General features: G+C 38.6%; 3 protein-coding genes and 1 non-coding gene across 4 annotated transcripts in view; 1 reads left to right on the top strand and 3 right to left on the bottom strand.

The window, feature by feature from the left end:
• CADM3 (cell adhesion molecule 3) overlaps positions 1-2,595 on the bottom strand; it is a 41,516-nt gene extending 38,921 nt beyond the window's left edge. Inside the window, exon 1 of the mRNA XM_027840069.1 lies at positions 2,514-2,595. Coding sequence (XP_027695870.1) covers positions 2,514-2,595 — 82 coding nt within the window. The remainder of the gene's footprint in view (positions 1-2,513) is intronic.
• A 38,369-nt stretch (positions 2,596-40,964) lies between these two features.
• TRNAR-UCU lies at positions 40,965-41,038 on the top strand. Its single transcript has one exon. It is a non-coding gene; the product is annotated as a tRNA-Arg (tRNA).
• An 11,636-nt stretch (positions 41,039-52,674) lies between these two features.
• On the bottom strand, positions 52,675-106,548 carry LOC114026419 (interferon-inducible protein AIM2-like). Its single transcript, XM_027840112.1, has 8 exons — positions 106,435-106,548; positions 105,962-106,092; positions 70,610-70,884; positions 64,910-65,076; positions 64,381-64,449; positions 59,228-59,632; positions 55,280-55,468; positions 52,675-52,992 (listed from the first exon to the last, which is right to left on the bottom strand). Exons 2-8 carry the CDS (start codon positions 105,970-105,972, stop codon positions 52,969-52,971), a joined length of 1,140 nt encoding a protein of 379 aa, XP_027695913.1. The 5' UTR covers positions 105,973-106,092; positions 106,435-106,548; the 3' UTR covers positions 52,675-52,968.
• Positions 106,549-136,677: 30,129 nt separating this feature from the next.
• On the bottom strand, positions 136,678-137,622 carry LOC114026400 (olfactory receptor 11H6-like). Its single transcript, XM_027840091.1, has one exon. The coding sequence runs from the start codon at positions 137,620-137,622 to the stop codon at positions 136,678-136,680; it is 945 nt and encodes a 314-aa protein (XP_027695892.1).
• Positions 137,623-144,179: the final 6,557 nt, after the last annotated feature.

Consider the following 144,179-nt stretch of genomic DNA (forward strand, 5'->3'; position numbering starts at 1 on the left):
ATCATTTATAGAATGCTTTAATGTTTGCAGAGTGCTTTACAAATGCTATCTCATTTCATTCTCACAGCAACCCTGGGAGATTGGTGCTATTATTTCACTCATTTTACAGATGAAAAAACTGAGGCCCACAGTGGTTAAGTGACTTGTCCAGGGTTATACAGCTAGTAAGTATCACAGGCAGGGTATTTAAATTCAGATGTTCCTAACTCAAAATCCAGCTCTATATACTTCCCTGTCAAAAGTGGCTCTCCTCAGTACAAAATAAGAGAGAAGAAATGATTTAGAGTCCCATTTACCTCTAGATTTAATTGTAAAAAAATTAATACTTCCTGTGACTCCATTTGCTCCCCTTCCTGATGGGTGAAATACCCCTGTGTCAGATGGTCTCCGTACTCAGTCATACCTGGTCACTTGCCCAAACCAGGCCCTTAATAGTAGAATAGGCTAAATAAATGGTGAGCCTAAGGGCTGCTGCTGTTTGACAATCAGGGCCCAGCAAATAAGAGTATCTTAGGCTGCAGTTCTAGGCGTGGACTTCTCCTGACCACCCTTTTTCCTTTTCAAGTTAGGTCTAGGGTTGGTAGTGTAGCTCCCCAGAGGAAGGGAAAGAACTGGGAGGGGGTGCTCCCCTTATGGGTGGAGGAACTGGTGTCGCCCTGGTAACTGGGGCTAGAGCTGTCTTTGGGGAGGGCTGGGGATAAGAGGGGAGGAACAAGCCAACCAGTCAGGCAGGCAGCGGCTGGGAAGGGATTCCCCGGGGTCCCCGGACAGGGGGAAGCTCCTTCATCAAGATGAAGGCGGGGCTGGGGGAGGGTGCAAGAAGAGGCGGGACCAGAAACAGACCGCTCCTCAGTATTCTTACACGTTCCCCTGGGCTCTTTTTATTTCTTTCTCTTCTCTTCTCTCTCTCTCTCTCTCTCTCTCTCTCTCTCTCTCTCTCTCTCTCTCTCTCTCTCTCTCTCTCTCTTCCCCCCCCCAATTTCTAACTACCCTTCTCACTCCCCATCTCGCTGCCCCACCCTGTGCCCAGTCCCACTGGCCATCCGGTCCGAAGTCCAAGAGTCGCTTGGACTGTCTCCTCCCCTGCGGTTCCCTCTGCTCTCCGCTGGCATCTGGCCTGGCACAGCGGGTCCCCCCCCCATCCCTGGGCTCCGCTGCGGTCCAGTTCTCCTCCCTTCTCCACAATCCTCCCCCTTCTCCATCTCCCCCCTCCCCCCGCCATTATATGGATGGAGGGGAAGACGATGCATTCCTTTACTACCTTCTCAGGCCACCTTCCTTTCAGAGACCCTATACCTCCCAACCTCCCCCCGCCCCCCTGCCGCCGCCAAATAGGCATCCTTGCGCCGCAGTTACCCCCATCTCCCTATTAACCATGGCTTTCAGACCGCCCAGCGGTCCTAGCCAAGTTGACCTACATAGCCCGGCCCAGAGCGGGAGGGGCCTTTCCCCACGTACTTTCGCCCCTGGACAGCCTCCCCTTCTTTCTCCTCCTCCCCGCGGATCCCCTTCCCACCACCTCAGGTTCATCTGCCTTCTTTTCCTTTCCTCGATCACCTGAAGGAGATCTGGATCACCAGACTAACAGGGAGCTACCTAAGTTCTGTGGAAAGGAAGGAATCAATGCCATCTCTAACCCAGCGGAGTCCTGGGCTTTCCAGCAATCCCTAGGCTCTCAGATCTTTCATAACCCCTTTTATCTGCGATCCTTGCCTCGTTATGAGTAAGATCTGACCTCTTGTTTGAATTTCCTATAACAGCCTTTGCCTCGGCCAGGTGATGTTGCATTCCTGGGTCCCAAGAGTCCCCCCATCCTTAGCCCCCGTGTTGTTGTTTTGCTTCATGAAGAAGCTCCCCCCTCCTTCCCCCACACCCCCCTCTACAGCCTCGCCCTGTCCCCCTCCCTTGCCCGCCCGGCGGCGGGGCTGGGGAGGGGGGCAGTAAGCTGTGGAGGTGGTGGTGGTGGTGGTGGTGATGATGCTTGCATACAGCAGTCCGGGGAATCTTACTGGCCGCTCAGCCCCTACAGATACACATACAGACACACAGACACAACACCCCGACACACGGCACACACCCTAACAGAAAACACACTGACGGAAATTCACCCCGCCCCCAACACACCCCGACACAGACATACACACAGACACTGACACAGAGACGCAGAACCAGACACCAACACAGACACACACACCCAGATACACACACGGACACCAACACACGCACACAGCAATAGAAGAAACCCAGAAATAGAAACATTGGGCTCGACAGGCAGACATAGATTTCGAAATACGGACACTGGGGAGGCACACACCGTTACGCCCCGGGATGCACACCCCGAGATGCACAGGCAGAGATGCCCAAAGAGACAAGACAGACACAAGGATAACAGCATCAGCTGGCTACTTATAACCCTGGGTACCTAACAAAGCCAACAGGCTCTCCACTCCCTCCCTGGGTCCCTCCCCGCCCCTTCCTCCCCCCCACCCCCTGCTGCTCCCTCCCTCACTCACCGTCCTGGGAGAGGTTGGCCCCGCCGGGCGCACAGCAGCAGGCGAGCAGCAGTAGCAGGGGCAGGGCGGTGGGTGCCCCCATCGCGCTTCCCGGCCGGCTCCCTGGCTGGGCGCTGGCGAGCCTGGGTCCCCCGAGTCAGGGAGGAGGGGCGGAGGAGGGAGGGGGGTCCGATGACGGTCTTGGCGGAAAGAGCGTCCCCGAGCCGCAACAGAGCCCGGGGCCGAGGCGGGAACGGGGAGGGAGCCGGCGCTGCTGCAGTCGCGGGGATTAAATAGGGCGCTCGGAGCAGACCATTCGGCTGGCGGCGGAGGGGGGGGGGTGACAGGGGGCTGGGCCAGGCGGGGGGGGGGGGGGGGGGGGGGGGGGAGCAGGCTGCCGCATTCCTCGCTCCCCCCCCCTCCTTCTATTCCTCCCCACCCCTCCTGCCACCGTGGTGTGTTCCGCCTGTTCCCTCGGGAGCGCAGCCGGCCGGGCTCGGGTGTGGAGCAGAGGGAGGCAGCTGGCTCAGCAGCGGGGCTTGGGGCGCACCCCACGTCGGCCCGAAGCAGCGGGAGGGGGTCGGGTGGGGCCCGGGGCCAGCTGGCGAGAGCGGGCACTGCAGCCTTGGGCAGGGCGTGCCCACTGGCCCAGGCTAAGCCATCTCTACCATCCCACCCTGTTGTCCAGGTTCTAGAACTGGTGTCCCTGCAGCTTCGGGGCCCTTCCTACCAACAATCAGTGTCCTCAGCCTCTTTCCAAAAGAATAACTAGCTACTATAGTCCCCTTTCTAAAGATAAACAAGCCTCCCTAGACCCTTCCTCTTCAATAGTCAGTGCCCCTAGTAGGCATCAGCCCAGCAACAGTTTACTCCCCCTTCCCCAGCAAGCCCCAAACAGTGTTGCCTTATCACAGAAATTACTAACCCTCCCAGAGCAGCTGTACCCTCAACACATCTCTATCCAAGCATCTTCCCAAATCGTTCTCACTGCAGGGGCCCAAGTTCCTTTTAAATCCAATTCCCTCTTCCAATTTCTCCTGCTATAATCTCTCTGGGAGGCCTGTGCCCTTGTATTTTTCTGGCCTGTCTTTGAAGAGCTTGTCCATCCTATCCTGACAGGAAGCCCTTTTATGTTCCTGGGTGAATTAACTGATGTACCTAGGGAGGGCTTTTAGACATCTTCTGTCCCTAGATGGACAAAAACTAAAACATCTCAGAAAAGGTAGAAGGGATAGGCAGACAGAATCTATACACTTGTGTCTCAACAGTTCTGGGTCTCTAATAGAAGAATGAATCCCAAGGGATGGTTTGTGGATTCTTATGATCAAGTGTCTTGAGGAAGGGTCTTCAAGCAACTTTGGAAAGACTACACTCAATCCAGTGTGGAGATTTAGTCTCCAAAGATGAGAAAATTTCTGAAATTTAGAGTCATCCTATGTAGGTATCAATCCTTGTAGATCTTCATAGATATCAATAAACTGGTCCAATCTCCTTATTCTGCAGGTGAAGAAACTGAAAACCAGAAAGATCATGACTTGCCAAAGGTCACACAACTAGTTAGATGGTGGAACAATTCTCTTGCCACTATGGCAAGTGATGTGATTTCTCTCTATGACTGTGACATTATGCAATGCTTTTGTGAAGATGCCTTAATATCTCAGTAATCTTCTAGTATCACTGTCAGATTTTCTTTCAGTATCCTTGTAATTGGGTGCTTTTGGCTCTTATCACCTGTTTTCTCAGGGTTTCTGGTCCTTCAATGGCTTTGTGATGTTATCTCTCAGAGCATTGAAAAATATCAGATATTGAGAGGTACTTCCATTGTCTTTTTCTAACTTTGGCATGGTGCTTTAATTTCTTAGTACCTCTGTTCAATCTACCTTGGAAGGTCCCTTAAAACATTCAAGTACCTTTGGGTGGTTTTTGAGAATTTCTTGCAGGGATTTCTGAGCTACTGACCAATCTTTGGGTTGATGAGTGTGGCTGGGTGCCTGCATATTTATGGATACTCATACTTCCATTGACATGGAAGATCTTGAAGCTTCAAATCTATCCCCTGTCTCAGCATCTTTCTCACAGGGGTTCTTTGATGGTCAAACATTTCTAAAATTTCTGAGATTAGGATGGGTGGAAAGACTCAGCTAAATGAAGGGGCAGGGCCTGTGAGATCAGGTGGGAGGGGCCAGGCTGTGTGTGGCAGAGGAAGGGTTGGACTGCAGTGGGTATGGAGGAGAGAAAAAGCTGACCTATGTGAAGGAGAGTGGGCCAGGCTGGAGTGGAGTCAGCTATATGTTTAGAAGAAGAGTGTAAGGAAAAAGGGGTCGGTCTTTCAGGGGGTACGGGCAGAACTTCATGTGTGGGAGGAAACTGACTGTCAAAAGGGGAGAGCCTAGCTGGATGAGGAGGCATATTTTAAGTCTTCTCATTTTTGAGCTGGGAAGGTACTTGGGCACCATCTTTTCTGAATTGTGTAAAGGAGAGGGAAGGCCAGGCTGTGTGAGGGAGGATGTGTAGAGACTGGGTTTGGGTGGGGGGGGGGGAAAGAAGGCACATGGGATCCATTCCCAGGCTCTTCTATTACTAATTAACTCTTCCATTTGCTGTCCCACTCTTATCTCTGTCTGTCTGTCTATTCCTGCATAGATTGTGCTGGCTCTACCCTTTCCCAGTCCCCTTCCTTCTCCATCACATTAACTGCACAGGGGATTAAGACTATAGGATTTAGAGCTGGAATAGACTTAATATCACCTTCCTTCTAATTTTATGGGTCAGAGACTTGAGGATTTGTGGGGATCAATAACTTCTAATGATATAGCTAGTAAGTGGAAGAGCTGGGATTTGAATCCAGGACCTTGGACTCAGGACCAGGACCTTTTTTCCAGTTCCCCATGCTGCCTGGAGGAGCTGAGAAAATGAAATTCTGGGAAGGTGTCCTCCTACTCCTTCTCCTGCTTTCTCTGTCTCTTCCATATACATACCCCACTGAAGGATAGATTCATTTCAACAGCCAGGAAAAGCCTCTCATGGTACTGCTTATCCTTGGAGCTAAGGGGTGAGGGCTAAGTGTCTCTGATGGCAATCTTTTCATTGCATATTCATTGCAACCAATAAGGAGTCTTTCCTACCTGAGGGGACTTGTTTCCCTTCCTCTAACTATTTGTTTATCCTTTTTCTTATGAAGCTTTAAGATCATTACATCTAAAGCTAGAAGTTTCCCTTCCTCATCTCCTTCAATATTCTACCTCTATGCTCTATCACCTTTGGTCAGATTTTTATGGATTGACCTAGACAAAGAAAACCAGCTTTTTTGCTCCCCTCACAAAGGTAGTATCTATGGAAGAGCTATGCTGGAAAGACCACTGAACTTGGAGTCAGAAGTCCTGGGTCAGAGTCCTGGCACTGGCAATTAAAGTGAAGGGGTCTTGGGCAAGTCTTTTATTTTCCTGAAGACTCAGTTTTCTCATCCATAAGATGGGGAAAATAACATTTGCCCTTCCCATCTCACAAGATTTTTCTGAGGAAAGTCTTCTGTTAACTGAAGGGCTATGTCTGATTATTGAATTATTATCCATGTTGGGTCAAATGATCTCAAAGGGCCTTTCCTAGTTTAAAAAAAAAAAATCTTACAATCCACATGCTTCCCAGAGATCTAGGGTGAGGTCTAGGGTAGGCTGTGAGATTGCAGTGCATAGGTTGTTACAGTAGGGGCAGGGAAAAGGCTCTTTGATCCCCCTGATCCACTGGGCAACGGCTAGGGTAGCTGGGGGTGTGGAATGTGGTATTGGTGCTGGTTCTATGCCAGGCACTGCTGTGTAGGCGCTGGACATTCCTTCCCCCACGCTGCCCAGCAGGGAGAAGGAGAGCTCTTAGGTAGAGTGGGAAGGAATAATAATAATAGCTTTCATTTTTATAGCATTTTATAGTTACCAAGTGTTACATAAATGATCTCATTTGATATGTACAACAATTTTGCGAGGTAGGTAACACAAGTATTATTACATTCGTTTTAAAAATTGGGAAATTCAAATTCAGAGAGGGGGAAATGACTTGCCTGAAGTCATACATTTAGTATGGGGGCAGGACTGCAATTTTGTCCCAGGCCTTCTGACTTTGAGCTGGTGTTCATTAGACGATACCATACTAGCAATAATTAATACTTTTATTACTTGAGTACTTTTATTACTGCTTACTTAACAAGGTTGTTGCAAACTTTAAAGTGCTATATGACCATAAGCATTGTTATTATTAAACTCCTATGGGTAGGGGCAATGTCCTTTTCTTATTTATCTGTCTACCATCACTCCAGTGACCTTTGTTAACTGACTCCCTCAGGGGACATACATGGGCAGCTATTCACACACAAAGGGCTTCTTTTGGACATTAAATTCGACTTGCATACTTTATAAGGGCAGAGGGTAAATAAATGCCCCTGTGAATCTCATCTCCCCTTCCTATAGCCTCAAAGGTTGGTCAGGCTTCAGCCTAGCTCCAGGCCTGTAAGACTACTCTTGGAGGACCTCAGAAGTTCAATCCCCAGCCCCCCCCCCTTTTTTGCTTTTTGGTGAGGCAATGGGGGTTAAGTGACTTGCCCAGAGTCACACAGCTAGTAAGTATCAAGTGTCTGAGGTTGGATTTGAACTCATGTCCTCCTGACTCCAAGGCCGGAGATCTATCCACTTTGCCACCTAGCTGCCCCCAATCCCTTATTTGTTTATTTATTCCTTTGTTTATTTATTTTTAATTGACTTATTCACTTATTTGTCTAGTTGTTTATTCATTTTGCTATCAGTCTATTTATTTATTCATTCATTCATTTATTTTTATTGAGGAAGACACTGAGGTCTAAAGGGTTGAAGTGTCCTGCCCCAGGTCACATGGCTAATAAGTAAGAAAGATGAGTTTTGATTGTAGATCTTCTGAATTACAAATCTAGACAGATTTTACCTAGGACCTTTAGGTCACCCTTCTGCCCCTCCAACCTACATCAAAAGTGAAACAGTGTTGAGGTGGTAATGTGAGGACTTTGGGACAAAAATTAATCCCTATAGCACATATATGGGGCAACTAGATAGTGCAGTGGAGAGCATGCCAGACCTGGAGTCAGGAAGACTCATCTTCCAGAGTTTAAATCTGACCTTAGACACTTACCAGCTTTGTGACCCTGGGCAAGTCACATAACCCTGTTTGCCCCAGTTTCATTATTTGTAAAATGAGCTGGGGAAGGAAATGGCAAACCACTCCAGTATCTCTGCCAAGAAAGCCCCAAATTGGGTCATGAAGAGTTGGACGTGACTGAACAACAGCAACAACTGTGAGGACTAAAATTGTCCGACCTACAATAAAAGAAACTGAGGCAGAGCTCTGAGCCTATGGCACTTTATTAAAGGGTCCATGGTCTCCTCTAATGAAGTGAACCTCAGATCTTCCTCACGATCTGAGATGCCCCCTTCTTCCAGGACCTTGTTTTTATAGGGTTTGATATCAGATTTGTTACCTAGACATTTTACAAAATACTAAATCCCATTGGTTGAGAATGATAGACATAAACAAAAATAAGCAAAAATGATATATCAACAGAGTCACAAGTTGGGTGAAGCAAGAAATGTCTCCACTGACTCGGTGGTCATAAGATAGATGGGCTTCTCCTTAGGTTAGGCAAGAGGAGATGGTACAAGCTACAAAGCTACATACGCTCCAAAAACATAAGGGGGGGAGGGCAAGATTTTCACTATCATGTCACCACCCATGCTTGGTTTGGTCATGGAATTCGAGCAAAACAGGATGGTGATATCTTTGCCAGCATTGTTGTGGTTGTGCAAGTGAGATCCATAATTGGTAAACAAGTAATGAACATTACATTAAAGTTTGAGGCCTATTATAGGGCCCTTCTTTAGAATCTATATTCCTATGTGGCTTATACAAGTATGGATTAATATATTGCTTACTCTTATTGACTAGATATATATTACTAGATGAATATGTTAAATTACTAACAATTATTACCCCTTATAAAATCATAATGAATTGACTAATACTGATTAGAGACTTTCTAAGAGAATTTTACCATGTTTTTTCTCCCAACAGGTCATTTGTTTTATTATTATTATTATTTTCTAGTTTTTTTAAAAACAAAATATATTCCAATAATCATATGACAGATGTATTTATAATGTAATAATATTCAGATTGAAAAGAGGAAGAAACTTGCTTAAACAGTTTCTCTTAGCTTTCTTATATTTAAAACATCACCAATCCGGTGACGATAATTTAGTTAAATATCTTTCAAACTTATCAATTCATAGAAAGTCATTTATCTTATTACCCCTGTTGTTTTTCATGCTAATCATAGTAATTTATGTAGTGCCTACAACATTTCAGGCTCCTTTTATGTCTTGAAAATTGCTTAAGCCTGTTTTTAATAATACTTTAAAATGTTTAGTCTATAATTTCCCAATTTTGTTAACATTCCATGCCAGTTAGAAAAAGTATCTATAAATGGGGTAGCATTTTTTCAAATGTATTCCTACAAGGTCTGAACATTACAGTGCTCATCCTTTACACAAGCCAGGCCCTGTGTTAAGCATTTCGAAACTATATGTTTCTCCTAACAATCCTGGGAGATAGGTGTAAATATTTACTGTTCCCTTTGTACATACAAGGAATGATTAGATTCTCTAATTTACTACCATTACAATATTTTCAACCCAATCAATTTTGATTTAGAATGACTAGTGGCAATAACTAAACTTCACTTTGCATAAGGTTCCATTATTTTTAGTTGGCTCATATTAAAAAAAATTCATGGTGACCCTCCCAACTTCCTGCTACTGCTTCTTTGTTTCTTTGAGTTCCTCAAAGAGTCAAACCAATTCCTTTAAATTTTCTAAATTATTAATCCTTTAGCATGACTATTTAAACCAGAGCAGAGATAATCTTTTCTCTATCAATCAATTAATTAACATGTATTTTATGAAACTTATTTTTTAGTCTTATATTGATAGGGGAAGGAAGACATGCAGTAACTATCAAAGGGCATTGCTTTTAAAAAATTCCTGTATCTTTTTTTTATTTCAGTGGGATTAAGACCCTCTCTGAAATCTCCTTTTCAAAACTCTAAAACTTCTTACTTTCAAACCCTGAATTTACCCTTTCAATGCAAACAAACTCCAATTTTTTTTACCCATCTACTCATCCTTAACTTTTTTCATTTCCTTATGCAACACTACTCTTTTTCTCTTCTACTTATTTAATTTCTCCAGTAAACTCCTTTTTGGTTCTTTACTGGTTACAAATGCACAGCTCATGCCAATTTCTTTAAGTACTTTTGGGAAATTAGAATTAGTTACAATCACATAGTTTTTTGGTAAATGATAGGCAAATAGACCTCAAAACAAGTCACTCAGCACAACAAGTTCGTCATTGTAGGATGTGACAGATTTCAGTAAGCAGGATGACTTTGGAGAAGAAATCATCTCCTCAAAATTAACCTCTTTTATGCTGGAAAGGCATTCATCCAGCTATTTTGGCAATGCCTAAGGGGATTGGCCAAAGCTTAGCTATGGCACAGGAATGTAACAGGAATTGCACTACTGGAAAACTATCTGATGAGAGATTGTACTTTCTGAAGGGCTCAGGGTGTAACTTTTTCTCTATTTCCTTTCAAATCACTCAAAATTAAGTCCATTTATTTTGTTTTTTAAATAATTTGTAAATTTTGCTTTTACCTCTCAAAATTTCAGTATTTTATACTTTTATAAGCCATATGCTCATTTTAATTTGATCTTTTCTAATCTGAGTATCCTCTATTAGGTATATATATACTTAATTTATTTCTATATTTCTATTTTTATATTCTTGTTTAATTCTATCTTCAATAATTCTTTCCCCAAATTACTATAGCCTTATTTATACAATTTGAACTTATTTTCACTAACCAATTGATTTCAACACAAGTTTTACTGTGTTTTAATTTACCTAAACAATTTACTTAAACTGCAGTAGTATCATTAGACTTCACTTACCTTCAGTTGCTTTCTGATTTCAAAACAAGTTTTTTCTTTTTTCTGGGAGCATTTTGGGATTCACCTTCAGTTGGGAGTCCTAATCAGGACTTGCTTGATGCTGGTGCCCCAGGTCAGTTGTTCAAAAGCAGTAGACAAAAGAAGGGTAAAAGAACTCCAGTTCTGCCCACTTTTCTTTTCCAAAGATGGTCTAAAATTTCCTTGTCCTGCCTTCTAATAATAAAAATTTCTTCCTATGATAAACTTATCCCAACTTTAAGTACAGTTTTTAAGTATTCTTTTATTCTACACTAAAATGAAAACCAGTTTCATAGATTGATACCCCCAAACTTCAGATTTAGAGATTTTTCTTCAGGCTTAGCAAATATGTTTCCCTTTTAAATTCTGAGTTGTGAAATTAAGCTCACAATAGTTTTATTCTGAATTCACCTATACTATTTTCTAAGTTTTTCTTATTTTAACACTTCTCTGAATTCCTATTTCACTGAAGCTCTCCTGAACATATCTCATGACTAATAAGACAGTTCTTAAATTGAAAATTTCAGCTTCTAGTCAATTCCTAGTCATTTTAAAGGTCCCTTTTAAGGAATAACTGATCTGTGGATTTTTTTTTTTGTTGTTGTTTTCACTAAACTTCACAGAGTTTGGTATAGTACCCCATAAGCTCATCAAAATACTTTATATAAAGACATCAAAATTATAATTTAGAAATGAAAGAAATTTGATTATTCCTGTCTCAGAAATTTGGTTTCTAGTGGTTTTTTTTTGTATCTTAGTTTTCAATTAATTTCTGTATCTGTCTTTCATCTTAGCAATCTCCAACATGGCCAGTGTTGGAAACAGAGAAAAAAGGGAGATTTGTCCTCTTTTAAGCCTTTTAAAAAAGTTTGGTTGATCACAGCAAAAGAAAAGACATAGGTAAAACACCTGTTAGCTATGGGTTTGCAAAAGCAGAAATACCAGAGACAAAACACACATATCTCCCATTGTCTTAAAGATTTTCCTAATTGTAGAAGGTCCCTTTCTATCTGAAATAAAGAACCCACTATTCCTAAACTTAATTTCAAACAGATACTTACAGAACATATAACAAGACAAAACATTAAATCAGGCCTGAACTTCTCCTGAGTTTTTCTCTAGGGGATTTTGAAGTGAAGATCTTACTTGTCTTCTCTATTAAGTATAGAACTCATGACCATCTTGTAGCAGGAGTCCTGCTGTCAGCCTAAGATAATTCTTCTGTTTCCTAATTATTAGAATTTTATCAATAGAACATGTAATTTAGTAACAATGCAAATTGCTCTAGTCTAATTAGACAATTGGGTTCACCCATTTAAAGTGGACTTTGTATTTAGAACAAATCCCTAACAGATAGAAGCGCTGGTTAAAGTTCTATTCCTCTAGACTTTTTGCCGAAGTATAATCACAGGAAGAACTGAGAATGATGAAGAATACCAATATCAATATCAATAGTTCATTTATTCTAAGCTGATTTGGGGAGGTTATTCAATAAAATTCTATAACTTTCTAAGTAATCAAAAGTTTCATGCTTTGGCCAAAACAATTGCCTAAGCTTTTTGTATTCTCAAACCAAACTTTACACAGTTTAATAGCTATTTCTTTAGTCATCTTCATACAGGGAGTTCACCCTTGTCCCAATGGGGATCCTGTAGGATGCATTTCTCCTTTTATGCCTGACCCCATCTCTCCTTCGGGTATCTCTGACCAGGACTGGCACTCTTCTGAGGAACTTCTCCTTAAAGTATTGGACTAGATTCCTGAGGGACCCACCTTTCAGTTTATTCCGTCTGAGAAGTTTCACAGCTGAAGGCACTAGAGATGACTCCCCTTTGATTATGGATGGAGGGGGATAATCTACCTGCCTGAGTTCTACCTATATGGGTGTCTTTCCTACAGCTAACACTGTAATATTCAGAGATTTGTTTTGGCAAATTTTCCAATACTTCCAATTCTTAATTTCTAGGCTTTATCTCCAGGGTCCTAAGATGGGTCAACTAGGGCCTACCAGTCCTTTAGAAGTGAATATTCAGCAAAATTTATACCTGCTTTCCTTTCAACTTCCTGAAAATTTAGCTCTGATTGTCAACAACTGACTTAATCCTAAGCAAATATAAGTGAAAATAACCTTTTCCTTTCCTCATATCTGTAAAACCAAAATGAGCCTTCTCGGGTCAAAAGAAAGTGGAACTACTTTCAGGATGGTCACAGCCTTGACAGATTACTATTGAGGTTGGGAATCTCTCTTCTATGGCTATTGGGTCTGGTCTGAATTATTGATTCCTCAAAGTGGGGTCAGAGCATTAGAATGGGGAATCACTTCCCCAAGCCCTATCCATCAAAGGGACTGAACGTAGGGTCCTCTAGATGGGTTCCTTATTCCCATTGTGAGCCACCAAAAGTTCTCCTTCAACCAATTTGAGAGATTTCTCCACTGATGACAGAAATGATTTAGTTACTCCTTGTTAAAAGAATTTAAAGGCAAAAAAAAAATCTATTTTAACTCTGCCAACAGGAAGTTTTAAAATTAACTTAGGTGGCTAGCTGGCTGAAAATGAGGAACTAGCAATTCCATTGCTGAATCTCCCTGGTATTAACAAAATGAAAGCAAAGAAAAAAGAAGGAAAAAAAAAACAGTAGCCTGAGAATAAAATGTTAAAATTATGGCCATATAATTTTTATAAAAATATAATTAGAGTGCTCTGGAGCTTATAAATTTAGACAGATTAGTCACAAATTCAAACAGTCCCTCAGTCTAATTGAGGACCCTTCTTAAAGAAAATGAATTTAGGGTAAATCAAGACAGACTCACCAATCTTTTTTTTTTGTAAGGCAATTGGGGTTAAGTGACTTGCCCAGATCACACAGCTAGTGAGTGTTGTATGTCTGAGGCTGGATCTGAACTCAGATCCTCTTAAATCCAAGGCCAGAGCTCTATCTACTGCACCACCTAGGTGCCCCTAGACTCACCAACCTCAAAGAGACTTACCTCAGGCTCAGAGAATTTGGGTGCAGACAGCAAGGGAGTCCAACTTCCCAGGGCCAGTGTCCATGGGAGAGCCTTTGGTGAAAATTTGACCTGGTGTACACTTCTTTTTTGGGTCCCTTGCAGGGACCAGCCTAAAGTGGTTGAGGTCCATGCATCACAGTCCCATCTTGGGGTGCCATTAATGTGTGTATTAAAATTGTCCAACCTACAATAAAAGAGACTGAGGCAGAGCTCTGAACCAATGGCACTTTATTAAAGGGTCCATGGTCACCTCTAATGAAGTGGACCTCAGATCTTCCTCACTATCTCAGATGCCCCGTTCTTCCAGGACCTTGTTTTTATAGAGTTTGATACCAGATTTATTACCTAGACATTCTAAAACAGCTATACAAAATACAAAATTCCATTGGTTGGCAATGATAGATACAAGCAAAAATAAGCAAAAATGGTATATCAGTAGGGTCACAAGTTGGATGAAGCAAAGAATGAATATCTCCACTGACTCAGTGGTCATAAGATGGATGGGCTTCTCCTTAGGTTGGACAGGAGGAGATGGTACAAACTACATATGCTCCAAGAACACATGGGGAGGATGGCAGGATTTTTCGTACCACGCCACCACCTATGCTTGGTTTGGTCATGGAATTTGAGCAAAACAGGGTGAAGATATCTTTATCAGTATTCTTATGGTTGTGCAAGTGAGCTCCATAACTGGTAAACAAGTAATGAACATCACATTAAAGTTTGAGGCCTACTTTAGAGCCCTTCTATTAGAATCTATATTCCTACATGACTTATACAAAGTATGGATTAATATATTGCTTATTCTTATGCCTATTATTAGGTGATTGACTAGATATGTATTAATAGATGAATATATTAAAGTAATTACTAATAACCATTACTCCTTATAAAATCATAATGAACTGACTAATATTGATTAGAGTTTGAGTAGGGGTCCTCAATGAATCATTTCTCTCACAATAATAGTACACATATATAAATTATAGAATTTGAATCTGGGAGAGGGCCCTAGGGATCCAGCCCTTTTATTTTACAAATAAGACCCAGAAAGGTCTTATGCAAGATGATTTGAGCTAGAATTGTAAGACAGATAAATCCTTTGGCTAAAGATTATTGTGGGGCATTTGCCACCTGCCTACCTGCTTCTCATGGAACAGATAAATTCAGGTTGATAGTCTGGGATATCAGCATGCACAAACATACACATAAACACACATCCTTATACCTATTCACACACAGAGTTATATAAATTGACAGTTACTTGGCATACATATATATGCATGTATTTGTGTGAATGTATATGTATATGTATTTAAGTGCATTGGCATGTATAAACACATAAGCCTGTGAAAGTTTATACACTCATTCCTGTCCACACAGGCATTTTGGTATGTGCATATATAGACATACACATATGTATATATACATACATACACACATATACATATATTTTCTCACACATAGACATATGACACTTCTTCCCCACTCCAAGATATATACATGTCTTGCATAGATATGATTAGAAAAATAGGGTGATTGATTTTTAAAAGTAATGTCACTTTTAAAAAATACCAAAACTAATTCATCTCCCTGGGAAAAAGAAGTGTTGTCCATTTCATGGTCACCACTTTGGAAAACTGTACTCTTATTTCAAATGCTTCTATTTCTCAGGGAGTATTTAGGAAACTGTTCTAGGAATTGGCATTAAACCTGTAGCATATTCCTTTGCAATACCCTCCCTGCTAGCAAATCATCATCCCCTGAAAGTGCATTTCATTTTTGGAAACAACCAAAAGTCATTCATAGATAAGAATGGTGAATGAGGTTAATAGTCAAGATGGCTAATGTCTTGAGTTCAAAATGAAGTGCTATGATAAAAGTCAGTCAGTAAACATTTATTGAATATTTATTATATGCCAGGCACTTTGGTAAGCTGGAGACACAAGAAAGACAAAAACACTCTCCTTGCCCTCAAGGATCTCATGTGCTCAAGGGGGAAACAGATGTGTAAATAACTAGATACATCCAAGGTAAATACAGAGTAGATGGAAGGAAGGCAAACTCAGAGGGGGAAAGCAATATCAGTCAATCAACAAGTATTTATTAAGTGCTTACTATGTTCCAGGCACTGTGCTAGGCTCTGGGAATACAAATAAAGAGAATGAAAACTCCCTAATGGCAAACAGCTTATATTCTAATGGGGAAGATAAAGCAAAAGATTGCAGTGTTTACAAGGTAGTTAAAAGGTAGTTTGGGAAGAAGGACCAAGAAAGATCTCTTGCAAAAACTGGGATTTCAGTTGCATGTTGAAGGAAGCCAGGGAAGCTAAAAAGTAGAGCATCCCACGCATGGGGGACAGTCAATGCACGCACAAGCCTGCAGTCAGGAGATGGGGCCTCCAGCTTGAGAAACATTGAGTAGGCCAGTGAAGACGCATGACAGAGTATGTAGAGGGAATTAAAATATATGAAGACTGCAAAGGTAAAAGAGGCTAGATTGTGAAGGGCTTTACATGCTAGGGGATTTGATCCTAGAGGTTACAAGGGAGTCACTGGTTTGGTGGAAAATACATAAGGGCCTGGCATCAGGACACCTAGGCTTGAATGCCTGTTCTTTCACTTAGTGTCTCTGAAAAGTCACATCAACCTCCCAGAGCCTCTGTTTCCTTTGGGCAAGTCATAATAGGCCTCAGTTTTTGCATTTGTAAAATGATGCCATTTGGTGAGATAATCCATCCAGTTTAAGTTCTGATTTTAAGTTCTAGTATATTTTGTTAGGGCAGTTAGGTGACTCAGAGGATAGAGCACTGGGCCTGGCATCAGGAAGACTCATCTTCCTAAATTCAAATCCGGCCTCAGACACTTAATACCTGTGTGACCTTAGGTGAGTCACTTAACACTTAACACTTGCCTCAGTTTCCTCATTTGGAGAAGCAAATGGTAAACTCTAGGATCTTTGCTAAGAAAACCCCAAATGGGGTCACAAAGAGTTGGACACGACTGTACAGCGGCAACATTTTGTTAAAAAGCACAAAAATACTCCTGGCCTCACCTTGTGCACCCCAGCACCCACATTTGTGAGACTGGATATGGACACATGCATATACATGACTGATGCATATAACAAAAATCCATCTTTACATTATCTGCACACATACAGACCCATAGCATTGAATGAGGGCCCAGGGAGTGCCTGTATTGTCTTGGATCCTATGGGGAATGTATAGATAACATTCAAAGCATAGTTATAGAGTCCTGGCTTATGATCCTAAACCCTACAGCAGAGATGCCAACGCACAATGCCGATGTTGCTGTGGGATGCAGAAAGACCTCGAACCACATTTCTTGCCTATATCCCCAGCTGAGAATCCCATGCCTGCTTTTTTAGGGGATAAGTCTGACCCCCTGGGAAAGGGGAGGTAGCTGATCTGAAGCTAAAGGGTCAGGAGTCAAGGTCCTTAATTTCCCATCCCCACCCCCTTTCATGGGGTTCATAAGGGCCAGAGCCGTTCTCGTTAGAGTGGCCTCCTGTCAATGGCACCTGTTACCCAGCATATCTCCATGGCAACCAGCATGGGGTCAGCTCTGGGGCAGACAGGAGGGGGAAGGGAGCAGGGATGTATGTGAGATTATTTGGTGGGGGCCAGGCAGGTTGAGGCGATGGAGAAGAGCGATGAGAAAAGGGAGAATGGCACAGCTCAGAGCCTTGTCTTGGCTTGGGTCTCTAGATTTTGGTGCTCTCTGCTGGCGCTAGGGAGCATTGCAGGCACAGACATGGAAGCATCTCACAGGAGTGATTCTCAAAGCCAAGAGGCCTGGACAGGTAGGTCACCTTGTCATTCCGTCTGTCTCTAGCTACAGCATACATCATGGATCTCAGAGAAACATGTCCATGAATGCAGCTGTGGTATAGTGTAAGGAGGAGTACTGTCATCAAAAGATCTGAGTTAGAGTTCTGACTTCGACACTTTCAATTCTGAAGAGCATTTATTAAGAGCCTACAATATGCAATGAACTATGTTGGATGATGAGAATACAAAGATGAAAGTGAAACATTTCTTTGTATTAAACAGTTTATATTCTAGAGGAGTAAAGAGTGAGGTGGAAAGGAACATACCTGGTACATGGATATAGATATATAAAGACATTTTGAGGTGGAGGCCAAGGGGAAGAGAATAAAAAGATGTCGCAGCAGTTGTGGTGTCTGAGTTTAGCTTTTAAAAAAGATAAGAATTTTGAGGGGCAGAGATGTATAGGGAGTGGGTATGGGGGACAGCTTGGACAAATGTCTAAGAATGTGTCAGTTTGGCTGGGCCAATCTCAGAGTTGGAAAGAATCTTCAAAGTCATCTAAGTGAGCCTATACCTGAACTAGAATCTCCTTGACAACATAAATTAGTAGTAATCCAGCCGTTGCTTAAAGTCCTCTTGAGAGGGAGAACTCACTACCTTTTAATGTCTGCTATTCTACTTTTGGATAGCACAATTTATTAGAAAGTTTTTCCTTCCAGGAAGCCTAAATCTGCCTCTCTGCAACTTTTTGGGACCAAGGAGAACAAGTTCCATTCCTCTTTCTAATGACAACTCTTCCATTGATTCAAGATGACTGTCCTGCTGTCACTCACTATACCAAAGCTTCTCTTCTTTGGCTCCTTCAGACTATCCTCATATGGCATGAATTGTCTATATTTGTTGCCTCCAGTTCAGGGATGGACTTGGAACCAGTTTGTGAGAGAAGACAACTGAGAGAAGTTTATTGTTAAATTGGCAAAGGTTACAAACCAGGGCTTGGCTTATTGTTTTGTTTGTTGTCTAGACTTAAGAAAATGATGGAAAAAATGTTGATAATGTAGATTAAATTTAAAAGTTTGTTATGGGTGCATTTTATTTTTTGGATAACTGGTTGTTAAATCAGCACGTTCCTGTTCCAGTTCCTCTCTTTTCAGTCACTACACAGTTCTTTGCCATCTGTGTGTCTGACCTCATGTTAAAGCAACAAGGTGACACAGTGAATAGAGTGCCAGGCCTTGAGTTAGGATGACCCATCTTCTTGAGTTCAGATCTTGAGATTAGATCTGGCCTCAGACACTTCCTACTTGTGTGACCCTGGGCAAGTCATGTAACCCTGTTTGCCTCAGTTTGCTCATTTGTAAAATGAGCTGGAGAAGGAAATGGCAAACTACTCCAGTATCTTTGTCAAGAAAACCTTGAATGGGATCATGAAGAGCTGACCATGACTGGAGAATGATTGAACAACAATGACAAAAGTCTGACCTCATCACTCAACTGAAAGTACTCCTTCCAAAGTTATCAAGAATCTCTTAACTGCCAAATCTGGTAGTCCTTCTCCCCTATCCTCCTTCCTCCCCTTTCATCTTTATTATTGCTCTGTTTTATTTGACATGGTTGGTCCTTTTCTCCTGAATGCTCTTTCTCTTTATGTTTTTATGATACTTATCTCTCTTATCATAAATATTACCCTCCTGCCCCAACTGTGGATATTCCCAAGTCTCTGTCCTGGGTTCTCTTTGCATTTCTTTTTAAAATCTATTTTTGGTGACCTCATCGGATATTATGATTCAGAGATCTATATATCAAGCTATGGGCTCTCTTTTGAACTTCTATTCCACAATATTCACTTCCTATTGGAATTTCAAACTAAAGGTCTTAGAGACATCTTAAACTTGACATATCAAAAACAATTCATTTTCTTTGTCCTCAAATCCAATCCTCCACCAAATTCCCCTATTTCTGTTGAAGGGAGTATCATTCTTCTAGCCTTCCAGGCTTATAAACTCAGCATCATCCTCACCTCCTCACCCCACTTATCCAACTGGTTTTCAAATCTTGATGTTTCTGTCTCCACAATATTTCTTGAATCTAACTCTTTCTCTTTACTTGCATAGCCACTACCTTGGTTCAGGTTTGCAACACTTCTCTTCTAGACTATTCTAATGGCCTTCCAATTGGACTCCCTGCCCCAAGGCTTTTCCTACTCTAGTCCATACAGCTTTCAAAGCCATTTTCTTTAAGTATAGATCTGATCATGTGGCACCCCCTTCCCCTCCTACTCAATAAATGCCAATAGTTCTCTATCACCATTTAGATCAAATATAAACTCATCTAGTTGGTTTTTAAAGCCCTTCACAGCATGACCTCAACTTATCTTTCCAGTATCATCATACATTACTTGGCCTCCTGTACTCTATACAACATCCAAATGGACCTCCTTCTGTTCCCTACCACACAATACCCCATCTCCCATCCCCATGCCACTGGCTGATTCCCATACCTGGAATGCAGAATACCACCCATGAAAGCAGGAAACAGCTTTAGCAAGTTTGATAAATTGTAGAGCATCTGGAAAAAGGCAACTGAAAAATGGTGAAAGGCCTCAAGATCATCAATCAACCAACCAATTAGGAGGCATTTTTAAGCCTTGGTCAGGTGCCAGGCACTGTGCTGGGCTGTGAGGATACAAAGACAGGACAAGAAACGACTACTTTCATTGAGCTTATATTCTATTGGGAGAGATATGATATACATATACAAGTGTGTGCAGAATGAACACAAACAGAATAAACATAAAGTGACTAAATATAAGGTAGTTACAGAGGGAGAACATTAGAAGTTGGGGGATATCAGAAAAGGTTTTGTATAGAAAGTAGTGCTTGAATTGCATCTTGAGGAAGTGAAGGATTCTATGAGATGGAATGTCGTATGTAAGTAAAAGTATGTAGGTTTTGACTATGCCAAATTCTCTTTTGGATGTGTTGAATTCAAAATGCCTACAGAACATATAGTTGGAAATGTTATTGATGTGCTCAGGAGAGAAAATAGGATGAGATCTAGAGATCTAGTAGTCTCTATTATGCATGGAGATGATAAAACCATTGGAACTGATAAGTCCACCAAGAGAGTGTATAGGAGAGAAGGGAGCTCAGGACAAGAACTTGAGGTATACCCGTAGTTAGGGGGACAGTGTGTATGAGTAAAGAAGAGTCAGCATGACTTAATATATAGGGCACTTAGTTTGGAGACAGGAAGACCTGCCTCAGACAATTACTACTTGACTCTCTGTAAGTTATTTCACATCTCTGTGACTCAGTCTCATCTATAAAATTAGGGGTTTGGACTCATTGATTTCCAAGGTCCCTACCAACTCTAAAGCTATGATTCTATGATCCTATGAGACTGAAAAGGAGCAGCCAGACAGGAAGGAAGAGAACTAAGAGAAAGCAGTGTCTTGAAATCCAGAGAGTAGAGGACATTTAAAGGGAAAAGATGGTCAATATGGACAAATGCTGCAAAGAGGTCACGAAGGATGAGGACTAATAAAAGGTCATTAAAATTGGCAATTAGAGATCACTCATATCTTTGAGGATAGAAGTTTCATTTGAAAAATGAAATTGAAAGCCAGAACATAAGGCATTGAGAAGGGAGAGGAGAAGAATTGGAAGCAAAGAAAGCAGATAGCTTTTTGTAAGAGTTTTGCTTTGAGAGGGGGGAATGATATAAAATGCTAGCCTCAGGTGGGAGGGTCAAAACAGAGTTTCTTTTAAGAATATGGGAGACTTGGGAATGTTTTCTGGCAACAGGGAAAGAGCCAGTATATAGTATAGTATATAGGAATAGATTATAGATTCGAAAGATGGGGCATGATTGCAGGTGGCAATCTTCCAAAAGAGACTGGAAATGAGATTGAAGAGAGGTTGACCTTGGAAAGGAAGAGAGCTACCTCTTCATCAGAGACTGGAGTAAAGGAGAAAAAAATGGAGGATGATATTGAGGAGTTTTAAGACATGGTAAGGGAGAAGGAAAAGCTTATGGAAAATCACCTTTTTTTCTCAATAAAGTATAAGATGAGGTACTTTGCTGAGAGGGAGGGAAGTGGGGTTGGTGTGGGAAGCTTGAGAGAATAGGTTTGGATTAGCTGATTGGGGAATATGATAGTGAGTCAATAATGTTTATAAAGTACTTAGTAAACCTTAAAGTACTATATAAATGTCAACTATTATTATTAGCATGGTAAATAGTAAATGTTTCAATATTTCAATGCTTCAGGGATTGGTAATCTTATTGATGCGGATATTTTTTCTAGTAACACAGCCAGAAGCCTCCCTACTTGGGAAGATCTTAGTACCTTTTGTGGGTGGTCTTTGAGAGTTGCTGGGGCCAAAATATTCAATGCCCTTTGGCCAGCCTGATGATAAAACTCTCTTAATTTAGCTAGGTGGGTTTTTGGACAATAAATGCCATTTTTTATTATCTGGTCTATCAGTTTCATCATTGGAAAATTCTTCCTTATGTCTCAACAAAGCCACTTGATGCAGTTTAATGCTGTTTCCTCTTGTGCAGCCCTCAGTTGTAATAGAGGATAGCTATTTATCAGCCTCTGTGTAATAATACTCTAGAGGCTTGAAGACTGTCATTAAGTTGCCCCTCAATCTTCTGTTGTTCAGGCAAAACAATCCCAGTTCCTTAACCTTCCTTCAACCTTTTCACCATTTCTGTGGCTCTTCTCTGAACCTTTTCTCTTAGGTGGCTGAGCCCAGAATAGCTCACATTTTTATAGCCTTTTATAGCTTATATAATACTTCTTTCACAACAACCCTGAGGAATAGTTAGCAGAGGTGTTGTTATCTCCATTTTACAGATGAGGACACCAAGTCTCAGAGATGTTATGTGGCTCATCAAAGGTCATGAGGTGGTGGAGCTAGAACTCAAACCCAGATCTGTTGACTTCAGAATTCTTTCAATTATACTACACTAACTCCAGAACAGACCTCAGGGGTTAGCCACACTAGGGCCCAAAGTAATGACCGGAAGACTATATGCCCAGGAGGCAGCTAGGTAGCAGAGGGAATGGAGTGCTGGACTTGGGGTCAGGTGAACCTGAGTTGAAACCATACTTCATACACTTAGTAGCTGTGTGGGGAGGGGTGGGAGAGAGAGCACAGTGCAGAATCACTGGAATGAGGACTGTGTAAGGGGTAGTAGTGTGCTAAAAACTGAAAACTGAGTCTGTGGAGAATATCAGTGGTGGGAGAGAAATCAGAAAATTAGACTATTCGAGATCCTCCCATGAGGAATCTTGTGGCAGGTGACAATCTGGAGATGCCCAGGGTGAGAGGAGGAGATGTACCAAATCTTTTGCCTCCTTAGAGATCTCTGCTGAAGACCTCTGCTTTATTCCACAGGGGCTACATAGAAAATTTCACTTCCCCTCTGTCACCAGAAAGCAAGCCACCTCCCAAGAATCATCCCTTGGTCCTCCAAATTATCCCTGGGAAGGAACTGGGAGGGAGGTCATCCAATGACCATTGGGTACCATGTGGGCTGCAATGTGGAAAGGCCTTCATCAATTCCAGTTTTCAGTAAGTAAAAGGCTATGCTGGATCTACCTCTACACTGCTGCTTTGAACCACTGCCCACTCTACTGTCTGCTGTCACTGGCCCCCAAGAAGATGCCTGAGCAGGTCACTTAACTTTTGTCGGCTTCAGTTTCCTTATTGACAAAATGAAGATGCTAATAATAGACCTGCCTTCCAAAGTTATTGCGAAAATAAAATGAGATAATATTTGTAAAATGCTTTGCAATTCTGAAAGCAGACTGTAAATACGAGCTGCTATCATTGTGATTGCATCTCCATATCATTCTTTACACCATAGTACCCCACACACAATCTGCTTGTAGTCTACTGTGATCCCAAGATCTTTTCCCCACCCCCAGCCTTATCATATTATACTCTAACACCTTCTTAGAATTTTCTTCTTTTAAGAGTACCACCTGATGCTTGTCCCAAAAGAGCTCCATCATTATGGCAGCCATTAATTAAGCCATGGCTGTGCCTACATCTGAAGCCGTGTTTATGGCCCTCCCTTCCCTTTCTGATATTTGGCATTGCTTTTCCTATGGCCAAGACATAGATAAGGTTTGATCTTTTCCGGGCTTTTGATGATTCTTTTGTATGTATCTAGCTTCAGTGCCTGACTATGAAGGCTTATTGATTATGCACCATGTCCTGAGGTGCACTTCCTGTTTCTATTTACAGCTTAAAAGCGGCCATGTCCTTCTCGTACTTAGGTTCGGATTCCAACCCTGCCAAGCCTCTGGATGGGTTATGGAGCCTGGCTCTTTGCCTTTTCTGGGATGTCAGGGTCTCTGTCCAGACCAAGATTTCCTGCCCCGTCGTTTCTTTTCTATCTCAGTATCAGCCTCATTTTATTCTTGTAGGGCTTCTCAGTCCGTTACTACCTGTGCCACCAACAGGGGCAGAAACTGTTCTCTGCTGCCCCCATGTGGTCACTTTCATCCCATCCTCACTCCTGATACTCTGCTCCCCCAGTGTGGCCACTATATCGTAATGCAACCTACTTTCAGACAAAGTTGGTGACAGCCCCCCCACCCTTCATTCTTGGGTTTTATAGATTCATAGGTAGGTAGGGACTGTGAGAACTCAGTAGTCTATTCCTTCTTTAGCCCTCATCTGGAGGTAGAAATACCTAGCCTTTTTTTCTTATATTGTTCATTATTCAGTCTCTCCTCTGAGGAAGGATCACGTATTTAGAACTAGGAGAGACCTCAGAAGTCATATAGTCCAAACCCTTCACTTTACAGATGAAGAAACTGAGGCTCTGAGAGTTAAGAGAACTGTCCAACATCATCCAGGTAATCAGTGGCAGAGCTGGAATTTAAACCTAGTGTTCTCCGACTCCAAATTCAGCACTCTGTCCAATGCACCACACAGCCTTCTTGCCTCCAGAATAAATAATTCCAATTCCTCTAACCTTTCTTCAAAGGTCTTATTTCCTTACATTCATCATCATCTGTCAGGCTGTTATTGAAGTGATTCCTCAACTGAGTGGAAAGTTGTACTATCTAGATGACTTCTAAATTCCCTTGTGACTCTAAATTCTGTGCTCTCTGGACCTTTTCCCAACTTTTCCTGCCTCACTGAGGTTGGAAGACCCAGCACAGGATACTTCCCCTTTTACCTGGACAAAGACAGATCTCCTTCCTGTAATGGGAACCAGGTCTCCATCAGTTTACAAGGAACAATTCCACATTGTGCCTTGAATTCTTCCTCTTCTAATGGACTCTGGGCCTTGTGCTTAGGGTGTGGTCACAGAACCACAGAATCTCAGAGTTGGAAGGAACGAACTAGCCAGAAGAGGTCATCTAGCTCAACATATCCCTGATCAAGAAGCCCCTTTGTAAGAGCTCTGACAAGTGGTCATTCATCCACCCTTTGGCTGAAGACCCATTGGGATGCAGAACCCACTACTTCCAGTGATAGCTTTTTCCACTTTTGGATAGCCCCCCCCCCCCAAAGGAAGATTATGTGTTTTTTTTTTTCTTATGGACAAAGAGTATTTTTTTTCCCTCCTCAAACCTTGGCAGGAGAAGAGGGGGGATCTGGCATGAACAAAGGTAGGAAAATGTAAAATTTATTTGTCAGTTAGTTTGACTGGAGCTCCCCATCTAATGACAAAGACACACATGAAACAGACATTGAAAGGAGCAGGTAGATGAAGGCAGTGTTATCTGTACTTAATAGACATAAGGGTGATGATATCAGCAGCAGCAGCAGCAACAGCACTAATTGAGAACTCACTACACATCAGGCACTGTGCTAAGCACCAGAGATACAAAGAAAGACAAAGTCATGATTCCCTCCCTTAAGGGTCTCATATTCTAATGGGGGAAACAACATGCAAACAATCATGCAAATACAAGATATATTTTAGAGCATAAATGGGAACTAACCTCAGAGTGAAGTCTGTGGCAATGGGAGAAGCTAAAGGGGGCCAGAAAGGCTTCTTGTAGAATGTAGAATTTAAACTGATTCATGAAGGAAGCCAGGGAAGCCAGGAATCAGAGGTAAAGAGGGAGAAAATTCAAGGAATGGCTGACAGCCAGTGAAAAGTCAGGAGTTGGAGCATCATGTGCAAGAAGCAGCCAGTGTTTCTGGATTGTAGGCTATGTGGAGATGAATGAAGTAAAAAAAAAAAGACTGGAAAGGTAGGAAGGGGCCAGGTTGTGAAGGAAATTAAAAGCCAAACATAGGACTTTATATTTGACACTGGACATAATAGGGAGTCACTGAAATTGATCGAGTAGGGGTGGGATGTGGTCAGACCTGTGCTTTAGGAAGATCACTTTGGTAGCTGAAGGGAGATAGACTGGATAGAGAAGTGACTTGAGGCAGGGAGATCAACTAGCAGAATATTGTAAGAGGCCAGGTATGAGGTGCTGAGGGCTTCCACCAGAGTGATGGCTATGCCTATACAGAGAAGGGGACATATATGACTAATGTTGTGAAGGTAGAAACAAGACTTGGCAACAAATGGGATATGTCTGGTGAATATGAATCAAGAGTTAAGAATGACACCAATGATGCAAGCCTGGGTGACTGGAAGGATGGTGGTGTCCTATTATGATAGGGAAGAAGAGAAAAGGGGAGGGGGGGCTGGGAGGGAGAAGGAAAATGAATTCTGTTTTATACATGTTGAGTTTGGGATATGTATGGGGCACCCAGTTTGAGATACCCAATATGCAGTTGGTAATATGAGAATGGAGGTCAAGAGAGAGGTTAGGGTAGGTAGGAGTACTTGAGACAATGGGACTTAGGGAATGGCGGTTACATTGGAGGTTTGGAAGAAGGAAGGAGACAGAGGTTGGTGGCAAGAAATAAAGAGACCATTTCTTGTGGTGACTGGGGAATGGTTTATGTAAGTGTTTAGAGGTAGAAATGAGCAGGACTTAAGTAGGGAACAGTGTAGGGTTCTGAGAATGGACAAAAATCAATAAAAGAATAAGTCACTGAAGTTTAGGCCTTAAGAGAGCTCATCTCTAATACTACCACTGCAGTTTTTTAAGTACTTATTCTTCTATTGTCCTCCTGATAGACATAATGTCCCACTGGTCATTATACTGGCTCTTCTGCTTGTGCTGTGAAAGGAATTGGAGAGTGGCTTGAGGGCAGATTATTAGCAGTCCAGGGAGTCCTAATATTGGTAAGGTGCTGTCTTCACCTGACTCTCAGCTTTAGCTACCTCCTTTAGACATGTGCCTTCCTCAGGTCACTACGTTTCTGGTTTTTCTTCCTTTATTATTCTTATACTTGAATCCAACCTTTCTTCAGGGTCTGAATGATATGTCTTTTAGGACAGACAGACTTTTGGGCAGGTGGACTAAATTTTTATATGGACAAATTATAACAACAACAACAGTAACTATGTATATTTGTTACAAGGGATTTGTTTTTATTGTATTTATTGGGACAGTGCAGGAGAGAAAAAATGCTTGTTAAATAAAAATAATTAACAAAAAATAAGATCTAACATTTATCTAGTACTTTAAAGTTATCAAAATGCTTTATTTTTTAAAATTTATTTTGTTTTTAATTTATGGAATAAAACAAGCATTTCTATAACATAGTGCAATAAAAAGATGATTGTACATGAAACTGCAAATCTATGATGTACAACTTGATATTCCTTTCAAATTTACAACAAAATTATCATGTAATTTTTTTCCCTTTTTTTCTTGCCTATTCCTCCTCCTCCAAGATGGCTACCATTAGATATAAATAGGTGTGTGTGTATATATATACATATATATAGATGTATATATGTATATATCTATGTATATGTATATATGTATATAGATTTGCATGTATGTATGTTGTGTATGTATGTATGTAGGTGTATATAGGTATATATGGATATAGATTATGTATATAATAGGTATATATGTGTGTGCAATGTGTATGTGTATGTGTGTATGTGTGTGTGTGTGGAAAATTATTCTATACATACTTCTATTTATCATTTTTTTTCTCTGGATGCAAATAGCATCTTTCTTCATATGTCCTTTATAGTTAATTTGGGTACTTATAATAGTCAAAATAACTTAGTCAATTAAAGTCGTTGTTAAAACAATATTATGGTTACTGTATACAATGTTCTCTTGGTTCTGCTCATTTCACAGTAAGATCAGGTGTGAAATAAGGATGCCCACTATCACCAATATTATTCAATGTTGTATTGGAAATCCTAGTAATAGCAATAAGAGAAGAAAAAGAAATAAAAATAAAAGGAATTGGAATACAGAATGAGGTAATAAAACTCTCTCTCTCTCTCTCTCTCTCTCTTTCTCCTTTTCTCCCTCTTTTACAAAGTGCTTTATCTATGTTACTTCTTTGTGTCCCCACAACAGCCCTGTGAGGTAGGCGCTATTATGATCCCTATTTTACAGATGGTAAGACTGAGGCTGGCAAAAGTTAAGTGACTTGCCCTTAGACATACAGTCAGTGTCTGAGATAAGATTTGAAATCTGGTCTTCCTGATTCAGAGGCTAGCCCACTGTACCACGAAACTGTCTCTTCCTTGTGTAAAAGATTGACCCTTCCTTGCCTATAGATAGACTGTTCACCCCTAAGATTTATAGACTAATTCTATATAAAGACAGATTGACTCTATTTAAAAACAAAATGGCCCTGGATAGGGAAAACACAGCCTTTTGTTTGGAGTGACTGAGGCATGTATAAGGGCAGATTGACCTTGCATAAAGACAGAGTGATCCCCCTCCCTGAATGCCTTCTGTAATTCCTGCTTTATTTATTCTTTCCAACAATCTCAGGATAGCAAACAGAATAGAAACTTGGCTTAAGATGGTAAAGAAATCCACATTTGTTAAGCTGTCCATCTTGAGTAAGTTCTTAACTCTCCAATCCCCTGGTCTCTGTCCCTTTAAGGCCTGGGAGGGATGGGGGGGGCAACCCATGGTGGATCAGTGAAGATTAAAAAGCCTGGCTGCCAGCCTCTCCCCATGGTAACTTGATGCCATGGGGACTGTTTGGGCCCCATGTGGGGCCTCTTGTCCCTGCAGTCTGGGGAGCACAAAGTCCCAGCTGAAGAAAGAGACAAGGAAGTGAGGTAGGGAGTAAAGTTAGAAAGAGTACAGGCTGGTAGTAGATGAGCTGAGAGAAGGACTAGAAAAACATCCTGGATGGGACACAGAGCCATGAGACTAAATGAAACAAGGGAAAGAAGATTTTATGCAACAGGGGCTACAGGAAATGAGAGTAAAGGGTTCAAGAGGACGAGGGAAAATGGTGAGTGAAATGGACAAGGAAATGGAGCTTAGGTGGAAGGAAAGGGGAATCAGTGGGCCTGAGGCATTGAGAATACATGAGAAAGTATATAGAAGATTGAAGGAGTCTAAGGGAGGAGAGGACTTTTGGAGTCTAGATTGCTTAGCTACTCAGGGGGATGATGACTGGAAGGGACAAGGACAGAGAAAAGTATGAGATTACTATGGGTTGGCAGTCTGAGGGTGATGGGGACCAAGGAGGATACTTGGATAGAAACTTAGCCCCAAGGAATTGGGGACATATAAGAATCAATGGGGACAAGTTCTGAGATGGTTGGAGATCAGGAAGGGTAAGAACTGGAGGAAAACCAGGGCTTAAGGGGCTCCAGAAGAATTTGGTGAAAATGAAGGAGACAAAAACAAAAGGAGGTGGGAGCAGAAGAAAAGAGTACTCTGGGGATAGGACTATACTGATCAAAGGAGATGGTGACTTAGGAGGAAGGGAAGAGATGAAGAGACTGGGGTGGGGGGAATAGATTAAAGTAATAAGACAGGACTGAAGACCACTAAGTGATCAAAAGGGGCATGTGTTATATTTGGGAGTTGAGACTTAGAAGGGCTCAGACTCCCAACGACAGAAATAGAGGGGCTGAGAGGAACAGGTATGAGATGGGAAGTTGGAGATAGGACTTAATTCTTTGTTAGTGGACCTGGATGATGCAAGCATCAAATTTTCTTCCAGACTACTTCAGAAAATTGTGGTTGTTGATAGAGAACTCACCTTCCTTTTTCCTTCTGTAGCCATCCTTAATCTGAGAAGGTCAGGCTTTCATAGTACGATTGAGGTTAATCGAGTCTACTCTTTAAGAAAACTCTCAGAGGACTGAGGTGAGAGCTGTTAGCAATCCACTGCAGGGAATTAGGAGTAGCTTTCACAAGGAGAGAAATGGTTTGAGATAGAGATTGCACCCTTTCTTCTTCTTCCAAAGCTGGGGATCATACTAAAACTAACTCAAGGGGAACAGGCACTCTGGATCCTAGTGAGGGTTATATTGGTCCCAGGAGGCTCAGTTCCTCAGCCCATATCTGGTGGTTCTGGAAATGCTTGCAGGTAGGCTTGGGGAGGTAGAAAGAATCAAATGGGACTGAGATAAACCTAAAGTGACTTCTAGAAGTGAGGGAAGGTCAAGGTACTATTTACTATATATCTGTTGTAGGATAAGGTATATTCAGCTGATTCATTCTTTTCTATCTTGTTAGGTTCTTCTCAGCTCCTGCTCATTAATAAACTAATATATCTGATGGAATACGTCCAGAACATTGAGAGGACTCAAAATCATGTCATTCAATGAGTAGTCAAAGGAAGATACTCTTTTGTTTTCTTTTTGCTTACATAAAACTTATTGGGGGTTAGGGTATATGATCTCAGTCTTCAAATATTTGAAGCATTATTATATGGAAGATGGATTAGTCATTCTATGCTTGGCACCAGAGGGCAGATGTAAGGCCAATGTATAGGAGTATGCCATAGAAAGGTTTCATTCTTCAGGTAGGCTTTGGACTAGATGATCTCTAATATCCCTTTCAAATCTAGAATACTAAGGCTTCTCATAATATTCTGGTAGAGAAAATGGAGGTATAGGAATTAAATGGTTGGTCAATGCAGTGAATTTGGAACTGATTAAGTAACTAGACTCAGATTGTTGTCAGCCTGGAGTGATGGTACATGAGAATCTATTCTTGGTCATATCCTGTTTAACATTTTTATCAATAACTTGAATGAAGGCACAGATGACATGCTTATTAGTCAGCCAACACACAGTTATTAAGCTCTTACTGTGTGTTAGACTTTGTGTTAAGTGCTAGGCATACAAATAAAGGTAAAAACACGGACCCTGGCCTCAAGGAACTCACATTCTAATTAAATTTGCAGGTGACACAAAGCTAGAGGGATTATTAATATTAGAAGTATTGTGAGGTTCAGATGAGATAATGGATGAAACTCACTTTGTAAGTCTTAAAGTGAAATGTAAATGGCAGTTATTATTATTATTATTATTAAACTATGGTGATGACTTAATTCCCTGAATTTTCTACTACACTCTTGCTCAAGCAGTGTTTAGAGAATAGTAGAGAGGTGTGCTGGTAAATTCTGAATAGAATTTTAAATTTTAAGTTTTAAATTTTAAATTTAACCTGAATTATTAATACTTCTTAATACAATAAACAAAATAATAAATCAAGCCCTGATTTATAGAAGTTGCTGGTTTCTGGGGTGTAAATGATCATATTCAGTATTTAATAATTGGCTTTTGCAAACTGATTAGAGCTAACTCTAGCACATCCCTCACTAACATATTGGACAACATTGAGAAAGACCTTGATAGGCTAGAATTATGGGCCATATCTACTGTAATAAAATGAAATCTAAAGGGACAAATGTAATGGTTATACTTGGATTTAGGGGAAAAAAACAATAAACAACTTCACAAGTAGAGGATGAGGGGAGGCCTAGCTAGGTAAATAGTTAAAGGAAAAGAGAAAGATCTGGGGATTTCAGTGGACTACAAGCCCCATATGAGCCAATAGCATGACAACCAAAACAGCAAAACTGACAGGAGGCTGTATTTACAAAGGCACAGTGTCCAAAATGAAAGAGGTGACAAAACCCTATCTTGACCAGACCCCAATTTGAGTATTGTGTCCATTTTGGGTGCCACACTTTAGAAGATACATTGACAGATTGGAACAAATCCAGTGGACAGAGAACAGAATGTTAGGAAGGCTGGGAATTGTTTGATATGAAGACTGGTGATGGGAACCAAGGAAGGTAATCCAGGAGAAGAATTAGTGAGGAAGGAAAGGGAGTGTGAGAGTTATCTTCATGTATTTGAAGGACTGTCAGATTTATTTGTCTTGCCTCTAAAGAACAAAACCCAACCCTTTCTTTTGGGCAAGTTTCATGGCCAAGGGCTTTGCTAGAGCCTTGTACACAACTACAGCTCTGGGATGGGAAGTCTGGACCTGCTGTGGGAAGGGTAGACCATGGGGGCCACCAGCAGCTGGGGTTGATTATTGACATTCCTGGGATCCTGGGGGAGCTCTCTAGAACATGACTCCATTCTCAAGGCAACAACAACAACAAAAAAAAATGGAAGCTACAGAGAAGTAATCTTGTATTTGATATATGAAAAATCTTCCTAATAAATATGGCAGTCTCAATGTAAGAATGGACTGCCTTAGAATGTTGTGATTTACCCTTTGTTAGAAATCTCTCAATGGAGGCTGGATGACTACTTGTCAGAGATATCATACAGGATTTTTCTTTTCAGTACAGTTTGGACTAGATGATCTGGGAGCGAGAAGCTAATATTCTGTCTCAGACGTATGTAAGCTAGATGGTACAATGGAAAGGACACTGGATTGGTTGTCAATGGACCTGAGCTCAAATCCTAACTTTGTTACTCACTACTTCTCTAACATCAGGAAGAAGGAAACAAACATTTATTAGGCACTTACTATGTAACAGGCCCTGTACTAAGCACTTTACAAATTTCTCATTTAATCCTTGAAAATATTCTGGAAGGTAGGTGTTATTACTCCCATTTTAGAGTTGAGGAAACTGAAACCAACAGAGGTTAAGTGACTTGCCCAGGGTAACATAGCAGTAAGTGTCTAAGGCTGTATTTGAACTCAGGTCTTCCAAATTCCAGGCCCAGTGCTCTATCTATTGTGTTATCCACCTGTGTTGAATAAGTCATTTCAATTTAATGCTCCTAATTTTCTTCAAGTATAAAATGACAGGGTTGTATTAGATTATCTAAGGTACTTTCTAAATCTCTGATCCTGTGATTAGGGCTAATCCTCCAAATTTTTTCAGAAATATGCAGCCTATCTCTTTGCCTTTAGGGGACAGAAAAGGGAAGGGGGTAGAAATGGACAACCTAGGGTAATGGACCTTGGACAGAGGATAAAAGGGAATTGAAGGAGAAGTTTGTGTTCAGGTCTGAGGGAGCTGGAGAGATGTCAATCAACAAACATTTATTAAATGCCTACTATGTTCCAGGTACTAGGATAGGTACTGGGGATATATGTACAAAGAATGAACTAATCTCATGGAACTTACATTCTAATGAGAGATGGGTAGGGAAGGGAATATAAACATGTATATAAAACCAGACTTGAGGAGGGTAAAGTGCAGAGGAGACTTCTGTTTTATAGGGATGAACATTAGGGTGAGGTAGCCTCAAAGACAAAGTAACCTATAGACTACCTTATACTTTTTGCCTTTATGCTAGCAGATAAGGAGTAGAGTGACTTAAACAGCTAGAAATTATATTTAGTGTCCATCATCTTGGGGCTGGCACCATTAGATATGTAGTCTAGTGGTACAGTGGATGGATTGCTGGCCCTGGAGTCAGGAAGAACTGAGTCCCAATCTTGTCTCAGACAATTGCTAGATGTGTGACTCTGGACAAGTCACTTAACCTCTGTTTGCCTCAACTATAAAATGGGCATAGTAACAGCACCTACCTCACGGAGTTGTAAGGATCAAATGAGATTTATTTATAAAGTGCTGAGTATAGTGTCTGACACATAATAAGTGCTATGTATACATATATATGGATATATGTATATGTATATGTATATATACACACACATACATACATAATATGTACTCATACATACATATACACATGTACTTATTCCCCTCCCTTCTGTACATAAAAGAAGGAGTTGACAGAAAGGTCTGATTTGGAATGTTGAGAAGAACAAGATATAGCAGAAAGGGCCTTATATGTTAAGGAAGGGAGTTGGGGAGGGAAATAGGCCAGGCTATGAGAGGATGGCTATTAGGATTCCATGCCAAGTGACACTGTTACACCCAAGAGGATGGGGGAGATGTTATCAAGTTTGTAGTTATTGCTAACCCTGTCACACATGGTTGTCATTGCCCCATTCCTTTGGTCTTCACTGTACCTAAGACCTCAGGCAGCTTATGGCACAGCATAGCTCTCCAGGGATATGTGGAACACCTTCATACTACACAGTCCCTCAGTTGCACTGCTTTGCTACAAAGCAATCTCACCTGAGTTATTCCATTCCTCTTTCCAAAACACTTGCAGATCTACCACTGCAGTATAATAAACTGGCCTTAAAACCAGAGACCCAGGTTCTCTCTGCTTTTATATACTGCCTATAGACAACCTTGGAGGGGGGAAAAGATCTATGCTTTCCTGATCCTACAGAAAAATTGACCAGCCTTCACTGTGTTAACTGTAGGGTATAAGGAGGTAGGGCTCTGAGGGTTAGTATGATCGATTTTTTTTTCTTTCAGACATACTGTGCTAGGTGATGGGATTTTGGTTTCCTTATGCCAACAATAAGTTTCGTGAAGTTGTGAGACCTAGCAGTTATTGAATATGGGAAGGGAAGAGATGGGGGATGATTGCTGGTTCCTTTCCTCTATCCTATTCATATGACTTATGGGTTAGGGTTGGTATAGTAGTAAGACTCTTGGGAATCAGGAGATGATTTCTAATCTTGGCTGTGCCACCAACACTGTATGTGGCTTTGAGCAAATCACTTTACCTTTTTTGGCCTCAATTCCCTCATGTGTAAGATGAGGAAGTTAGACTAGATGATCTTAAATGTCCCTCCTAGTTCTGTGGTTCTATTTTTTCCAATAGAAAAATAAATCCTGCTTTCTGTAAACAACCCTTGCTCAGATCCTGGGCTTTTGAAGATTAGCTTGAAGAGCTTGACCATATGAGCCTTGAGTTGTGAATGAGACTAGAAATAAATATGGATTCTAATTGTATTTGTCTCTGTGGCCAAAGGCAGGGTTTGTTTTCATTTTTCAGATATGCTCTAGTAATACTGAGTTAAAAAAATGAATGACTTCCATCAGTTTATGAGTGAAGGACAGACATATTATATCATATCATGTATCGTTCATATAATATATCATATTATATTATGATATTATATTATATCATATCACATCACATCACATCGCATCACATCATATCGTATTATAATACGATAATATAATATACGATATATACAATAATATACGATAATATAATATATGACATGTACGATAATAGAATATGATATATATCACATTTCTATTAGGGAGGATGGTTGTTCAGAGGAGTGTCTGATTAATTTGATTAGTTCCCCAAACATCATAATGAGATTATAGGATGAGACTCTGCATGGAGGCATCAAAGAGGCACCTCCCCGTGGAATACAGATATTTCCATTGGTATTTTACTAAACATAGAAAACTCAAGGGGATTGGTTGACTGCATTTAGAGAGGTGGATTCTCATTGGAGGATCTTTCCCCTTCCTGTGGTATATGAATAAGCTGTGAGATCAAGTTCTCTGTCTCTTTGTCTGTGTGTCTGTATTTGTATCTTTCTATCTGTTTGTCTATGTGTCTATTCCAACCAGGCTGCAGTATAGTAAATGTGTGTTATGATCAGAGGAGAATCTTGTGCTCATCACTTACAGCAGAAGCTTAACTCCTTCATTTTATATATGAGCAAATTGAAGTGTAGAGAAGTTAGGTAGCTTGCCCAAGATCTGATTCTATATAAACATGTTGTAGAAATGAATTTGCACATGGTTTGAAAAGTAGTCCATGGACAGTGTTTGTGAATCTCAACTTCTTTGTAGAGGAGGGGAGATTCTGAATTCTCTACATGGTATGATTCCAGAATTTAGCTGTTTAGCCAAAGAAAGATTTACTGGGGGCAGCTAAATGGTGCAGTAGATAGAGGACCGGTCCTGGGGTCAGGCAGACCTGAGTTCAAGTCTGGCCTCAGACACTTGACACTTACTAGCTGTGACCCTGGGCAAGTCACTTAACTCCAATTGCCTCACCTCCCAAAAAATATTTCCTGGGAAGCATCAACTTTCAGAGTTGCTTTATGAGTAATCCCAAGTGTAAGAGTTTCCAGATTTCAGTATTTAGGAATCAGACCTTCTGGAAAGAAAAGAGATTTCCCAGTTCTGCTTGGTCTTTGGAGAAAGAGAAAGAGCACATATGTAATTTCTGCCCAATAGTCTATTTGACAAGTGTAACTAGTGAGTTACTTGGACAGGGTAGGTGTGATGGGCAAGGAAATGGTTGTTCCTCCAAGCATATTTACTTTCTGGATATAGTGTCAACTAGAGGTGTGAAACATGACACTCCCAGAGGCCACTGGAACCAGGTTAAAATGTAATTGGGAAATATTTAACAAAATAATAAAAACACAATAAAACATAGATGACATCACATTTTAAAACTAAGTCAATATGCAGCCATAAAGACACTTATGTATGGATTAGTGGCCTCTGTTTCTATTTGAGTTTGAAGCCACAGGTCTAAACCACAAAGTGGTATTACAAACCCTGAGAGATGTGGTGGGCTTTGGCCAGGGTCTGCTTTAACCTCCAGTAAGTCCTCATTGTAGAATCAGACCCTGGACAAGGCACCTAACTTCTCTGAACTATAACTGTCTCATACATAAAATGAGACACTTGGGCCTAATGATCTCTAAGTTCCCTTCCAAGTTTAAGTCTATGCTCCCATGACATCAGCACTTCTGGGTATGTTAATTTTTGACAACTATATCTCAAGTTTGTTGAGATATATCAAATTTGTTGATTAGCTAATGTGATTAATGACTCTATTGTTGTTGGATTTTTTCCTCAGAAGTCAAAATTAGAAACACTAAAAGAGGATTAACCCAATTTTGATTTTTTTTTTTAGAAAGGAAGGAAAAGGTGCAATTAATTCACCAAAGATGACTTTTAGTTAACAGCAGCAATGTTACCGTAGTAAAATTAGTTATCTGTCAATGGTATTTGTACATCACTTAAAAGGTAAAACATTCCCACAGCAGTCTGGATTGTGAGAGGTATTGTTATAATGGAAAGATTGTTGGACTTTGAATCTAGAAAGAATTGAGTTCAAATCTGGGCTATTATATTTTCTTAGCTCTGTGACTCTGGACAAGTCATTTAATTTTTCTGAGGTATTTTTCTCATCTGTAAGATATGGATAAAATATACCCACCACCAACCTTACCAGATTGTTATGAAGAAAGCACACTGTAAACACACACATGTAACCTGTGGCACAGGGCACTCCATCCTTACCCAAAATTCTGGGTTCACGTGGACCAGGTACTATTCTCAGGGCTAACTCTGAGAGAGTAATTTTTTTCTTCTCTTCTGCTTGTTGTCCATACTTCAAGTTACTACAGGAAAATCTCCTGCTGCATTCATATAACTCATGTTTAAGTTACCCCAAATGTGGGTAAAAAGAATCCCCCAGCATCCATATAAGCACTCATGGTACTAAATGCATATCAGGTATAGAGGGAGCTTTTATTTTACTACACAAAAAAGGATAGAAGACGTAAAGGGCTCACAAGTTTCCATAAACATAAGCATTCAGAAAAAACAAACAAACTACCAACTCCTCATAGAAGGGAATTGAAATTGGGGTTGCTATCATAGAGACCCAGTGATTCTTTCTTTCATATGGAATCTTGCATAGTCTTTCTGAATTAAGCCTGAGACAAGATTTGAACCAGTCTTCTTAAATCCAGGTCCAGCAGCCTATCTACTATACCAGGTTGCCTCCCTAATCTTATTCTAATATAGAATACTACCAGCCCGAAAGAGGTTCCCAGGGTTACCAGTCAGAAAGGACACAGGCCAGTATGTAGGGAATTAGTATATATTAACGTTCAGTTGTTTCAGTTGTGTCTGACTCTTCGTGACCTCTTTTGGTATTTCCTAGGCAAAGATACTTCAGTAGTTTGCTATTTCCTTCTTTAGCTCATTTTATAGATGAGGAACTGAGATAAACAGGGTTAATTTACTTGCCCAGAGTCACACAGCTGGTAATAATGTCCAAGGCCAGATTTGAACTCAGGAAGATGAGTCTTCTTGACTCCAGGCCCAGAACTCTATCCACTATGCCACCTATGTGTAGGCATATATTAAAAATGGAAAAACCAGTTAGGATGTTATTTTTATAGTTCAGGCAAGAAGAAATGAGCTGCCTAACTGAGAGGAGCTGTATAACATGGTAGACATGCAGAAGTGTGGTGTTTTAATTTCATTTCTATCTATTATTGACACTGGGGAAGGGAGGGAATAAGCATTTTTATAACATCTGCCATGTACCAGGCTGTGGCAGCTAGGTGGTACTGTGGACAGAGCATCAGGTCTGGAGTCAGGAAGACTCTTCTTCCTTAGTTCAAATCTGGCCTCAGAAACTTACTAGCTGTGTGACCCTGGGAGAGTCACTTAACCCTGTTTGCCTCAGTTTCCTAATCTGTAAAATGAACTGTACAAGGAAAGTGGTAAATGACTCCAGTATCTTTCTCCCTCTCCCCCAAAAAAACTCCCAAAAAAGGGGTCACAACTAAAAAATGACCAAACAACAAAAATGTGTCAGTCACTATGCTAAGCACTTTATAAATCTCCTGACAACAACCCTTCAAGTTAGGTGCTATCGTTATCCCCATTTTACAGTCGATGAAACCAAGGCCAAAAGGTTAAGTGACTTGCCCAGCAACATAGAATGAGTAAGTATCTGAGGTCAGATTTGAACTAGGGTCTTCCTGATTCCAGGCCCAGCACTCTATCCACTTTATTAGCTTGGGCAAATTACTTCATTCCTTTGGGTCTCAATATTTTTGTCTGAAAGAAAAAGATTAGAGTAGATGATCAATAAGGCCATTTTTAGATTGTCATTTATGATCCTATCACCACTTTTAGCCTTAGTTTTCTCATCTTTAAAGTGGAATTAATAATACTCATATTCCTAATAGTTGATACAAAGCTGTCATGAGGCTCAAAGGAAATAACCCACATACAATGTTTTATAAATGGTTAAGTACTATGTAAATGTGTTCTCTTATTATTATCTCTATTCCAATAATCAACTCTCCACTTCACTGAATGAAAAAGCACTGATCAAGCATTTTTTGTTGTTATTGTGTCATAACTAACTCTTTGGTACTTCATTTGGAGTTTTCTTGCCAAAGATACTGGAGTGGTTTGCCGTTTCCTTCTCTAGCTCATATTACAAATGAAGACACTTGGGCAAAATAGTGCTCAGTGACTCACCCAGGGTCATATAGCCTAGAAATGTCTGAAGCAGGATTTGAACTCAGGAAGATGAGTCTTTCTGATTCTAGGCTAGCTGCTCTATCCACTGAGCCACCTACCTGACCTACTTATTCTGTACCAGATATTGTGCCAAGAAGTAAGGATGCTAATCCAAAAGGAGAGGCCCTGCCCTATAAGGAACTGACATTTTGATAGAAGAACGACACAAAAAGAGGCATGATGGGCAGTGAATAGATTCTTAGAGCAAGAGGTAGAAGGGTGTGGGTGGTATGTGTGTAACAGCAGGCAATGGCAAGATGGTTTAGATGGAACACGGAGATAGGGCGTGAAGGTGAAGCATGGCCTGGGATCTGGGACAACCTAGTAGATACATAATAGGTTAAATGGGCTACTCTGTACTTATCTGGTCAACAATTAAAATAGCTGGGCCCTAGGGCAGGAGCCCAAAAGATCAGTGAATTAATATTACCAGGGCCTGAGAGCATGGCTTCTAGAGATGTCCAGGATGAGGAGGTCTAGATTTGGGGTAGAGATTGAGAAAGATGGAGAGAGACAGAAAGATAGACTTTACCACCATCTCTGATAACTGGTAATTTTCTTTCAAGCATGGCTTGAATGTCTTGGTGTTCTAGGTCCTAGTTAAGTACAAGGGCATAGGGAAACTTCAGTAAAACAGAGAGTAGACACAATCTGCTCTCTGTCCTTTTATTTCATCTAATTTGTGTGTAGTAGGTGTAGAGAAGCTTGAATAAAAGCCTTTGAGTCAAATGCATCATTGTAACAACTGGCTATTTTCTGATTAAGGGGAGATTGCATGGCATAGTGGGAAGAGCATTATATTGGGAATCCAGAGGTGAGAATTATAGTTCTGGCTTTCCTGTTAAGTTAGGGAAGTGATTTCATCTCTCTAGACCTCAGTTTTCTTATCATAGTGAGAGGTTTAGACTAACTTATCTCTAGAGGTTTTTTCCGGCACACTCACATTCTATAATTTTATAATTCTGTGAAATCAGCTTAAACTGAAGCAGCAGTGATTTAGGTTTCACATAAGGAGGGACTTATTGAACATGAGGGTAACTTAGTATTAGAAATAATAACCAAGGAAAATTGTAAAGTAGTCTTTCTTGAGGAAACTTTAAATGCAGCAGAACTTTATGGACTGGATAAGGGGAGGTTTCACCAGGAGTTAAAAGGTGATTAAAAATGACCTTGCAATAGTCCTTCTAGACGTGGAAATTTCCTCAAAAATAGGAAATATCCTATTCCATGGGTGTCTCTGTAATTTTACCCTCTATTAGAAGGGGGCATGGTATAAACTATGAGAGAATCTGTGGAAGACAAGGTAGGTACTGTGCAGGTTGTGGTTGCCTTGGGATGATAGGGGAGCATTGGCACACATGTCGGAAATTTCCTATTCTCATCCCTAGTTGTGAGCCTGAGTGAGGGGTCTGATTATCTTGTCCTCTCAGATCTTTCCCCTTCCTAGATTCTGAGGTCTCCCTAGCACCTCCCATCTGCATTTCATTAATCTGGCGTCCGCCTTTTCCGCTCCCACCACTCAGCAAAGGAGGTGACTCCTTTCCTTGCTAGACAAACACAGGGCTTGGAATCAAGTCTGGACCAGTGACCTTTCTTGCTGCTCAGAATCTAGCTTTCCCTGTTGATCTTTGCTGCCCCTCACTCAGCCTCTGTACTGAGGCAGCCCCTTTGTCTCTGGGATCAGTTGTTCCAAGCTCCTAAGCTTTGCTCAGCCTTTCTCTGAACAGTACTGGACTGGGCTAGAGCGATATAGAGTTAGGATGGAGATAGACATGGCTTCTGTTTTTCCCGCTTTCACTGTTAGGGCTGGAGTTGGAATGCTTAATTAGCATAAGAATGGAAAGACCCTCTCTGTATCCTTCCTTGGGGATGTAGAGGAAAAGAGCGGCTCCAGCTCTTTCTCCATTACGGATGCTGAGTCAAAGGAAAAAAAATCACCCTCAGATCCTTCCCATCCCCTACAGACCCAGGGACCTGCTGTGTTGAGAGAGGCTTTGATGGAGCCGGCTTGTGGATCCCTGCTCCGGATTTTCCAGCTGTCCCTGTCCCTTGCTCAGAGCGCAGGATGCTGAGATGGCTCGGTGATGCAGAAGGTATGTGCTTTTTCAGTTCTGGTGCTGATGCTGTATGTGTGGTGAGGTCTCTGTGGCGCAATGGACGAGCGCGCTGGACTTCTAATCCAGAGGTTCCGGGTTCGAGTCCCGGCAGAGATGGTCGCCTACTGGTATCTCTTTTATTTTATGTGCTGTCACGCCAGGATGATAATTATATTTATCTCTCCCTAGAGGGCTTGGAGAGAGAGAAAAAGCCCTCTTCCCCCTTTGTTCTCCCCTCCTTCTCCATCCTTTCTCTGCTCTCCAGCCTTTCCCCTCCCACCAACATGCATTGTTTTGGGGCTCATTTACAGGCTGCTTCGTCTGCTTGGCACTGCCTTTGAATCCTTTGTCTCAAGGTTGAGATCCAGCTGGGACGACCTCCACAAAGTGAGCTTTATAAATCCCCATGATACCAGACCTCCAGGCAGTTCCTAGGGCCTCTGGAGCCATTGCTGGTCCCTCCTCCTACCTTTGTAAGGGCAAAAAAAAAATGCAGATTGTCTAAGAGATCACTGGAGAAATGTCCAGTGCTCCTAGCCTTACTTTTGTGTCCAATTTAGATGTGGGGACTCAGAATGGGGAGAGGGCAGTTTAGAAGGTTATTTTCTCACCACTTTAGTTAAGCTGTTCTTTTGTGATCCTTAGGGCTCAGAGCATTCGGCCAAAATTCCACTTTCTTGAAAGAACAAGATGAATAGGAATCATGCTTTTCGTGTTAGTAGAATAAACCAGGGCAAAACAGTCAATAGCTGGCTGCAAATTAGGTGAGTAGATCAGCTGAGCCTGCCTCTCCGTAACAAGAGCTCTTGGACCAATACTTATGTATCTTTCCTCAGGAACAAGTTATGATCCTTTTTATTTATAATATAGGTCACAAGGAGCTAATCTTATATGTGGTTTGCCCAGATTCCCCAATTTTTTTTAAAGACCCTGTCCTCACCATTTCACCCATCTTACATTCAATTCTTCCCTTTTTCTTTTGCTTTCTTCTTCACCTTTCTCAGTGAGTGAGCTGCACTCAGGCATGTTGGGAGTGTGGTCAGATCAGGATATTTCTTGGGTTTCTATTTTGGGATGATTTGGCCTTCTCCCTGCTGCATATCACTGCTTCTGACCAATTAGGTTGTAAAGGAGTCGATCCCACCAGGAACTGACCTCCACCTTGGTTGAACTAAGGTAATATGAGAAGATACAAGTTCTCCCTTGGCAGCTTGGGGAAAGGCATCATCTCTCCCACAGAGTGCTCTGGATAGGGTGGATTGTATCAGACAAGGTATTCACACTGGTTCCATGGACCTGTACCCCTGAGAAGTTTGGGGGGACTTTCTGTGGGTGTGGATATGTTCTACAGAAAATCATGGAGTGGGGTCTAGTCTGGTTCCAGAGACTGGGAGATCCCTGAAAGTCCATTGTGGGGTCCTTATCTTCAGGGGATTCCCAGTCATTCCAGAATTCAGGACTGAAATGGGATTCTTAAGACTGTTTTGGAATAATATGACACCTTGAGTTGTGCTAGAGTGGCTTGGAACTCCACCATGTTCTCTCTTGAAGTTTCTCTGTTTTTCTTCTCTCTTGAAGTTTTACAAATGTTAACTAGTTTTCTTCAGTTCAGTTCCACTGTCTATAAGACTTTTGAGGTTCCTTGATTTGTACCAGCAGTATTCTTGGAGCCTGACATCGAGTCTATCATATCATTGATTCAAGTCTTCCTTAAGGAAACTGCTTCAAGGGAAAACTGATCTGGGTGGTTGTTGGGTTTTTTTTGGGGGGGGGTGGATGGAGATGAAAAGGGGAAGGGATATGGAAAGATTCTATTTATCAACTAAGTCTGTGAATTTTATTCTTCCCCATGTACCTGAGCATCATGTTCTGTTCCAGCTCTCTCATGAAAGCAACTGAATGAAAATGAGAAGACTGTCTGGTACCCCCCACTGCTGAAGGTTGGAGGGATATGGGTACCTTCTAATCAGATCTTGGGTAAGCTCACACCTGCTTCAGTACTGAAATAGCCTCTTAGATCTGTGGAATGGATTGGGGCAAAATTTGTGTTGGAATTTGCTCAGCTATTGCATCTGATTAGTATGTTTCAGCCAACTCACCAGTTACCTGGGTTCCTAGGCAAAAGAGAATTGAAATCCACAGATAATTCTCAAGCCTCATTTTATCCAATCATTTTCATCATCTCCCCAGCTTACTTTCCCCAGAACTTCTAAAAGCATAATGATAGATTTAATCTGCCCCTAGTCTCCTGTGGCAGTCCATGTGGGCTAGGTGCTAAAGAGTGGTAGATTCATCAAGAAGTGGGGAGCACAAAGAAGAGAGGGCTTGAATAATTGGTTCTTAGATCCCAGAAAATTGGTTCCTGGTTAGGTTTTATGTTGCCTCATTCTGCCTAATAAGAATAATAAGGACTCATGCTTATTTACCTATCACCTTAAGGCTTACAAAAGGCTTTCTCTTCTAGCTGTTAGCTGTTTCCACTCTAGATGTAACCTACTCCAAGAAGGCAAAGATTTTTTTGTGATTTTACCAGAAGAATCCCTCAAATCTCCCCATCAAATGTTATCCTACTTTGGAGTTCTCCTAGGGGTTTGAGGGAGAATGTGGCAGGAGGGAGAATGTGGCAGGAACCTGAAGCAAGGCTATGAGATGGATTTTCCATTTTGGTTAAAATTCCTCATGGCCCACAGTTAGGTTTCTTTTATGTTCTGACCATGGGTAGGAAGAAGGGCAGGAGGGAGAGGAGAATGTCTATTTACACTTGCTTGCCTGGTTTACTTTCCTTGGAAAAAAGTCCCCAGAAACTGAGATGCCCTATTATCCTTCCATACCAGTCATTGATTCCAGCACCATCTAACCTTTCTAGTCAGGGAACTCTTGATGACAATTCTAAATCCTTTTCACTTAATTTTATTTTTTGGACTTAATTGAATTTCCCCTCCCACTTTGTGGAAAGAAAAAAAAGTTTTGATATTCTTTAAAAGTGCTCACTATGTACTCCATAGGTGACTGGGAGCGCAGTGGGTCCTGGGAAAGTTTGTTGCCTCTGTGTGTTACAAGTTGACAAGACCTTAGAGAACACCTAACACTCTCCTCTTATCTCAAATGAGATGATATTTATAAAGTGCACAGGGTCTGCCACATAAAAGGTGATTAATAAATATTTATTTATATGTCGCCTTCCCTCCCTCCCTCTCTTCCTTCCTTCCTTCCTTCCTTCCTTCCTTCCTTCCTTCCATAGGAAGACAAAGGCTCAGAGAGGGAAAATAATTTACCCAATCAATATGTACTAGAAAATAAATTCCTGTGGGCCATCAAGAATGAAATTTTCCAGCTTAAAAATAGCCCCTCACTTTCTTTCCCAAACTTTCCTTGAACCCCTCCTTCCATATTCAAAGGACCTTGTATTTTAATCCTTTGCGCAGGCTGTACTGGACATGGGGAACAAATCCCCCTTTTCTCTTCACTTCCTGGAATTACTAGTTTCCTTCAAAACAGCTTAGGTGCCATGAGACCTTTGCTGATCACCTCAGTTTCTAATGCTTTCTGCCTCTTGAAATTACTTTGTATTGCCCAGTATATACTTTGTATTTAGATGTGTCCATGTTGCATTCCATTCCTCCTCCCTGCTCACTTCCACCCCAGTATTATGTAAGTTCCTTAAAGGGAGGCATTATCTCATTCTTGTTTTTGTATTCCTAACCTTTAGCACGGTGCTTTAAACATCATAGGCCCTAAAATGGTTATTGAATTAAATTGAATGCACCTTTATAAAAAAATATATATTATTTAAAAGAGTCCCTTAGACCCTGACATATTGTATGTTCTAAGCAGTTGCTTATCTTGTCTCTCTCTAGTACCAGCTCTGGCTATAGTTCATTGAGGGTGGAGTTAAGGAAGGTACCATGTAACTGCCTAGATTCCCTCCCTCCAAATCCAAATTTCCAAGCCTTATATACTGAAACCCTCAACTTTGGAAAGATTCAAAAAGGGGAGGTGGCAGCATGCCATCTGTGAACTGCACTCTAAAACCACAAGAGGCTCACTAGAATTATTGAATCCCAACAACATAATGGGTAGGGGTACACATTATTTCACCTTCTCCCTTAGAGAGCTCTCCATGGTAGTCAAGAGTCCATTTGTTCCACCATGGTCTGAGCTATTATTGCTGAGGTCACAGAATTTTTTACATAAGGTCTGGATAACTTCTGTGGAATTTATTTGGGAGTGAAGATGCAGTAACCTGGGGACATGATGATGGTGGTCATATGTCCTTGTGAAAGTGCCTAGAAAGTACCCCTGAAGGGCAATGGACTTCTGGGAGAGAAGTCAAAAGTCTAAGACAGCTCACAGAGTGGTAATGACCAAGTGTTCGTACTTAACTATGCTTGTGATCTTGAGAACCATGAATAGCAAATGAAGAATGAGGACAGATGGCCATTCTGCTGCTCCCTTTGGCTCAGTGCTGTGAACAAGGTTGTTTTCTCAGGCTTTGAGGCAAGGATCACTGAGCAGCCACCTCTCAACAAAGGAAGAGATGTAAGCCTCTTAGACAAGGAGACATTCTGGTTTAGGAAAGTCATAGAGGAGTCCTGGGAGGACTGAATTACACAAAAGAGCAAAGTCTTGGGAGGTGAGTGGAGGCAGGAGGCCAAGACTTGGTTGCTGTGGTTTTCTTGGCCAGGACTCTTCTAGAAGTACACCCAGCTGTAACCCTAGCTCAGCCCCAAGGCCACGGGGAAATCACCAGCATTAACTAATTAATGCATACATGCACATATACATAACATACATTAAATGTCTATGATGTTCAGAGCACTATGTTAAGGGATGAAGGAGATGCAAAGTTTAGTTAAGACAGCTCAGGTGATTTCCCCCCCCTGCAATCTACAACCCATGGAAAGGAACAGTGTCAGGAATAAGACAAATAGCAGATGATCCCAAATCAGTTTTATTTGTTTTGAGAATGTGCTGTATGATTTCTTCCCCTCCCTTCAGAGATTTCTCTCCCTAATTATGTTTTGCTTAGGCTAATATTGAGATGAGTTTGCATTCCCTGAGTACACACCTACGGATGGTGTAGAGAGGTGGCCTAGATACATACTTGGCGGCTGAGGAGGTAAACCAACCTGGGATTACACATTTGCTATGGATAATCCAAATGAAGTAGTGAGACTCATTGCAGAAAAGGCAATAGTTTCCATTGTGCTGATACAGTATATGGAGTTCCCTTGAGTGACAGTAGTTGTGCTCTCATCCTTCTTAGCTCAGAGTTCACCTCACTTCCTATAAGAAACAGACGTACTTGTACAAAAACAATACCCTTCTCAACCTGCCTTTGTCTTATCTCTTAATAGCCTATATCTCCACCCTTGTATCATTTCTTATCATAGCAACTTGCTGCCACTTTCACAGCCCCTTATTTCTGAGGACTCATCCCCTCTTCATAATCCAGTTCAGAACTTTCTTAACTTGGGATCAATGAACTTGATTTAAAAAAATATTTTGATAACTATATTCCCACATATCGCAACAGCTATATTGCAATAAGTTTCCTTTGTAATCCTATGTATTTTATTTTGTGCATTTAAAAACACTAATCTGAGAAGGGGTTGATTCACCAGACAGCCAAAGTGGTCTATGCCACAGAATCTAGATCATGATCTAGCTCCTATCCAAGCTGTACTTCTACATCTGCCGCTACTTCTAAGCTCTATCCTAAGCTCAAATCTGTCCCTCTCCCACTCCCACCCCCACAACTGTCCCCAGAAGCTATGTCCTGCTACATGCAACCATCCATTCAGCAACTCCTTCCTCCATTCCTGAATATCATTTCTGCTCAATTTTGTTATAGACTCTTAGAATGTCATAGCCAAAAGGGAGTTTATCATCTAGATGAGGGGTGGGTAACCTATGGCCTCAAGGCCATATGTGGCCTCCTAGGTCCTTGGATGTGGCTTTTTGACTGAGTCCAAGTTTTACAGAACAAACCCTTTTATTAAGAGGATTTGTTTTGTGAAGTTTGGATTCAGTGAAAGGGCTGCACTTGAGGATCTAGAGTGCCACATATGGTTTCAAGGCCACAAGTTCTCCACCCCTGATCTAGATCATTGAGAGTCCAACATCCTCCTTCTAGAGATAGACACTGAGGTACAATAAGAAGTGATTTGCCCAAAGTAACAGTTCTATTGTCCTCACTTTAGTCCAAGAATTCTTAATGGTGTGTGTGTGTGTGTGTGTGTGTGTGTGTGTGTGTGTGTGTGTGAGAGAGAGAGAGAGAGAGAGAGAGAGAGTGAGAGAGATAGTTGTGGATTGCTCTGCCTTTCAGGTGAAGTCTATGGACCGCTTCTCAGAATAATGTTTTTAAATTCATGAAATAAAATACAAAGGATTATTGTTTGAATTATGGTTGTAAAAATAGAAATAAAATTAAAAAAGAGTAAGTTCATGGTCCCCAGATTAAGAACCCCTGCTTTAGCCCATTTCATGGCAGGGTAAATTAACTTTTGGTTTATATTTCCTTCCTCCTCTCACCTGCAATCTCCATTCAGTCATGATCATTCTCTACCTCTCCCTTTTAGTCTAACCTGGACCATCTCCCAACTCAAAGTGGCATTTTTAGGCTTCTCTACAACCCTTTCCGGGCAGCTAGGTGTCACAGTGGATAGAAGGCCGGGCTGGCAGTCAAGAAGACTCATTTTCCTGAGTTCAAATCTGGACTCAGACATTTAGTAGCTGTGTGACCCAGAGCAAGTCACTTAACTCTGTTTGGTTCAGTTTCCTCATCTGTAAAATGGGCTGGAGAAGGAAATGGCAAACCACTCCAATATCTTCACCAAGAAAACTCCAAATGGCATCACAAAGAGTTGGACATAACTGAAACAACTGAGAGACAAAATGAGGCTCCCCTTTTCATTTTCAGTCCTGGGACTCTGTATCACCCCTTTAAGACTATACTTCTTGGGGCAGGTAGGTGGTGCAGTGGATAGAACACTGGCCGGGAGTCAGGAGAACCTGAGTTCAAATTCAGCCTCAGACACTCGACACTAGCTATGTGACCTTGGGCAAGTCACTTAACCCCAAATGCCTTCAAAAAAAAAAGACTATACTTCTTGACCTTAATCTCCCTTTGCATGTTTAGTCCTGTTTCATGATCATACTTATCACAGAATGGTATAATGGCAAGAATACTGAATTGGAGTTAGGAGACTTGAGCTTGAATCCTAGCTTTGATACCTACTACTTGCTATGTGATTATAGACAAGTCATTTAAGCTCTCTGAGCCTCAATTTCCTCATTTATAAATAGAGATAATTATACTTGTATTATGTACATCTTAGGATTGCTGTACAGAAAGTGTTTTGTAAATCTAAAAGTGTTATATAAATGAGTTATTTTCTTCAGGGAGGCAGTAAGAGGAGTAAAAAGAAAGACAGGTAACTAAAAGAATACATTTTAACCCTGACAGTTTATGCTCTTAGCAAGTCATACCTCCATGGCTAGGGCCCCTCTGATTGGAGACTAGAAAAGAGAGCTCCTCCCACAACCTTCATTTAAGGCTAGCCGTTTCTCTATTCCCCATCTGGCTGCACCTCTTTGGACTTCTTCATCATTTACTGGGTGCTGAGGATCTTCCTCTCCACCACAACTTTTCATCTTCATTAGATTGTAAGCTTCTTGAGGGCAGGGACTGTTTTTCTTTTGGGATTTGTATCCCCAGCTCTCAGCATAGTGCCTTACATATAGTAGGCAGGCAATGACTGGCTGATTGACTAACCTCAGTTTTCTCATCTGTCAAATGGAGACACTACTTATGGTATCTTGTTTAAAGGGCTCTTGTAAAGAAGGTGCTTTAAAAACTCTTAAGTGGTTTGGGAATGTGGGCTGTCCATATGATTCCCTCCACATATCTTACCTCCTGTCTCCACATCTGATTAACTTTCAGTGAGTCATTTTTAACTATTTAATGTTTGCTAAGTTCTAGTGACAATGGATGAAAAGGTGTATACAGGGTAGGCTCTCTTCTCATTTAGATGACACAATAAACTATTATAGTCCATAGATCCCACATGTAAATATCTATACCAACTTATGTATATTTCAAGCTTTATTGTTATTTCTTGTTTTTCCGATCTCATTTTCCATTTTCCCAATCTTATTTTCCATTTTGCCCTATGATAGAGTGGTATGGCATGGCATGGCATAACAGAAAGAATCTCTTAGAATAAGGAGCCCTGGGTTCAAATCTTGAATCAAACATGTACAAGTATTGTCTGAATCAAGGGGAGAGGGAGGAAGGGAAGAAGTATTTATATAGTCCCTACTCAGTGCCAGGAACCATGCAAAGCCTTTTACAAATATTTCGTTTGAGTCAAACACATCTCTAATGCACTTATTAGGTAACATTGCATATTATGGGTAAATCATTTAAACTCTCATAACCTCAGTTTCTTTATAAAATGGGTATAGTATCTGCATTTCTTGACTCAATGGGTTGTGGGAAAGCACTTTGGAAATGTTAAAGCATATCTATGGAATCTATATATCTATCTGTTAATGTCCTGGGGAAAAGTGATAGCCAAATGATGATTTGTGAGTCGTAAGAGGTTATATTCCATCCTCCTCATAGTCCCCTGTGTGGGTTTAGAATGCTTTCTGAATGAGGAGTATCTGAGGAAGGTCTTGGCAAAACAGATGAAGAAATCTAGGAGGGATGGAATTCTTAACCATCCATCTATTCAAACAAGACCAAATTCAAATGCCTTGATCCCCCAGTCAGTAATGGTCTCTATCTCCCCTCCTCCCCACCCCACCTAAGACCTTGTATTAACCTTTATTTTGTACCTCTCTAAAGCATTTCTCATGCAATCATGTTTATTGTGGTTATTTATATAGGTATTGTACTTATGGTAGGCAGGACAGATGGGAAGAGGCCTTGGAACTCAGAGCACAGAGGATGGTAGCCAAAAATCAAATGTGCTTTTAAGCTGCATTAAGAGGGGCATGATGCCCAGAACAAGGAAGGTGGTAGTCCTGTCATACTTTGTCCTGATCTGACCAAACATTTCATCTTACATTCAGTTCTGGGCAGCACGGTTTCATGACATTGATAAACTAGAGAATTTAAAGAAGAGGGTGACCGAGTTAGTGAGGGGACTGGAGACCATGCAATATGAAGACTGGTTTATAAAACTACAGAGAGTTAAGACTTAAAGGGGCCATGACAACTGTCTTCAAAAACTTGAAGGGATACATTGGGAAGGAGGGATCAGACTTATTCTTCTTGGCCCTAGATGAAGACGGAGCAATAGGTGGAAGCTGCAGAAAGGCTGATTTTAGCTTGATATAAGGGGGGGGGGATTTCCTCAAATTGCTGTCAAAAACAACTCTTCCCTTGAAGTCTTCAAGGGGAAAGTGGTGAACTACTTGCCTGGGATGCCACAGTAGAGATTTCCATTCAGGTACAAATAGGATTAGTTGATATCTTTGCTTCCTTCTCACTCTGAGTTTCTATGAGCTCTGGGATAATGGAAGTCCTTAAGAGCCTGAGTTAGGGAAGACAAGGACCAAAGAGGTCTAATACAGGCCAAACACTTTGGACTAGTGCTCAAAAGGGACTAAATCTCTCTGTGGACCTTAAAGCAATCAGTGGTCCTCAAAGTGGGGTGTAAACACCTCTACTGGGTGTCCCTAATTCAGTTTGTAATGTACTCCCAATATTTATAGTTCTGCTTTTGCTTATGTTATTAATTTCCTTGTAAAAGCTGATAAAAATCAGTTATCACTTCACTATGTTCCACTAAAAACAGTGCCAGTCTTCCCATTACATTGGGTGGTTTATTTTTACTTTTTTTTTTTTAAATAGTGGTAGCTGAGAGGAGTTGGAAGAACCTTCAGGGAGAGAAGCATCGGCCTTGGAATCAGTCATTTATTTCTTAAGATTGTCACAAGGAAGGCACCCTATAAACCTTAAAGTGCTATGTACATAGAATTTATGGTTTTTAGGTTGCCTTGAAGGTTTTTCATACTATAGAAAGAGTCCACTAACCCAAACTGTTTTAATATTTTCTCACTTCAAGTGTTTCATCTGAAACTCCGCCCCTAATTCCCAACTCTCTCCTGTATTAATTCCCAAATTCTATCCACCAAGATTCAAGTCATTGATTGATACATTTCCAACAGTGGCTGGAATGCAAAGCACATACTGGGGTCTGGAGCAGGATTCCAGGGATCTGAATCTTTCAGAATAAGGTCACTTTAGGAGGCCTGACCCCACTATCTTGCTACTGTCTGTCCTCCCTGATAATGAGGTGCCTAGGTGTCATAGTAGATAGAGCATTGGGCCTGGAGTCAGGAAGACATGAGTTCAAATCTAGCCTTGGACACATACTAGTGTGACCCTGAGCAAGTCACTTCGTTTCTGTCTGCCTCAGTTTCCTTAACTATGAAATGGGGAGAATAATAGCACCTACCTCCCAAGGCTGGTATGAGGATCAAATGAAATATTTATAAAACTCTTAGCCCAGTGCCTGGAACTTAATAAATAGTAAATTCATTATTGACTTAGTCTGAGGCTGAAATGCCTGCTTTGCTACTCTACAACTTTGGGCAGATCCTTATTTGTAGAGTGATTAGATGGCTTCTGAGGTACTTTTTAGTGCTAAATCTACAATTCTAAGTCCTTTGCCTGGTGCAGGTTTCCCAAATGGATTGCTACTGCTCTTCTTGTGCCATCTAGTGAGTGGGATTGCCTGAGGGCACTATGCTGGACTTCTGTGCAGAACCTGAAACATGAAAACTGTAGAATGACCATAAAGGGTTAGGAGCTATTGGGACTGGGATAAGAGTCACTATAGGTAACATATCTCTACGGCATTACAACTAATAAAGAGGTTTCCTCACAACAACCTAGCAATATATGTCTCTGTTTCCTCACCTATAAAATATGGTGGATAGCAATACTGTAACAGTACCTGCTTCACTGAGTGGTTGTGCAACTCAAATGAGATAATGTCTGTAAAGTGCTTTGTAAACCTCAAAGCACTATATAAATATCAAGTGTTTTTGCTGTTATTATTATTATTAATCTTAGAAAAGAGGATGACCAAATGTATGAGAGGACTGGACACCAAGCAGTGTGAGGATTGGTTTACAAAACTGCAGGTGTTTAGCCTGCAGAAGACTCCCTCTTCACCCTCCCCATTCTAGATAAGAAAAAAAATGATATTTGAAAACTTTATGAAATCAGAATTGTTCATTTTATCTTCTTATCCTCTTTCTCCCTAGCTTGATCACAAATGTTTCCCCTGTTAGTAAATTTGAAAGGTAAATTCTTCTTTGCTCCTCTAATTTGTTCATGATGTGATCTTTTATATCTGTCATATATCCATTTGGAACTTATATCAGTTGTGCTATAATAAATGACAAAAGGAACAATTTCCAAGAAACCTGGAAAGATTTGTATGAACTGATGCAGAACTAAGTGGAAAGAACTAAGAGAACTATTTATACAATAACAACAACATTTGAGATAATCAATAGCTTTGAAAGATTTAATAACTCTGATCAATGCAATGACTAACCACAATTCCATAACATTCATGATGAAGGATGCTGCCCACCTCCTGACAGAGAGGTGATGGACTCAAGTTACAGAATGAAACATACATTTTTGGACATGGCCAAAGAGTAAATTTGTTTTGCTTGACTTTGCATATTTGTGACAAGGATTTTATTTTTCTTTTTTTTCCTTCTCAATGTGGGGGAGGGAGGGCAATGGGAGGCAGAGAAAATAAGTGTTTATCATTTGAAAAAAAAATTAACTAAAAAAACCTCTGATATTAAAAGCAATATAACTTGTGCAAGGTCACACAACTAATTAAGCAATGGAAGTAGGACCAAACTGGGGCCCTGCCCCATGTTTCACACTCAGCATGTTATTAAAAAATATTTACTGAGCTCTGGTGTTTGCAGCAATAGCATCTGATACCATCTGAAAGGTCCAGTTGTCAGAAGAGGGGCAAGTTGGTCTCTCTTGACCTGTCTTTCTAATTTTTCTTAGACTTGATGACCTGTAAGGAGAAAGAGAAACCCATCCATCTGGTGAGTGTCAAGAGTAACAGATTTTGAACCAGAAGATTGAGTTTCTAATCTGACTCTGCTCCTTTGTACCTGAGAGGCCTTCAGCAAAACCCCTAACCTCTCTGGACCTCCATTTCGTTATCTGTAAAATGATGGAGTAGGACTAGTTGACCTCTAAAGTCCCTTCCAAATCTAAATCCATAGTTTAAGATACAGGTAGTACTAAGGCCTTTCTTTTCTTCTTGTGCTTTCTTTATATTGTCCTTTCCATTGCCTGTTTGAATATCTTACACTCTCTTTGGTCACTCTTCCCTGATTGGAGACCTGGCATAATGCATTCTGCTATTTAGAACTGATACACATGGAGAGAGGTTCCCTTAAAGGGGATAAAGGGACTTAACTGGAGAACACAGGGAGTTGGTACAGCTAATGCTGAGATTTTGAGGGAAGAATTCTTAATTAAAACACTAAAGGTGAAAGGAAGACAAACAGGAACTCATCTTGTCATAAGCACTGGAGTGGGTCTAGCCACCCTAGGCTCATAGATTTACAGCTGGAAAGGATCTTAAATGTCCCATGGATCAAAGATACAGAGCTAGAAGAAACCTCAGATGCCATCTTGTTTAATTCTCCCACTTTAGGAGATGAAAAAATGGAGGCCCAAAAAACTTTGGTCTGTAAGTCAGTCAGTTCTTATTAAATGCTAGGCATTGTGACAATGAAGAAAGGCAAAACTGTATTCTAACAGGGAAGGTGACATGTAAAAAGCTGTGTATCTAACATATACAGTGTAAATGGAAAGTAATCTCAGAGGGAGGCCACAGCAGTGTGTATATGTGTATGGGGGAGGGGAAAGAGTGACGAGAACGGGAAAAGATTTCTATTGAAAGTGGGATTTGTGATGAGTCTTATAAGAAGCCAAGGAAGCCAAGAGGGAGAATATTCCAGGCATGGAGGACAGCCAGTATAAGGGAACAGAATCAAGAGATGAAATGTCTTATGTGAAAAACAGCAAGAAGGTCCATGTCTCTGGATTGTAGGTGAAAATGTAAGAAGATTGGAAAGGTAGGATGGGCCCAGGTTGTAGAGGAATTAAAAACCAAACAGAAAATTCTGTTAGATCTTGGAGGTGATAGGGAGCCACTGAGGTTTATTGGAATTGGTAAGAATATGAGGGAGTGGGGGCATGTTAACCATTGAGGAATGAGTCCAGGCACTGTATCACTAACTGGAGAGGGTTCTGTTGAGGGACGGAGGTGATTATATTGTTTAATGCCCTCTCTTGAGGTCTAACTTTGGGACAGGTGGTGATTTCTTGTCCTGTGAGAGGCCTAGGAGGGTGACCTCACAATAGGCAGGAGCAGGAGAAGGAATGGCCTGAGGAGTCTGGTCAGGAGTCAAGAACTGGTAGCTTAAGGTACATCTGGTTTTGCAATGTCTTCCTGAGCACTGGAGAAGCCAGAAGTCAGGAGGTGGGTGGTGGCTTGGGGGAAGTCTCCGGATCAAATAGGCTGGAAATAGATGACATGGATTGAGGTTAAAGTAGGCTTCCCTGGAAAAGATCCTGTCAGAGTGATTATCTCAAGGTGTTACATAAATTATAGGGGTCAGAGGCAGGATTTAAACCCAGGTTTTCTATATTGTCAATGTTCTTTCCATTGTAATATGATGCCTCCCAATTACCATTCTATAAATGAGGAAACCAAAACCCAGAGAAATCAAATGACTTGCCTGAAAGTCACAACAAGTATTAAGTAGCACAGTTGGTATTTGAACCCAGGTTTTCTCACTTCAGATCCTATATTATTTACCTGAGTGGCTAAGATGTCTGTGTGTCTTATTAGTGTTCCTATTTAATCCCTCTAGGTTAATAGCTTAGTGTCATTGTTAAGTATAGAGATGAAGGACATACAGGAAAAGCTCTGCGTGTGTATGTGTGTGTGTGTGACTGAGAGAAACAGAAAGAGAGAGAGAGAGAGAGAGAGAGAGAGAGAGAGAGAGAGAGAGAGAGAGAGAGAGAGAGAGAGAGAGAGAGAGATTAGAGAGATTACATCACTGCCTACTACCTCTTGAAGGTGTGGACAGGATTTCACCAACAGTAAATGTCTAACTACAGTAGGATGTGGGACATTTCCTAGTATCTGGTGGTGAGGCATTGCTTGGAACAGGACACCACCTGCTGGATAGATTACCTAATAACACCAATTTAATTTTTTTCCAGAGCAAATACATTTCTTGGCATGTTGGAAAGTGAATGTCCTCTCGCATAGCTCCTACCTGGACGTAACTATGAGTTACAGATTTCAGTTGCAGTGTATCGTTCCAAGAAGATAGCTCAAAGCAGATGAGTCGAAGTTTGTCTCCTATCTCACACTTTGTTTTGGCCCATTTGCCAAACATTACCACTTCAATTTTTCCTGTGTTGTCCTTCACTTCAAAGAGTGTACGTTTCTCCGATTCAGTTTTCTGCAAAACAAAATCAACATTCCCTCCTGCTTAATATCATCTTTATATCACAGCACTGGGGGAATAGGGATGGGAGGGGATACTTGAAGTTGAATGTCTATTTACTTGACAGGGTACAAACTATATACAGATTGATAATTTTTGGTACAGAAAGTAGATACAGAATTCAGTTTTTTCCAGCTTAAAATACATTTTAGAGATGCTCCGTTCCAAAATCTTCTGTTTAATCAGTCAAGTCCACCCCTCATCCCCCTACCACTGCCCTCCCCGCCCCTTTCCTGCCCAGGTTGTTTTTCGCCTGGCTACCTAAGAAGTCAGCCTTCCCAGGATTTCCTCCAGTTCCCTGATGTTTCTCCAAGTCTGGTCACTGAGTCAAAAGATTCCCAATATATGATATCGTAAATAATATAGGTCCTATCCTGAGTCAGGCAGAATGTCATTCTAAGTCTAGTTTAAAGAAGTCTCTGACTCAGCAACCTATGCTGGTCTTTTTTTTCCCCAACAAATACTTAGTAATCACTCCCTACTATTCAATTATAAACATTTAATGCCCTGTAAAGTCATTTAACCTTTCTGAGACAGTTTCTTCATCTGTAAAATGATAATAGTCCCAGGTGTTATAAGTTATTATGAGCATCAAATGAAATGATGTATGTTAGTCAACTCAAATTAATTAAAGACCCACTGTGTGGTAGGCATTGTGCTAAGCACTGGGAATACAAAGAAAGGCAAATAACAGTCCCTGCTCTAAAGGAGCTCACAGTCCAACAGGGGAGACAACATGCAAACATTTATGTAAGAAACAAGATGTAGACAAGATAAATTGCAGATAAACAAGAAAGGGATGGCACTAGCATTAAAGGGGATTAGGAAAGGCTTCTTGAAGAAGGGGGGCCTTTAGTTGGACCTTGAAGGAAGCCAGGATAGCCAGGAGGTCAAGATGAGGAAGGAGAGAATTCGAGGCACTGGGGGGCAGCCAGTGAAAATACCCTGAATAGGAAAAGGTAGCATGGTGGTGTGTTCGAGAAATAGTGTTCAGTATCACTAAATCCCAGAGTATGTGGGTTCTAATAAGATTGAAAAGACAGGAGGGGGCCAGGTTATAAAGGCTTTGAATGCCAAACACAGGATTTTATATGTGATCCTGAAGTTGATAGAAAGCTATTTTGATTTATTGAATGGGAGAGGGGAGTGGAGAGGAGTGACATGGTCAGGTTTGCATTTTAGGAAGCTCAGTCTGACACTAGAGTGCAGATAGGCTTGAGACAGGAAGACCAACCAGCAGGCTCTTTTAAAACTCCAAGAGGAGGGGATGAGGGTCTGGGCCAGGCTAGCAGTAGTGGCAGTGGCAGAGGAGAGAAAGGGGGGATGGTAGGGAGAAATATAGTAAAGGTAGAATTGACAGGATTTGGCAACAGATTGGATATGGAAAATGAAGATGGTGGTAATGATAGGAAAATCAGGAAGAGGGGAAATAATGAGTTCAGTTTTGGACATGTTGATTTTTAAGATGTCTATAGGACATCCACTTTGAGATGTCCAGTAGGCAGTTAAGATATGAGACCGGAGATTGGGAGAGAGGCTGTAAAGTATTTTGTAATCTTTTAAAGCAGAGGTGTCATACACGCGGGCACACAGCACTTTCTGTGCAGCCTGAACCAGAATAAATGTCATTGGGAAATATTTAACAAAATGAAAAAAAATACAATAGAATATAGCTAATGTTAATACATGGTTTTCCAAGTTAGTATACGGCTGCAGGGATCCTTATGCATAGTTTAGCAACTCCTGTTTCTATTTGAGTTTGACACCATTGCCTTAAAGCACTATATAAATGTTAATTTATTGTTAGTAATAGTAGTTGTAGGTAACTGTGCTAAAGTGGAAGAAGGAGCTTATAGTCTAGTAGGGGGCTGCAACGTATACACAGATAACCATAATGCAAAATACAAAATACTTCTAGATTGCCCATTAACTCACTCCCCCCCCCAATTCTTAATTCTTTGCCCTTTCTTCCTCTTCCTATATTGGAATTTCTTTGAAGTCTTATTTGTCTGAGCCATGTGCTTTTCAATATAATAACTCTAGTTGCTTGCTTAACCCATCAACCATCAGTACTTAACACTAACTATAAGAGCACAGTTATTTTACACACAAAACTAGCATGCTGTCTATATCCCAGAAGAAAAACACAAATTGAGTATGGGTAAGTATATTGGGGAGGCAGTACTTTTCTTTATTGCCTACCAGTATTTAATGAAAAGCTTTAAAATTAAAACACTTCAAAAATGAGACAGGATGGCCCTATAAGTAGTGATAAGAAGTAGTAAGTAACCTCACTAGAGGTTTTTAATCAGAAGACAAGTAGTTGAGAAGGAAGTGTTTTAGGTAAGGGGGTACTAGATACTCTTTGAAGTCCCTTCTAACTTTAAGATTCTATGATTCTGTGACACTTGGAATTTGTTGGAGATTGTAGCAGTGTGTAAGAGATGGACTCTTGGGTGTGAAGACCAACCAACCCAGTAATTAGCCATGTGATTTTGAGAATGTTGCATACTTTTTATGCTTCCATTTCTGTATTTATTGTGTAAGATGCAAGGCTTGGATTACATAATTTCTAAGGTCCTTTTCAGTTAAAAATTTATCTGGTTCCTAGCCAATTAAAAGGTCTTCTACTAATTAAGTCCAAGGAGGTAGCAACTTTAAATAGTCCTAGAACCATTGATGACTTGCCCAGCTAATTATTGAATCTAGTCTGATTCTGGGAAAGAGTCTTTTTATCTGTTTCCTGTCCTAGCTTTTATAGCTAGTACACACCAAGAGATATTGCCTTAGAGACCACTATTCAAAATGAAATAAAAAAGTCATTTGATATAGATGGGGCTGGGCACACAGATGTAAAAATCATCAAAAATGTGTGAGCTTAGTGAATGAAAGTTGAGTGTATTTACTCCTTTGTCAGCTAGATCACAATGGGTGGGAGTGGTTCTCTTCAGATCACAAAATGATGAGGTTTCCCAATGTATCTCTTTTGTAATAATTTGTAAAGAAATTCCTTGGGATAGGAGAGATGCTGAATGTTTGTCTTGCTAATCCCTCTATACAATCTAGCCAATTCTTTCTGTTCTACTTACATATAATGCTCCCTGTCCCTCCTACCTGCATTTCTGCTGACTATTCACCACATCAAGAATGAATTCCCTTCTCATTTCTGCCTTATAAAACACAACTCAAGTACTACCTTCTATAGGAAACCTTTCTTAATTCCCTGAACTGCTAGTGTCCTCCCTTGCATTGCAAACTACCTTGCATTTTATCTACTTTGTAATTTTTTTGGTGTTTATTCTTTTCAAATTTATTCCAGATACATTGTCTACCTCAGTGTAAGCTCCTGGTGAAGAAAACAAAAAAGGATTGTATCCCAGCACCCAGCACAGTACCTGGTACATAGCAGGCATTCAATAAATACTTGCTGATTTATTGATTGATTAATCTAGACCTTTGATCCTAAATCATCTTAAGCAGATCACTAATCTGTCCTTCAAGGTTTTCTGGTACTGGGGCCATACATGGACATAGAATATAGGCTGAGTGTGTTGGTATACCCAATCCATGCTCTATGTGTATCTAGGTTGGGGGCACCATGACCTTACCCAAAGTTTACCCAGTTGGCAATGCTTTGTTTAGGAGTCATGTATTTTGATTTCAAGTTTTTAGAAAAATGATTTCCCCCCTCTCTATAAAGCAGTGTGAACTTACCTTATTGATCTCATAAACACCATCCACATAGCTTCCTTGTTTTTGTTTTTGAAGCATTTGGATTTTTGTGGTTTTACCTGCTCTTCTTTTGATGTTTTTGGGGACTATGATCTCTTTATTAGTACACACATCTTGCACCTTGGAGCATTTGTTTACTTCCAGGAAACCTTTTTTCCAATAACCTTTTGATATCTCAATGACCTTATTTTTGTTGAAGTGCTCCTTGACACTCATGTTGAAAACCTTCACTCTGATAAATTCATGCTCATTTGCCACAGTAGCATAAAACATCTGCTTCTGCTCTTCAAGGGTATAATACTCAAATGTCTGGGTCACTTTGAGCACCTTCACTACCATAGATGTAGTCTGGATACACTCTTCTCTTCCAGCTTCTGGTTCTGTTTTCTGATCAGGGTGAAAGACATCAGAGTGAAGACATGAGCTATCAAGTAGGATTAGAGAGTGAGTCAGTCACTTTGTTAAATACCAAGAAACCAACATCTATAGAGCATGAGATAACTGGAATGAGAATAATGTGAAATATGAGAGATTGTACATCATAGAGATGACATCACTGTCAGGTAGATGCTACAACCACTTGAAAATATGGATAGAACATGTTACATAGTTTACTACTCTCTTTCATCCTCTTATGATTATGGAGGACAGAAAAAAGTTTTCCTACACTCATTCTCATTCCAGATACTTCCCTTGAATGAGACTTGCCCCTACGTGAAAATGGAGGCAAGACATCAGCCAATGACAGAAGTGACATGAGGACCTGAGGTTGTCTGTTTTTCTCCAACCTGTCTCAGTACAAATGGCATGCCCTTTCAAGTAGGATGGAATTAATTCAACACTTTATGTATCTGTGATTTCTTTGGTAAGTATTCTCTTTGCTAACACAGACCCAATTTCTGTGTCTCAGTGGATGGTCTTAGAAAAGTACTATGGCAGAAAAAAGTTATCACCTGGTAATGAGCCTTTCTGAGTTGAATAGGCTGTTCCTTGGATAACAGACATAGAGTCCTTTGCTGGCCCATTTGGTATCCACTGATATAGCCTGTGAGAAGTTCCACATCCCATTGAACTGATATTGAAGGTGAATAGAATAATGGATTTGGTATCAGAAGGACTTATGTTCAAATCCCATTCTTTCCTAGCTGTATGGCCGCAGGTAAGTAACTTAACCTTCTGAGCCTCAGTTTCCTTATCTGTAAAATGGAGTAATAATATATTTAAAATCTCCCCTATGGAGTTATGAAGATTTATTGAGATGAAGTAAGTCACATGAACTTTAAATTGTTATATAAAAGTCTGTCATTATTTATGCAGTTCTTTAAGATTTTTAAAGGGCTTTATGTTCATTATATTGTTTTGAGGCATTGGTGTGGTACATTAGTGGATGTTCACAATAATGTGTACTATGGACAAAACAAACTCCTGTTGTGTGGTTGACCACTGACACTTAGAGGGTCATAAGATTACCTTATCTACTATGAGGAACTCATCAAAAACGGAAATATCTACCTGCCTTTAAAGAGCTTACAAGAAAATGTCAAAGAACAGAAATACCTATGCAGAAAATATGACATATGTAAATCTGCCTTTTCCATTATTTCTGTAATCAGAGCCCTCCCTAGGACATTGTGTATTGAGACCACTGTTACAGAAGATTAGGATTGGATCCCCTTCCCTCTTCAGACTTTTGAACAGTCTTACAAGCAAAGCAGAAGGCCAGATAGAAGGATGACAGTATTTTCCACCCTCTTGTGCCAAAGAAAGACTGAGGCTTCCATAGGTACAACCATTTCACATATCTCTAACTTGGGCCCTAAGACAGTTGTTTCCCTTTCAGAAGAATAGAGGTAAGCTTGCACCCTCTACAGAAGCAGGCCATCAAATAGAATGGGGAGGTAGGAGCAACTCTGGCTCATTCTTTAGCGTAAAAGACACTAGACTCTTCTCTTGAACTTTGCCTTTGATCTGCCTTTTCCTCTGGTGGTAACTGACAATCTGTTTTGACCTAGACCTGAAATAGATCTCTTGTCCTCTAGATAGTTTGCTGACCTGATTCCTTCACTCATTGATCATTTTATAAGAACAAGTCCTTTGTGGAGGGCTAGAGGGTGAAGTACTAAACTCCCAAAGCTTTCCTTTATAGAAGACTAGACTTGAACTCTCCAGCTAAATCTCCAGCTCAGTTTGTTTTGAACTCCTATGAACAAGAAGGCTGGAGACCAGACTTCCTTGGTTTTCCCCACCTTCTATCTTCCTTCTGTGTGTTGCTTTCCTTTATTAGATGGTAAATTCCTTGAGGGTAGGATTTGTCTTTCTTTTTCTTATTTGTATCCCTAGAACTTAGTATAGTGCCTTACATATAATAAGTTCTTAATTAATATCTATTGAATTGAATTAAATTGTCTCCAACCCTTCATACTGTTTTATTTCTGCTAATTTGGTATTAACTTTTTATCATTCCCTTAGTAGGGTAATGCAATTTTAGTAAAGCATTGAACAAAATCTTCCATGCTGTTCTTATGGAGAAGAGAGAAATGAAGGCAAAAAATTCCTAAGAATAAAAGCTATCACTATGTCGAACCAGCTGTCCCACATGATTTCCCTCTCATTAGGGGGATTTAAACAAAATTTGTATATCCACAGGCACAGGATCACAGATTTAGGTCATTTAGATCAATCCCCCATTTATAAATAATAAACTTGAGGTCCATCTACATGACTTGCCCAAGATCTCACAGGTAACAAATGGCAGAGCCAGAATTTGAACCCAGGTCTGAAGACTTGAGGTGTAGATTGGGCTAGATGGCCTGTAAGATCCCCTCCAACTCTGAACATCTTGGGATTCTGTGAAGTTAAAATGAACTTAGGGGACTGGGCTGGGGGAGGGAACAAATATTTATTAAGTGTCTATTATGTCCCAGGCACTGTGCTAAGCCCTTTACAAATATCTCATTTTATCCTCACAACAATTCTGGGTGGTAGGTGTCATTATCATCCCCATTTTTATAGTTGAGGAAACTGAGGCAAACAGTTTAAGTGACTTGCCCAGAATCACATAACTAGTAAGTGTCTGAGGCTAGATTTCAACTCAGGTCTTTCTTGACTCTAGGTCCAATATAATGCCCCAATATAATGGGGCGATATATCTTGAAATAGAGAAGAATGGACAAAAAATTATATACAATCTTTGGAGTACTGTGCTTAGAGAAGGCTGAGCCCTCAGGTCTTAGGGTCTTGGAAATCACTGATCTCTCAATGAATCATGTCCACCAAAACATTCCTACTGATATGTAAACAGCAAATGGTACCCCAGGGGTAACCCTAGGGGTTAAAAAGAATATAGTAAGGGTTGCTTTTCCAGTACTTTGTGAGGCCCTTCCTGGAGGCAAGGGCTGGGTGGGTGGGTGGGAGGCTCATTTTGTAGCTTCTGTAACTTGAGAGCATCCTTCTCCCCTTATCTTGAAATACCATAAAACTTCTCCTTAACTTGTACCAAAATAATTGTTTTTGTCTCCCTTATCCTGTGTTCCCCTTGTCCTTAATCTTTATCCTGTGTCCTCCCTATTCTATCCTTAATCTTTAATCACCATAACACCCTAAAACTACATCATCCTGAACATCTACAAGCTGTATAGCTTTCTATCTATATACGTCTAGTCCCTCCCAAATAGCACTACCTTTCATTCAGCTCTATGACTACATTAAAGGTCTGTGTGCTTTCACATTAATATGGCTCCCCATGGCTTAAAGAGAATGCCCACGTGAATTCTTTCACACTCAAACCACTCTTTCAAATCTTACCTCAACACTACCATTGTCAGGGAAGCAAGCCTTCTTACCATCAACACACACATATGACCAATGTGTTGTTTTGTTTTGCTAGACCATATTTATCTCTTATAAGGTAGGGCTCTGTTTTGATGGAAGGGGAAAATGTCAGTGGAAAGAGAGAGTGGCATTAAAAAAAAAGCTATAAGAGCATCAACAAGACTGTCATTTTATAAATAGAATCAAAGTCAAGCTTCCTGGCCTCTAGTTTGCAGACTCTACTGTTTCTCTTCTTAAGAACTTAGGGCATTTCCCTCTTCTACTCTTGTACCTCTCCAGTTCTACTGACAATAGCTTGGTAATCATATCTAGCAGTTCATTCAGTAGCCTGAATACACAGTTCTTCTGTGCCTGGTAAGTTGATCTCCTCAAGGGAAACTATTTGCTGGCTTATTTTGATTTTCATCTCCCTGTTAGTCATTTCAGTTCTAAACTTCCCAGTGCCAAGACTGTATCCTTAAATTTAGCAGGTCTTTCCCTCAATGGAAGTCCTTAAGCAAAGGCTGGAAGGATAATTAATTGTCTTGGGTATATTGGAGTTGGGATTGCTTTTCAGGTTGAGGTTGGATCTGATGGTTGTTAAGGCATTTTTCAACTCTAAAATTCTATTATTCTGTAATTATTTTCCTTGGCAGAGAAAAAGGGTAAAGTAAGAATTTAATAGTTCAGTCTTTTCTCCTTTGTCAGTTATCATCCTCTCATCTGCCCAAAGTAGCAGTTATGTCTTTTTTATGAACCTCCTCTTTCCCCCAACATTTCTAAAAAATCACAAAGCCACTCCTTTTTCTTATCCTTAGGATTCTTCCTAAGTTTTAATTCATTCTAAGTTTTAGTATTCCAAACTCTATTTTCATAGTACTGGGCTATGCTTTTGTAACTTGCTTCTATTACTTGCTTTATTCATTCATACATTTGAAAAAAAAATTGAAAAAAAATCTCTGTTGATCAGTGAGTCCCCTATATATTTATATTGTTCTCTAGAAAATTTTCTCTTTTCCTCCTCAATTCAATTAAATTCAACAGATACTTCTTAAGTGGTCAAGGCATTATGTTATATTTTATGTTACATATTATATATATGTTTTATATGTGTGTATGTATACACGCATACATATATGTATATATGTGTATGTATATATACATGCATACATACATATATGTATACATGTATTTATGTGTGTATGTATATGTATACACACACACACAAACACACATACACACACCCTGGTCCAAAAATCCATATAATTTTTTAAATCAAAAATCTTTACTTTAACCAGTAGTTCACTTCCCAATATTTATTATACCTGAAAGGATTCCTGGGATGTCTTCATTTTCTTACTTTCTTGCTTCTCTTCAGTTGTTGCTTTTCGTTTCTGGAAAAAAAGTTTGTTGTGGTTGCAGAGTGAAGATCTTAAGATCATAGACTTAGACTTGGAAGAGATCTTAGAGGCTGAACAGTCCGATTATAGTAATTGAGGAAAGGGAGATCCCCAAGAGGCTACAAAATGATTTCCCACAGATCATCAGTTTAAGAAGTCACATGGTCCATCTCTCTGACTTCAGGGGGTTTCAGTATAGGAATTGTTATCATTAGTGAAGAGAAGGAGCTTTGGAATTGATGAGTGATATAGTTGGTTATTTCTATAATACCTAATCATCTCTACCTCCCCATCCCAATATCCCTGTCTCTCAATCCTCCTACTACCTTTCATTTGTATATTGAGAGGTTACTGAAGAAAAGACCTTAGTATGGACAGTGATAGGAGAATCACAGCAGAGACAACTGTCTTGTCTACTGACTGAAGATCGCCTTATGGTCTGGCTCCTACCTACCTTAGCAACATGATTCTTCTTTGACTCATTGGTGGGTTTCAGGTTATCTTTCTTGGTCAGCTGAGGGTTACCAGTGTTGTTGCCATTAGAAGCTGATCTTCTCATTTGAGCCTGATTGTTTCTTGTCACTGGTTTCTTCTCTTTTTTCTTATTGTATTTCTTCTCAACTGGTTTGAGAACAAGGAAAATGATAGGTTCACTGAAAAAAGTCCTTCCTGGACAGGTGAGGAATTTTCAACATCCTATTCTCTCAAAAGTAATTTTCTTCTGTGGTGCTTATAGTTACAGAGTGGTCTATAGGCACTATCTCATTTTATTCTTATCACAACTCTATTAGGCAAGAAAGATATTATTATTCCCATTTTACAGAGGAGAATACTGAGGCTAAAAGAGGCAACCTTATTTGCTCAAGGGTATAGAATAAATAGCAAAGCTGAGTTCCAGGTATTCTCTTTTTTTTGGGCAATGGGGGTTAAGTGACTTGCCTAGGGTTACATAACTATTAAGTATTATGTGTCTGAGGCCAGATTTGAACTCAAGTCCTCCTGAATCCTGGACTGGTGCTCTATCCACTGTGCCACCTAGTTGCCCCAAGTTCCAGGTATTCTGATGCACTAGTTCAGTGCTCTTTCCATTACATTATTCTGTCATATATATGTATATATATATATGTATATGCATATATTATATATAAGTAACTAACATTGACAATGCTTCAAGATTTTCAAAGCACTTTACATGTATAATCTCATTTGATCCTCACAATAATCCAATGAGATTGATGCCATTACCTCTATTTTACATATAGTGAAATAGGCTGAGGTATGTCTAGTGACTTATGCAAGGTCGGAGAGCCAATAAATGTCAGAAGTAGATTTGAACTCAGATCTTTCTGACCTCATGGAAAGTACTCCATCCACTATGCCATTTAGCTCCCCCATGTGCCCTGACCTTCAAATATAGACTCACCTTTACAACATGCCATGTCAATATACAATTGATGTGGTAGCTTTGTAGTCTAGCCTTCAGAAATTCCTGCCCATGTTTTTGACTACTTATACCCAAGTGTGCTGCAAGTCTTAACACAGCTGCCTCCCATTCAGGAAAATTAGGTGAGCTGGAACTCATAATAATAATTGCTAGCAGTTATATAGATAGATACTGTGCTAAGTGCTTTACAGATATTCTCATTTGATCCTCAGAACAACCCTGGGAGTTAATATCCCCGTTTTACATTTTGCTTTTCATGGCATTCTTCTTCTCATTGGATTTTTGTGCCTCTTTTACCATTTGGCCTATTCTATTTTTAAAGGTGTTATTTTCTTCAGTATTTTTTGTGCCTCCTTTACCAAGCTGTTGACTCTTTTCCCATGACTTTCTTGAAGCACTCTCATTTCTCTTCCTAATTTTTCCACTACCTCTCCTACTTGATTTTTAAAATCTTTCTTGAACTCTTCCATTTCCTGAGGCCAATTCATGTTTTTTTTGAGGCTTTGAATGTAGGAGTTTTGACTTTGTTGTCTTCTGAGTTTGTGTTTTGATCTTCCCTGTCACCATAGTAAATTTCTATAGTCGTGATCTTTTTCTGCTGTTTGCTTATTTTTTCCAGCCTATTTATTGACTTTTAACTCTACACACTGCTTCCAGAATGGAGAGGGCACTGTCCCAAGCTTCAGATTTTTTTGTGCAAGCTGTTTTCAGAGATAATTCTGGGGACCTATGAGTTTTTGGTTCTTCCAAGGTTGTATGATCTAGGGAGAGGTGTGTTTACTACTCTCCTGGTCTGTGAGTTACCACAAGCACTATTTTTTGTCCTGGAATTGTGACCAGGGTCCCAGCTTTCTTGTGGTCACAAGCTCTGGTGTGCTAGTGCTCTTCCTTACCCTGGGACCGAGATCCAGGACTTTGACATAGATCTATGCAACAGAGTACTACCCCTGGTGCCAGCAAAGAACCCCTGTAATCTCCTTCTGACCAATTGTCTAATCCCCTTATCATTTGTGGGCTGAGAGGTCTGGAAACTACCACTGCAGTCATTGATTCAATTGCCCCCATGGCCTACTGCTGTTTTGCTAGGACACTGAACCATGCTTTACTCTCATCTGTATACAACAGACCTTTCCTGTAGACCTTCTAAATTGTCTTGGGCTGGAAAATTGTTTCACCCTATACTTGTGGGTTCTGCCATTTCAGAATTCGTTTTGAGGCATTATTTAAAGTTGTTTGCAGAGGTTTTAGGAAGAGTCCAGGAGAGTGCCTGCCTCTTCTTCATCATGTTGGTTTGGCCCCACTAGTTGTGTTTCAGGGAAAAATGAAGGATAGATAGTCTTTGGATTCTAGATGAGCAGAATTATCTTCCTAGATAAGATCAACGGTCCATTTAGCCCAGGGTTTGTCTGTGACAGTGCAAATAATGTTTTGTGGTTTTCCTCCATGATGCTGGCTATTTTATTTTCTTAAAACAAGATTAGCAGTATACTCCCATGTATAGCTAGGTGGTGCAATGGATAGAACTCTGGACCCAGTAGGATCTGAGTTCACTTCCTGCCTCAGATATTTACTTGTGAAATCTTGGGAAAGTCTTTTTAGCCTCAGTTTTCTTATCTGTAAAATAGTGAAATAATAGCTCATACCTTTCAGGGTTGATGTGAGCATCAATGAGACAATACATGAAAAGTGATTTACTAAGACAATATGTAAATGCTAGCTATAATTATTTTATGAAAGAACACTGAATTTGAAGTCAAAGTGTCTGGGTTCTTTTCCTGGCTCTGCTACTTACTACCTATGGAATTTTGGGCAAGTCATGTCTTTTCTCTGGGTTTCTTTCTTTTTTAAATTGTTGTTGTTCTTTTCATCCATAAAATAAGTGAATTGACTAGATGACTTTTTTTTGCCCTTTTTTTAGTGAGGTAATTGCGGTTGAGTGACTTGCCCAAGGTCAGATAGCTAGTAAGACCAGATTTGAACTCAGGTCCTTCTGACTCCAAGACTGGAGCTCCATCCACTGCACCACCTAGCTGCCCCAAACTAGATGACTTGTAAGGCTGTTTTTAGCTCTTCATCCCATGTTACAACTAGCCCATATTTTCCTTAATGACTTAATAGGGATCAGTCATCCATTAATTAACTTAAACCCATTCAGATAATGAGTCTTATAAGTTTATTATCTGTGATAAAAAAGTGAAAATTCATTGATTTGTTCTTAAATTAATTCTTTCAGACTTGACCTCCACTCCAAGCCTGGTCTAGTGGCTAGGATATAGAGAACAAGTATATATTTATCCTATCGACACCCTTCCGTATTTCATCGTCTTTGACTATATCCTTCCTCAGGCTTCCTCAATCCAGACTGAGGAATCCAGATTTATTTTATTCTATCTTCAAGCATAAGATTCCCTTTATCAGTTCTGTTATACCTAAGATAATAGTGCAAAGAAAAAGTGAAAAAAATGATAAAGTTGGGACAGCTAAGTGTTACAGTGGATAGAATACCAGGCATGGAGTCATGAGGACCTGAGTTCAAATCTGACATCAGACACTTACTAGCTATGTGACCCTGGGCAAGTCACTTAACCCTGTTTGCCTCAATTTCTCATCTGTAAAATGAACTGGAGAAGGAAATGGTAAACCACTCTTGTATCTTTGCCAAGAAAACCTCAAATAGGGTCACAAAGAAACAACTGAAAGCAACTGACCAACAACAACAAAATTCAAAGAAAATTGTACTGAGTCTGGAGACCTGGCTTTTAGTCCCATGACATTAACCAAGTCATCTCATCTGACCCTCAGTTTCTTTCTCTGGTAATTGATGGAATTAAACCTAATCTTTAAGGTCCCTTCTACAGGTGATTTTGTGAGCACTAGTCCTGCTGTGTTGTGAGATTTGGTAACCAGAACCGTATGCCATGCTGTGGTTGTTTAAACAGACTATCTGTTTAGTGATGTCAGGGAAGAATCAGGGATTTAGACCAAGACAAAGGGAACCATGAACTCCCATTCCCAGGATTTGGTGATAGAGATTCAATTTTGTAATAGAGATATATTCTGAATTTTGTTCTGGTGACAAGAAACAGAACAGGGTAGTAGTGACTGCATTAATATTGGAACCAATAGACACAATAAGTGACTTGCCCAAAGTCACACAGCTACTAAGTATCAGAAGCTGGATTTCAACTTAGGTCTTTCTGGTTCCAAGTCCAGTGCTCTATCTGTTGCAATACCTCACCGCTGATCACAATGACAGTTAGTCAAGGAGGTACTGTGGGAGGGGCTTTGCCTAGCTAACCACTCTCTGGATTACCTATTTCCTACTTGTATCTACATCTTGTGTCAGATGCATTTAGAGTAGTAGGAGTTTTAATTCTCGGCCCTTGAAGCCTATCTCTTCAGATCCTTTTGCTACCTGGATTCTAAGAACTAGCTCTCCTATCATTTGTCCAGAATTTGCACCCATAAGCCAGTTTCTGGTATGGATAATTTCCCAAATTCATAGATCAGAAATAACACTCCTAGAAAGGGCAGCTAGGTGGAACAATGTGTTACACTTGGAGTCAGGAAGACTTGAGTTCAAATCCTGCTCCCTATACTTCCTATCAGTATGACCCTTTACAAATCACTTAACTTCTCTTAGCTTCAGTTTTCTCATCTATCAAATGGGGATGATAATAATAGCAACTCTCTCCCAGAGTTGTTGTGAGGCTCAGATGAGATCACGTATGTAAAGTACTTTGCAACTTTAAAGTGCTATACAAATGCTAGCTATGATAATATATTAGATACTGTGTAATGATGCATAACATTACTTATGATATATTACATAATATAATAATATGTTATCTACAATTGTATACTATGGTATAATTATGTAATATAATGTAACAACATAATATATTATAATGTAATGTAAAATCACGTTAATATCATCATCATCATCATTATGAGACTACAAGGGACTTAATGTGTGTTGTTTTCTGAGTTTGATACAGCCCAGGACTATTTGAGGGCTTCATGTAACTTGAGAACAGCAAGAAAAGGAGAGTCAGGTGATGGTCTTATTCAGAATAAAGATTGCATCAGCTTTTTCTTTCATTCCTAAGTGACTCCTGCCTAAGCTTGCCAATTTTTTCTTTGCCAGTACAGTGTTGTGGAATGAGTCAAAAGACCTGGCTTTGAGTCGACCGCTGTTACTTACTTTCACTGTGACTTTAAGCAGGTCATTTCCTACATACAGTCCTGTTTGTTCATCCAAAAACTGAGGAAGCTAGACTAAGTGAGATCCAATTCAGATCCAGCACTCTGGAATATTTGGATTTTCCTAGGTTCTGGGGAAAGTGTACCAGATTCTCAGAGTCTCCTATCTTCTGGGCTACTGTGTGTAGTTACTGCCATCTTGTGGCCATGTGTGAGAACTTGACCCTTCCTAGTGAGGATTTGGCAGCTGCTGAGACTTCCAAAAAAAAAAAAAGAATCAAAGAGTGCTGGAGGTAAAAAAGACCTTGAAGAGTCATCAAGCACCGATCTCACATCTTGTAGACAAGAGGGAAATGACTTGATCAAGGTCACAGTAAGCAGAGAAATGGGACTCAGAAACAGATCTCCTGACTTTCAGTCCAATATTTTTTTCCACAGGACTATGCTGCCTCTCACTTTGAAGAGAAGTACAATCTGAAATGAATCAAGGGCCTACTACCCCATTACCTTTGGCTTTTTCTTCTTGAAGGGTCTGAGCAACTTCATTAAGATTCATGACCTTGAATACTTTAATGATCTTGTTTAGAGCAGAGAGAGCACCAAATGTTTCTACCATATAGTCAGCTAATTCAGTTCGATCAGCTTTGTCTTGCTTCCTGGTTATGTGATTTCCACCCTTTAGAAAGAATTTACATCTTTTAAACTCTTCAGGATCTAGCTCTTCAAATGAGTCTAGCACAATTTTCGAAAAACAACCCTTCATCACATCAGTTGGATTTAGTCTGTAGGAGACAACAAAACAGACAGGGTCATGTCATCAAACTTTCTTATTTCTGCTTAAGCATCCCACAGGACCCCCTCTTCCCCCTCTCAGCTAAGGATGGCTCCTTGTAATTCATGACCAAATTAAGACCATTTTGTAGACCTTTTCTCTTCTCATCTCATATCACTCTGATACTTCCCCCTCCAATATCTTCTTCTCTTGAGTCTCTGATAATGAAGTAGCCCCTTTCTTTGCCAAGACCAGTCTCTCTACATGAACCCTAACTTGATCCCATCCCATCTTATCTTCTCCAACAGATTATCCCTGCTATTATTCATTTCTCCTCTCCCCTCCCTTCCCCTTTCCTTTCCTCCTTTCTCTTCCCTTCCTCTTCTCTCCCCATCCTCTCCTCTACCCTTCCTCCCCCTTTCCACTTTTTCTCTTTTTATAGGCTCCTCTAGAGTGTTTGCAAACACAATCATGTCTTCTCCAACCTCAAAAACAATTTTGCTTGATAATATCATCCCTCCTAGCTATGCAATATCCAATATCTTTCCTGTCTTTCTCAACTAAACTTCAGAAATCTACCTACACAATGTGCATTCATTCCACTCTTCTTATTCTCTTATCAACCCTCTGTAATATGGTTGCTGACCTGGTCAATCAACTGAAAAAAATTCTTTTCAAATTTACTAATGTGCTATTAATCACTAAGTCCAATGGGCTTTTTTCAATCTTTATCTTTTTTGTTCTCTTTACAGCATGTGACACTATTGATTACCTCTCCACTAAGACCTCATGACACTGTTCTCTCTTGGCTCTCACCCTATTTGTCTGACTGATCCTTCTCAATTTCTTCCTCTAGTTTTTTATCCAAGCCACACTCACTAGTTGCAATATCCTTTAAAGATTTGTTTGGGATCTTTGCTCTTTTAACTCTATATTATTTCATTTGGTGATCTCATCAGATCCCATGGGTTCAATTATAATTTCTCCAAAGATAATGCCTAGCTTTAGATATCCAACCCCAGTATTTCTCCTCAGTTTCAATCCCACATCACCAACTGCCTTTTGGGCATCTCAAATTGTATGTCCCTTAGGAATCTCAGACTCAACATGTCCAACACAAAAATCTTTATCTTTACCCTAAATCCTTCTCTTTGTCAAATGTCCTTCTTATCATGAAGGGTATACCTTCTTCCTAGTTACCTAAACTCTTAACTTCAGTGTTATCCTTAGTGCCTAGCTCTTACCTCACATATTCAATCTGTTGCCCAATCTTATTCTTTGTCCCTTCACAACATGTCTAATATATTTCCGCTTCCCACTTAAACAGCCATCATCCTGGTTCAGGCTCTTATCACCTATCTCCTGGACCATTGTAATAGCCTTCTAATTTGTCTCCATATCTCTCCTAAATTCTTCTTCCATTTAGCTTCCAACATGATTTTACTTAAGAATATGCCTGTCCATATCACTCTTTACTTAATAAACTCTGACAGCTCTTTATTACCTCCACAATCAAATATTGTCATTTAAAACTCTTTATAACTTGGATCCTTCCTACCTTTCCAGTCTTCTTATATTTTGCTGCTTTCTACACACTCTATTATTCAGCTTCACTGGCCTACTTACATTGCCTTATATTACAAAATTCTATATCCTATCTCCATGCTTTTGCATTGACTGCCCCCTTACACCTGGAATGCTCTCTATTCTCACTTCTGGCTCTTATTTTTCTCTAGCTTCCTTCAAGAATCAATACATATCTTGCCTTTTATAGGAGGCCTCTCCTGGTCTCCATAACTGTTAGTCCCTTCTCCTACCTGCCAGTAGCTCTCTACATATCTTGTATATAATTAGTTATTTTTTATTTTTGCCTTTTGATGAGGCAAGTAGGGTTAAGTGACTTGCCCAGAGTCACACAGCTGTTAAGTGTCATGTGTCTGAGGCTGGATTTAAATTCAAGTCCTCTAGACTCCAAGGCCAGAGGTTATCCATGGCACCACCTAGCTGCCCCTATAATCAATTATTTTTATGTTGTCTTTCTCATTAGAAAATGTGAGCTTCTTGAGGGTAGGGATTCTTTTTTCTTTCTTTGTACCCCCAACATTTAGCACAATGCCTGACACATAATAAATATTTAATAAGTGCTTATTGACTAGAAAAAAGAAACATGCAGAAATGGAATCTGGAAAGTACATGTATGTATGAAATTCTAGATTTCATTACAGATTTAATTCAACTGAATGTAAAAGTTAAAAGGTTAAGATATTGCAAGAAGTCAAAGCAGTACAAAGAACAAAATAAAAATTCAACATCAATCAACATTTTAATATAGAGGTTTAAGAAGCAGGAGATATAGAACTTCAAAGAAAAATGATATAGAAAATTTTTAGATGTCTGTATGATTGCAAGGAGTCCAAAATATCAAAAATGCAAGCTGGATTAAGCAAAGAAGGACTACACACCATTACTATAATGAGTCACAGAATAGTTATGCCAAGGGAGATGTCTAAAACTCTAGCTTCTCAGCAAAACTGGGAGAAAGAATGGTTGGGGCCTGGTTAAGATTTATAATTATTGGTTTAGAAGGTGGTACATGAATTATTAGTAAAGCATTTTACTAGCTTCTTCTCAGAATTGACCTGATCCCATATTTCTTTTTATTTTTACTCTAAACTTAATCACCAAAATATTTTCTATACATAAAGAAAAAAAACCAAAAAGATTCTTTTCGAAACCACAAATCTTTGTTTCATACTACTTGATTTACAACTACTTGATTTACAACTACTTGATTTATATATATATATATATATATATATATATATAAAAGTATATAATAAATCCTGCACCTTACATTCAAAACTGTCTGGCTTGTTTGTATTCCCTTTTAAACTTCATTCTGTTGTTATCGGTGCAAAGAAATCTTTCAATGGCCTTCTTTTTTTTTGGAGGAGTGGGCACCGCAATTTCCATTGCCCCCATAAAAACTAAGAGAAAGAAACAGAGAGACTTCTTGACTTCCAGGAGCCAAGATGGTGGAGTAAGCAGTAAATCCCCTCACTCTCCCTTATTGACCTCTAAAAACCACAGAAAATAGTGCCCCAGGAAAAATCCTGGAACAACAGAGACAGCAAAAAGATGGGGAGAAACAATCTTTTAGCCTGGGAAACCTGGAAGATCACCAAGAAAAGTCAGTTTCACTTGGGTAAAAAGGGGGGCACAGTCCAAGACAGCAAGTGTCCCAGTAAGCCAGCAGCAAGCCCCACCTCAGCAAACCAGTGAGAGATCCTGAGCCCCAGGGTGGTGTAACAGAAAAACACCAACACCAGGACCCCCCCTCCCCACATGTCTTAGCATATTTGGCAGACTCCAGCTCAGAGAAGCACCATCTGCATTGGTGCAGCCCTGGACAGGAAGGCTTCTTCCAGCAGCTGAAAACCCTGTGCCTGAGCACAGCTCCAGGAGTGGAGGTATCATCCAGGAGCCTAACCTCCTGTGCTTCCGTGCAGCCCCAGGCAAGCAGGTGTCTTTGAGCAGTCAACCACCATGTACTTCAGTGTAGCTCTAGGGAAATGCATAAGAACCATAGCTGGCCTCAGCATGCATCAGACACCACCACTAGGACCCCAGCTCATCACCTGGTAAGCTGGCAGACCCCTGCAGCCTCTAGCTGCCAGCACATGAGGTCTCAGCCCCAAAAGCGAGTGACCAAACCCCTGGTCTCCAGCATAAGAAGCTTGGGACAGTGTCCCTGTGCTCCAGCAGGAGAGCTCAACTTTAAAAGCTAGGAAATAGGCAAACAAGATGAGCAAGAAGCAAAAACAAACATTGACTATTGAGAATTATTATGGTGACAGGGAAGATCAAAACACAAAGTCAGAAGAGGATAATATTGTCAACATATCTAGATCTGAAACCTCAAAGGGGAATATGAATTGATATCCAGGACAAAAAAAAAGCCTTCTTGGAAGATTTCAAGAAGGATTTTAAAAGTCAAATAAGAGAGGTAGAAGAAAAATTGGGAAAAGAAATGAGAGATATGCAAGAGAGAGTCAACAGCTCAGAAAAGGAAGGACAAAAATTGACTGAAGACAACTCCTTAAAAAGTAGAATTAGCCAAATGGAAAAGGAAGGACAAAAGCTAACTGAAGAAAATACTTCCTTAACAATTAGAATTTGGAAAGTGGAAGCTTTCTCTATGAGACCTCAAGAATCAGTCAAACAAAATCAAAAGAATGAAAAAATAGAAAAAAATATAAAATATCTCATTGGAAAAATTTAACTGATGTGGAAAATAGATCCAGAAGAGATAATTTAAAAATTATCAGTCTACCTGAAAGGCATGATCAAAAAAAGAGCCTGGACAGCATCTTTCAAGAAATTATCAAGGAAAACTTTCCTGAGGTCCTAGAACCAGAGAGTAAAATATTCATTGAAAGAATTCACTGATCACCTCCTGAAAGAGAATGTAAAATTAAAAAAAAAACACTAAGGAACATTGTAGCCAAATCCAGAATTATCAGGCAAAGGAGAAAATACTGCAAGCAGAGAGAAAGAAACAATTTAAATATCACAGAACCACAGTCAGGATTACACAGGACTTAGCAATGTCTACCTTAAAGGATCAGGGGTTTGGAATATGATATTCTGGAAGTCAAAGGAGCTTGGATTACAACCAAAGATCAACTATCCAGCAAAACTGAGCATAATCTTTCAAAGGGGGAGATGAACATTCAATGAAAGAGGGGACTACCAAACCTTCCTAATTAAAAGACCAGAACTCAACAGAAAATTTGATCTTCAAATGCAAGATTCAAGAGGAGCATAAAAAGGTAAAAAGGAAAGAAAAAAAACCATGTTATTCAGTAAGAGTAAATTGTTTACATCCCTATATGGGAAGATGATACTTGCAACTCTTAAGAACTGTATCTTTATTACAACATTGAGAAGGGGTATACATATACAGAGAGTGTGGGTATAAATTGACTTTGATGTGATAAAAATAAGTAATGGGTGAAAAAAAGGATTATACTGGGAGAAGAGGAAATGAGGAGACAGAAAAGGGTAAATTACATCACATGAAGAGGTGCAAAAACCTATTATGGTAGAGGGAAAGAGGGAAGGGAGGTGAATACTGTTTGAACCTTACTCTCATCAGATTTGACTGAAAGAGGGAATAACATGTACACTCACTTGGGTATAGAAATCTATCTTACACTATAGGAAGTAGGAGGGGAAAGGGGAAATAAATGTGACGGGTGGTTAGAGGGGAGGGCAGGAGGAAAGAAAGAAGGAGTAGGAGAAAGGGAAAAGAAAAGGGAAAGGGCTGACAGAAGGGAGGGCAGATTGAAGGAGGTTGTGGTCAGATACAAAACACTAGTGAGGAATGAGAGGGAATAAGGAGAGAGAAAAGCATAAAGGAAAAATAGGATGGAGAGAAGGACATAGTCAGAAATCATAACTGTGAATGTGAATGTGAATGGAATGAACTCTCCCATAAAATAGAAGTGGATAGCAGAGTGGATTAAAAACCATAATCCTACAATATATTGTTTACAAGAAACATATATGAAGCAGAGAGATACACACAGAGTAAAGGTAAAAGACTGGAGCAGAATCTATTATGCCTCAGCTGAAGTAAAAAAAAAAAAGAGCAGGGGTAGCAAACTTAATCTCAGACAAGGCAAAAGCAAAAATAAATCTAATTAAAAGAGATGAGGAAGGAAACTATACCCTGTGAAAAGGTACCATAGACAATGAAATAATATCAATATTAAACATATATGCACTAAGTGGTATAGCATTCATATTCTTAGAGGAGAACTTAAGTGAGTTACAGGAAGAAATAGACAGCAAAAATATACTAGTGGAGGACCTCAACTGCCCCTTTCAGAAGTAGATAAATCTAACCACAAAACAAACAATAAAGAAGATAAGGAAGTGAATAAAATCTTAGAAAAGTTATATATGGTAGACCTCTGGAAAAAATTGAAAGGGATAGAAATAAATATACCCTTTTCTGAGTGTCACATGCCACCTAAACAAAAATTGACCATGTACTAGGGCATAAAAACCTCACAATCCAATGCAGAAAGGCAGAAATATTAAATGAATCCTTTTCAGATCATGATGCAATAAAATTACATCCAATAAAGGGCCAAGGAAAGATAGATGAAAAATTTATTGCAAAATAAATAACCTAATCCTAAAGAATGAGTGGGTCAAACAACAAATCATAAAAATAATTTCATCCTAGAGAATGACAATAATGAGGCAACATACCAAAACTTATGGGACACAGCCAAAGCAGTTCTTAGGGGAAATTTTATATCTCTCAATGCTTATGTGAACAAAATAGAGAAAGAGGAGAACAACGAATTGGGCGTGCAACTAAAAAAGATAGAAAAAGAACAAAGTAAAAATCCCAAATTAAATACCAACTTAAGAATTCTGAAAATCAAAGGGGAGTTTAATAAAATTGAAATTAAGAAAACTATTGAACTAATAAAACTAAGCTAGTTTTATGAAAAAAAAACAATAAAATAGATAAACTTTGGCTAATTTGATTGAAAGAAAGGAAGAAGAAAACCAAATTACCAGTATCAAAAATGAAAAGGGTGAATTCACCATCAATGAAGAGGAAAATAAAACAATAATTAGGAGCTATTTTGCCCAACTGTAAGTCAATAAATCTGACAATCTTGGTGAAATTGATGAATATTTATAAAAATATAAATTGTCCAGATTAACAGAAGAGGAAATAAAATACTTAAATAACCCCATTTCAGAAAAAGAAATTGAAAAAGCCATCAATGAACTCTGTAGGAAAAAATTTCAAGGGCCAGATGGATTTACAAGTGAATTCTATCAAACATTTAAAGAACAATTAATTCCAGTTTAATAAAAACTATTTGGGAAAATAGGTGAAGAAGGAGTCCTACCAAATTCTTTCTATTATATAAATAATGGTTCTGATACCTAAATTGAGAAGAGTCAAAACAAAGAGGAAGAAAATTATGGACCAATTTCCCTAATGAATATAGATACAAAATTCAAATAAAATATTAGCAAATAGATTATAGCCACTTATCATGAGGATAATGCACTTTGACCAGGTGGAATTTATACCAGGAATGCAGGGCTGGTTCAATATTAGGGAAAAACTATTAGCATAATTTACCATATCAATAACAAAACTAACTAATCTATTCCACCACTTTATTTCATAGCGAGTAACAAATAGTTTTGATGATTGCTGCTTTATAATATAGTTTTAAATCTGGTTATCTCAATAGATGCAGAAAAAGCTTTGGACAAAATACAACACCCATTCCTATTAAAAACACTGGAGAGCATAGGAATAAATAGAGTCTTCCTTAAAAGGATAAGCAGCATCTATCAAAAACCATCAGCAAGCATTATATGTAATGGGGATAAGGTAGAAGCATTTCCATTAAGATCAGGGTGAAACAAGATGTCCATTATCACTACTGCTATTCAATATTGTACTAGAAGGGTTATCTATAGCAACAAGAGAAGAAAAAAGAAATTGAAGGAATTAGAACAAGCAATGAAGAAACAAAGCTATCACCCTTTGTAGATGATATGATGGTATACTTAGAGAATCCTAGAGAATCAACTAAAAAACTACATGAAATAATTAACAACTTTAGCAAAGTTGCAGGATATAAAATAAATCCACATAATTTATCAGCATTTCTATATATTATTAACAAAGTCTAACAGTAAGAGATAGAAAGAGAAATTCCATTTAAAATAACTGTAGACAATATAAAATATGTGGGAGTCTCTCTGCCAAGACAAACCCAGGGACTATATGAACACAATTATAAGACACTTTTCACACAAACAAAGTCAGATCTAAATAATTGGGAAAACATCAGTTGCTCATGGGTAAGCTGAGCTAATATAATAAAAATGACAATTTTATCTAAATTAATTTACTTATTTAGTGCCATACCAATCAAAATACCAAAAATTATTTTATAAAGCTAGAAAAAAATAGTAACAAAATTCATCTGAAAAAGCAAAAGGTCCAGAATATCAAGTGAATTGATGAAAAGAAACTCAAGAGAAGGTGGCCTAACCATGCCAGATATAAAACTATATTATAAAGCAGCAATCATCAAAACTATTTGGTACTTGCTATGAAATAAAGTGGTGGAATAGATTAGGTACACAAGACATAGTAAGTCAATAACTATAGTAATCTACTTCTTGATAAACCCAAAGACTCAAACTTCTGGGATAAGAATTCACTATTTGCCTCTGGCCGGCAGCAGCGGTTCCAGTGGCCCTGGCTTCTGCTCCAATTCTGGGCTCTGGCCAGGGGTGGGGGCCCCTCACTGAAATCATAAACTTGGAAAAAAAATTTATAGATCTTCCACTAGTCACCCCGACTGAAATCCAGCAAGTTAAAAAAAGAAGGGTGGGGAAGACGCCCCTACTGTAGCATGTGGAAACTGAACAAGAGCAAAGTGTTTCTGGATGATTGCCCCGAGGAAGAGGAGAGCTGGGCAGAGGGGACAGCACTGCCACCTCTGGCCGCCATCTCCCAGAACAAGGACCAGTTACTTCAAGATGAAATTACCTACTCTGTCTCTCAACTTGCCACTAAGATCCAGAACAGAAAGAGGAGGGTATCAGTGTGCTGAAGTGGCTTTCTGATGTAAGGAGCTGCTGAAGGCCCTAAGCTGTGTACCTAGAGAGCAGCAAGTTTGGAAGTAAGCACCAGCAGTATGACTCAGACCTCAGGAAGAGAGCAGGGTATCAGTTATAGCTTGTACCCCAGCCTGAAGCCTACAAAAGCAATAACCAAGGAAGGAATCACAGACCAAAAAGGAACCTACAGTTCTGTCACACTAAACCTGTGGCTAAGTCTAATGATAATCTACTATCACTCAAGTTTGTATGGGAGAGTGGTGATTGGTGAGAACAGTAATGACACTGCCCTGACAGGACACCAGCTGGAGCTACTCCTGAGATCTTGGAACAACACAAATACTATTTAGAAAAGAATGATGGCTGGAAGGGCTCAAACAAAAAAAAGAGTCTCTCTATAAAAAGCTGTTGTGATAAAGATGCTCAAGACACAAACTCAGAAGAGAATGATTCCAAAACATCTACAAACAAAGCTTCAAGGGAAAATACAACTTGGGCACAAATTCAACTAGAATTCCTGGAAGGGAATGAAGCAAAAGTGAAAAATATTTTTTACAAATGAAATGAAAGTGCTAGACTTGAAAATTTGAAAAGAATTGAGAGCTTTGGAAGAAATAATTGGAAAGAAAATTTAATAGCCTGGACCAAGAAGTTCAAAACCTTGCCCAAGCAGCAAACTACCAGAAAATTAGGATGGATCAAATAGAAGCCAATGATTCTATTTAGCAGTAATTTCCTTTTTTCTTCTGGTTTCATTTGTATTAAAATGCCAGTAATGTTATAGTTTAAAAAAAATTCACTATTTGTCAAAAATTACTGGGAAAACTGGAAAATAATGTAGCTGAAACTAGGCATAGACCAACATCTTTCACTGTATACCAAGACAAAACCAAAATGGGTACACAATTTAGACATAAAGGGTGATGCTATAAACAAATTAGGAGAGCAAGGAATAGTTAACTATCAGATCTATGGAGAGCAGAAGAATTTGTGACCAAAAGAGGTAGAGAAAAATATGGAATGCAAAATGGATAATTTTGATTACATTAAATTAAAAAGTTTTTGCACAAATGAAGCCAATGCAACCAAGATTATAAGGGAAACAGAAAGCTCAGAAATATTTTTTTACAGCCAGTATCTCTGATAAGGGTCTCATTTCCAAAATATATAAAAACTGAGTCAAATTAATAAGAATACAAGTCATTCCCCAATTAGTAAATGGTCAAAGGATATGAACAGGCAGTTTTCAGATGAAGAAATTAAAGCTATCTATACTCATGGAAAAATGCTCTAAATCACTATCAATTAGAGAAATGCAAATCAAAACAACTCTGAGGTACCACATCACACCTATCAGATTGTCTAACAAGACAAAACAAGAAAATAGTAAATGTTGGAGAAGATGTGGGAAAATTGAAACACTAGTGCATTGTTGGTGGAGTTGTGAATTGATCCAACCATTCTAGAGAGCAATTTGGAATTATGACCAAAGGGCTTTAAAATTGTGCATACCCTTTGATCCAGCAATACCACTTCTAGGTCTGTATCTTTTTTTTTTTGGCTAGGTAATGGGGTTAAGTGACTTGCCCAGGGCCACACAGCTAGTAAGTGTTATGTGTCTGAGGCCAGATTTGAACTCAGGTCCTCTTGAATCCAGGGCTGATGCTCTATCCACTGTGCCACCTGGCTGTCCCTCTAGGTCTGTATCTTAAAGAGAACATAAAAATAGAAAAAGAACCCTCATGTACAAAAATATTTATAGCAGCTTTTTGTGGTGGCCATGAATTGGAAATTGAGGGGATGCCCATCAATTAGGGGATGTCTGAACAAATTGTGGTGTATGAATGTAATTGGAATACTACTGTTCCATGTAAAATGATGAGCAGGTGGACTTCAGAAAAATCTGTAAAGACTTGCCTGAACTGATGCTGAGTGAAGTGAGCAGAACCAGGAGACACTATACATGGTAACAGCAACATTGTGCCATGATCAACTTTGATAGACTTAACTCTTCTCAGCAATGCAACAATCTAAGGCAATTCCAAAAGACTCATGATAGAAAATCCTATCAACATTCAGAGAGAGAGAACTATGGAGTCTGAATGCAAATTGAAGTATACTATTTTCTCTCTCTTTTTTTTGTTTCTTCTTTCTCACAGTTTTTCTCTTTGGTTCTAATTCTTCTTTACAACATGTCTAATGTGGAAATGTTTAATACGATTGCACATGTATAGCCTATGTCAAATTACACTTTTGGAGAGGGGAAAGGGACAGGAGGGGAGAAAATTTAAAACTCAAAGTTTTATAAAAGTGAATGTCAAAAACTAAAAATAAATAAATGTTAAAAAAAGAAATAGAGAAAAAAAGCCTCTTGGTTTTTTAAAAGCATCCACATAGTTATCATGTCTAAAAAAAGTATGCCTCTTTCTGCATTTTTATTTAGAATCTCTTTGTCAAGAGGTTGGTAACATGCTTCATTATAGGTTTATAGACATGTTTGGTCAGGCCATTAATCAGAGTTTCTAAATCTTTCAGAGTTATTTTCTTTATAATGTTGTTGTCCTTGTACACATTGTTTTGGTTCTGTTTGCTTTATTCTAGATCAGTTAATACTAGCCAGGATTTTGTAAAGAGATTCTCATCTCTTTTGTAATTTCTTAAGGTACAATAATATTCCAATACATTCATATGTCACATTTTGTTCAGGTACTTCCAAATTATTTCAGAAGAAATTTAAAGCATTCCCCTTACATTTTGATCCTTCTCTTTCTCTCCTTTTATATTTTTCCCCTCAGCACCAGTAAATTCATTTTTCATACAGCTATTGCAACCCTAGTATAATCCTCCCTTTTAATGACCTTTTTCTTTGTTGAGTTTGATGCATTTCTATACTAACCTACTTGTGTATGTGTGTTCAGCCCTCTTTTGTTTCAAAATAAGAATGAGTTTCATCTGGTACCCACTGATTTCTCACTCCATAATTAAATATTCTTCTCACACACCCTTAAAATGATAAATAGCAAATTCTGACCCCTTTTTTTTTTTACACTAGTAAATTCATTTTACCACCCCTTATCTCTTCCCTCTTCAGTACTTTAGAACAGATCCAACTCACCCCCAGGATTGCCCCACTTTTTTTTCTTATTTAACTCTCAACAACCACAAACACTTCTGAAGGTACACAACTGTTCTCCCTCTATTAGAATGTTTGTACTTAATCACCATATGGCTTCTTCCATTTGCTCAAATTTGCCTTTTTAGGTTTCTCTTGACTTTTTTAAATTTTTCTTTAAAAGCTCCTGCTTAACTCTGATACTTTTATTAGAAAGTTCTTAAAGTCCTCTTCCATGAAAGATCTATTTTTCTCCCAATAGGCAAAAGACTCAGTCTTTCAGGGTAAGTTATTTTTAGTTGTAAGCCTATATTTTTTACCTTTTGGAATATGGTCTTCCAAGAGTTCCTCACATTTATAGTAGAAGTTACCAGATCTTGTATGATCCCAAATGTGTGGCTCTTGATACTTGAGTTGCTTCTTTTTGGATGCTTGCAAATTTTTCCCCTGTTTGGCATAGGAACTCTGAATTTTGGCTACAACATGTTTGGAACTGTTCCTTTTGGATTTTCTTTCAGGAAGAGATTGGTGGATTCTTAGTTTCTTCCCTTTGCTCTCTGGTTCTAATAGATCTGAACAGTTTTCACTTATGACTTCTTCAATATAATGTCTAGGATTTTTTTTTTAATCATGGTTTTCTGAGAGTCCAATGATTCTTTTTTTATGTGTGAAATTAGGCAAACATGTATTATTTCCCTATTAGCCATATTAAAAAACAAAGCAAAAAAAAACAAAGCAAGAAAATTATACTTCAATTGGTACTCAAAGTGCATCACTTCTCTCTGTGGAGGTAGATAACATTTTTTTTCATCATGAGTCCCTTGGAATTGTCTAGGATCATTGTATTGATCAGAGTAGCCAAGTCTTTCCCAGTTGGTCATCTTTACAATTCTTTGCCACCACAAAAAGAGCTGTTATAAATATTTTTATACAAACCAATCCTTTTCCTTTTCACTTCCCTTTTCACTTTTCCCTTGATCTCTTTGGGGTACAGACCTGGTAGTGGTATTGCTGCATCAAGGGGCATGCACAGTGTTATAGCCCTTTGGATATAGTTCCAGACTGTTCTCTAGAATGGTTGGATCATTTCACCACCAATAGTTAATTAATGTACCTATTTCCTTATCGTTCCAGCATTTTTCACTTATATAGGTGTGAAGTAGTACTTCTGAGTTGTTTTAATTCACCTTTCTCTAATCAATAATGACTTAAAGCATTTTTTCATATGACTATAGATAGTTTTGATTTCCTCTTCCACACACTCCCTGTTCATATCCTTTTGCCATTTATCAATTGGAGAATGACTCTTATTTTTTTATAAATTTGATTCAGTTCCCTATATGTTTGAGAAATAAGGCCTTTATCAGAGAAACTTGATGTAAAATTTTTTATATTACTTCATTGTTTATGGTTTTTGTCGTTCAGTCATTTCACTTGTATCTAATTCTTTGTGACCCCATTTTTGGGATTTTCTTGGCAAAGATACTAGAGTGGTTTGCCATTTCCTTCTCCAATTGTCTATGGTACCTTTTAGCAAAATGTAGTTTCTCTGATTATCTCTGTTAATTAGGTCTGTTTTTGCTTTTGCTTTGTCTGAGAGCATGATTGCTATTAGCTGACTTTATTAATTCAGCTAAAGCAGAATTGATTCTGCTCCAGCCCTTTATTTTAACTCTGTGTGTGTGTTTCTGTTTAAAGGGGGGCTGTTGTTCACATTATATTGGTGGATTCTGGTTTCTAATCTATTCTGTTATCCACTTCCATTTTATGGGTTAACTCATCCCATTCACATTCACAGTTATGATAACTAATGATAACTAATTCTATTTTCTTCTGTTTATCCTTCTCTCTTCTTATCCTGTTCCTCCTCAGAAGTATGTTTTGCTTCTGACCACTGCATCCCTTGCTCCACTCTCCCTCTAATCAAGCTTCAGAATTTTTGTGAAACTGTTTTCAGAGCTACTTCTGGAAGTCTGTAAGTTTTTGCTGCTTCCAAGATTGTATCATCAAAGGAGAGGTGTGGTCACTGCTTTCATGGCCTGTGCTCTGGTCTTTACCCAGGAAGAGCCCTTGTTTCACTATAGCCACAAGTGATAAAAATCCTCTTGGCCCTGGAACTTTGCCTAGGTCCCTTGGTCCTCTGTGGCTGTATGTGCTAGTGCTCCTTTTCACCTTTGAATTGTGACCTAGAACTGAGTGTGAACAATTCAACAGGCTCCTGAACTCAGTGCCATCAAAAGGTTCCCTGTAATCTCCTTCCGAGCAGTGGTCTGCCTCCTTACTGTCTGTGGGCTGAGAGCTCCTGAAGATGCTGATGCCACCATTACAGCTGCCTCCAAGGCTTGCTGCTGGTGTTGCTGCAGTGCTATTGCTATGGTCTGTGCTGTCCTGTGGGCCAACCACCTCTTATCTCCAGTGTCATGGACATCTCTTGCTGACCTCCAAAGTTGTCTTAGGCTGAAAAATTGCCTCACTCCAACATTTCATGAATTCTGCTATTCCAGAATTTAATTTGAGACATTATTTTCAAGTTGTTTGGAGGGGAATTTTGGGAGAGTTTAACTGAGTTGCTGACTTTTCTCTCCTGTCTTGTCTCTGCCCCCTTAGGCACAGTTTCATAGCCTTTTGGGCACAATTCCAAATTGGATTCTAGGAAGATGGTGGAGTAGATCAGGAACTTCTAGGCTCTCCAAATTTCCTCCACAAACAGACAGAATATCACCTCAAAGTGAACATAGAGCAACAAAAATAAAGGGATAAAGAAGTTGTCCTCCTAAGACAACTTGAGAGGACCTCAGAAAAGATATGACCTCCAGATTTTGGCTTGAATTAAGTACAAATACCTCCAAGGCTGACTCTACTGAATCAACAAATAAGACCTGGGGACAGCTGAGGTGGAAAGCAGCCTATATCTCAGGAACTTTCACCTCATGAACTTTCATCTGATGGACAGCATGGGCTTCTGATGGCTGAGTAGGGGAAGCTATCTCTAGATGCCAGGCCTGGTGGTGCTGACCAGACATGATCCCAATCTGTAGCTGTTGGCATGGAGGAGCAAGCACATGTCTGGTGAACTTGGTACTTCATGAAGCAAGAACATTTTGGGGAAAGTATGGTTGGGGGCCTTACACATGGCTTAGGAAAGGAGAGGAGTGTCCAAGGCCCCCAGACAGAATTCAGAAAATAACAGTAAGGGTGTAAGGACTGAGGCACCATTACCCACAATTAGGGATTAAAACCCGATTTCAATAATAAGCTGCTAAAAATAAAATAAAAATAAAAATGAGTAAGCAAAGGAGAAAGAACCCAACTGTGGATATCTACTATTGTGTAAAAGAAGATCTGGGATCATATTCAGAGGGAGATAATGAAGTTAAAAAAAAGCCACTCCTACCCAAAAGAACAATGTCAAATGGTAACAAGCCCAAAAAGAGTTGTTGGAAGAACTTAAAAAGGACTTCAAAAATCAAATAAGAGATATCAAAGAAAAAATAAGAAAAAAATAAAAGCAATCCAAGAAAATCAAGAAAATTGTGAAAAGAAAATCAGTCAATTGGAAAAAGAGATTCAAAATCTTAAGAAAATAACTCTTTGAACACTAGAATTGGGGAAGAGGAAGTTAATGACATTATGAGACACCAAGAAATAATAAAATAAAATCAAAAGAATGAAAAAATAGAAGAGAAAATAAAACATCACTTGTATGTGAATGGGATGAACTCACCCATAAAACTGGAAATGGATAATAGAATGGATTAAAAAGTAGAATCTAATATGCTTTTTGCAAGAAATGTATTTAAAAATAAGAGATACACAGAGTTAAAATAAAAGACTGAAATAGAATTTATTATGCTTCAGCTGATGCAAAAAAGGAGGGGTAGCACTCATGCCCTCAGACAAAGTTCAAGCTAAAATGGATTTAATTAAAAGAGATAAATAGGGTGAATACAATTTGATAAAAAGTACCATAGACAATGAAGTAATATCAATGCTAAATCTATATGCACCAAATATTATAGCATCTAAAATTTTAAGAGAAAAATTAAATTAATTATAGGTAAAAATAGATAGCAGTACCATAATAGTAGGGGACTTTAATATTTTCCTCTCAGAACTAGATAAATCTAATAAAAAATAAATAAGAAAAAAGTCAAGGAAGTGAATAAAATTTTAGAGAAGGTAGACATGATACATATCTGGAAAGAACTGAATGGGAATGGAAAGGAAAACACCTTGTTCTCAGTGGTTCATGGTGCCTTTACAAAGATTGACCATATTTTAAGGCACAAAAAATTTTATAGTTAAAAGCAGAAAAGTAGAAATATCAAAAACATTCTTTTCAGACCACAATGCAATAAAACTATATTTAATGTGATCATGGAAACATATAAAAACTAACTAGAGACTAGACAATCAAATCTTAAAGAATGAGTGGTTTAAAAAACAAATTATAGAAACAATAATTTCATTAAAGAGAATAACAATAATGAGACATCAAAACCTAAAGGGATAGAGCAAAAGCAGTAATTAGAAGAAAATTTATATCTCTAAATGCTTATATCAACAAAATAGAGAAAGAGAAGATCAATGAATTGGTTATGCAATTAAAAAAAAAAACTAGAAAAAGGGCAAACTAAAATTCTCCAATTAAACACCAAATTAAAAATCCTAAAAATTAAAGGTGAGATTAATAAAACTGAGTATAAGAAAACCATTGAATTAATAAATAAAACTAGGAGTTGGTTTTATGAAAAAAATAATAAGAGATAAATCATTGGTTAATATAATTTAAAAAAGAGAGAAAAAAACCAAATCACTAGTATTAAAAATGAAAAGGGTGAATATGTCACTAATGATGATGAAATCAAAGCAATTATAAAGAGTTATTTTGTTCAATTGTATGACAATAAATTTAACAATTTAAGTTAATTAGAAGAATATTTACCAAAACACCTGCTTAGGTTAGCACAAGAGGAAAAGAATATCTAAATAGACCTATTTCAGAAAAAGAAATTGAGTGGTGCACAAATGAGCTTCTTAAGAAAGAAGCACCAGGACCAGATGGATTTAAAAGTGAATTCTACCAAACATTTAAAGACCAACTAATTCTAATATTAAGTAAATTATTTGGAATAATAGGCAAAGAAGGGGTTCTATGAAACTCCTTTTATGAAACATATATGATACTGATATTTCTACCAGGAAGAGTAAAAACAGAGAAAGAAAATTATAGACCCATTTTATTAATGAATATGGATGCAAAAATCCTAAATAAAATACTAGCTAAACGATTACAACAATATATTACAAAAATTACACATTATGACTTTATACCAGAGATTTATGCCAGGAATGCAGGGATGATTTAACATAAGGAATACTATTAACATAAATGATTATATCAATAACAAAAGTAAGAAAAATCAAATGATTCTATCAATCAATTTAGAAAAAGCTTTTGATAAAGTACAACACTCATTTCTATTAAAAACACTTGAAAATACATATAGGTATAAATGGATTTTTCCTTAAATTGATAAAAAGCATTTACTTAAAAACATCAGTAAGCATTATTTGTAATGAGGATAAACTAGAAGCCTTCACAGTAAGATCAGATGTGAAACAAAGACATCCACTGTCACCAATATTATTAAATATTGTATTGGAAATTCTAGCAATAGTAATAAGAGAAGAAAAATAAATAGAAGGGATCAGAACAGGGAGTGAGATAATCAAACTATCTCTTTTTACAAATGATATGAAGATATACTTGGAAAATCCTAAAGACTCAACTAAAAATTAGTTGAAACAATAATTTTAGCAAAATAATAGGATATAAAGTAAATCCAGATAAATCACCAGCATTCCTATATATCACAAATAAAACCCTACAAGAAGAGATAGTAAGAGATATTCCATTTAAAATAACACTACTTGATACTAGCTAAGAAATAGAGTGTTGGATCAGTGGAATAGGTTAGGTGCACAAGACACAGTAATCAATGACTATAGTAATCTACTGTTTGATAAACCAAAAGACTCCAGCTTCTGGGATAAGAACTCACTATATGACAAAAACTTCTAGGAATAATGGAAAGTAGAATGGCAGAAACTAGGCGTAGACCAAAATCTTACACTGTATACCAAAATATAGTCAAAATGGGTACATGATTAAGATATAAAAGCTGATACTACAAGTAAATTAGGAGAGCAAGGAATAGTTAGCTGTCAGATTTATGGAGAACAGAAGAATTTATGACCAAACAAAAGGTAGAGAACATTATGAAATGCAAAATGAATAATTTTGATTACATTAAATTAAAAAAGTTTTTGCACAAACAAAGCCAATGTAACCAAGGTTAGAAGGGAAGCAGAGAACTGGGAATTTTTACAACCAGTATCTCTGATAAAGCCCTCATTTCTAAAATATATAGAGAACTGAATCAAATTTATAAGAATACAAGTCATTCTACAATTAATAAATGGTCAAAGGATATGAACAGGTGGTTTTCAGATGAAGAAATTAAAGCTATCTATAGTCATATTAAAAAATGCTCTAAATCACTATTGATTAGAGAAAGGCAAATCAAAACAACTCTGAGGTACCACATCATACCTATAAGATTGGCTAACATGACAAAACAGGAAAATGATAACTGCTGGAGAAGATGTGTGAAAACTGGAACACTAATGCATTGTCGGTGGACTTGTGAACTGATCCAACCATTCTGGAGAGCAATTTGGAACTATGCCCAAAGGGCTATATAACTGTACATACCCTTTGACCCAGCAATATCACTTCTAGGTCTATATCCCAATGAGATCATACAAATGGGAAAAGGATCCATATGTACAAAAATATTTATAGCAGCTCTTTTTGTGGTGATCAAGAACTGGAAATTGAGGGGATGCCCATACTTGGGGAATGGCTGAACAAGTTGTGGTATATGAATGTAATAGAATACTATTGTGCTATAAGAAATGATGAGTAGGCAGACTTCAGAAAAACCTGGAAAGACTTACATGAACTGACGCTGAGTGAGGTGAGCAGAACCGGAAGAACACTGTACACAGTAACAGCCACATTGTGCAATGACTAACTTTGATAGATTTATCTTTTCTTAGTAATGTAAGGATCTAAGACAACTGCAAAAGACTCATGATGGAAAATGCTATCCACATCCAGAGAAAGAACTTAGGAGTCTGAATACATATTATTTGCTCTCTCTCTCTCTCTTTCTCTCTCTCTCTCTTTTTTTTCTTCTTTCTCATGGTTCCTCCCATTGGTTCTAATTCTTTTTTACAACATGATTATAGTGAAAATAGGTTCAATATGAAAGTATATGTTGAGCCTATATCAATTTACATCCTGTCTTGGGGTGGGAGGAAGGGACAGATGGGGAGAAAATTTGGAATTCAAAATCTTAAGGAAGTGAATGTTGAAAACTAAAAATAAATAAATTTATGACAATAAAATAAAATAACTCTAGACTGTATTAAAATACCTACCAAAGCAAACCCATGAACTATTTGAAAAAAATATAGAGTTTGAAAATAATACAAATAAAATCAGATTTAAATAATTGGATAAATGTTAAATTGTTCATGAATAGGCAGGGTCAATATAATAAAAATGACAATTTTACCTAAATTAATTAATGTATTCAATGCTATCCTAATTAAATTACCAAAAATATTTTATTAAGCTAGGAAAAATAATAATGAATTCATTTGGAAGAACAAAAGGTGAAGAATAACAAAGGAGCTAACGAAAAAAATGTAAAGGATGGAGGTTTAGCAGTACCAGATCTTAAACTACATTATAAGGCAGTAATTATCAAAAGTATCTGGTACTGGCTAAGAAATAGAAATGTAGATTAGTGGAAGTGAGTAGATATATAATTTACAGCAGCAAATAACTGTAGTAATCTTGTGTTTAACAAGTGTAAAGACAAGTTTTTGGAATGAGAATTTATTTTTGGGTAAAAATTATTGGGAAAGAGTAAAGCAGTGTGGCAGAAATTGGGCATAGATCAATATCTTACATCATTTACCAAGATAAGGTCAAAATAGATACATGGCTTAGATATAGAGATATTACAAGAAAACTTGAAGAACGTGGAACATATCACCTATCAGATTTATGGACAGGCAAACAATTTATGAATAATCAAGAGAGAGCACAGTGTAAGGTGTAAAATGGATTTCAATTACATTAAATTAGAAAGGTTTCATACAAATAAAACAAATGTAGCCAAGATCATAAAGAAAAGAGAAAATTGGGGGGGGGAATTTTATATAATATATAAATTATATAAAATATAAATATAATTTATATAAAATATAAATAAATATGTAATATACAAATATATAAATTTATATAATATATAAGGAATTCTGTCAAATCTATAAGAATATGAATCATTCCCCAATTGGTAAATAGTCAAAGGAAATGAACAGTCAGTTTTCAGATGAAGAAATCAAAACAATTTTTAGTCACATGAAAAATGTTCTATATCATTATCGACTAGTGAAGTACAAATTAAAACAACCCTGAGATATCATTTTATGTTCATCAGATTGGCTAAAATCATTGAAGGGGAAAGGTACAAATGTTGGAGAGAATGTGGAAAGATTGGAACACTAATTCACTGTTGGTGGAACTGTGAACTGATTTAACCATTTTGGAAAGCAATCTGGAATCATACCCAAATTGGTATTAAACTGTCTATACCCTTTGATTCAGTAATACTACTACTAGGTCTATTTCCAAAGATGATTCAACCTATGTGCTGAAAAAACAAACAAACAAACTTATGTGTTCTAAAATATTTTTAGCCGCTCTTTTTGTGTTTACAAAGAACTGGAAATTGTGGGGTGCCTGTCAGTTGGAGAAAGGCTGAACAAATTGTGGTATATGACTGTGATGGAGTAGTATAAGAAATGGTGAGCTTGATGATCTCAGAAAAGTATGGAAAGACTTGCATGAAATAATGAAGAGCAAAATGAGCAGAACCAAGAAAACATTATATACTGTAACAACAATATTGTTTTAAGAACAATTTTGAGAGACCATGTCATTTTGACTATCGTGTCTAATGGTAGTCATCCCTATGGCAACAGGGGGAGGGAAGAAAAAAAGGAAAAAAGGTACATGATAACTTTAATATATATTTTAAAATGAATAGAAAGTTGTACACAATGGATTTGCAGTTTCATATGCAATCATCTTTTTCCCCCCTATTCTACTATCTTATGAAAATGCTTGTTGATACCTCATTCTGCATCTTGAATCCATTATTCTTCTCTCTTTTAGGAAATGGGTAGCATGCTTCATCAACTGTTCCCTAGTATTATGGAGCACTGATCAGAACTCCTAAGTCTTTCAAAGTTATCTTTATAATGTTTTTAATTGTATAAGTTGTTTTCCTGGTTCTTTTCACTTCGTTGTGTGTCAGTTCATGGAAGTCCTCCCAGGCTTCTCTGGAGCCATCTCTTTGGTCATTTCATAAGGTACATTTCATATTCATATTGAACTGGTAAAAAGCTGGTTTAATTGGTATAGCCCAAGCCCCACAGAATTCACATAAGCTAAGGATAATAAATACAAAGACCATGTATTATCATCCTATCCTCTCAGCGTCTTGTTGGATGGCGTAGTTTAAGTTCTCCCTGCCCCTCCTTTCTTACTCTTTATTAGACAATTTAGATAATAACATCATTTCATTGGTCCCAACTAAACTACCTTTCCCCAAGTTTGACAGGATAGTCTTCTATTAGTGCCATACTAATTCTTTGTCTAAAACTCTAAAAAAGTTTGAAGCTGATGGGAGTATAAAAGTTGTTACATTCATTTGCCACCAGGTACAGTCTTTGGATTTGACTCCATCATCATGTTCCCATTTAAGATCCCTTTTCCCCATCTTTCCACTTTCAACTTCCTTTTGTATGTTGTCTTCTCCCATTAGATTATAAGTTCCTTGAGGGCAGGGACTGTCTTTTTTTCTTATTTGAATGTCTGGTGCTTAGCACAGTGCCTGGTGCATAGTAGGCAATTAATGTTTATTGTATTTAATTGCAGGGTTCTACATCCAGAATGCTACTGTGAACTGGTGTTGGCTGGTAGCTATTAGGGACATTCACTAAGACTGTTCCCTTTTTGGAGGTATCAAATCTCCTTTTGAATAGTAATAAAGTTTTTGTTCATTACTATCTAAGTGTGGTTCTGTTGCTCTTCATCCAAACTGTCTTGCATTACAATTACATTAATATACCATTTGCTTAGTCATTCCTTGACTGATGGACACTTCTTTAGCATGCAGTTCTTTGCCACTGCAAAACAAGCTGCTAAAAATATTTTTGTACACATGGGTCCTTTTCCTCTTTATTTGATCTCTTTGGTGTCATGACTTGTTCACATGCTATAAATATACACAGTGCCCAAGCACAGTGAGATTGCTAAAGTAATTGATTTTCACATGGAAACCTGTTCTATTTTGAAAAATGACACCCCAAAATAATGTCAGGAGCAATAGATGTAAAATGTGGTATATTTCAGGGAGACAATTTCAATCCTACTATAGTACTGTGTACGCTCAAATGCATTATTTTATCTCTTAAATAGAACTAAGTATGACTTCTAACTTAAAGAGGGGATCAAACAAAACATTATATTTGTTACTTGATTTCCAAGAATAACGTCACTTATATAGCTCCACCAAAAAAAATCTCCTTCATCTCATGCGATATTTTCCAAAAGATATCAAAATGTTATTTGAACTCAATTAGTATAAAAATCTTTATTTATGTGAAGGAAGACAGAGACTAAAAGTCTTGAGATTTAATCTTGAGGCCACGTTGAACTAAAGGAGTAAGGTGATACTTACAAATATCTAGGTCTCCTCTAAGCAGGGCCCATCTAGTGTAAAACCAACAAGTAAAGAATGTAGCTGAATATGGTAGGAGACTTACTGGCATCATGATATAAAAACTTTAATAGGATGTTTAATACCTATGCCAAGAGTTCTTAGCCTGGAGTCCATGGACTTTTAAAAATATTTTGATAATGGTGTCTCAATAAAACTTATTTCCTTCATAATCTTATGTATTTTATGCATTTAAAATATTTTTCTTAGAAGAAATCCATAGGTTTCATTAGACTGTCAAAGAGGTCTGTGGCACAAAGAAAAAATATTAAGAATCCTTGATCTAGGCAATACCAATTTTTACATATACTTTTAGAATTGTAAAAATGGACAATAATGCAGTTGGAAAAGTATCACGACAACAACCTATATAAATATTCATGAGACACTGACTCATTACTCTAAGGCAGCTATAGAAAGGGTGACACTACTCCAAAACAAAAGGAGAAAGAGGATTGATAGACGTGAATACATGATTAATAGGTAATAAACTTGCAGAAACCTTTTGGAATAAACAGATATCACTTCAGTGAGGAATAATAAAGGCTAATGATAAGTACACAAACTGGATTTGTGGAATGTAAATAAAAGTGGTTTTCCTCTCAAAGGAGCCTATGAAAAGGCTAGGATTCAATAGTGGAATCAAAATGTCCTTCATAGGCAACATCCACATGGACTAGGTCAACAGTATGTCAATCAAAAAGCAGTATGGATGGAGGCGTTGGGGGTATGAAGATTTATTTGTTGGAATGGAGGAATTTATGATGGCAATTTTACCTCCAGAAATTATGAAAGGTTCAGGAGTCTAGACTTAGTGATTAATGAAGAATAACAGGAATCAGTAGGAATGCTAGGATCAGTAGAAACTGTAACATAGAGATTACAAACATTTAGCAACTATCATTGATTCTTAATAATGATACAGAAGCATTTTAATGTCTCTCTACCAAAAACTCAACCATCTGGCTACATGAAATCAAAAGCTTCAAAATATACAGACCTAACTGAGGAAATCCAAATCATGAGGGGACAGATTAAAGTAAATGTCATTCTGTCTGCTACTGGAATTGTCCTAAGAATGCCTTCTACACTAGCAAGGTGATTGCGGCTAAATATGATGAAGATCATAAATTATGACCAGGTGGGATTTATATTAGGAATGCAGGGTTGGTTCAGTAAACTATCAGCATAATTGACTATATCAATAACTAAAGCAACAAAATCATATGGTTTTCTCAATAGATGCAAAAAAAAGTCCCTGTAGAAATATAATTGCTCATGGGTAAACTGAGCCAATGTAATAAAAATGACATTTCTACCAAGTTAATTTACTTATTCAGTGTCATGCCAATCAAACTAAAAAAGAATTATTTTATAGAGCTAGAAAAAAGAATAAACTCATCTGGAAGAGCAAAAGGTCAAGAGTGTCAATGGAATCAATGAAAAAAAATATGAAGGAAGGCAGCCTAACAGTATCAGATTTCAAATTATATTACAAAGTGGTAGTCATCAAAACAACCAAGTATAGGCTAAGATATAGAGTGGTGGATCAGTGGAATCACTTAGATACATAATACACAGTAGTAAACAATTACAGTAACCTATTGTTTGATAAACCCAAAGATCCGAGCTTTGGAGGCAAGAATTCACTATTTGAGAAAAATTGCTGAGCAATGAGGACTTTGTCAGAGAAATTTGCTGTTGTCCATCCCCTCTTCCCTCACTATTTCTAGCTTTCTTTCTAATTTTGAAGGCACTGATTTTATTTGTGCAAAACCTTTTTAATTTCGTGAAATCAAAATGATCCAATGATCCTCTCTATATCTTATTTGGTCATAAGCTCTTACCTTATCCGTAGCTCTGAAAGGCAAAATTCTCCATGCTCCGCTAATTTGTTTATGATATCATCCATTATGTCTAAATCATGTACTTGTTTTTACCTTATCTTGGTTTACAGTGTGAAATGTTGATCTATCCCTAGTTTCTGCCTAACTAGAGGAACAAAAGATCACTAATCTTAAAGACAATAATGAAAAACATTGGAATGAAGAAGGCCTAATAGTACCAGACCTCAAGCTATATTCTAAAGCAGTAATCAAAACAATTTGATACTGGATAAACAATAGAAAAATAGAAAATGGAACAAGTTTAAAGAAGTAAAACTTAGAAGCAAACGAATATAGTAATGTATTGTTTGGTAAGCTAAAAACACTAACTATTGGGTTAAGGAGTCCCTATTCGACAAAAACTGTGGGAAAGACTAATATAATAAGACAGAAATTAATTTCATATCACCTCCTTATGCCATACAGCACAAAAATCTCTAAGGGATTACACAAAAAATATAAAAAGTCATATAAAAAAATAGAGGACAAAGGGAGGAGATAACTTTTACCACTATGGCTACAGGAAAAATTCTTCCCTAAATAAGGCACAGAGATTATCCTAAACGGCAAAATAATTTTACTTGAGTGAAATTGAAAAGCTTCTGAACAAGAAAAATAAATGTAATTGGAATCAGAAGGGAACAATTAATTTGGGGGAAAATCTTCAAAATTCTCTGATAGAGATCTAATATTTAAGATACAGGCCATTCTGCTATAATGGAACACATACATTCCCCCAAAGCATCATACTATGCAGTATCATTTGCAGTGAAAAATGCTTAGGGGTAAAAGTACTCAAAATTTTTTTCAGTGACATATTTTAAAAAAGATACAAGCCTAATAAAACTGGTGGCATACTTTTATACATGTTAAATGTTAAGAAATGCATAAATACTTAAATAAATAGAGGTCATCTACAATCTTAGGCTGCTTCTTTGCCTGTGGTTAGGCCCTTCACAAACAAGGTAGGCAGGGCTTAATTCCTGGCCTCTGGCCTGAGGCCATGGTAGAAGGAAGTTGTGGTAGGAGTGGGAATGGTATGGACCTGTCCTCCTCTTCTCACAACTCCTACTGCACCAGAAGAGATACAATCAATATGGCCATTACCTTGACCAAGACCTGACGCTTGTGGAAGTGATTTTCTAACATTCATTTCTGCAAGCAGCTTATAAGTTATTGTGAAGTGGTGCAGTGAAATTTCTGTTATGTTCAAAATGTTCCCTAATATATCAATCACATTGGCACAAATCTGCATTTTCAAAATACGTGTTAGAGCAGAACTAATTATATATAAAGAATTTATACAAATAAATATATATATATACATACAAATATATAAAAATTATATATCTATATATATGTATGTGTATATGTGTGTATGTCTATGCATGCATACATAGACGTACACACTTATTCCACCTATTTGTTCCTCCTATGCACCTCTCGGTTGCACTTTAGGTCACCTCAAATTCTAATTTTTCAGAGGTCATGGTGTTTAGCTTTATGGTTTCAAAGGGACTATTGGTTTTAAAAAGATGGACTTTTGAAAGATCAATTGGCCTGGTATTACTGAGAGCCATATATAATTTTCTAAATGGTATTGGTATTGATCTTCCCTTTCTTTTCTTTATGAATCCAGTAAATTGTCTATCTCTAGTTCCTTTCTTAGGAAAACACACACACACACACACACACACACACACACAGAAGTACCCATCTAACTAACCAATCAATAAACATTTATTATGCCAGGCACTGTGCTGAGTGATGGGCATGCAACTGCATGTTATAGACTGGGTAATACATGTTTTTTCCCAATATATATGGTTATACTGATCTCTTTTTTTTTAAAAAAAAATTAAATTAGTTCATTTATTTTTAGTTTTCAACATTCACTTCCACAAGATTTTGAGTTCCAAATTTTCTTCCCATTTCTCCCCTCCCCACATGGCATGGATACTGAATACCCCTTCCCACAATCTGCCCTCCCTTCTATTACTACCCCCCCCTTCTCTTATCCTCTTCCTCTTCCCCTTCTATTTTCCTGTAGGGCAGGATAGATTTCTATACCACATTGCCTGTATATCTTATTTCAGTTGCATGTAAAAACAATTTTTAACATTTGTTTCTAAAACTTTGAGTTCTAAATTCTCTACTTTCCTCTCTCCCCACCCACCCTCACTGAGAAGGCAAGCAATTCAACATAGGTTATACATGTGTAGTCATTCAAAACACTTCCATAATAGTCATGTTGTGAAAGACTAACTATAATTCCCTCCATCCTATCCTGTTCTGTTTATTCTGTTATCTCCTTTGACCCTGTCCCTCCTCAAAAGTGTTTGCTTCTGATTACCTCCTCCCCAAATCTTCCCTCCCTTCTATCACCCCTCATCCCCTTTCCCCCTATTTTCCTGTAGGGTAAGATAGATTTCCATACCCAATTGAGTGTGTATGTTATTCCTTCCTTAAGTCCAATCTGAGAGTAAGATTCATTCTTCCCTTCCTACAAAAAGCTTGTAAAAGCTTTTTCTTGCCTCTTTTGTGTGAGATAATTTATCCCATTCTACCTTTCCCTTTCTCCTCTTCCCAGTATAATTCTCTCTTACCCCTTAATTTTACTTTTTTAGATATCATCCCTTCATATTCAACTTACCCTATACCCTCTGTCTACATATATTCCTTCCAACTACCCTAATGCTGACAAAATTCTCATGACTTACAAATATCATCTTTACATGTAGGAATGTAAATAGTTCAACTTTAATGAGTCCCTTATGATTTCTCTTTCCTGTTTACCTTTTCATGCTTCTCTTGAGTCTTGTATTTGAAAGTCAAATTTTCTTTTCAGCTCTGGTCTTTTCATCAAGAATGCTTGAAAGTCCTCTATTTCATTGAATGTCCATTTTTCCCATGAAGAATTATACTCAGTTTTGCTGGGTAAGTGATCCTTGTTTTTAATTCTAGCTCCTTTGTCCTCTGGAAAATCATATTCCAAGCCCTCTGATCTCTTAATGTAGAAACTGCTAAATCTTGTGTTATCCTGATTGTGTTTCCACAATACTTGAATTGTTTCTTTCTGGCTGCTTGCAATATTTTCTCCTTGACCTGGGAACTCTGTAATTTGGCTATAATATTCCCAGGAGTTTTTCTTTTGGAATGTCTTCTAGGAGGTGATCAGTGGATTCTTTCAATTTCTATTTTAACCTCTGGTTCTAGAATATTAGGACAGTTTTCCTTAATAATTTCTTGTAAGATGATGTCTAGGCTCTTTTTTGATCATGGCTTTCAAATAGTCCAGTGATTTTTAAATTATCTCTCCTGGATCTATTTTCTAGGTCAATTGTTTTTCCAATGAGATATTTCACATTATCTTCTATTTTTTCATTCTTTTGGTTCTGTTTTACAATGTCTTGATTTCTCATAAAGTCACTAGCTTCCAATTGATCCATTCTAATTTTTAAGGAAGTATTTTCTTCAGTAAGCTTTTGGACTTCCTTTTCCATTTGGCCAATTCTGCTTTTGAAGGCATTTTTATCCTAATTAGGTTTTTGGACCTCTTTTGCCATTTGGGTAGGCTATTTTTTAAGGTGTTATTTTCTTCAGAATTTTTTTGGGTCTACTTAAGCAAGCTGTTGACTCATTTTTTCATGATGTTCTTGCATCACTTTCATTTCTCTTCCCAGTTTTTACTCTACTTCTCTTACTTGATTTTCAAAATCCTTTTTGAGTTCTTCTGTGACCTGAGACCAATTCATGTTTTTCTTGGAGGCTTGGGATGTAGAAGCTTTGACTTCTTCTGGTTGTATGTTTTGATCTTCTTTGTCACCAAAGTAAGATTCTATATTCTGAGTTTTTTCCTCTGTTTGCTCATGTTCCCAGTCAATTACTTGACTTTTAAACTCTTTGTAAAGGTAGGGGTCTGCTTCCAGTGTGGAGAGTGTACTGTCCCAAGCTTCAGGGGCTTTGTGCAGCTATTTTCAGAGGTACTTCTAGGGACCTGTAAATTTTCAATTCTTCCTAGGTGGTATGATCAAAGGAGAGGTGTTTACTCCTTTCCTGGCCTGTGCTGTGGTCTATGAGTGACCACAAGGACTCTTTTCTGCCTTGGAACTGTGAGGAAGATGCCCTCTCCACTGTTGCCACAAGTTCCACCACACCAGTGCTCCTTCTCACCCCAGTACTGCCACATAGGACGGTGACCCAGCTCCAAGCATGGGCAAAGCAAGAGAATCCTGCCTCAGCACCAGCAAAGAGATCCCTGCAATCCTCCTGTGATCAGTCATTTGATTTCCGCATTGTCTGTGGGCCGAGAGCTCCAGAAACAGCCACTGCCACTGTTGTGCCGGGGCTGCACCAGGGCTGGGACCAGACCATGTTCCTCTCTCACCCAGATCTGATAGGCCTTTCCCACTGACCTTTTAAGTTGTCTTTGGTGTTTGTTGGTTGAGAAGTCTGGAAACCACCACAGCTGCCCCATGATTCAGTCCCTTGAGGCCTGCATCAGGTTTGCTGAGGCCCCGTCTTTGCCTGCATGGCCCATGCTGAGCTATGCTCCTCTCCCAGCTCAGCACAACAGACCTTTCCTGTCGACCTCTCAGGTTGTCTTGGGCTGGAAATTTGTTACACTCTGTCTTTTTGTGGGTTCTGCTGCTCTAGACTTTGTTTAGAGTCATTTTTAAAAGTATTTAGAGGGGTTTGGGGGAGAGTTCAAACAAGTCACTCCTTTTATTCCACCATCTTGGTTCCTCTTTCCCTACTGATGTTGTGAAGAAGATACTTTGTGAATTGTAAAGCACTAAAGAAATATTTGATATTGTTATTATTCAAATTTGTATCTCCTTCATTTGGTGGCATCAAGTCAACAATCATTTATTAAATACCTACTATATGACAGGCACTGTGTTAAGCACTAAAGACATGAAGAGAGGTCCTCAAGGACCTTAGAGTCTAATGGGCTAGAAAACATATAAACAGCTGCGCTGTTTGATACAGACAGGATAAATCTTACATAATCAACAGAGGAAAGGCAATAGCATTAAGGCAGATTAGGAATGTCTTCTTATACAAGGGGGAATTTTAGTTGAGACTTAAAGAAAGTCTGGGATGGGAAGATGAATAAAGAAAGAGTTTCAGGAATGGCAGACAGTCAGTGAAAACATCCAGAGTCAGGAGATGGAGCATTGTGTGTAAGAAGCATCAAGGAAGCCAGGGTTGATGGATCTCAGACTATATGTTGGAGGAACAAAGTATAAGAAGACTGTAAAGGTAAGAGGGGGCCAGGTTATAAAAGGCCTCCAAACAGAGGCTTTTATATTTCATCTCAGAGGCAATAGGGAGCCACTGGAGTTTATTGAATGGGTGTGGGGGTGACATGGTCAGACCTTGGCTTTAGGAAGATCAATTTCATAGTTGCATGGAGGATAGATAGGAGTAGGGAAAGACTTGTGTCAGAAAAACTAGTGAGCAGACTATTACTGTAATAGTCTGAGTAGGAGTTGATGAGGAGCTGGACTAGCTTTGTAACTTTCAGAGGAAAGAAAGGGGCATAAACCTGAGATATCTTCTGAAGGTACAATGGATAGCACAGTGCATAGTACACACTAGGTGCTTAATAAATGCTAATTGACTGACATGTAGAATAGCCATGACTTGAACAGATTGGAAATGAGGGAGGACACACACACACACACACACACAGACACACACACACACATAAGTTGTATGCCTCATTGACTAGGAGGATGGTGGTGCCTTGGACAGTAATAGAAAATAGCATACTTCAGTATACATAGTCAATACTTGTTAAATGTTTGTTGAATAAATATGTTAAGGTTGTTAGACATTGAAATCAGTAGTTAAAGGTAGGAAATGTCTTTCTCACAAGGTCTTTAAACCAGGACAAATTTACATCATTTATCCAATCACATATTTACTGAGTACCTACTATATGCCCTGGTAGGGGGAAAAAAAAAGTATAAGAAATAGTGCTTTCCCTTAAGGAGAGGATCTTTTGAGATGAGGATCCACCATTCTGAAGAAAAGCTGTTTGTGGTAGAGAGGAGAGGGGTAATATGAAATTAGATCCTGACAATATAAAATTGACTCATCACTGGAAGGGGTTTTGAGAAGTTATCATCTTCATCCCTTACCCCAAAGTAAGGCTGTAATGCTTGAGCTAGGCCAGACCAATAAGGATCTTTGTTATTCTTTTAAACATCTCTGAAAAGGTGATTGCTCAATTTCACTCCATGACCCTTTACTAACATGTAGAATCAAGAGGATGTGGTCTGTGGTACCTGCTAGGAATGTCACCCTAGGCAAATAGTTTACCTTCTCTGAGCATCAGTTTTGTTATCTGTAAAATAGGGTTCACAAAAGTTGCATCATCAGCATTAGAGAGTTGTTGTAATGAAAACATGTTATAAACTACAGAAATGAAGATTGTTGCTATCTATCGTCCTCATCTAGAAACTGTGACAGGTGGGCAGGGCAGATGATATGAAGTGGAAGAAGGTGGCAGCAGAGTTTAGTTCACCAGGAATGCAGAAGAAAGGAATTCCTAGCCCACAGTCAGGGTACAAATCCAAGCTTTTGTAGAGTGTGGAGACTAAGCTTCCTAGCCTCAGTTGCTGACCCAATGTCTCCTTTTTCTGAAAGTCATTTAGATAGGGGCTAATTGAGGTAATTTTGGAAATGGAAGAGACCTCAGAGGTCATCTAGTCCAACCCACCTCATATTATAACCAGAGAAATGGAAACCCAGGGAGATTAGGAAACTCTAGATGCTCTCTAATCTGGATATCTGTTTGCTTCACAGTTAACATAAGGGGAAGGGGCCCTTTCTGAAATATGAAATTGGAGGCTATAGAGCAAGGGACAGGCAGGAATTTCTTCTTTTTTTATACATTTTGCTTTATTTTTAAATTTACAAGCATTTATTTTCTCTCTCTCCTTTAAAAAGAAAAGAAAAACAAAACTCTTATAGCAAACAACTATGCATATCCAGGCAAAGCAAATTCCTACATTGTCCTTGTCTAAAAAATGTATGTTTCATTCTGTACCTTGAATCCATTTCCTCCCTGTGATAAACTGAGTAGCATGCTTTATTATTAGTTCTCTGAAATCATGGTTTGTCATTGCATTGATACAAGATATTAATTATTTGAAAGTTTTTGTTCATTAGACTGGCAAAGATAACAAAAAAATGGCAAGTGTTGGAGAAGGTGCTGGGAAACCTGGAACATTTAATGCACTTTTTGGTGGAGTTGTGAATTGGTGAAGCCATTCTGGAAAGGAATTTGGAACTATGCCCAAAATGTCACTAAACATACCCTTTGATCCACCAATACATTTATTAGGTTAATGCCTCAAAGAGGTCAAAGAAAGAGAAAAAGGACCCATTTTGTACAAAAATATTTATAACAGCTCTTTTTGTAGTGTCAAAGAAATAGGAGCCATAAGGTCACCCATCCATGGGGAATGGTTGAACAGATTATTGCATATGTGTATAATGGAATACTGTTGCCTTCAAGAAATTACAAAAAGGATGGGTTCTGAGAAACCTGGGAAGATTTGTATGAACTAACACAGTGAAATGAAGTGACCCAAAAGAATAATTTATATAATAACTATAACATTGTAAAGACAAGCAGGAAAATCTAAGTTGATAATGCCTTTTTATAATATTTATTTTATTTTAAATTTATGGAATAAAAAAAGCATTTCCATAGCATAGCACAGCAGCAACAACAAAGATGATTGTACATGAAAGTATAAACCCATTGTGTACAACTTGCTATTCCTTTTAAATGTATAATAAAGTTATCATGTAAATTTCTTTTTTTTCCCTTCCCTCCCCATGCCCTGCCCTAGAAATGGCTACCATTAAATACAAATATGTATATATGTGTAAAATCATTCTGCACATATTTCTTTTTATCAGTTTCTTCTTTGGATGCAAATAGTGCCTTCCTTCATATGTCCTTTGTAGTCCATTTGGGTATTTATAATAGTCAAAATTACTTAGTTTCTCAAAGTTGTTCTTAAAACAATATTGCTGTTACTGTATACAATGTTCTCTTGGTTCTGCTCATTTTGTTCTTCATTCTTTTGTGCAAGTCTTTCCATTTTTCTAAGATCATTGAGCTGATCATTTCTGATAGCACAGTAGCATTCCATTACAATCATATACCACAACTTTTTCAGCCAGTTCCCCAATTGATGGGCACCCCTGAAATTTCCTGTTCTTTGTGACCACAAAGAGAGCTAGTATAAACATTTTAGAACAAATAGGTTATTTTTCTTTTTTTCCCTAATCATCTTTGGAAATAAACCCAGTAGTGGTGTTGCTGTATCAAAGGGTATAGGCAGTTTAATAACTCTTTGGGCGTAATTCCAGATTGGTTAGATGGTTGGATCAAAATGGTTGGATCAGTTCACAATTCCACCAACAATGAATTAGTGTCTTAATTTTTCCACATACCCTCCAACATTTGTCACTTTCCCCTTCAATAATTTTAGCCATTCTAATAGATGTAAAATTATCCTCAAGGTTGTTTTAACTTGTACTTCACTAAACAATAATGATGTAGAGCATTTTTATATGACTACAAATTGTTTTATTTCTTCATCTGAAGACTACCTTTTCATATCCTTTGGCCATTTATCAATTGGGGAATGACCTGTATTCTTACAGATTTGATAGAATTCTTTATGTATTTGAGATATGAGACCTTTATCTGAGAAACTGTCCATAAAACCCTCCTCCCTAATTTTCTGCTTTCCTTGTGATCTTGGCCACTTTTGTTTCATTTGTACAAAACTTTTTTTTTAATTTAATGTAGTTGAAATTATCCATTTTACATCTCACACTACTCTCTATCTCTTACTTATTTGTAAATTGTTTGCCTCTCCATAAGTCTGATAGGTAATATGTTCCACATTTTTCAAATTTTCTTGTAATATCTCTCTTTATATCTAGGTTGTGTATCTATTTTGATCTTTTCTTGGTAAATACTGTAAGATATTGGTCTATGCCCAATTTCTGCCAGACTATTTTTCAGCTTTCTCAATAATTTTTACCCCAAAATGAATTCTCATCCCCAAAACTTGTCTTTACACTTGTCAAATACAAAGTTACTATAGTCATTAGCTGCTGCAAATTGTATGTCTATTCTACTGTACTGATCTACCTTTTTATTTCTTAGCCAGCATCAGATAGCTTTAATAATTACTGACATAATGTAGTTTAAGATCTGGTACTGCTAAATATCCTTCCTTTACATTTTTTCATTAATTCCTTTGTTATTCTTTACTTTTTGTTCTTCCAAATGAATTCACTCATTTTTTCCTAGCTCAATAAAATATTTTTGGTAATTTAATTGGAATATGTAGGTTAATTTAGGTAAAATTGTCATTTTATTGTATTGGCCCAGCCTACCCATGGGCAATTAATATTTCTCAAATTATTTAAATCTGATTTTGTTTATATAAATTTTTTACATAATTTTGTTCATCTAGTTCCTGGGTATGTTTTGATAGATATTTTAATACTGTCTAGAGTTATTTTAAATGGAATATCTCTTACTTAAATGGAATATCTCTTCTTACAGGGCTTTATGATATATAGGAATGCTGGTGATTTATTTACTTTCTATCTTGCTACTTTGCTAAAATTATCAATTGTTTCAACTAACTTTTTAGTTAAGTCTTTTGGATTTTCCAAGTATATCTTCATATCATCTGCAAAAAGAGATAGTTTGATTACCTCATTCTCTATTCTAATTCCTTCTATTTTTTTCTTCTCTTATTGTTATTGCTAGGATTTCCAATACAATATTGAATAAATATTGGTGACAGTGGGCATCTTTGTTTTATACTTAATCTGACTGTGAAGGTTTCTAACTTTCCTCCATTAAAAGTAATGCCTGCTGATGGTTTTAAGTAAATGTTTTTTATCAATTTATCAGAAAAATCTATTTATACCTATACTTTCAAATGTTTTAATAGAAATGATTATTGTACTTTATCAAAAGCTTTTTCTGTATCAATTGATAAAATTGTATGATTTTTGTTACTTTTATTATTAAAAGAATACATTATATTAATACTTTTCCTTATGTTAAATCATCCCTGCATACCTGGTATAAATTCTACTTGGTCATACTGTATAATCTTCATAATTCCGATAATGCTTTTAGGAAAAACCAGGAGAGAGAAAAAGTTCAAATAGTACCAAGTTCATAAAAATATGAAGGAGAAATTGTCATAGGAAAAAAAGTCAAAGCCAAAAGAAAGAAAAACAAAATTATATACATCCTATCACGTTGAGTTACTAGTCACTTTTGTTTGAACTCTAGAGAATCTGGTTCATCTTCAGATGTCTCTTTTCTGGGGAAAAACCCTTTCTTTGTATCCCAAACCTTCCCAAACTTCCACACACCCTTTCTTTGAGACTATCACGGATGGAAAAAGTTGCCCTTACCTTGATGACATCTCTGCAGATTCAGGCTGTGAGCAGAATGTATGCCTCTATTTCTTACTTCTGTTGTCAATAATGCAATCGCTTGATGAATGATATAGCTGTAGACCCAGGGTGGCAAGTGATATCAGAGGCTGAGCAGGAAGGAGAAATTCTTTATTACAAAGGGGAGGAGGCACCCAGGCAGCAAGTAAAAATGTAGTGGGAGCTGATAAAGTCTGAAACTAGGGTTCAGGAAGACACCTTGTGAGAAGAGACTTGAGCGGGAGAAAGAAACCTGGATGGAAGTGGGAAACAAATATTGTATGTGTTGAAGGGAGAGGAATGGCAGAACAAATCCTAACAAGAGCAAAAAGTCTCAAGCCTAAACAGATAACTGGCCAGGGAGAGAGAAATAGTTAACTAGAAGAGGAAATGATTGAGCCAAATGGGGGCTGGGAGTGGTAAACAAGAACATAATAAAAAGAAACTGATACCTGTAACTGCTTCTTCTCAGGTCTTTGTTGTTTTAATCAGCTACAACCTTTGAGCAGAGCTCTGTTAGGCTCGGGATCTAAGGAAGCAGCTAGAGGAAGCGGGCCTTTATGTGTAAATACAACACTTTCAGTTTCATTTCTTCTGTCCCATTCCTTCCTGTAAGAGATGAAACTACTGCACTGTTCTCTGCACTGTAGTATCTGAGCTCTACCTAGACCTTGACTGAGGTTTGAGGTAATAAGTAGGAACCGAGTTTAAGGCTCAGAGCTGTCAGTTGCCTAACCCTTCAGAAGATGTAGAGAGAAGAGAAATGATTTCTGCTGCTTGCTCATTGTGGGAACAGGCTTGGCTCTCATGCAGGGCCCTGGGTCTGGAGAGTGCTTTGGGATAGGGGCTTCATTTCCTTTAAAAGAAAGGCAAAAAGTGGGGGAGAGTCAGGCATTAATCTTGCTAGGGACTGATCATGGAATCATAGAATGTTAGAAGACCTTAGAAATCATCTATTAGTATGACTTGCCCAAAGTTAAATAGTCAATTTGTGGCAGAGACAGAATTAAACCAGTTTTCCTAATTCCTAGTGCTGTGTTTTATTTTTTTCTTCATTGAAGTCATGTGTCTGACAATTTTACATGTAATATTTATGTATAAAATAACTTTAAGTGCTTCTCTCCAATTTAAAAATCCAAATAACTTTATATTTTATTTATTTATTTATTTTTTAAAATTAATTTATTTTGATTTATCAATAATCACTTCCATATGCTTTTGAGTTTAAAATTTTTCTCCCCCTTCCTCCCCACCACCCTCTCCAAGATGGTGCATAATCTGATGTAAGCTATACATTTACATTCCTATTAAACATATTTTCACATTAGTGATGTTATAAGTAGAAATTAAATTCAATAGGAAGAACCATCAGAAAGAGGAAACAAAACTCAACAGAAGAGAAAAAAAATAACAGTTTGGCTTCCATAGTTCTTTCTTTGGGTGTGGATAGCATTTTCCATCACAAGGCCTCTGGAGATGATTTGGATCTTTGTATTGCCAGGAAGGGTTAAGTTTATCAATATTAGTCATCACACAACGTGGCTGTTATTGTGTACAATGTTCTCTTGGTTCTGCTCACTTCACTCAGCATCAGACCATACAAGTCTTTCCAGGTTTTTCTGAAGTCAACCTGTTCATCATTTCTTATAATAAAGTAGTATTTCATCACATTCATATACCACAACTTGCTCAGCCATTCCCCAATTGATGGGCATCCTTTCAATTTCCAATTCTTTGCCACCACAAAAAGAGCTGCTATGAATATTTTTGTACTTGTAGGTCCTTTTCCCATTTGTGTGATCTCTTCGGGATATAGCCCTAGAAGTGCTATTGCTGGGTCAAAGAGTATGCACATTTTGACAGCCCTTTGGGCATAGTTCCAAATTGCTCTCCAAAATGGTTGGATCATTTCACAACTCCACCAACAATGCATTAGTGTTCCAATTTTCCCACATCTTCTCCATCATTTATCATTTTCCTGTTTTGTCATGTTGGCCATTCTGATAGGTGTGATGTAGTACTTCAGAGTTGTTTTGATTTTCATTTCTCCAATCAATAGTGATATAGAGCATTTTTTCATATGACTATAGATGGCTTTAATTTCTTCATCTGAGAACTGTCTGTTTATATCCTTTGACCACTTATCAATTGGGGAATGGCTTGTATTCTTATAAATTTGACCTAATTCTCTATATATTTTAGAAATGAGGCCCTTATCAGAGAGACTGGTTGTAAAAATTCTTTCCCAATTTTCTACCTTCCTTCTAATCTTAGTTGCATTGGCTTTGTTTGTGCAAAAACTTTTCAATTTAATGTAATCAAAATTATCTGTTTTGCTTTTTATAATGTTCTCTATCTCCTGTTTGGTCATGGATTCTTTTGTTCTCCATAGATCTGACAGGTAAACTATTCCTTGCTCTCTCAGTTTGCTTATAGTATCAGCCTTTATATCTAAATCATGTACCCATTTTGACTTTCTTTTGGTATATGGTGTGAGAGTTTGGTCTATGCCTAGTTTCTGTCATACTCTTTTCCAGTTTTCCCAGCAGTTTTTTTTCAAAGAGTTGGTTTTTATCCCAGAAGCTGGGGTCTTTGGGTTTATCAAATAATATATTACTATAGTCATTGACTACTACTGTGTCTTACATACTTAACCTATTCCACTGATCCACCACTCTATTTCTTAGCCAGTACCAAGCAGTTTTGATGATTGCTGCTTTATAGTACAGTTTAAGATCTGGAATGGCTAGGGCACCTTCCCCTGCATTTCTTTTCATTAGTTCTGTTGATATTCTGGACCTTTTGTTCTTCCAAATGAATTTTGTTATTATTTTTTCTAACTCTATAAAATAATTTTTTGGTAGTTTGATTGGTATGGCACTTAATAAGTTAATTAGCTTAGGTAGAATTGTCATTTTTATTGTATGATTTGGCCTACCCATGAGCAACTGATGTTTTTCCAATTATTTAGATCTGATTTTATTTGCGTGAAAAGTGTTTTGTAATTGTGTTCATAGAGTTCCTGGGTTTGTTTCGGGAGGTAGACTCCTAAATATTTTATAATGTCTACAGTAAGTTTAAATGGAATTTCTCTTTCTATCTCTTGCTGTTGGGCTTTGCTGGTAATATATAGAAATGCTGATGATTTATGTGGGTTTATTTTATAGCCTGCAACTTTACTAAAGTTGTTTATTATTTCAAGTAGTTTTTTACTTGATTCTCTGGGATTCTCTAAGTATAACATCATGTCATCTGCAAAGAGTGATAGCTTTGTTTCTTCTTTGCCTATTCTAATGCCTTCAATGTCTTTTTCTTCTCTTATTGCTAAAGCTAACATTTCCAGTACGATGTTGAATAACAGTGGTGATAATGGACATCCTTATTTCACCCCTGATCTTATTGGAAATGCTTCTAGCTTGTCCCCATCACATATTGTGCTTGCTGAAGGTTTTAGATAGATGCTATTTATTATTTTAAGGAAGACTCCATTTATACCTATGCCCTTTAGTGTTTTTAATAGGAATGGGTGTTGTATTTTGTCAAAAGCTTTTTCTGCATCTATTGAAATGATCATATGGTTTCTGTTAGTTTTGGTGTTGATATGATGGATTATGCTGATAGTTTTCCTTATATTAAACCAGCCTTGAATTCCTGGTATAAATCCTACCTGGTCATAGTGTATTATTCATGTGATAAATTGCTGTAATCTATTTGCTAGTATTTTGTTTAAAATTTTTGCATCTATATTCATTAGAGAAATTGGTCTATAATTTTCTTTCTTTGTTTTGACTCTTCCTGGTTTAGGTATCAGCACCATATTTGTATCATAAAAAGAATTTGGTAAGATTCCTTCTTTACCTATTTTACCAAATAGTTTATATAGTATTGGAATTAATTCTTCTTTAAATGTTTGATAGAATTCACATGTAAATCCATCTGGCCCTGGAGATTTTTTCCTAGGGAGTTCATCCATGACTTGTTCAATTTCTTTTTCTGAGATGGGGTTATTTAAGTGTTTTACTTCCTCTTCTGTTAATCTGGACAATTTATATTTTTGTAAATATATATCCATTTCACTAAGATTGTCAAATTTGTAGTCTCATAGTTGGGCAAAATAATTCCTAATTGTTGTTTTAATTTCCTCTTCCTTGGTAGTAGTTTCACCCTTTTCATTCTTGATACTAGTAATTTGGTTTTCTTCTTTCTTTTTTTAAATTAGATTCACCAAAGGTTTATCTATTTTATTGGTTTTTTCATAAAATCAGCTCTTAGTATTATTTATTAGTTCAATAGTTTTCTTAATTTCAATTTTCTTAATTTTTCCTTTGGTTTTCAATATTTCTAATTTGGTGTTTAATTGAGGATTTTTAATTTGTTGTTTTTCTAGTTTTTTTAGTTGTATGCCCAATTCATTGATCTCCTCTTTTTCTATTTTATTTATGTAAGCATTTAGAGATATAAAACTTCCCCCTAAGAACTGCTTTTGCTGCATCCCATAAGTTTTGGTATGTTGTCTCATTATTGTCATTCTCTTGAATAAAATTATTGATTGTTTCTATGATTTGTTCTTTCACCCAATCATTTTTTAAGATTAAATTATTTAGTTTCCAATTATTTTTTAGTCTATCTTTCCATGGCCCTTTATTACATATAGTTTTTATTGCATCATGATCTGAAAAGGATGCATTTACTATTTCTGCCTTTCTGCATTGGATTGTGAGGTTTTCATGCCCTAGTACATGGTCAATTTTTGTGTTTGTGCCATGTACCACCAAGAAAAAATATATTCCTTTCTATCCCCATTCAGTTTTCTCCACAGGTCTATCATACCTAACTTTTCTGATGTTCTATTCACCTCCTTAACTTCTTTCTTGTTTATTTTGTGGTTAGATTTATCTAGTTCAGAGAAGGGGAGGTTGAGGTCCCCCACTAGTATAGTTTTGCTGTCTATTTCTTCCTGTAACTCCCCGAACTTCTCCTCTAAGAATCTGGATGCTATACCATTCGGTGCATATATGTTTAGTCATGAAATTACTTCATTGTCTATGGTGCCTTTTAGCAGGATGTAGTTTCCTTCCTTATCTCTTTTGATAAGATTTAATTTTGCTTTTGCTTTGCCTGAGATCAGGATTGCTACCCCTGGTGTTTTTACTTCAGTTGAAGCATAATATATTTTGCTCCAGCCTTTTACCTTTACCCTGTATATGTCACTCTTTTTCAAATGTGTTTCCTGTAAACAACATATTGTAGGATTATGATTTTTAATCCAATCTGCTATACACTTCCATTTTATGAAAGAGTTCATCCCATTCACATTTACAGTAATGATTACTATCTGTGTCTTTTTCTCCATCCTTTTTCCCCCCATTTATGCTTTTGCTTCTCTTTTCTCCTCCTCCCCCCCACTAGTGTTTTGCTTTTGACCAGTGCCTCCTTTAGTCCCACCTCCCTTCTATTATCCCTTTTCCTTTTCTTCCCCTTTACCCTTACTTCTTCTTCCCTCCCTTCTATCCCCCCTCCTTTTTCTTTCCCCTTTCCCTTCCTACTACCTATAGTGCAAGTTAGATTTCTATACCTAACTGATTATGTTATTCCCTTCTTGAGCCAAATCTGATGAGAGTAAGGTTCAAACAATGCTCATCCCCCTCCCTTCTTTCCCTCTGCTCTAATAGGTTTTTGTGTCTTTTCCTGTAATGTAATTTACCCTTGTCTGCCTCCTCCTTTCTCAGTACATTTTCTTGGCTCAGACTAATCCACTTACTTGGATCCATTTAACCCACTTGATTAATTTTTTTTTATCATTACATCAAAGTCAATTTATATCCACCTCCTTTATGTGTACTCCTTTAACATGGTGTAATAACAATACAGTTCTCAAGAGTTGCAAGTGTCATCTTCCCCCATAGGGATGCAAACATTTTGCCCTTATTAACAACATACTGTATCTTTCTGTCCCATTTACCTTTCTATGTCTCTCTTGAATCTTGTATTTGAAGATCAAATGTTTTGTTGAGCTCTGGTCTTTTTATCAGGAAGGTTTGGAAGTCCTCTATTTTGTTAAATATCCATCTCCTTCCCTGAAAAATCATGCTCATTTTCACTGAGTAGTTAATCCTTGGCTGCATTCCAAGCTCCTTAGCCTTATGGAATATCATGTTCCATGCCTTATGGTCTTTTAATGTAGAGGCTGCAAAGTCCTGTGTAATCCTGACTGTGGTTCCATGATATTTAAATTGTTTCTTTCTGGCTGCTTGTAGTAATTTCTCTTCAATCTGGTAATTTTGGAATTTAGCTATTATATTCCTTGGTGTTTTCAATTTGGGATCTCTTTCAGGTGGGGAGAGGTGGATTCTTTCTATAGTTATTTTACCTTCAGGTTCTAGGACTTCAGGGCAGTTTTCCATTATGATTTCCTGAAGGATATTTTCCAGGCTCTTTTTTTCATCATGACTTTCAGGTAGGCCTATAATTTTTAAATTGTCTCTCCTGGATTGATTTTCCAGGTCAGCTGTTTTACCCATGAGGTATTTTATGTTTTCATATATTTTTTCATTTTTTTGTTTCTATTTGACTTATTCTTGCTCTCTCATGGAGTCATTAGTTTCCATTTGTTCAATTCTAATTTTTAACATATTGCTTTTTTTCTGTTAGATTTTGTACTTTCTTCTCCAATTGGTCAACTGTATTTTTAAGGGAGTTATTTTCTTCATTGCACTTTTTTTCCAATTGGCCAATTGTGTGTTTTAGGGACTTGTTTTCTTCTGTGCACTTTTTTTCCAATTGGCCAATTGTACTTTTAAAGGACTCCTATACCTCTCTCATTCGACTTTTAAAATCCTTCTTGAGTTCTCCTAAGAAGGCTTTTTGGGCTTCAGACCAGTTCATATTCCCTTTTGATACTGCAGATGTAGGTTTGATGACAGTGGTGTCCTCTTCAGAATTTCTGTCTTGATCTTCACTCTTCTCATAATATGAATCTATCATACATTTCTTTTTACTCATGGTGTTTCTTTATTCCCCAGCCTTTAAAGAGATTAAGCTCTCCTGGTGGGGAGCAGAGGGCACAAGCTTCTTGTGTTGGGAGCCTAGGTCTTGGTCACTGGCTTTGTGTGCTGGGGCCTCTTATGTTGGCAATTGGAGGCTGTGTGGTTCTGGTAGCTTATCTGATGTTGGGCTGGAATCAGCAAGGCTGGGACTTTCAGGTAAATCTAGGTTGCCTGATTTCCTTTCCTTTAGCTTTGTTTAGCTCCTTTTAGATAAGTACTGCCAGGTGTTTATCTGCCTGGGGCCCCTTGCAGTGCTCCTCCCTTATTTCTGTTGAGTCACTGGGAGACTTCTTTTCTGTAGAATGCCTAGGCACCTGGTGGTTTTCTGAGCTGGTTTCCACCAGTTACCCCACCCTCACTGAGGCACTCAGAGATATAGCTGTTGATGTTTGCCTGCTTGACCACCTGGGCTTTGGGATCTCCTCTTGGATGGCAGTTGGAGGCTATAGGGTTCTGACAACTTACCTGGTTTTGGGCTGGAATCAACAAGGCTGGAACTTTTTGGCACCTCTAGGTTGCTTTCTGCAGCTCCTTTCAGATGAATGCTGCCGGGTGCTTATCCGCCTGGGGCTCTTTATAGTGCTGCTTCCCTTATTTTTGCTGAGGCACTGGGAGACCCGTTTGCTGGGCTACTGCACTGCTGCTCCCTGTCTTTCTTATGGTTCAGCTGTTCCAGGGTTTTTTCTGGGGCGATATTTTCTGGGTTTTCAGAGGTTGACAGGGGAGGGTGAGAGCGACTACCTTTTTACTCCGCCATCTTAGCTCCTGGAAGCGGAAGTCAAAATCCTAATAACTTTAATAAGCACTCAATAGTTGAAAAAAATTACAGATTTACAAAGAGTATATATTAAATCTCTATTGTAATGTTATACACTTGAAAAATTAAAAGAAGATAGAATAATAATAACACATCCATTTAACTCTATATGATTTAAGTCTTCCAAAACATAGGAGGTATGTGTTATTATTATCTCCATTTTATGGTTGAGGAAACTGAGGCAAAGAGAAGCTCAGTGACTGAGTTAAGTGTTAAGTGTCTGAGGCCAGATTTGGACTTGGGCCTTTCTAACTCTAGGTCCAGTACAATTTGTAGCAGCTCTTTTCTTTTCCCTGAGGAACCACACAGGAACATACTAGGGGCAACATGTACTTGTAGTCAGGTGGGTTGAGCTGACAAGGAAGGAAAAGGGAGCAAGCCAAACTTCGCAGTGAGAATATACTAAAAGAATTGAAGAGGCTGGAAGAAAAGTGACCTAGAGCGCTGTAGAAGATGGGTTTATTTAAATGGAAAATGGGAATGATGGGTTCTAGCAGAAGTTTGTTTCTGTGGTAGGGCATACCTTTCAACTCAACTCTGCCACTTCCCAAATGATGAAGAAGTAATAAGGAGTGATCAACTTCTATACAGCCCAACTGATGAGCTAGCCCCTCTGGGAAGCAGTCAAAAAGCCAGGGTTAGAGGCTGTTCACTGGCTGAGGAATACAACAAAACAGTTTCCAAATGATGTGGTATTTGCTAAAAATAGATTTCTCAGTGGAAAAGACTAGGTACACAATGAGACAGAAGCAAAGGAACCTAGTAAACCCAGTATTCAATAAATATAAAGACCCCAGCTACTGGGAAAAAGACTCATTGTTTGATAAAAACGACTTGGGAAACTGGACAGAAGTATAGAAGAAATTAAGCCAACATCTCATACTTTTGCCAATATAAGCTCTAATTGGATATGTAATCTATATATAAAAGGTCCTATTATAAATTAGAGAAACAAGAAAGAAATTCCTTTCTCTCTCTCTCTCTCTCTCTCTCTCTCTCTCTCTCTCTCTCTCTCTCTCTCTCTCTCCTGATAGGTAGGAGGAGAGAGGAGAAAAATGCTTGATAATCTTCCTTAAAAATTTAAAGAATATCAGCCAGTAACACTCCTACTAAGACTATATCCCTAAAGAGATCAAAACAAGATAAAAAGGGCCAATAAGCATGTTTGTATTTCTAGCAACTCTTTTTGTGGTGGCAAAGAACTGAAAACTAAAAGGGTGTCCATTAATTGGAGAATGACTGAACAAATTGTATTTAAATGTAACAGAATATCATTTAACCATAAGAAATGATGAAAGGGCAAGTTTCAGAGAAACTTGGGAAGGGTTTTACAAATTGATAAAGGGTGAAGTGAGGAGAACCAAGAAAACAATTTATTCAATAACAACATTTTAAAGGCAAACAACTTTGAAAGATTTAAGAACCTTGATTGATGTAATGACTAAATCTAGTGATTTAGAGCATTTTTTTAAATATGACTTTTGATAGCTTGGATTTCTTTCTCTGAAAACTGCCTATTCATATCCTTTGTCCATCTATCAACTGGGGAATAGCTCTTATTCTTGTAAATTTTACTCAGTTCTCTCTCTATATATATATCTAAGAAATGAGATTCGGCACACAAATTAACTGCAAAGATTCCCCTCCCCCCCAATTTTCTGACTATGCATATTTATTACAAGGAATTTGTTTATCTTTTCCCTCTCCTCCCATTCACCCATTGAGGGGTGGGGTGGATAGGATAGATGGTGAAGCAAGCTACCATCTGAGAGGGAAGTGTAGATTCAAGATGTAGAATTCTATGTGTGTATACATAAATGTGTGTATGCATACACATATATCTTTGGACATGAACAACATGGGAATTTGTCTTCTTTGACTATGGATATTTGTTGCAAGGGTTTTGGTTGTCTTATTTTCAATGGGTTGGGGGCAGGGCTTACAGGACAGAAAGAAAACAAATGCTTGTTAATTTAGAGAAATAAACAATGCAAACAAAATTAAAACAAATAAGAAGTAGATGGTGTCATTCATGTTTGTGATGTCTTAGGAAGATCTCCATCATGTTCTAGATATATGCTTTAGGATAAAGCAGATTCATACTCCAGCTTACGTAGACACCTGACACCAGATGCTTTGCTAGCCTATGCTAGTACTGATCAAGTCTCTTGTTGCCCTATTCCCACAAACACACAAACTTTAAAAGAAAATGAAAGTGTATTTCCCTTGGGACCATGTGCCAATGGCCCATTAAAAACTATCTCAGCCACAAAAAAAAGGTGGTAGCTGTATGTGATTCTCACCCAAGGGTTGAGTAGGGAGGGTTGGTGAAACTGGACTGAGGTGTGAATGTAAGAAATCTATTTGAAATCCTCTCCAGGACAAGAGTATATTTTACTAGGATTTTAGTTATTGCTCTTAATATCAACTAACACTACTCTTTTCAAGAGCTGGAAGGGATCTTAGAGATCATCTAGTCCAATTCCTTCATTTTATATGAGGTAATTGACATGTAAAACAAACCTTAGCTTAAGTGACAGAACTTTGCCATTATGTACATATAGTAACTGAGACCTGGTGGGACACTGCCACTTATGACCAGAATTATGAATGAGATGGAGTAAAACAGAACTTTTGTTATTCAGTCGATTCAATGGTGTCTGACTCCTCATGACTCCAGTTTGAGGGTTTCTTGGCAAGGATACTGGAGTGGTTTGCCATTTTCTTCTCCAGATCATTTTACAGAAGAGGAAACTGAGGCAAACAGGGTTAAGTGACTTGCCCAGGGTCACACATCTAGTAAGTGTTTGAGGCCAGATTTGAACTCAATGCTCTATGCACTGTGCTGCTTAGCTGCCCCAAATAGAACTAGACACATGTAATCACTGTGACAGTGTGGAATTGTGAATAGAGAGATGAACCTGGAATTAGGAAAAAGGAGAACTGAAGTCCTTCCTATGTACATATTTACTATGGGATCCTGGGAAAATGACAACCTTTTAGTGCCTCAGAGGATTCTCTCAAACTAAGTTACAGAGCAGATACCAATCTACATTAGTAGAAAAAAGTTTCCTCACCTAGGAGCTCCTTATGCCATTGAAATGAAACCTCCTCAGTTTCTATTTCTTTGCCATTACAAAAGAACTACTATAAATATTTTTTTTACATATAAGTCCTTTTCTTCTTTCTTTGATCTCTTTGTGATATAGATCTAAGAAGAGTATTTCTGGGTTGAAAAGTATGCATAATTTAATAACTTTTTGGGCATAATTCCAAATTGCTTTCTAGAAAGGCTGGACTAGTTCACAGTTCCATCAAGAATACATTAATGTATTTGTTTCCCCACAGCTGCACCAGCTTTTGTTATTTCCTTTTTTATTTTTTGGCAACTTTGTCAATCTGGTCTGTGAGTTGGTACTTGGAATTGTTTTAATTTACAATTGTCTAATTAGTGATTTAGAACACTTTTTTTTAATATGGCTATTGTTAGCTTGGATTTCTTTCTCTGAAAACTGCCTATTCATATCCTTTGTCCATCTATCAACTGGGGAATAGCTCTTATTCTTATAAATTTTACTCAGTTCTCTCTCTATATATGTATCTAAGAAATGAGATTCAGCATACAAACTAACTGCAAAGATTCCCCTCTCCCTCCACCAATTTTCTGACTATGCATATTTATTACAAGGACTTTGTTTATCTTTTCTCTCTCCTGCCATTCACCCATTGAGGGGTGGGGTGGATAGGATAGAAAAAAATAGAATTTTGTTAGTTAAAAAATACTTTTAAAAAATTGAGAGGTTGGGAAGTGGCTATTGGTGTAGAAATTTGCAGTCATTTTCAGATAAGGTCACTGTCTTGTTAATTTTGCTTAATTATTTTTACTTTATTACAAGAGAACTCTTTACAAGGTAGGGATAATCTAGAAATGTTTATAATGTAAAAACAAAATGCCAATGAAACTTAAATTTAAAAAAAGGAAGAAACCATAGGTTTAGCCCCTATACTCTTATTATATTGTATATGTCACATATTTATAGAGAGATAGGGATGGACATAGATTCTGAACAGGGCTTTAGAGAGGGGTATAAATAGCCAAAGAGTTTGAGAAAAAGAACCCCACCTATCTTTTCAGGGCTAGGATCCCCCAAAACTGGCTGTGTGGGTCCAGAGCTAAAAGTGACTGATTGGTAGAAGAGTGAGAGGTTGAGTGCCTCCAGACCACCTGAGCTCAGCAGCAGTTCTGTGTATGTTGATCCATTTTTTTGAGAGCCAGTTGTTAAACATTTACCAGTACATAATTGGTGTTCCATATGAAACTAACCTCAAAGATTATTGTAGTTCTATTACACCCTCCCTTCACTCTAGCTTGTAATTTTAATCAGAAAAATTTAGAAAATTATTTCTCTACAGTGGGCTACAAATGATAGACTACCATGTTGCATGAGTAGCAAACTAGGAAGCTTGAACATAGATGAACAGTTTAGTGCTATAGTCAAATTAAACTCCCAACAAAGTTAATCTGGCATATATTTGATGATATGCCTAATTGCTATTGTTCTACATGGTAATTAGGCATAAATGAGAAGCAGTTCATGTAAATGACTGTAATTAGTACGACTTTTATGCAGCCAAAGCAAATGGTTACATTTTTTTCTCTTCAGTTTCCCAGTGTCTAAAAATGGCAATGATGCAGATTGTTTTCTTTAATACCATGTGGTTTATTTCTCATCTGCATTATATGGACACTACATTCAGTAAACGATAAAACTATTGGATCCCCCCTCCCATACATATTCTCCCTTTTTCCCTACAATCAGAGGTATCTTTCAGAGGATTTATTGTTTATCTTTGCTACCCATCCCTCATATAGAAGCACCAGCCTCTTATGATTTGGTATTATAGGCGTGGCTCTAACACTAGCACCCTCTTAGTTCTGGTCTATTGTTGGTATGAGATGAAGCACTCACAAGTCACTGAATATTTAACAAAGGAGAAGTCTTATTTTGGCCTAACAGTAAAAACATACAACAAAGACACAGCCATACTTAGCTTCTCTTGGGTGCCCTCCCCTCCTTGTTTCTATCTTGAAATGTGTCTGGTCAATATCATGTGATCTTAAGCTCCCACTAAGTCTGAGAGTCCTCCTACTATGTTAGGTAAGTTGCATAAGTGGAAAAAGCTGCATCAGGGATGTCAGGGAATCCTTATCAGAATTGTAAACTCTGTGCTGCATGGACATCTCTGCTGGTAGGGGTTGGAGTGAGGTCCTGAAAAAAGGGAGATAGAATATGGATGAATGAGAGGTGTGGAACCAAACAAGAAGGTAAGTCTGTGATGTGTTAGGGTAGGCTCCAAGTTCCAGAATTGTGACTGGGAGAATCTGGTTACATTCAAACTCCCAACAAAGTTAATCTGACATATTTAGCTCAATTCAACTCAATTTGGCCAACTTATAAATACACAAAATATTACGGCTATAAAGATGAAAAATGGCAGCTTCTTTTCACCAGGAGCTCAATGTTAAATAAAACATGTATAGTTAAGACAGAGAACTACTATTTCACTCCTACCAGATCCTGATTATAGACCTGGGGAAGAAACTTCATAGATGATTGGGTCAAGTAACTCTATGAATGCATCCCTTCTTAGTTCTCCCGGCCAGGAAGTGGCTCAATAACTTCAATCTAAGAGCAGATGCTAGATGAGTAAGAGAAATCATGGAGATGTAGCCCAAAACATCAAATTGCTCATTTTGTGAGTCTCCCATTGGAGGAACATACCACGACAATCTATCTCATCTTAAACTAGTTCCTCAGTTCCAATAATATAGTCTCATGGCCTTAAGTGTAAACAGCATGTCCATAATACTTTCTTCTGAATATTGCCCCTATTCCATTCACATACATTTCTCCTCAGTTTTATGCCAAAGCAGTTTACTCACTGCTTTATCCCTGTTGGAAAATTTCTCACCCTGAGTTCTTTGACCTAGGGAGAATCTCATCTATTGTCAGGACCGCATGAGGGGGGTCAAATAAAGTGAGTGGTCAAAGAGGTGGCACAGACAATAGAGTGCCAGGCCTGAAGTCAGGAAGACTCATCTTCCTGAGTTCAAATCTGGCCTCAGACACTTACTAGCTGTGTGACCCTGGGTAAGTCACTTAACCCTGTTTGCCTCAGTTTCCTCATCTGTAAAATGAGCTGGAGAAGGAAATGGCAAACCACTCCAGTATCTTTGCCAAGAAAACTCTAAATGTGATCACAGAGTCAGATACAACTAAGATTGCTGAACAACAATAACAACAAGGAACACTGGTTGGCAGTAACAGCTTCAGCTTCTTAGGGTACAGATTGGGTTTTTATAATTCAGAATCATTTAGAGTACACAGGTAATCAGTGACATTTCATAGAAGAATGGAAGGTGGGTGTGGAGGTGGGGTGGGATTGTTCAAGTCTCAGGTTTATAGGAGTTCAAAGATTTACATTAAAAATCCAAGTTTACAGTCAATCTTCATAGGATTTCTGTGTTGGCAGCAAATCTCTAAGAGGATGAAAATAGGTTTCTTTCTGGAAATAATTTTTTCTCTTTGGTTAGTCAAAATCAGAATATCCTATGTTGGCAGGAAATCTTTAAGATGGTAGAGGCTCTTTAAAACAGATTTTGTCTTGCTTATCCTCCTCCACAGCCCATTCTACTCTCTCCTTTGTCACCCCAACTTTATTGTCAGCACCCCTAAACCTCAACATTTTTGTTTCCTGAGACCAGTAAAACTGCCTAATCTCAAGTTCTTCTCCAGCCAAGACTGGAAGGTAAGCCTTCTCCTTTCTCTCTATCCCCTTCTCACCCTGCAGTTGGGGTTGCTCTCCAAGCATCTAGGAAGATTTGGAGGTGCTTGACAGGCCTGACAGGTTCCATTCTGGTCAGATGGTTACTAGGCTGTCTCGGACCTGGGCACATCTTCCACAGCATAGAGGACAAGGACAGGCACCCTATCTGGAAGCATATGCCCAATTCCATCAATTCTCTCAGCACTAGGAAATTGGGAAAACTGCAGGTGCTTTTTGATTCCATGAGGCTTATTTACTCGCCTCTACACCCCTGGATTCTCCTTCATGGAAGCTACAGGGAAAAGTTAGAACAGCTAAAAACAGATTAGCAGATTTTGGAGGTTTTGTGATTGATTTTGATTGATTATCAAAGAGTTTTGAAACATCTTACAACCCTGGTCACTCCCTTCCCCCACTCCCTTCCCTTGAGTCAAGAGGGTTTTTCTGTTTACCCCTCTCCTCCCAGATCAGACTAGGAGAAGAGAGTTTCACCCTCCCCCATCTGGTAAAAGGAAGGAGGGAGCAGGGGCAGCAGCTGCAGTGTGGGCCCCACTGGCAATGGTCTTGTGCCCTGGGGCAACACAGAACACCTGGAAGCCTCGCCCAGTTTCACACATCCTGCTCACTACCCCACCCCCACCTCAACCTGGGGAGAGAGGGAAGGGGGTTGGGTGGAAGTAAAAAGCCAGTCAACCTTTGAACTTGGGTAAGCCCGCTCTTTTAAAGTTGTAGTTTTTCAAGTTAATAATGAGAAGCCAATTCTCTGTGTAAAATAATTTGGAAATGCATTCAACAAAATTGAAGTCATCTAATTGGTAATGGATTTGTTTCAGGTTTCAAACTGGTAAACCTTTTGTATTAGTTATGTCAAACAACTTTTCATAATTTAGTTACAGCTAAAATAATTTGGTTATCACTTATGAAAGTTGTAAGATTGTTGGTTATTGTTTTAATATGTAAACTTGCCAAAAAGCTTGTTTAGATTATGGAGTTCCTAAACAATGAACTTGGCTTGCTGAAAATTTGCAAGTATATAGAAATGATCTCTAATGATTGGCTTTTACACCAGGGCAAATTTAAATTTTGAGATGTAAATCCTAGAAAAGTTTTCCCTAAGTTGTTAGTGATACTTGCTATTTGAGGTAAAAGCTCATGGGACTGTAACTGATTTGATTTTGAATTGTCTGACAATAATAATCCATCCATAATCAATAGTCAATAATTCATCATCTGAGAGAAATGTTACAAGTTACTCAGAGAGATACAGGTGGGAGGTATACATCTGGGAAAAGTTGAGAGGACAATTTTAGCCTCAGTCTAAAATGGGATCCTTCTGGCTCAGTTTCCCCATTGTATTCCTTTGAAAAGGAATGTTACCCATGTGGCTATTCCTGAGTCTGGCTGTGAGGTGGAATTGATACTGCATGATTGGAAAACTGAATTATCTGGATTCAAACAGAGATAAGAATGTTTTATCCTGCCTTATTTGAGCCCTAAATCTTGTCCCTGCTTTATTCTTTTATAGCAAATATCTACAGCCAGAGTGAATAGAGAGTAGAAGATGTAAGCACAATGCAAGTGTGTGAGATCTTTCTGGTTTTTTTTTTTTTGAGATTAGAGTTGGGAGAACTGGTTCCAGGTGTGAAAGAATTCACTTAGACCTTCTCTATGCTCCTTGCCAGCAGGAAGCAGTTTCAGCAACCAAGACCTTCACCTCTTACTCCAAAAGAATTTGGGTCCCATTTTTTTGAGGGAGGAATGATGGGATATGGGTCCTGGGAAACCTCCCTCACCCTATTTCTCCTTGAGTTTTCTTCTTTTCCCACATGGGCAAGTCTCTGGAGTTTGCCTGAGGCATCATCCCAGTAATTCTCTCAACTGGCCTTTTATTGTAGTTACATCCAGTCTCCCAATTCTGTTACCTCCTAGTGTCTATTACCTCCCCTTGGCCACATGGTCCAGGTCCCTGGCATCCTACTTCACAGTCACCTCAGACTACTTGGCCACTCCTAGATACCTCCCACAGTCTTTCTGATGGGGTGCTTGGGTACTTATGCTTGGGTGCTTGTGCTTGGACCCCAATTTCTCCCTAGCCTCAGAAACACTTTCCCTGACAGTTTCTCCTCAGCCCAAGGACACTATGCCTAGCAATTACTCATGAGTGGGCCCCAGCAAGACCCTTATCTCTCTCTCCCTGGTGCAGTTACAAACAGCACCTGCAGGAATTATTAGTTTAAACTGGCTCATAAAGATGGGTCATAAAGATATTCTTACCCATTGGACTATCCATAATGCTGCCCTACCTCATTACCTACATCCTGGGCTCCTCATTATCTGTATTTTAGACTTAAGACATATGTATACTCCCTACATCTATCTTGTCAAACAAGACATTGACTGGTGGCAGACTGGACAACTCTCAGTTACCCCTGAACTCTAGTTAACTTAGTGATGTAGCAGGCCTAAAACCACACCTCCATGTGGCCCCCCTTGTGGGTTTTTCCTAGTGAACTCTGGGTAAAGCGCCTGTGCAATAGGTACAAGAAGTGCATGTTCCTTTAAGAACTGACCACTCCTTAACCATTCCCTAATCCCACCCTGAATCACCTAGTTAGCATATTTGGCACATGTTTTATTGTATTTTATCCTATATAAACTTTAACTGTACCGCTCTAAGACTGCAGGTTCCTTAAGAATCCTTGCCCACTGAAAAGTGTAACAATAAACTTTTTGCCAACTTGACTTAAAGAATGCTTGAGTCTGTGAATTCATTCCAGACAGCCCCTTCCTGTACTCCAGTCTTTGAGGGGTCTCAACCTCTCAGACCTCAACATTTCTATTTATAAGATCCATCTTGGCCTCATTAAGGTGCTCAGATTCTTAAAATTTGGCCAATGGCTCAGATTCAATCTGGCCTACTTGGATTAGTGATACAAATGCTCAGATTTCTTAAGAGTCTGGCCAGTGTTCAGATTCTTAAAATCTGGGCAATAGTGCAGACTCACTAAGAATCTCGATCACCCCAATTGGTGTTCTAATAAACCTTGTCTTTGGCTGAAAGAAGGCTTGGGTCGAATTCATTCAGGCAGGACCCATGTGTTGCTATTTTGGCCTCCCAGCATCCTTAAACTTCAACAATATTCTCTTCTAACCTATTCCATAATCACCTTCCAAGACATCAGTATTTATGTTGACAAACCTTTTGACAACCTGGCTATATAATTCATCGGTAGTCTCAACTTCAATGAACTCATTTTCTACTTCACATTAGTAATGAGCTGATGTTGTTATACCTCATAACATGTTATTATTTCTCTAACTACCTCCAAGATCTGGAATTTCAAAATTCTACTCTTAGGTCACAACCATCTATTGTTCAATATCCCCAGTCTCTCACTTATACTGAATCTACTCTTTAAGTTTTTTCAATGTACCTTTACCTTTGGTCCTTTGACCTAGACATATTTTCCTGGTCCATCTCCCTCATATTGGCTTCACTTCCCTTTATATCAAGTCATGTTCTACTAGCAACTATCCTAGAAACTCTTGGTCCTTTAAATCTACCCACTGCAAAATCCTGGTAAATTGCTTTCACTGGGATTTTACCATTGTTCAACAATCCTTCTAATTTGCACTTACTATCTTCTTACATTTTTCTATAGCAGATGTTCCAAACCCTTTCTTTTCTTTTTATATCATTGCTGCCATAATCCTACCCCCTTAACAGTATATGACCTAGCCTCACATCTCAGACATGAATTGTCTTAACTCCACTCTTCTATTCTTTAAAACCTTTTCAGTATTACTAACCTAGCTCCCCTCCCACTCTTCAGTCAAGAAGAGCATTTCATTCATCATGAAGGCTAATCCCTCAACCTTTACTCTTATCCCATTCCTTATGGCCTACTTCAAGATCTTATTTGAGCAATCATTCCTTTATTTCTAATGCATCTTCAAACTCTCTATCATTGCTGGCTCCTTCTCTGCCTACAAAAAGTTTAGATTTCCCTAGTCTCAAAACAAAAACAAAACAAAGCAAACTTTACCTTAACTCTTCCAATTCATCTGACCACTGTGCCATTTCTCTCCTTAATAAGTTTGATTTCAATTTTTGGAAATATTCTGGAATAGATCATTATAGAGATGTGTAGTGAACTCCCTAAAAGGAAAATGGCAATTATGGAGAGCCAGCTTGACTTCATCAAAATTAGGTCATGAAAGACTCACATCATTTCCTTTTTTGGAAAGATTATTAACCTAGTAGATGTGGTGTGACAAATTCAGACTATCTCACCTCCCTACTATGGGGAGTTATACCTCTTTTAATGCAGTCCAAGATTTAATCAGCATTTTTGGGTACCACATCACACTGAGCAACTAGCCTATCAATAATCTCACACCTTTTTTTTTTTGTTTTTCAGAACATCTCATCCCTGCCACCCACATATTGTGGTTAATTTTTTGTGTAAAGTATAAAGTGTAAAACTTTACCTTTATTTCTATTGAATTTGATCTAATTAGATTTAGCCAATGCTCTAACCCAGGGGTTCTTACTCTGTGTGTATGTGTGTGTATGTGTGTGTGTGTGTACACGTATGTACATGTGCATATGTGTGATGGACCCCTTAGCAGTCTGGTGAAGGCTATGAATTCCTTCTCAGAATAATGATTTTAAATGCATAAGATAAAATGTATAGGATTACAAAGGAAATCAATTGTATTGAAATACAATTGCAAAAAAAAAAAAGTTCATGAACGTCCTATGTAAGAATCCCTGAAAGTCTGTCAAAGGGCAGCTAGGTGGCACAGTGGATTGAGAATAGAATCTGGAGACAAAAAGATCTGAGTTCAAATTTGGTCTCATATACTAGCTGTGTTACCCTGGGCAAGTCACAATCTGTTTGTCTGTTTCCTCATCTGTAAATTGGGGATAATAATAGTACCTACCTCACAGGGATGTTGTGAAAATCAAATGTGAAAATAATTATAAAGCATTTTAGCACAGTACCTGACACATAGTAGGTACTATATAAATGTAGTAGTAGTAGTAGTAGTAGTAGTAATAATAATGATAATAGTAATAATTATTATTGTCCTTCTGGATCCTGACTCCCTCATCTGCTTTATTAGCTATTCCTCCCGGCTTTGTATCAATTGCAAATCTGATGAACTATTATCTCTGCCTTTATCCAAGTCATTGATTAAAATATTAAGCATCACAAGCTAAGCACAGATCCCTGGGGGCACACTGCTGGAGACCTCCTACCATGCTGAGATTGAACCATTAGGTTCATTTTGAGTCCTGATATCCAACCAGTTCTGAATCTATCTAAATATATTATTGTCTAATCCATATTGCTCAGCAAGAAGAGTACAAAATACTTTCATCAAAAGCTTTGCTAAAATCAAGGGAAAACTCTATCCTCTCATTTATGAGTTTAATAATCCTGTCAAAGAAGGAAATGAGGTTAGTCTGGCATGACCTGCTCTTGATTAATCCATGTTGGTTCTCTGTAATTACCATATCCCCTTTAGAACATTCACCAAACATCTCCAAATGGCAGCTGAGGCATGGTGGTAAAGTCCAGAAAGTCAGAAGCAAAATTAGTGGAAGAAGTGGGAAGATAAGATGTGTGTGTGTGTGTGTGTGTGTACATATATATATATATATATATGTATATATATATATATAAAATAAAAAATGAATATAAGGTAGTCTGGGGAGGGTGTGTTATCTCCATCCCTCGGAACTTAATTTTTTTTAACAGTATATCTGAGCCAGTGATTGTGTAGTGGAGAGCGGAAGGAGGCAGGGAGCACCAGTTGTTAGAAAACATGGATTCTTGTTCCAACTTTGCCAGTAGTTAGCTGGATGACTGTGCGCAAATCATTCAATCCACCTCTTAGAGCCTTGATTTCCTCCTTTTTTGAAATGAGATGATTAGACTAGATGATTTATAATTCAATAAGCACTCTAAGGTTCCTTCCATCTCTAACTCCGATGTTCTAACATTAGATGAATCTATGAATTATGCATCTTATTTATCAGACTGGTAGCACTCTGAAACCAAACACCACATCCCCTCAGGTTTTCCCTCCAATACTCAGGATAGGCTATATCTATATCCATGAGGACTTCAAGAGTCATAAGAATCATAGAATAAATATACAATGTTCCAGCTGGGATAGCCCTTGAAGACCATCTAGTCTTGGCTCCACATGGTTATCAGTATATATGAGCCCTTTCTTCTATTCTACTTTCTTTTTTGATAGATTGGTTTATCCTAAGGTACTGAACATTACTGAGTGAGTTTCTGCTCTTCCTCCCTTTCCTCCGGTGCTTGGATTAGTATTAGGAAGACCTGAATTCAAATCCAGCCTCAAACACTGGTTGTGTGACTCCAGGCAAGTCACTTACTATCTTGCCGGCATCAATTTCCTCAACGGTAAAATGAGGATAATAATAGCCCCTACCTCCTAAGGTTGCTGTGCAGATCAAATGAGATAATATTTGTAGTGAGTAGCACAGTTCCTGGTACATGATAGGCACTTAATAGATGTTTTTTTCCTTCCTTCTTTTCCTTCCTCCCCTCTTCTCCCTGTATGTCATTCCGTCCCCCAACCCCATGGTAGACATAACCAAGTAGAATGAGTACCAGAAGAAGGAAGACAGACAAATCCAAGCTATCCTGAATGTCTGAGCCTGGGCTGACTTCTGAAATAACTATTCCAGAATGCTCAACCTAATTTTTTTTTCTTTTCTTCATCTTTTGAGTGACAGACAAGTACATGAGGACAAGTCACTTAATCTTTCTGTGTCTCAGGCTCTCCATCTATAAAATAAGGAAGGAGTTAAACTAGATTGCCTATCTAAAGGCCCCTTTTTGTTCTGAAGTATGTTGGAAAAGTCTAAATCTTTGATCCTTGATACTAAGGGCTGAGGCCAATACATGACTTTTTTTTTTTTAAAGGTGGGGGTAAAGTTGTTATTTTGTAAGCCTTAAACTATATGGATTAAAGTGTGTGTGTGTGTGTGTATGTGTGTGTTTTCTTTTAAAAAAAGCACTAAAACATACCAAACAACCAAACAAGTGACAAAATATCCTAGTCTTCTTTACTTCCTTCCTTCCTTTTTCTTTTCTTCCTTTTCCTTCCTTCCTTCCTTCCCTATATTTTCTTTTTTTCTTTTTCTTTCTTTTTCCTCCTTCTACTCCTTATTCTTACATATTATTTTAGTCAATGCTCATAAAATTCTTACAACTGAATTCACTCACATAAGTCCTCCCTTATTTCTTTGTATACTGAGTATTTATCACTTTTGTAGCAACAGAATATTCCATTATATAGATATACCATAATCTACCGAGCCATTCTCTAACTTGTGGGACACATAGGTTTTTTTCTTTTGAAAATAGAACAGCTATGAATATTTTTGTACTGATTAGTTTTTTCCCTTTTTATGATTTTTGGGATAGAATTCTACATTGGAATCACAGGGTCAAAAGGCATGAATTTATAAATCATTTCATATTGCATTATTACTTTCCAAAATGTTTACATCAGTCTGCAGACCCACTGAAATATATTAGGGTGCCTCTTTCCTCATAGACCTATCAATATTATAGTTTATTACTTTGGGGGATGTTTTTACTATTCCAGTATATATGTGGTAATATCTTAAGGTTATTTTGATTTGCATTTCTCCTATTATTGGGAAGTTTGAAGATATTTTGCAATTTTTCAACAGCTAATGTTCCTTTCTTTATAAATTGTTTATGCCCTTTGACTACTGATCCACTGGGGACTTAAAATGATTAGTTTTACATATATCAGTCCCTTATACATTCTGATTGTTTGACTTTCATCTGATGTATTTATTTCAAATATCCTAATATATCTTCTTTCTGATTTTAAATATATTGATTTTTCTTATGCAAAATTCTTTCATCATTGCATAATGAAACTCATCAATTTGATCTTTCATGATTTCATCTAGTTGGTTGATGTATCCCTTTACTCCATAGTTGAAATGAATGTTATATAATTTTCTTCCAGTTCATTAATTATTTAAAAAAAATAGACTCCTGATCCAGTTAGAGTTTACTGGGAGGTATAGTGTGAGATGTGGATCCAAACCCACTTTTGTCCATATCCAGTTTTGCCAGAAGTTTTTAGTTGGATAGTGACTATTTCTCAGGGTTTTTCAAAATATGAGTTTGTTGAACATTAATTTCTCATATTCATTAGTCTTTATTTCTGGGTGTCTAGTTTGTCCCATTGATCTAAATCCTCATTCTTTTTCAATTACCACATTTTTTTAAAGTATTATTATATAACCTATGGTGATGCTAGTTTGCTTTCACCCATTATCTATATAGTTATTCTCAGTTTTCTTGTTCATTTGAATTTTGTCATGATTATCTAATTATATGAAATAACTTATTGGCATTGTGTTACATCTATAAATTAGTTTGGGATATACTGCCATTTTACATATTTACTTGTATAAACTACAAAAAAAAATCTATCTCTTCTTTTAAAAAAGTTCTTCCATGATTTCCATCAACACCATTTTAAAGCTGCCTGTACATCAGTCTCTTGAATGTCTTGGTAATTAAAAAAAAATTTGTTTTTAGTGTTCAACATTCACCTGTATAAGATTTTAAGTTCTAAATTTTCTGCCCCTCCCTCTGCACCCCCTTCCACAAGATGGCATACAATCTGATATAGGCTATACATGTACAATCATATTAAACATATTTCCATGTTAGTCATGTTGTAAAGAAGAATTAGAACCAAAGGGAAAAACCATGAGAAAGAAGAAATACAAACAAAAAAAGAGAGAGAGAGAAAATAATATGCTGCAATCTGCATTCAGACTCCATAGTTCTTTCTCTGGATATGGATTGCATTTTCCATCATAAATCTTTTGGAAATGTCTTAGATCCTTGTATTGCTGAGAAGAATTAAGCCTGTCAAAGTTGGTCATCGCACAATGTTGCTGTTACTATGAACAATGTTCTCCTGATTTTGCTCATTTCACTCAGCATCAGTTCATGCAAGCCTTTCCAGAACATGGCCAACAGGAAGATTCTGCAGCTAGACCACTGAGGCTATGCCATGAGGGGCTGAGCATGGCTACCCCTCCATGATACTACTGAGTTGTTCAGATGGTACAGGTCCAAGGTGAATAGAAAATGTTTGTACAGTTTTTAACCTTCCTGGGAATCTAGAGAATGAGCTCTTTGAGCATGTTATGTTTCCTGGATTTGTTCATATACAATTGTGATTTGTAATTTATGAATTTTCTGTGGTAGAAGAAATAAAAAGCTGTTCCATACTTGATAACTATATTATCTATTCTGTACCTTTGTGAAAGGAGACTCTGTTACCCCCATATAGGGAAACCCTAGACATTCTTAAGCCTCATATTATGTGTTTCACTGAAGTTTCACTGTAGGGGTGAAAGCATAACAAAAGAAAAGTACTGACTATTCTGAGATCAGATCCCTAGGATTGAACCCAATCCATGTGATCCAAGGACCTTGTTGTGGGCCTGGGGTGGGAGATGAGTTCCTAATTCAGTCTAGAGATTTCCATTAAAGTCATTCTATTTACAATGGGCCTCTATGGATAGTACAGAGAGTTGCAATCTGGGTACCTTGATAGATGAAGGAGATGAAAGGAATTTGCTACTAAACCTGTTTCAAATTCTCTAAGCAGAGTCCCACCCTGAGGTGTGGGGGAACATAGTAGTAGGTAGAAGGTGTTCTTAGAGATCCCAAAATGCCTAAGCCATCTCAATTCACTGACATTTTTTTTACAATAATAATTTAAATTTTTATTGAGAATAATTTTAATCTTTCATTAAAATACCTTTACTGAATTATTATTCAAGAACTATATTTTGTTCTTATGCTTTACTTTTGTGAGATTAAGGTTAAGAGCAAAAAGAACTAGAACAAAGATCAACTCCAGCTTTTGGTCTTACCCAAAATTTGGTTTACATGTCACTCAAATCATTGAAAAGAATCTTGTCACCACAGTTCCACATAGCTCTTCTATACTTTTATTTTGAACTAATATGGCCTCTGGTTGGCTGAGCTTTGGTTTTGCATGAATGCCAGTCCCTAGCCATAAAATAATCTGCCTCAAACTTGAGGTAACATTGGGGACGGTAAGTTATGAGGGGAGAAGGTGCCATCAGTACTACCCAGAGAAAGAAATCCAAGGTAATTTGAGGAAAAGAAAGAATATTAACAATTGGGGAAGTCAAGGCTTTGTGCAAATGCACAGAGGTGAGAGATATAGTATCAAGTTCAAGAACAATTGATAACCTAGAGTAACATCATGCTATGCATTAGTAGTGGTAATATAAAATAAAGTTAAAAAGAAAGTTGCATCTAGATGGTGGAAAGCCTTGAATGCCAGGCTAAAGAGTTTGGTTTTTCATTGTTTGTTTGTTTGTTTTTCCTACAGAGTCACTGAGCCATTTGAGCAGACCTGAGCCTTAGGAAGATTATTTTAGCAACTGTTAGGAGGTTAGACTGGAGGAGAAAGACACGAATAAAATAATAGAGTAAGTGTTAGAAGAAAACTCAGTAGTCATTTAGCCCAACTTCTTTTCGGTCATTTTTCAGTCCTGTCTGACTCTTTGTGACCCCATTTGGGATTTTCTTGGCAAAGATATGGGAGTGATTTGCCATTTCCTTCTCTGATAGATGATTTATTAGACCCATATTTTATTGGGCCCCTGTTTTATTCCAATTAGCATTAGTGTGATATGATTCCATAGAGAAATCCGCTTAATTTTTTGTTCTGTGAAGTTTGGATTCAGTCAAACAGCCACAGTTGAGGACCTAGAGGGCCACATGTGGCCTCTAGGCTGCAGGTTCCTCACCCACCCCTGAGGTAGTCATTACAAGTTCAGATAGTAGACCTCAAAGCTGTGAACTGCAGATTGTAAGTTCATTTGACTAATTATAGGAAGCTAACTACCTTTGCTTACCTTGTTATGGTGACCATGCCCAACTTGGTGGAAGTGACTCAATTATGTGGAAAGCACTACCCCCCCCCAGTTATTTTTGTTGCCCCTCTGTCCCTTGTGCAGTTGCCCTCTGTTGCTCAACATGGTAAGATGATCATGAGCACATAGCCCATCAGTGACTCTTGTTGTTGGCCTGTGGCCTGCCTTTCTACCAAACCATGGGTGTGCTCATTGGCATTGTATGACCTTCTGAAAGGTCAAGATAGGTCGGTTAAGGTCTGTTTACTAGCCCATTTATCAACCAATGGGATTCTATATTTTGTGTAGACCCTCCTAGAGGGTCAAGGGCAAGGTCTACCAACCAATGAGATTCTGTATTTTTGGTCTGCTTCACTTGTATTGTCTGGGAATCAAGTATTATAAAGTTAAGGCCTTGGATGAAGGGGACATCTCAGATTGTGAGACTTGAGATTCTGTTTGATAGAGGAAGCCATGAGCCCTTTAATAAAGTGCCTTTGATTCAGACTCTGCTTCAGTTGTTGTTGTTGTTGTTGTTTTCCTCGCAGATTGAACAATTTTGAAAATCCCTGCATTTGTGTAGTGAATCCATTTTGTCAGGCAATCAGCAGTTAAATGACTAGCCCAGGGTCATCCAGCCAGGAAGTGTCTGAGGCTGGATTTGAACTCAGATCTTCCTGACTCCAGGTCCAATGCTCTTTCCACTGAGCCACTAGCTGTCTCTACAATCCAACTTCTATCTGTAGCATAAATTCTCTCTACATCCCCAACAAGTGATCATCCCATCTCTGCTTGAGCACTTCCAGTAACAGAGAATGCGCTACCACCTAAGTTTGTAACCCTCTCAACCTACCCAACCCCCATAACTCCAGTAAGAGGAGAATGAGGAGAACTTGGAAATGGAAGAGGTTATCATGAATACCACTACCATCATCACCACTAAGACTTTACTAAGCATCTATACGTATTTGAATTTGTACTCTTTGAAGTTATAATTATGTAAAATATGTTAATTGGTTCTAGCCCAATGGAAATATGGAGTATGATTTAGAATGATGCTACCACTTCAAGAGAGTCATTTTTCATACTAATTAGGACTTGGTTGTCTAGCCTAGTCCTTTCCCACAGGGAAGTTGAAGGACTCAGTCTGAAACATTTACACTGACCCAGACAGACACAGGCTGACAACAGAATGGAAATTGTACTGTGAGGCAGTCAAAACTTAGAGTCAAGAAATTGTATCGTGAACTCATCAGGGATGGGCTCATCATAAGGGAGGATAGCAAGGGTAATAAATTACCAGAGAGGGCAAGGATCAACACCCTAGTCACTCTCCTTGTCTCAAAATAGAAGATTTGACTTGATCTGTTTTACCTCAGAAGGGAAAATTATTGGAAATGGTTAAAATTTGTGAAGGGACGAGTTTTAGCTTAATGTAAGGAAAACGTCTGACCTTTACAGTTATCCAAAGAAACAAACTAACAAAAAAAAACCCCAAAACACAAAGTTGGATGACCACTTCCCAGTTATATTAGAGAACAATGTCTCTAAAACTTTTTGGTCTTAGGAACCTTTTATATGCTTAAAAATTACTGAGGACCTCAAAGACCATCCGTATATGTTGATTGTTGTTGATATTTAACATAATTAGAAATTAAAGCATCTTAGTATCATTATGAAAAGAGTTTTGATCTCATAGATCCCCTAGAAAAAGTCCAAGAAATCTCTAAGGATCCCTGGACCTTATTTTTGATGTTGCAGAGTGATATGTTCAGGTACAAGTTGGACCAGATGGCCTCAGGGGACACTTTTGCCTCTGAAAGTCTGTCATTTATTATGTAAGGTACTGAGCTGAGTACAGGGCAGCTACTTTGCACAATGGAAAGCCCAAGGCTCAGAGTCAGGAGGACTCCTCACTTTGAGTTCAAATCTGGCCTCAGATACTTCCTGGACAAGTCACTTAACCCTGTTTGCCTCAGTTTCCTCATCTGTAAAATGAGCTGGAGAAGGAAATGGCAAAACTACTTCAGTATCTTTACCAAGAAAATGCCCAATGGGATTATGAAGAGTCAGACACAACTGAATAACAAAAGCAAGGCACACAAATTCAGTTGTTTTATTCTAGTCAGGGACCATTAAGGGGTAGGAATTTCTCTGATAACAACAATTGCACAAAGATTTTTTAATGACAGTTCATACCCTTAGCACATTCCTTGGCACATGGTAAGCATGCTTTGTGACTTGACTCAAAGAGCTTTCATTCTACTAGAAAGGAGGGAGGGAGAGATATAATGTAAATAGATAAATATAGGGTTTCCCAAAAGTGTTAATGCAACTTTAAGATTTATGAAGATTTTTAGGACATTCTATACAGTAAAAGTCAGAGTGTAATGAAGGCAGAGCATAAATCTCAATATACTGATCAAGTAATATAGAGACAGGAGACAGCCAGATCAATCGGGGACCAGCTTAACCACAACTGTGATTTGGATTGAACTGCAATGAACTGAATTGAGTTGAAAAAACCCAGAGGAAGGTGTCTAGTACATTGGTCCTATCTTCTGTGAAAAATTTGTATAAAAGGATATGAGCAAGAACCACATGGGATGGGAAAGCATCAATGGACTATGAGCAACACTGTTAGGAGGGAAAGAGATCACATTGATAAGATCATGGATCAACTCAAGTATTAAAATACTAGCATTGATATCAGATGTAAGCCTACATGGGGGCTGGGAGCAAAGCTCCTGAATTATGTGCCTGGAGCTATCGGTGTTACTCCATGCGTACTCTATTTTTATTTGGGAGCAAATCTAAGCTTAGAAAAGTAGCTGAATATAGAGAAGTGGGTGTGATCTAGAAGAATAAAGTCATATAGGAGAAACAAATGGTACCAGTGCTAGACTAGCCACCTAAGTGTTATTAATGACTTGGGTTAAGGCTTATATGGCATGCTTGTTAAATGGGCTTGTGAATTTGCATATTGTCTATAAGATTCACAGACCTACTGTAGGAAAAGTATATCAAACAGGGCCCTAAATCAACTTTTTAAGACATTCACTTGGAAGTGAGGAAAGAACTCATCACTGTTAACACTGATCCATAGAAGAAGAACTGAGGCCTAGCACAGGCTGCCTGAGGGGGGATGCCTCTTTTAACTAATCATTCTTGTAATAGAGGTGCCAACTTTAGTTGTTTCTGCTATCAAGAAATTTCAGTGCCCTCTAAACTTTAGTACCACGAGCAAAAGTCCTGATTGCCCCACCTTATTTGCAGCTCTGATCCTGGCACTAAAAAGATCAGTGCAAATATAGAAAAAGAACCTTCTAGTCTCTTTTATTTACTCAAAGTAAGTTGAATTATTTCAATCTATATAGTTTGTACACATCCTCCAAGTCAATTAGAAGCTCATTGAGCACAGGGGCCCTTTGTATTTCTTTTTATCCCCCAGTACCTAGCACCATGCCATTGCTGAACTGAATGAATTGAGTCAAACTAAGCTGAAATGATTTTAGGCAAGCCATCCTGAGACTTGTTTTTCTAGGCTCCCTATCTAACAGAAAGGTTGTGATAACAATAATAATAATAATATGGCAACTAGATGGCTCAGTGGATAAAGCATTGGACCTGGAGTTAGGAAGACCTGAGTTTAAATCACATCTCAGACACTTAGGAGCTATGTGACCCTGGGTGAGTCACTTAATCTCTGTTTGCTTTAAGCCACTGAAGAAAGAAATGGAACACCACTCCAGCATCTTTGCCAAGAAAACTCCATAGAGAGCATAGTACACAGGGTCACAAAGAATCAGACACAACTGAACAACAATTATATAGCACTTACTATGTGCCAGGGACTGTGCTGAGTACTTTATAATTATTATCTCATTTGATTCTCACAACAGTCTAGGGAAATAGGTGCTATTATTATCCCTGTTTTACAGATGTGGAAACTGAGGCAAAGAGGGATTAAGTGACTTGACTGGGGACACACAGCTATTAAGTGTCTGATGCCAGGTTGGAACTCAGGTCTTCCTGACTTCAGGCCTGGAACTCTAACAATACAAGTAAAGCTTTTAATAGTTGTAAGGTGCAAAGTTGTGTAAATATAAGATCTCTCTATGGGGGTCAAGGGAGGGGAGGAGAGGGAGAGAAACTAGATTTTATGTTTATTTGAAAAAAAATTAAATTTTAAATAAATGAGTGCATGTTGCCATTGTTTATCTGTGTAGATAGACAATGCTTTGTATAAGTGTTCTTTTAGGGTCAGAGTATATTATGACTCCTCAAGGCCACCCCAAAAAAATTTTAGTCAACTCTTCTTTAATTTCCTCAGAGTACCTAACAGAGGACACCAATAGTGTAATATAAGATAACTAAAGGAGTAATGAGATAATAATTTTGAAGTGCTTAACCCAGTTCCTGGTATATAATTAGTGTGATATACATACATATTATAATTATTATCATATATGTATTATATTATATTATATTCCCAAGCCTTGTGACCTCATAAAAGACACTTCTGGGCCTCAGTTTCTTCATCTGTAAAATAAGGGGACATAATGATCTCTAAAGTGCCTAAAGTTTCAGCTCTGCCATTCAATAAGTTACTTCCTGTCTGTGAGTATAAGTTTCCTCTTCTGTAAAATGACACAATAATGCCTAGACTGCATTAACTCCCAGTGCTGTATCAGGCTGTGATGAAATGATGCATGTGAGAGCACTTTGTAAACCATAAAAAACTTTACAAATGTAGTTTTCTGTCATGGCTGTGGTTGTGGTTGTTATATCTGGAGCCTGTGTCTGTCATCAAACTGGGCACTTCCCAAGGTCCTGGACCATGACTGCTCCTCTGCATCTCCAAACACAAGGTGTATAAACATAGCCTGTGGGTAGTGGATTAACTCCTTGACTGGCTATCCAGTCAATCCTATGACAACCCAATTGGATAAATATCCCCAACCATTTACCTAGGGCTAGGCTAGCAGCTGAAGACCATTCAGCATCCCTTCAGCACTGCCCAAAGCCTATGGGTGACCCTTTTCACAGCCTCCTTCACTTCCTTGTTGCGAAGGGTGTAGATGATAGGGTTGAGGAAGGGGGTGAGCAGGGCATATATCAGGGCAATGAGCTTGTCTGAGCCCTCTGCCTGGCCCCTGGGGGGCCCTACATAAACAGCAAAGGCTGAGCCATAGAATAAGGCCACCACCATTATGTGGGAGGAACAGGTGGAGAAAGCCTTAGCCCTGCTGGCAGCTGCAGGCAACCTCAGCACAGCCCTCAGGATGCCCCCATACAAGAACAGGATCAAGGTAAAGTTGCACCCATTAGCCACGCCAATCACAGTCCCATGGACACGTGCATGCCAGGCAGTGCCTACACATGACAGACGCATGAGTGGTGCAAGGTCACAAAAGTAATGAGCAATCTCCATCTGGCAGAAGGGCAAGGAGGCAGTGAGGCAGGTGGGTACCAGAGCCACAGAGAAGCCAGTCACCCAAGAGGCTGCTGCTAGCCAGACTCGCACCTGGCCACCCATGAGACTGTGGTAGTGGAGAGGGCGACAAATAGCAAAGTAGCGATCAAGGGCCATGACACCCAAAAGGTAACACTCAGTCAGACCCAGTGAGTGGAAAATGTACAACTGAGTGAAGCAGACGGTAGGAGAGACAGGCAAGGGCCCACGAAGCACTGTGCACAGGAGTGTGGGCACTGTGGTGCTGATGTACCAGACTTCCAGGAAGGACAGGGTACTGATAAAGAAATACATGGGAGTGCCCAGCCCAGAGTCAGCCTGGACTAGGATGATGATGAACAGGTTACCAGCCAAGGTGAGGAGGTAGGTGGACAGAACACCCAGGAAAACAAGAGTTTGCAGGGACTGGGTAAGAGTGAAGCCAACTAGGACAAAGTTCTGGACCCAGGTTTGGTTAGCATAATTCATGGTTTCTAGGATTGAGGTTAAAAAAAGAGGCAAGGGGAGGTCAGAAAGTTAAGTAATTTAGTGGAAAGGTGAAAGACTCCTAGACCCAGACCTGCTATGTACAAGCTATGGGACCATGGCCAAGCCATTTCATTTCCTTGAGGATCATTTTCCCTTTTTCTGTCTCAATACATCCCATCAAAAGATCAATTATTTCATCAGGTTTTTTTTTCCTTCCACCAATGCAGATTTTGACCCTTCTATACCTTAAGAAAGAGTGTGATGAATTTCTACAGCAAAAACAAACAAACAAACAAAAGAGAGAGTAAATAAATGAACAAATAAATAACTAAATAAATTTCTACTAGTCATTTCTCTGGTGATGAAGTTACAAACTTAGCCAGGAGGTTTTTCAGATAAAAAGACACAATCTATTCATACTCAAAGCCTTTATAACTTATTAAAATTTGCCAGGCTTTGTGCTCTACTGGCACAGACTTTGAGAACTCAGAGTAAACTCCACACCCTGAGGGGTAGGACTTTTACTGCAGTTAATGAAAATCCTAAACTTAAGTATGCAGAATGTTCCTTAAACAACTTGGAAATAACAAGAGTTTTCATTTCATGCAGTCCTTGACAAAGTATTTTCTGGGCAACAGTCTTGAAGACCATGGGCAAAATTATTATTTTTTCCATTTGATGAAGAAGGAAATTAAGGCTCATGGATTCTTGGAAGTGACGTCCAAAGTCACATAGCTAGCATGTGTTAAGAGTTAGAACTCAAACTCAGATTTTCTGGCCCAAGTCCAATGAGCTTTCCGCTCTATGATTGTTGTCTCCCAAGGTCTGCCAGGCAGGATTCCAAGGTCTTGGGCCAGAGGCTCTGCCCAACCCATTCCTTGCTACTATATCATCAGCTTCATACACACACACAGACTCACAGAAACACACACGCATGCACATGCTGCCCCTTATCCTTGTATCCCTTAAATTCTTACAAAAAATATTCTGTTATTTTCTAAGAGGAGTACCTTCCTCACTGCCAGAAGCCCCTTGTCCATCAGATATAAATGGTGAAATTGATCCATCCCTTTCAGAAACAGGAAGGCTCAATCATGAAGTTGCCCTTTGGGACTCAGTGATTGAATTGAAAGATCTAGAAAAAAAGAGATGTGAAAGGAGAGGGAGATGGCGACCCATAGAGTCATGTACCCCCAAACCTTGGTTGAGGAACCATAATAGGGGACTAAAAGGTAAGGCAACAGAGAAATGGATACTCACCAATTAAGGAGTTACAATAAGAGAAAGCTGTGAAAGGGAAATTTCTGAGGGCTTGCTAGAGAGGCAGCAGGATACAATAAAATTGGCATTGTCTTGTATTCTAGTGTTGCTTCTATCATTAATTAGCTCTGTGATCTTGGACAAATCACTTCCTCTTGGTCGACCTCAGTTTGTTTGCCGGAAAAATGATGTTTGACCATGATGCTCTTTAAGGACCTATCCAGAACAAATCGGTGATCTCTAAAGTCCTTTCCAATTCTGACATGCCACATTTTTATTAGGGGAGAGTTACAGATGGAGAGGACAATTGGGGGTGGGGGGGTTGTCAGAACTAGCACCCTTACAGTTCTAGTTTCATCTCCTTAGACTTGGAATCTGTGAAATAATGATAGTTGACATTTATATCACAATTTGTGAAGCATTTTACTTGGGAAGTTATCTTGCACAATGATTCCCCAGTTATTCAGAACAGGTATTATGAATCCCTGAGGAAACCAAAGCTCAAATAGTTTAAATAAGTTGCCCAGGGTCACACAAAACTGGTGAGATTCTAGCCAGCATTAGTTCCACTATATCATTGCTGTCTGATCAAACAAGAAGTTCTCTACCATAGCTCCAGTCCTCACTGCCACCATTATCCTTCCCTTGTGTCTTCCTATCTTTCTCCTTTTTTCATACCTGATGATCTGAGTTATGTAATTATGTAAAAGATCTCCTGCTTCTGGGACATTCTATACTCATCTCTAGACTCCCAGTAGTTCCAGCTTTTGTACTCTTTGTATGTCTTGGACATTCTAAGAATCGCTAAACTCCTTCCCACTCCCAGGACCTCCCTCCTTCCCAATGATACCAGCCCCACAGGAGCCACTGTGTATATTGTTTCTCAAGGGTAGGGATCTCATCTCTTGGGAAATGTAAAAACTTTGTTGATCTTACTCTCTGGCTGATTCATCAGCTTCAGGACCTTTGATAAAGGCCCTTAGGTACCAATTCCAGACATGTTCCTCTCCTCTATACTTTAAGGGTATAGAATCCATTGACATAATTTAGTCAAGACTCTGGCCCTGGTCCCATGTTCTGAGTGTCAAACTGTATTCCAGAGGAGGAAAAATCCAAATTGTTACTCCTACTACGTCATAAATGGGTGAGGTTTGTCTTACCTCCTTTCCTACTATTATATCCTCCCTTCACTGTTCAAGAGTCCTTTTTTGTGTCTAACTTAAATCTTAACTGTACATAAAGTCCCAATTTCTCTTGTGCTTTCTTCAAGTGAAGACTTTTTTTCTCTTTTTTTGATAATTTATTTATTTTTAATTTTCAACATTCACTTCCATAAGATTTTGAGTTTTAAAGAGGGAATACATTAAGACTGAAGAGGACTGAAAAGGACCTCTTGTATCTCTACATGCATTCTTTGCTCCTCTCAGACCTCTACTTTATTTCTAGACATTCTGAACCAACCTACCAGTCATTTATTTGCTACCACTCAAAAGGTACCTAGATACCTCTCTTCTCCAGGAAACCTTTCCAGATGTATGCAAGGAAATAAGAACCATTTCTAACCCTAGACTGTGGCAGTTGGGGTGTCCTGTCTCTCCCATCTCATCTCTTGGGAAATGTAAAAACTTTGTTGATCTTACTCTCTGGCTGATTCATCAGCTTCGGGACCTTTGATAAAGGCCCTTAGGTACCAATTCCAGACATACTCCTCTCCTCTATTCTTTAGGGGTATAGAATCCATTGATGTAATTTAGTCAAGACTCTGGCCCTGGTGCCCTGTTCTGAGTGTATTTCACTGTATTTCAAAAAAGGGAGAATCCAAATTGTTATACCCACAACATCACAAATGAGTGAGGTTTATCTTACCTCCTTTCCTACTACAAGGAAATTTTTATATCATTCCTTCACTGTTCAAGAGTCCTTTTTTGTGTCTAATTTAAATTTCATCTGGAGGGGCAGAGCCAAGATGGTGGAGTAAAAGCAGTAACTTGCTTGAGTTCTCCCCCTAAATCCTCCAAATACCTATAAAAATGGCTTTAAACAAATTCTAAAGCAGCAGAACTCACAAAAAGACCGAGTGAAACAAATTTATAGCCAAAGACAGCTTGGATGGTTGATCAGAAAGGTATATTGCGCCGGGTGGGGAGAGGAGCTCAGTTCGGCATGGGCTCGCAGACCACAGCGAACCTAGAGCAGGCCTCAGAGGACTGAATCACAGGCAGCTGGGATGGTTTCCAGACTTCTCAACCCAGGAACGCCAAAGACAACTGAGAAGGTCAGTGGGAAAAGTCTGTTTCTCCAGTGGGAGAGAAGCTAGGTCTCAGCCACAAGTCCCAAAAGCGGGGCCCCAGCTGCGTACTGAGCTTCTGGCCCACAGACTGAAGGGGGATCGAGTGGCTGATCAGAGGGGGATTGCAGGGATCTCTTTGCCAGGAATCTCTTGCTTTGCCTGTGCTTGGATCTGGGTCGCAGTTCTGGGTGGTGGTCCTGGGATGAGGAGGAGTACTGGTGTTGTGGAGCTTGTAGTGGCTGTGGAGAGGAAACCCTCCTCACAGTTCCAAGACAGAAAAAGAGTGCTCATAAACCACAGCACAGTCCAGGAAAGGAGTGAACACCTCTCCCTTGATCATAACACCTTGGAAGAACTGAAAATTTACTGGTCCCTAAAGGTTTCTCCGAAAACAGCTGCACAAAATCCCTGAAGCTTGAGACAGTACATTCTCCACACTGAAGACAGACTCCTACCTTAAGAAAGAGTTTATACTCAAGTAATTGGCTGAGATCATAAGCAAGCAGTGCAAAAGGAGTCAGACTATATTATCTTACTTTGGTGACAAAGAAGATCAAAACATACAACCAGAAGAAGACAACCAAGCCAAAGCTCCTATATCCAAAGCCTCCAAGAAAAATATGAATTGGTCCCAGGCCATGGAAGAGCTCAAAAAGGATTTTGAGAAGCAAGTAAGAGAAGTACAGGAAAAACTGAGAGTGATGCTAAAGGAGACCCCAAAAAATATTGAAGAAAATAACACGTTAAAAAACAGCCTAACCCAAATGGCCAAAGAGGTCCAAAAAGCCGATGAGGAGAAGAATGCCCTAAAAAACAAAATTGGCCAAATTAAAAAGGAAGTCCAAAAGATTACTGAAGAAAATACTTCCTTAAAAACTAATGGAGAAATTGGAAGATAGGGACATTTTGAGAAATCAAGGCACTGTAACACTAATCCAAAGGAATGAAAAAATAGAAGAGAATGCGAAATATCTCATTGGAAAAACACCTGACCTGGAAAATAGATCCAGGAGACAGAACTTAAAAATTATTGGACTATCTGAAAGCCATGATCAAAAAAAAAGCCTAGATATCATCTTTCAAGAAATTATCATGGAAAATTGCCCTGATATTTTAGAACCAGAGGGCAAAATAGAAATTGAGAGAATCTACTGACCACCTCCTGAAAGAGATCCCTAAAGGAAAACTCCTAGGAATATTGTAGCCAAATGCCAGAATCCCCAGGTCAAGGAGAAAATATTCAAGCAGCCAGAAGGAAACAATTCAAATATTGTGGAAACACAATCAGGATAACACAAGGTTTAGCAGCTTCTACATTAAGGGTCCGAAGGGCATGGAGTATGATATTCTCTAGGGCAAAGGAGATAGGACTACAACCTAGAATCACCTACTCAGCAAAACTGAGTATAATTCTTCAGGGTAAAAAATGGTCATTCAATGAAATAGGAGACTTTCAAGCATTCCTGTGGAAAAGACCAGAGCTGAATAGAAAATTTGGCCTTCAAATACAAGACTCAAGTGAAACGTGGAAGAAGTAAACAGGAAAGAGAAATCATAAGAGACTTATTAAGGTTGAACTGTTTACATTTCTGCAGGGAAAGATGATATTTATAACTCATGAGTCCTTTGTCAGTATTAGGGTAGTGAGAGGGAAAAATTTATGTATGTAAAGATAGATAGATAGAAGGCACAGGCTGAATGGAGGATGAAGGGGTGATATCTGGAAAATAAAATTAAGGGGTGAGAGAGGATTATACTGGGAGAAGGGGAAAGGGAGAAGTAGAGGGAGGTAAAATATCTCACATGAAACAAACAAGAAAAGGCTTTTACAGTGGAGGGATGGGGGAAGGTGAGAGGGAATGAGTGAATCCTATTCTCATAGGATTTGGCTTAAGGAGGGAATAACATACACAATGGGGTATGGAAATCTATCTTACCCTACAAGAAAATAAGGGGGCAAGGGGACAAGAGAGTAGGGAGTGGATAGAGGGGAGGGCAGATTGGGGGAGGGGATAATCAAAAGGAAACACTTCTGAGGAGGGACAGGGTCAAAAGAGAGAATAGAATAAATGAGGGGTAGGATAGGATGAAGGGAAGTATACTTAGTTTTTCACAACAGGACTCCTATGGAAGTGTTTTGCATGACTACACATCTATAACCTGTATCGAGATGCTTGCCTTTTCAAGGAGGGTGGGTGGGGAGGGAGGAAGGGAGAAAATTTGTAACCCAAAGTTTTAAAAACACATGTTAAAAATAAAAAAAGAAAAGAAAAAATACAAATGATTAAAAAAAATAAATCGCATTTGTACAAAAAGCCCTAATTTCTCTTGTGCTATCTTCAAGTGAAAACTTTTTTTCTTATTAATAAAGAAAATTGTAGTTTATATTTAGTTATCATTGTAGTTTTAAAGTACCTCATATGTATTATCTAATCCTTTCAGCCACCAGAAACTCCACCCTCTGCCTCAAAGGCTTTGCTCTAAAGCTATTTCATACTGACTTATCTCTTACTTCTCCTTATCAAGTCAAGGCAAGTTATGAAGCTTTTGAGTGTCAACTACATGCTACGTACTGTGCTCAATGCTGGGAATACAAATAAAGGCAAAAAAATTAGTCTCCATTCTCAAGAGCAGTTATGTGGCACAGTGGCTAGAGTATTGGGCATAGAATCAAGAAGATGTGAGTTCAAATCTGACCTCTGACACTTAATAACTGGGCAAATAATTTAACCCCATTTACCTCAGTTCCCTTATCTGGAAAATGAGCTGGAGAAGGAAATTACAAACCATTTCAGTATCTTTGCTAAGACAATCCCAAAATGGATCATGAAGAGTCAGATGTGACTGAAAACGACTAAACAACAACTCTCAGGGAACTCACAATCTAATAGAAGTGAAAACATGCAAACAGTAATATAAAAACAATATATGGACCATATAAATTGGAAGACATTAAGAGAGAAGTCATTAAGACTGAGAAGGACTGAAAATGACTTCTTGTATCTCC

Source organism: Vombatus ursinus, unplaced genomic scaffold (genome assembly GCF_900497805.2).
Source record: "Vombatus ursinus unplaced genomic scaffold, bare-nosed wombat genome assembly UNPS02014838.1, whole genome shotgun sequence".
NCBI lineage: Eukaryota > Metazoa > Chordata > Mammalia > Diprotodontia > Vombatidae > Vombatus > Vombatus ursinus.

Excerpts from the sequence above, each read along its gene's own strand:
- LOC114026419 (XM_027840112.1), bottom strand. Across the intron at positions 59,633-64,380 it reads CATCCCAGGAATCCTTTCAG|AAAACAGAACCAGAAGCTGG; the intron begins GTATAATAAATA and ends CACCCTGATCAG. Across the intron at positions 52,993-55,279 it reads TAACTCATAGTTACGTCCAG|GTCATCAAGTCTAAGAAAAA; the intron begins GTAGGAGCTATG and ends TTCTCCTTACAG.
- LOC114026400 (XM_027840091.1), bottom strand. The coding sequence starts at position 137,622 with ATGAATTATGCTAACCAAACCTGGGTCCAGAACTTTGTCCTAGTTGGC.